Below are 144,179 nucleotides of genomic sequence, written 5' to 3' on the forward strand. Positions count from 1 at the left end.
CCAATCGATCAGGAGATTTTTTGGATTCTTCCCCCAAGCAGTGAAAATTGAAAAAATTGAAGGATCAATGGAGTGCACCGTTTAATTAAATAGCGCACGTTAACAGAGGTCATATAAAGGCACAACACATGTTAACAAACACCCCGCCGCCCAAATTGAAGAAAACCCCTTATCCAGCTAGTTTGACCGACCAAATCATTATTCCCTTTTAAAGTTTTGGGCCCCACCAATTACATCTCACAATTCCCCAAACTCCTTCCTTTTAACCCATTTCTTTTAAAATTTTAAAACCCTACCCCACATTTATTAAAATATCATTTTATTTTATTTTCCCAATTATCTCTTCCCTTTCCCACGTGAGTTTTAAATCCTATAAAAATTCATTTCTTTTTCTTTTTAACCTACCCGCCGCCCTTTCCTTCTCAATCCATCCATCTTTCTGCCCTCTGTCTTTCTCAGCCGCCTGTTCTCCTTAACACCTACTAATTTATAGTGCACTGCCTCGACTCCATCATCATCTTTTATCATCAATCTTTTTAACCCACGCTAAGGGTATGCAAAATTACCCGATTCGGTTGATCTGACCCGTAGACCCGTCGATCCGAATTTAAAAAAATTGGGTAATTCTTTAAAAAAAATTATCCGGCCGGGTCGGGTACCCGGCCCGACATTTCCCGGGTCGGGCCCGGGTCATAAAATCTAGTTTTTTCGGGTACCGGTTAGTTTTTATTTTTTTTATTTTATATATATAATTATATAAAATATAATGAATTATTTATATTATGGATTATTATATTTTATATTTTGAACTTTTAAATTTTATGTTCGGATATTAGAGTATGTAATTCGAAGTTTCGAACATTTAAATTTGTGTATATATATTTTTTTTAAATTAATAATTTGAAAATAAAAAATTAAAAAACGGGTATCGGGTACCCGATTACCGGGTACCATCAAAATTCGGGTACCCGATTACCGGGTACCCGCAAAATCCGGGTACCCGATTACCGGGTACCAGTAACATCCGGGTCGGGACACGGGCCTAGAAATCGTCGACCCGGAAATTCCGGGTACCCGAAAATCCGGGTACCCGGATTTGCACACCCCTAACCCACACTCAACAAAAGCAATTCACCTCCACGACCCGACACTACGTTACATCCATCGCTTTTTAGCATATAATTTCTCGGGACCAAACGACTCCTTCGATATTTTAAATAAGCGCTATTTTTACTTTATGAGTTTCTTGCTAGATCCTTCCGTCGCGCCTTACCTTGTTCCGCCGGGAGTTATGATGCCACAGATCGAGTGGGTCTTCACTCGTCGGAATGTACCACTTCGCTCTCCATCTCTACCACGTCCGAATTCATAGGGACAAATGCTCGATTTTTTCTGAACTTCTCCATGCCCTTGAAGAGAACATCACAAAAATTCTCTCTTACCTCCGCCCCAACAACGATCGTGGCTGTGGCCGCGGTTACCATTGATTATGGGGAGTTTCCTTTACCCTCATCTTTATGCTTTAATTTTGATTTATTTTGTATTGAGTCAATAAGATTAAGTGAGGGTAAAGGTTGAATTGAATTCCGTCTTACTTGTCTCAGTTGTTTCACGGTATGATTGGTTGAATTGGTTGAATGTATTGAATGAACCCTTTCTGTTGCTTGCCATTAGCATGTTGTGATCGTTTAAGCTCATATGAATACTTGAATTTTAGCATTCTTGATAGACAAATTGCATGAGTAGGATACTAATTTGAGGACCTTTTGCAATATGTCTTGATTTTATTAATTGAATTCCTTGCCTAACTTAATTGTTTAGCCCACTTTATGAGATTTTGAGCCTTGAGCATCCATGTCCTTATTTTTATGCTTTTTTTCTTGCTTGAGGGTGTCAAATTGAATTATGGAAATCTAGAACTTGTGGTATGGATGCATTTTGAGATTACATGTGAAATTGGATGCATTGACATTATTTAGGCATTAGGATTTACCCCCATTTTTACCCAACTAAAAAGCCTACCCTTTCTTTTCCATTAGCGAACCAAGTTGAAGTTTATGCCCATTCTCCATGTTTTCACCTTCATTATAAGACATAAAACCTTTTTCATCTTTTATTTGTTCCCTTATCAAGACAAAGTATTAAAGCTCCTTTGCACCCTAGTTTCTAAAAAGAAAAAAAAAAGGAAAAAATTCGAAAAATGTGGCATTCAAAAGAAAAAATGATTGTTGAATTTGATTTGCTTTTGTACATATTCTTGTTGTCTTATTTATTTATGAACCTTGGGTACCTAATTTATAAATTCTTTGTTTTGATTTTTACCCTTTATTAGCCTTTTCCTACCCATTTACCTAAGCCCTATTACACCCTTTCTAAAGTCCTAATGATTTTGCATCTTATTTCTTATAAGTAGTGGAGAATTAATCATGTCACAAGCCTATGAAGATCCTTGTTTAATTTTGAACGAACTTATTTTCTACACCCGAAACACATTGAGTGATTTGAGTGAATCTTGGTGAGGAATTAAGTTAGGTAGGAATTTTAATTGCTAAATGATAGACAATTGCAAGGGTGATTGGTTAGTTCTTACTTATGACATTTCACTTGATTGATGTTTAATTCATGTCATTTTTTTTAACTTGGTTTTCATGATTTGCTAAAGCATACAATGGTTTGGAGGGGAAGGAAAATTAAGTTCTTTATTAGTTTAATTCAAGCATACATGAGGACAAGTATAACACAAGTGAGGGGGAATTTGATTAGTGCTTGATATTGATTCATTTTAATTGCTAAATTCTTCATTTTATGAACATATCACTGTTAAATTGGATTGTGTTTGTTTATTTTCTATGCAGAGGTCAACTTGCTGGAATTAGAAGAAAAATGATTTATTTTGCACCTTTTTTTATTTTCTGGTCATGGCTGGAGAGATGGACACAACGATGGGCATGACACGGTCTGACGTGGCAGTTTCTAGAAGGCCTGAGTCAACGTGAAGAATATTCTGCAGCTCAGCATGATCTGTGGAGCCTTTCTAGGGGATTTAGATTTTAATTTTCAAAACTTAAGGAATTGTCTTTTAATATGTTTTAATTTCCTTGTTTTAATTTGTTTTAAGGAATCATCTTCTTCTTTAGCTTTGTTTTTGATACTTTGCTTTCATTTTAATAAAATTTTTCTTTTTGTTTCATTGTCGCTTTATTTTACACTTTGTGCTTTTTAATTATTTTTCAAAACATGATAAGTATGATCAATAATATCATGCTTGGTTAATTTTGTTTAAGTCGAGAGCTAGTACAAATCAATTCCATGTGTGATAATTTAGCATCGCTTAAATCCATCTGATATACATTCTCATTTTTCTGGATAAAGAGTTTGGCAATCGACCTTACTTACAATTTTTAAACGCTTTCAAACAAAAAAAGTTGATGTTGGTCTGAACGTTGTTTAAATATATTGTTGGGAGGAAGGATCGACCTATGGTAATTCAACTTCAAGTGAACACACTTAGCGACGGTCTGCTAAGGGAAAATGAGATCAGAATCAATTCTCGACGAGATAACGTTCGAGTCTGGCCTTTCCAGTTCTTTTTAATATAATTGTTTTAACAACAATAGTTGTGGTTAATTCACTTAAGAATCATCTTTCAAAGATAGACTTAATTGGGATGATCAGTTACATGAGAGAAATACAAGTTAAAAAGGGTTGGGCCTTGTAGACTGTAACCGACATGAATCCCAGAGCAAAAATCCATTTCTATGATCAATGGAATTGAAACAAAGCTAGCTCGAGGCGTTTCTATCATTATTGTTTCTAATATCTATTTATGCTTCCATTTGTTTTACCTTGATCATTTTTTTTAATTTTATTTTCTTTATCTCATTCATTCCAACCCCCTATTTTTATTTATTTTTGTTACAGTTTTCTGGATTAAAATTAACACGGAATTGCATCAGAAATTACTAAGTCTCTATGGATCTTCCCTCTTTACTATACTACATTTTATTTTATTTGAAGAGGATATTAATTTATTTTTGTCATAAGTAAATTTCATAAGCCATAAAATAAGGCTTTGTTGCTACTTGGAGTGATGAGGACATCACTGATGATGAAGAGGATGAGATAGCTAACCTTTGTCTTATTATCATCCAAGAAGATTCAAATGTATCTTCAACTCAATTTAATTAAATTCATATTCTTTTGATGAGCTACAAGATGTTTATGTTGAATTGATTTTGGAATTTAAGGTAATGAATTCCAAATATAAGAAAATAATTTCTAAAATTAAAAAATGAAAATAATTCTCTTTTGAAAATTAAATTGGATTTTGAAAGCAAAATATAAAATTTTGAAAAGAGGATTTGGAGCTTTCAAAATTGAAAAATGAAAAATTCTAAGAAAGCAATTTTTGATTTGAAAATTAAGCTTAATAGTTTAATAAAAGAAAAATAAATCATTTCTAACAATTCATCAAAGTCAATAGTGATCAAATGTTTATGTTGCCATTATCATGGTCATAATTCTAATACTTGCCCTATAAAGAAGAGAAAAGTTTATAAAATTAGACAAGTATGGGTTCTTAAGGGAACTTGAGACATTGAAACTAATAATCAAGGACCTAAAACAATTTAGGTACAAAATATTAAGTAAGTGTCTCTTGCAGGTATGCTGGAGCAATAATGTGCAACGTCAAGCTATTTGGAAGCTCTAAAACACACTAAGAAATGACACTTGAAGAAAAGAAGACCTAAGAAATTAACTTTAACTCAAGTGGTAACAAGTTTTAATTTCATGCAATTTTTTTTCTTTATATAATTTTATATGTTTATATGCATGATTGAGTGTCCCCACTTAGTGCTTAATTGCAATTAGTTAGGGGAGTTATTTTTTTGAATGAGTTGTATATTTATGGCCTAATATGATTATGTTGATGATTGTTTTGCCTTAAATTTGCAATGATAATTGTTGGTGTGAAATCAAGTTCTCCATGCTCTGTATTAATTATATATGTTGATTTTTAGAATATGATGCTTAACTATAGTAAAAATTGAAAATATGCATGTTTAGGATCTTTAGAGCCATTGTATGTTTGTTTGACTTGATTTATACAAATTATGGACTAAATTGATCAATAATTAAAATTTGCATAATATGATGTTTCAAGTTGACATTCATGCACATTTAGTATCCTCTAAGTCATTGAAATTAATTTCCTATCAATAATATGACTTAGGTTACATCAAATTCTAGTCTAGTGTCATCTAATTTTCTCTTTGGAATAAAAATGCAATTTTCCAGAAATTGGACCGATCCCTTTGTAAAAATGATCGATCCCATTTTCAAAAGGATCGATCTATTTTTGTGATAGATTGATCCCTTTAGACCGAATTTGTGGGAAAATCCTATTTTAACTTTATTAAGTAGCATTTCACCCCCACCAAGCCTTATTTCGAAGCAAATTCACCCAAAACATCACAAACTCTGATTTTCATAAAAAAATTTGAATCGATTTTGAAGGGTTTCTGTGCGGTTTCCCCCCCCCCCCCGAATTTTTTCCTTCAATACATCACTCTTCATCTTTAGAAGAAATCAACACATTTGGGTAAGAATTTTTCAAAACCCTAGCTTTTCAATTTTTCAATTTAAGTTAAATTGGGAGGTTAGAGAACAAATTTTGACTTGTTCGTCAATTTTCCCATGATAGGAGCGTTACCCATAACCAATATTTTCTAAAAACCCAAATTTTTATCGTACAACCACAAGGTGTTTGATAAAAGTCTCCAACCAAAACATCCTTCAAAAACCATACGACCATAACATTTTTAAAGCTCAAAATTTGTTTTTAATCCTTCCTAAATTATTTTTTAGCATCCTTTTGGTTCAAAAAACATTTTTTCCAAAATTTTCAAAATTCCAAAAAGAAAAGCTATGGCTTTAAAAGGAAAATTCACAAGCAACCCTCAAGTTGATTCATGTATTGACCAAAATTTTCAAACCTCTAAAGCTCGTGGGCGTTTTGACCTTTTTTTTGCTTATCGAAAAATTAAGTATACCCGAAAAATTGACTTTAAATTTTTAAACTTATTGGGTTTTCCTTATAAAAAAAATTGGAGGATATGAAATTGTTTGATTTTCTAAACTTCCATGACCATACCTACCCATCTTTGGTTTGAACTTTTTACTCAAACGATCATGTCTCACCTGTTTCTCATGATGGCACCATTTATCATACCACTGTTTTTTTCCTCATGGGTCATACCGTTTCCATCACTGTTGATCTTATCTCCCAATCCTTTAACCTTCCTCTTATTGGTGATGACAATGAAAAAGGACCTTTTTCTCCCGAAATTTACCTTTGAAACAATAGAACCACTCTTTTTTCACTTCGCGACCACTTGGTCCATCTCATCGTCATCTATTGCATTCGTGATTGTGGCACAATTTCTATACCGTGCGCGAGAGCGATTATTGGTAGAAGTTTTGCATTCAACATAGTCGCAAGCTTCACCTAACTAGCATGATCTTCAATGACATTATGAGTGTGATCAAGCCTAAAGCTCAACCGAACCTAGTGTATGAGATGTATCTCAGTCATTTGTTTGATCTTCTTGACATTGACAGTTCATTCGAGGTCGGCACGTTCCCTCTAGATGAGAGGATCATTGGTTGTGACACCACAAGGAAGATCGACTACATGGAGGAGCCCGAAAGACCCATGTATTGGATTCGTAGTTGCCATGGAGAACATATGGATGATGACTACGATGAAGATAAACATATGGATAGGCTCATGATGACGATGGTGGCGAGAAACCTGAGAGAGTGGCTTATGTAGACACGACACCTTCCACGAACATCTTTCGAGACTTTGAGGAGAGGATGCTTCAGTCTATTTGTTCTCTTTGAGCTTAAGTTGACTCTCACTTTGATGTGGTTGAGCGTCGTTAGGATACGATTGAGGTTCGTATGATCGAGGAGTTTCGAGCGATCCAGCATCAGCTTGACTAATTTTCCTTCCCTTCTTCATCACCATCTTAGTTTATGCAAGCATATCCTCTCATTTTCATTATCGCATTTTTTTATACTTTGATACATTTAGATATTTGATTTTGGAGTTTTGGTATTATAAATTTATGTTTATTTGGATGGTTTTGATATTTTGACATTGAATATTTGAACTTATATGCATTTGATCTTTTGGAATTTTATAGTTTTGGTACTTTAGCTTATATGGATGTTATTTACTTAAGTACAATGATGCTTGATATTTACCTAAATATGCTCATTCTTAATTCCAACTTTATTGTTTTTGTTACTTTATATCCTTTGTTATATGATATTAACATTGTAGAATTAATTTTGATATAACAAAAAAGGGAGAATTATAAAATGAAAAATGATTTTTCAAAATTAAAATTGGAGCTTAAAATTTTTCACAAATTCTAAAATTGTTTTATTATTTTCCAAAGGGGAGCATTTTTCAAAATGTATTGTTATATCAAAAAGAGGGAGATTGTTGAGATTTTTTTATAACAATAATTTGTAAAATTGATTTTAGAGTTAATCGAATTTTCAACAATTTATCTAAAATAATTCAAAGTCTAAACTAACTTGAAAATATTTTTTAAATGTTTTCCAACTTAGTCAAATCTTTTCAAAAACTTAATCGATTATTGTTTAATGCATTTTTGGCTCAAAGGATCGATCCCTTTGACCAAAGGATCAATCCCTTTGACCAAAGGATCGATCCCTTGGATTCCAGTAACTTTTGGATTTGTCACTTCTACAAAAGGATCGATCCCTTGATGAAAAAGATCAATCTCTTCCCCCTAAAGGATCGATCCCTTTCTTGCAATAGTCAAATATTTGAAAAATGATCGATCCCTTTTAACAAAGGATCGATCTCTTATACATTAAATGTTATTTTCAATTGTAGGTAAAAACTATAATGATCCTCAACAACTCCAAACGACTATAATTGTTGAAGAAAGTACAAATTAAAGGTCAAAGCATCCCAAGGTCAACAAGAACCATATTAAACCAACCTATCAACATCGAAGTATTCTTTTGTGCTTAATTTATCAAGTTTTTTTTTGTAAACACACTTGTGAGCTACATGGTTTATTTTACTCAAGTGTATATTGGGTGAGTGCTTAATTTGTGCAAACATATTTTCCTTGTGAGTTTTTTTTTTCATTTGTTTGCTTTATTTGTATTTACTCTTTGGGAGAGTGTGTATTCATGGTTTTGGGTTATAAACCATGAAATGTTTGTAAGGTTACACCTTGTCCTTAAAGGTAAGCAAATCTAGTGGATTTGAGACATCCTTAGTGTGGATGCTAAGGTTGTGGATGTAAACTTAGTTTTGAAGTCGAAACACTCTAAATCATTGCGTGAAGAGTTTTATTTTTCGGTTGCTTCCACAATTTAAAAAAAAAAAATCTAATTCATCCCCTCTTGGCATATTTCAGTTGTTCATAAGAGCTATCAATGGCTTTCAACGAGATCATATTCAAGCTGGGTCTTTATAATATATACTCTCCAACTTGAGGGGGAGTATGAGTTATCTTACGTGTTGAATATTACTTTCTAAATATTAGAGTTTTATTCTAACTCTAGTCCTCATTGTAGATAAAGACAATTTTTAACCTAGCTATAACTCTTACCTTAGCTAGGACTCTTAATAAATTATTGTATAAAATCCTGTTGTAACCATTGAAGTTTAGCACATGAATAAAACTTATTTATCATTATCCAATAAATCAACTATCAACATCTTATTTTTCCATCTTATTTTTTCCTCTAAATGTTGTTGACAACCAGTTTTCTCTATCTCTTTTTACTTAAATGGTTTACTAATGTAATATTAAACTATTTTTTTAAAATAATAGAATATATATTTGTTTTATTGGGCCTATTTTTCAGTTTTTGATAAAAGTTTATAACTAAGGGACCCTAAGTTTTTTTCAATTTTATAAAATAGTCCTTACTTTTTACCTTTATAATTAAAAGTTCCCAATTTAATTATTTTTATCATTTATTAATATAATATTAAATTATTGTTTAAAATAATATAATATAATTTCATTATATATGACTATAATCACTATTTTTTATCCAACCCATTTTAATATTATTATTATTATCATAAATAAATCAATATTATTATCAAGCCCATAACAAAACTAAAAACCCAAAAAAAAACCTAAGCATGTAACCTTATCCCTTTGTGGCTAACCGTAACATTAATTGTACTGTTAACCACCATCCATCTTTGTTAGTATCACAATAGTCACCACTGTCGAGCTTGACTCCAACTGTCGCTGACCAAATCTGTCTCACAACCTACCGCACCAATCGTCGAAGCCACCAAGTCGAGCAGGATCAAATCTCAACAAATCCAAGGCATTTAATTCCTCACTAAACCAATAATGGCATACATACTCTCCCCTGCCTCCGTACAAGCTCATCAACAACCATCCATAGGAAAATGGTGAATGTCAGCAAGTAAGTATATTAGGTTGCATTTTTGTTGTAAAAATGAGAAGAATGGGTATATAAAAGACAACTCGAAATATATAAAAGGGATCTTTCTTCATATTTTTAGAAAGTAATACAGAGAGATTTGGGGTTGTTTTGGTTAAGTCTAAGTTAGTTCGGCCACCTTGGTGGTGGTCGGCGGTGTGGTTGGCGGCGGTGAAACCATAGGATGATAGACGATAAGAGAGTTAAGTTGAGAGAAGAGATAGTTTTTTAATATTGGGGTGGGAAATGAGTTAAAAAATTTGGTTTTTATAAAGGGGTTATTTACGCTTAGGTCCCCTAAAAAGTTATTGTGTTTTTGTATTTTGGTGACTCCAGTGCAATCCAAGCCAAAGGAACACTTGTTTTCCAAAGGTTACGATGTTAATGTCGTTTCTAGATACCACGTAGGAAGCTTAGGACACAATACTGAAGATTGTGGGACATTGAAGCGCAAGGTACAAAATCTGATCGATTCAGGGGCATAGTCCTTCGATGAGTGATGGGGCATTCTAATGTGAACAAAGAAGAAGCCATTGCATATACCATGAGTCTTTGTTGCACTTGCAAGCATATTGTCTTGTTTGATCTTATTTTTCTTCTTCTTTCCTTTTATGTTTAAAGGCTTGTAAGTCACTTGGCATTTTAAATAAAATGCTACCTTTTAAGGTTATGAGCAATGAGTAAATTTCAATCTCGAAATTCTTTAAATATCAACTAAATTAAATATTTTCTTGAGAGTTAAAGTTATAACCTTTTTGGAAAATAATAAGATTAAACCTTGTAAAACAAAGACCCTTAATCCTACTTCAGAAAGTACACTCAAACATCACACCCTTCTCTTGCAGGGATCAAGATAACATTCTCATTTTATGAAAAGACTGTCAAAGGGCTTGGCATTTAGGTATGGATAGGAGAGGACAAAATGAGGCATATTGCATATGAAGTTGCAAAATTGATTAGAATACACTTCTATTGAGGACGTTTAGTGGTGATCCTAATCTTCACAAATGGAATAGCGGAGTAGATGAATTTAGTTTAGGTCAGTTGCTTGGGGATTGAAATCTAATGCTGAAACTTTATGATTATCAATGACACCCAAACTATAACATATTCTTCTCGACGAGCTTATAAAATTAAATTTGTATACCCATGACGTTAATTTAATTATATATATACAATAAAGCTGAGATATTCCTTTAAAACAATTGGTTAAAAGCCCTTTATGGATAAACTCCTTTAGCTAGCCAAATAAAGGCAAATCATATATAGGTATATATACAATAAAGCTGAGCTATTCTACTAATGCAATTGGTTCAAAGCCTTGGTTTTATGGATGGACTCCTTTAGCTAGCAACAAAGTCATATTAAATTGAATTTAATTAAATAAGGAATATAGGTGAAAATTGACTAAGGGAGTTGAGAAACACTTGATATAGTCAACTTCACACAAGCACTCAGAAATTGTCTTTAGATCGATATTTTTGCACTATCTCTGCTGATGGAGTCTATAAAACTTGAACAAATGGAAGATTTCAGAGAACCAAAATAGAAGCACTCTATCATTTTGTCTTCATCTTATTAAAATGCTAAGCTGAAAAGAGGGGTATGTTACAACGTTCACGAGGACTGAGAAATAAATGACATATCGATAGCTGAAACCCTAGAAAATTAGAAACCAACCTAAAACCAAGTCATTAATCCTGAGACTTGTCAAAGGGTTATAACTTTGAAAATTTAAGGAGCAATTGATTATTTCAATATTTATTGAACTCATGTTTTGTGATTTTCTTCAGTGTGAGCATAAGAAGAGGCATCATTTTGTTTCTTTAATAAAATTTTCAAAAAGAAGAAAAATATTTTCAAACAAGATAATTTCCCTGGAATGTTATCTTAGAAAGGTCTGTCAGACTTAGAAGCTTAGAATCAGACATTGAGGCAAAGGAATTGAATGATAGAGGCCAATATTATTTGGGGCAAGAAGAAAAATTCATCACGATATGAAGACTTAAGCAAAGATAAAGACTTAAGCAAAGATGAGGACTCAACAAAGAAAATGAAGCAAAAATTAACAAGACAGTGGAGCTCGCAACACTAAAATGACATCATGCATGCATATTTGGACATTTGCATAATAAGAGCATACACATTCATTCTTTTACCAAGTCTTAAATGTTTGATAGGTTACAAAAGATCAATGAAGGTTTCATTCCAGGACTTCATGTGAAAGAAGATAAGTTCAACAAAGAATTAGTTCACATTTTTCACCATTGAAAGAAATAGATTTGAACAAAGAATCAAGGACCATCGTGTCATTACCTTCGAGTACTTTAAATACATATCACTGACATATGATAATCTTTTATAGGTTTAAGATTCTTCAGAGAAAAATAGACCAAACATTTCTAATAGAATGGTTCATAATGAGAAGAACTCGCCTGATGAGGGAGAAGAAGTTCCTAATGAGAAGAACTTATTCAACCTTGGATCGTCCATCACATAAGGGGTGGGTCAACATTTTCTGTGGAAGGGTTCATAATGAGAAGAACTCATCCGATGAGGGAAAAGAAATTCCTAATGTGAAGAACTTGTTCAACCTTGGCTCATCCATCACATAAGGAGTTGGATCATCATAAACATTTCACTCGTCGATCACATAAAGAGTTGGATCAATATCAACATTTCGCTCATCCATCACAAAAGGAGTTAGATCAGCATCACCATTTTGATCAATTTCATAACTTAAGGAGTCGGATCAACATCACCCTTTGTTCGATTCCATCACAGAGGGAGATTGATCAATATTTCCAGTGGAGAGAAGAATTTATTCGATAAGGGAGAATAAGTTCATAATGAGAAGAGGTTGTTCAACCTTTTCTTGATTCATCACAGCAAGAGGTGGATCGACACTTCCAATTGAAGAATTCATAATGAGAAGAGCTCGTCTAGAGAAGGAGGAAAAGTTCATGTAAAAGAGGTTATTCAAACCTCAATGGGTATTTCTACAAAGGAGTAAAAAGCTTATAATGAGAATAACTTATAGCTCATGAATTCCAGCAGTTTAGGCCAAATAAAAAATGGTGTTTTATATCTTTGCACCATTCCCATTTCACAAAAATGAGCAAAGAGAGGCAACTATAATCACCATTTTTTATCCAACCAATTTTAATATTAATATTATTATTATTATGATAAATAAATAAATATTATTATCAAGCCCATTACAAAAATAAAAGCCCAAAAAAAACCTAAGCCCGCAACCCTATCCCTTTATGGTTAATACTAACCATAATTTTAGGGTTAGCCATTATCCATTTTTCTTAGCATCATAGTAGTCGCCACTATCGAGCTGGACTCTAGTCGTCGCCGACCAGATCTGTCTCATAACTCACTGCGTCAATTGTTGGAGCCACCAAGCTGAGTCAAATCAAATCTCAACAAATCCAAGGAATTTAATACCTCACTAGCCCAATAATGGCAGCCATACTCTCCCCTGCTGTCGTATGACCTCGCCAACCACCATGCATAGGAAAATGGTGAATGTCAAAAAGAAAGTAGATTAGGTTGCATTTTTGTTGTAAAAATGAGAATAGTGGGTCTATAAAATGATCACTCGAAATATGTAAAAAGATTTTCTTCCATCATATTTTCAAAAAGCAATACAAAGCAAAAAAAAAACACGGTAAAAGCCTCATTTTTTTCTTATTTCCCAACAAGTTTCGAAACCAAACAAGTAGAGAGGGGGAAGTCTTACCTTTGGTCGTTGGGTTATCACCGGAGTCGTATCCGTCGAGGAGTGAGGAAGTCGAGAGGTCAGGTCTACTTTTAGGTTGTTTTAGGGTCGTTTTTAGGCTCTTGATCTTTGGGTTTGGTGTATGAGGATAGATCGAGAGAATTGGGGTCGTTTTGGTTAAGTCTAAGTTAGCCCAACCACCATTAGTGGTGGCCGGCAGTGTGGTTGGCGGCGGTGAAACCTTAGGATGAGAGACGGTGAGAGAGTTAAGTTTAGAGAAGGGAGAGTTTTTTTTAAGATTGGGGGTGAGAAATGAGTTAAAATATTTGGTTTTTATAATAAAAGTTTAGGGGTTATTTATGCTTAGGTCCCCTGAAAGTTACTGTGTTTTTGTATTTTGGTCACCTGCAATAAATGTTTTGATTTTATTTTTAATCTTGGTGGTTGATTTTGTAATTTTTGTATTTTACGTGTTAATGTATTGTAGGATTGTAATTTACGGAATATTATCCTTTAGTCCTTATGATTTTATTGTGTATTTACACTTAAGTCATTGTCTTAATTCCTGAATTTTCATGCTTAATTTTGATTTTTTCTAATTGGGCCACTATGCTGATTTTTTTGTCTTATTAACATTTGGTCCTTGAATTATTCTTTTTTTAATTTAATCCTTAGATTAATTAGCCTCAAAATTAATTTTGTTATATAAATTTATTTGGTAATTTTTAAATAATTAATTAATCTTTAAAATTAATTTTGTATAATTTTAGCATATTCTTACTTGTTTAAATGCATGTTTGTTTTTATGATTTTTGGGTTAATCTTTTAGTTTAAGTTCATTTAGTTTAGTTTGTAATTAGGCTCTTAGATTTTAGATCTAAACCTTAGATTTAGACTTCTCACACCTAGTCTTTAATTTAGGGAATAATTCGATTTGGCTCTCGCATTTAGATGACTGAGGGTTCATTTCGATTATTCGATTCGATAAAAAAGGAGAATGCTAATAGTTAGAGCCTTAACCTTAGACTTTTCACACTTTAGTCCTTGAACTTTTTAGATATTTACTTGACATAATTAATTAGTTTAATTAGAGCCTCCACTTTAGGTTTATTTTCACCTTAGTCCTTAAATTTAGGGAATAATTCGATTTGGCTTTCGTATTAAGATGATTGATAGTTCAAATCGATTATTCAATTTAATAATTGGTTAAAATCAACTAGGATTAATATTAGAACTTCTATTTTTTTAAGATTAGTCCTCTGGGTTTTTTAAATTACATAATCGAACACTTTAGATTAGATGAAAGCCTTAATTAAACCTTAGTTTAATTAGGATTAATAATAAATTGTGTGCTTGCATCATGTTTTCAAAAACAAGGCAAAGCTCATTTATTAGGAGGTTAATAGTATATTCTCCGCATTATGCTCATGGGGTGACAACTGGTAATTCCCGAAGTAAATCGACATCATTTTCAAAAACCTTTCATACATAATGAATTTTAAATTAAATAAAATCTCAAACTCAAAATTTCAAATTTTAAATATAGGGTAATCAACTAGGTATCAATTTATGGACGTTGTGGAGGTGCTAATCTTTTCCCACGAGTAATTGATTCTCGAACCCGATTTCTAGTTTTCAAAGACAAAAAATTTGGAATTGTGATAAAATAAAATATTTTATTAAAACTACGAAGACTTTGGTATGCGAAATAGCACATCCGAAGTTTTCGTTAGGCGAGAGCGTTACTCCTATAATTTATTGAAAAATAAGTCCAGCGGTATAAAAACGCATCCAAAGGTCTCTTTAGGCGAGAGAGTTGCAGTTTACGAAGAATGACTCTATAATAATAATAATAATAATAATAATAATATAATAATAATAATAATAATAATAATAATAATAATAATAATAATAATATAATAATAATAATAATATAATAAAATAATAATAATAATAATATAATAATAATAATAATAATAATAATAAATAATATAATATAATAATATAATAATAATAATATATAATAATAATAATAATAAATAATAATAATATATAATAATAATAATAATAATAATAATAATAATAATAATAATAATAATAATAATAATAATAATATAATAATAATAATAATAATAATAATAATAATAATAATAATAATAATAATAATAATAATAATAATAATAATAATAATAATAATAATAATCTGTGTCAATAAATTTAAAGACCAATTTAGAATAATAATAATAATAATTTAGACCTCTCGAATGATTACTATCGATTTCATGATCGATGATACTTTGGTTTCCATTTCAAATGTACATCGAATTCATGCGGATCGTGAACTTGATAAAGTAAACCCTAAAAACTCTAGCAGTGGCTTGAATTTGATTCCGGACTAGGGTAGTTTCCGGACTTGCAGATCTGAGAAAACAAACCATAGTGTACTTGGAAAACTATATTGGATAGGGGTATTTAATGAGTTGAATAGATCAAGTTCGATACAGTTAAAAGTTGGTCAATGTTCGACTTGAGTTAATTCATCTTAAACTTGAACTCGATTTGAGACCTTAACAAGTTGATCCGAGTAAATTCTAACTTGACTTGACAAATTTACAAAACTCGTTAAGTTACATTAAAATTTATTTCGCTAAAAAATATAAATACTAATTTAACAAGTTGATCCGAGCAAGATCCAACTTGAGTTAATTCGTCTTGAACTTAAACTCATATGATACAGATGAGACATAAAGGCAAATTAACATCTTTACTTACAAGTTTTGGTCGACTCTTACTAAATTCTGATATTATCTTGAATATCTCTTTTCTGAATCTCAACCTTCAGTCCGCCGGCCATGTGAGCCGTCAAGAGAGGCACAAAGACCGGTTTTTCAGAAACAAAATGTTTGATTTCGAACTGCCTGAGTATGGAAGCCACCACATAGTTCATCTGAATGAATGCCATCTCTTTCCCAAGGCAAACTCTTGGACCTGCCTGAAACACCGGATACTTGAATGGACAAACCTTCTTTAGTGATCCTCCATGGTAGCTTGTCGGTTCGGTAAACCATCGGCTGGGTCTGAACTCATGCCAGTCTTTTCCCCACAATGCTTCCATCCTCCCCATTCCATAGGGGAAATAGGTTACCCTGTCTGCGGCACGGACTGGAGTGCCATCGGGCAATAGGTCGTCGACCATGGCATGCTTTGAGTCCCAGGCTACTGGTGGATAAAGCCTCATTGATTCACAAAGAGATGCTTTCAACAATTTAAGTCCCTTCAATGATTCATAATCTAACAAGCTAGTTTTCTCCACGGTGTTTATCTCTTTCACTAGTTCTTGCTCTATAGCTGGATGGCAGGAAAGCAACCAGAAAAACCATGTCATTGCAGCTGAAGTTGTATCCCTTCCTGCCATGATGAAGCTTATGGTCATGTCTCTTATCGCTTCCTCATCGTTACCGGCGATTATCAGCCTCGATAAGAGATTCTCTTCACCGTGATTGTCTCCGCTTTCATCCATCTTTATCTTCTTGTCACGAATGATTCCCTCAACGTATGCACGGACTTCCTCCGCTGCATCCTTGAGCCGTTTCTCCGATCCAACCCCGACCCATTTCTTAACCTTCCAAACCAAGAACAAAGGAGCAGCGCCACGCTTGGCGGATATCTCCGACGCCGTGTCGAAAGCTTTGTTGAGAGCTGAAACAGGTTGAGAAGGATCCAAACAACATCGATCCACCCCTAATGAGACCTTGCAGATCATATTGAACGCAAGTCTTTTTAGCAACTCCTGCAGGTCTACCACTTTTGATGTATCAGCCAATGACTCTAACAACGGTAACAACTGATTTTCAACCTCGTCCTTCAAAGCCCTAACCATAAATTCGCTCGAACAACCGGAGCCAATAACATGGCTGACTAGCTTCCTTTGCATCCGCCAAAGCTCACCATCCACATTGAATATCCCGTAGCCAAGAAAATCACCTAGGATTTCAGTGAAAGGTTTGCCTTTAGGGAAGTTGCTGAAGTTGGTTTTGAGCACGTATTCGACGTTCTTCGAGTTCGCAGTTACGATGGTTCTTGGAGCACCAAGCCGGTTCAAGACGATCGTGTTGGTGGCTGAATCTGCGAGGAGCTCCGTGTACCAGTCCAACAAACGATGGCGGTTTTTATGGAATGAAATCAAGCAGCCGATTATAGGATATGTTGGAGGGCCATGTGGTGACACTTTTGGTGCTTTGCATACTTTACATAATATTGGAAGCAACAACGAGAAAAAGACTGATATGAATACAAATTTCAAGGTAAGAAGAGTCAAGAGAGACATCAATATTTCCACATATGGGAGCATGATTTTTCTGCAACATTTGGAGGGGGGGGGGGACTTTCAAGAGGTTTATGAGCTATTTAGGTATTAATGTTGTATAATATTTTTAAAAAGGTTGTTTTTATCAGCTATTTGGCATAAATTAAGATTGTTTTAATCTACTCCACTACTATGCTTAGTGGATAATGTGTTTTGTTTATTAGATTCTTTAATTGATAGAAATAATTAGTTTTATTAATTAAATAAAAATATAATACAGTCGTTACCTCAGAAAAAGAAAAATCTATACAAATTAAAACTGAAGTACACTAATCACATTAAATAATTACTCTAAAAATTATCAAAATCACAAATTATCTTTTTCATATAGAAGCAGTTAGTTTTGTTTAAAAGAAGAAAAAATATCCAAAATTATAATGAAAGTTTACGACCACAAACGTAAACTAAACACATAATTAAAATATTTTTCTATAACTATTAATATAAGAAAAATTAACCACTTCAGATTATGGAAGGAAAAGGATGAAAATTCATGCATAAAATTCGATCAAAAGATGGATACATACATTTCTGACCACATCGATAAATAAACCATAATAGAGGATTAAACTACTAAAAAACACCGACAGATATAAATTAGACATGAACGCCATGAGAAAACTATCTATGAACGCGAATTATGTATTCAAATTCAATATAGGAGTTCGGAACATGAAAGATCAATATAATATCAAATAAGTGTTATCTTGATTAGTCGAAGCGACATAGAATCTAACTGTGAGAAAAATAAACGAAAAGTACACCAAATGACCGATAAAGAAAACTCAAAACACGTTAAAAGACAGAGAAAAACGAGTAATAAACATAGAATTATTAAAAATTTTAAAAAAAATTAAATATTCATATAAGAAAGTAAAGAGAAAATAATAAATACCGTGATCAACAACTAATACCATGAGTAATGTCTTCTACTAACCAAAGAGATGAAGAAAAGGAGTAAGCTATGCTGTGGAAAAGAAAACCTGATGTTTTGAAAGAACGAGTCAAAGAGCACAAATTATCTATCAAATAATGAAAATATGATTATACAAAAATGATAAAATATTTAACTAAACAACTTGAAAAGTAAAAATTACGAATAATATTACTATTAAAAATAAATATAATTAATACTAATATAAAAATAAATATAATAGTATGACAATTGATTTTGTTACAACTCAAATACTATTTAGAAAAATTAAATACAAAAATAAATAAATAAATAAAAACTAAAAAGATAGAAAAGAAAAAGAAAAGGGAGAAAATTGGACGAGAACACGTAAGGGTTGTGACAGAATATGAGCGGCAGTTATTTTATTGAAGTATGGTGGTGTCATCCTCTTGACAATTAAGCAGAAAACAGGGTAAATTAGGAATTTCGCTACCTAATTTTCTTCCCATTTTTTATTTTAGTTATTAAAGTTTAAAACTATTTAACTTACTCATTAAAATTTTAATTTGCTCTTATTTTTATCACTCGGGTGTTAAATCATAAATAAAAGGGTATCATGACAACCACATGTGCTGATATGGATCATTTTTTTGACAAAGAATCTCTGTGTTGTTAACTTTTTATTATTTTATCTTCCTCCTACAAAGATAAAAATTTTACAAGTTCATCCATAATGCACACTAACTATTCTCTGATGTCTTCTCCAACCACTGAAGATATTGACGAACTCGCTTCATTATTTCTTACAGGGGCGGAATTAGGAATTTATTATAGTGAGGGTCAAAATATTTTGTATTTTCCATAAATACAATTTTTTTAGTTGAAGAGGTGTTTGATAATTTTTTTATTTTTAAAAATATATATATATATATATATATTTAATATTAATTAATTCTTAAAAAAAACCCAATTGATAAATCTACACTGACGCATGCTCTCCTCCCATCCACACACGGCCAATCCTTTCTTTTCTTGAATTGTTTTGTAGTGAGTAGTTGAATCTGGGAGTAGCCAACCATGAGTCAACACCTCTCGCAAAGAAAGGTGACTGAATTTTGTAGAATAATTCTCATCAGAATATGAACCGAAACGTGATGAAAGAGACAAATTAGGTGATAATATTTAAGACAATCGCCTAAGCTTTGTTCCCATTTCTTTAAGGGCGTCTACCAATACAAAACAAAAACCTTTTTGGGTTGAATGACGGGTTGATATAGAGAATCATATTTGTTTATTAGCATTATCAATTGTTCATTGTGCGAATCTAAGTGTTGTGTTTTGATGGACATGTGTTATGTGAAGCCATGAGCAAACAAACATGATAGGTCATGAAGATGACATCCCATTAGGTGATTTCTATTAATCTAATCATCCATTGTAGAAAGTAGGGACAAGTTGCACGCCAATACCATCAATCAATGATTAAGAAACATTGATTAGCTAACCAAAACAAGTTACAATGGAAGTTATGTGATCACCTTTTGAACAAACAAGGCCTAACTTCCACATGTTCACACTTCACTTAAAAAAAAGTTAAAAAGATTATTTTAAAATTTGAAATCTCAAATTAAATAATTTGAATAAGAACTTTATCAAACTCAAATTGATCGAGAAAAAAATAACAATTTAAATCTATCAAACTTAAAAAAAAAAAGTTAAAAAGATTATTTTAAAATTTGAAATCTCAAATTAAATAATTTGAATAAGAACTTTATCAAACTAGAATTGATCGAGAAAAAAAATCAACAATTTAAATCTATCAAACTTAAAATGAACATAACTAAACTTAAAATGTCTTGAACTCATGTGCCAAATTTAAATGAAAATTCAAAATAATCTGAATTAAGAATGACCATAAAGTGGGCGTCAAATCCAAATAAAAATTATATCTTTCGAGATGTAAAATGATAAACCTATATGATCCAAAATCGCTCAAATTTATCCTTAATCTTCTATAGCCAAAATATGAAAAGACTTGAAAATCTTAAAAATTGTATTAAACACTATATTTTCAATATTTCATTATCAGGCGTCCATATATAAGTATAGTTTGTGATACGTCATAGAACCTCAAAATTTAAGAACCCTACACTTTGGGAAAAAATATACTAACCTAAAAAGTTATTTTTCCTACTATACATATGCGTGAAGAAAACTATTTTTTTATTTTATAAGAATTAATCATAATATGATGAATGTTGATATTTTACAATTTTGTTTTATTATAAACTATTTTAAAGGTCTTATTTTAAAAAATAACACAAGACCTACACATGAGTTTAGATGTGTATTCACAACCCTAGTAAATAGGGATGTAAAAAGCTAACTTACCTGTAAAATTAACTGAAACCGACTTGAGTCAAAATTGTTTGTGACCTAAGCGGTGGTGATCTGAAACCGACTTGAGTCGGAACTGGTCTTAACCTGAACCCGAGTTAGACCTGAAAATTTTGGATATGAACCCAAACTGCACCTGATCTGAGAATGACCTGAACTCGAATTCAATCGATAATATGATAACCGAACCCAACCTGCATCTGACTGATGTGAACCTGAACCTGAGATTAACCAGGTAAATAACTGATATTACCCGACCTGTTATCAACCTGACTTGTTATGAACATGACCTGTAATTGACTCAATCTGTAAATAATCTGACTTGTTATTGACCGAACTTGATATTTATCTTACTTATAAGTTACAATTGATGAAGTTGTGAGATTTTAAATTTATAATAAAATATGATGATTAATATTATTACTTTTAAAAGTTCAAACAAATTGTTAGTTATGATAATTAAATTAATAAATTTATTTTTTATATTAAATATAATTCTTATATTATAAATATTAATTATAATCATTAAATTAATTTCATTAAGTAATTTATTTATTGAACATGATTTTATTAGATTATGTAAAATTGATTTAAATATTTATAAGTTTAATTTATTTATCATGTAATAATTAATTAATAATTTAAATATAATTTAACATAAAATTTTAAATATACACATAAGATGAATTTATTTGAGATTAAAAATTATATATATATTATTCAAAGTGAGTGGTGGGAGAAAGCTTTTAAAAGATTTTTTTGAGTGTGTAAAATTTTGATTTTATTTGAGAATTTAGATGGAAATTAGGAAATTTAGATAATAGAGGGAAATTGAAAATTTAGAGGGAAATTGGGAAGTTGGCGCCAAGTGGAATGGGATAAGTTTCCAATAAAAGTTTTTGGGTTAATTAAGCTCACGCTCCTCCAACAATCATTGTTTTCTATTTTGTAAATTAGTTTTTAATTTTTTTCTTTGGTTCTCACAATAAATGCTACACATATGCCGTTTGGTTTGTTGTGAGAGTAAATAGAGTCATTGGTTCTCGCAATAAATGCTGCTCATATGTCTTGAGTATCGATACTCCAATCAATGGTATTGATACTTCCTGCATTAAATACGTAACATTTGACTGTTGAAAAGGAGAGTATTGGTAAACTAGTAAGAGTATCAATACTAGTATCGATACTTTCACAGTATCAATACCAAAAATGGCTTTTGAAATTCGTTTTTGTCGAGACCATAAAGGGAATATAGGTACTCCCATCCTAAGTATTAGTACTACTGCGTATTTTAGCACAATAACATCAATACTGATATCAATACTACATGAACAATATCGATATTATTCTTGTAGTATCAATACTACAGGGTTTAAATCATTTTTTGACTCGATTAAAATCTGAAACCCTTTGTAAAATTGTTTTAAAATTATTCTAGTATATGACTTTAATTTTCAAGAAGAGTAAGTAATAAAAATAGAGTTTTTGACCTTAAAAATAATTTCAATATTCGAATGATTTAATCAAATATAAACTTGAAAAAAAAATATAAAACAATCTTAAAATTTCTTTAAAATAATATTCATTTTTGGTATATCAAAATACAAAACATGGTTCAACAATATCTTCTTTTTGATATAACAAAACCTTTGAAAAAAATAATATTTTTAAGACTTACTCCCCTTACTCTAACATTCCTCCCCCTTTTTGTTAAATCAAAAAAATAAAATAAACAAAATAAACATATATATATATATATATATATATATATATATATATATATATATATATAAAAGCTATGAAGATCAATAGCGAAATGGATTAGTCAACATAAATAATATCTTTAAGCAATAAACATGGTCATAACAAAAAGATAAACATGTCTCAAATATCAAATAACATAGATCATAATAATCATCGAAATGACACGAAAAATCATAATATCATCCAAATAAGAAAATATCCACAATATCCAAATATCCATAATATCCAAATATCCAAATAATCTATAAGTATGAAATCATTCAAATATCCAACCCATCAAAGTACTAAAAACATAAGTTTAGCAATATCATTAATAAAAATAAGAGAAATCAATCATCCGAATGGGAAGGAGGTGGAGCGACATCCGAGGATGAGGTACGGAAGGAAGAAAAGTCACGAGCAAGAGCCTCAACTCTACTCGACGTAGTGTCGATCCGATCAGTCAAGGTGTCAAGCCGAGAGTGATTGTTGCGCCTCGATTCCATATACATCGTCTGCAATGAGCGTTGATGGAAAGACATCTTTGATATATGAGACTCTATTGCTAACTGTCGAGAACCGATCTCCGAAACATGAGCCCCCAAGGCCGACAAGTGAGACTCAATGATAATATATCACATGTCTATCGTCTCCATGAAGGTATGAAATAGAGAGGCATAACACTTGAATCCTCACCACCGATGCAAGGAGAATCGTCAAGAACACAATTCACCTTTTCATTGCAAAACATCATTGTCTTGAGGTTGAGCTACTCCGGAGGAAAAACTAATAGGTTGCTTCCCTTTTCATTGCCACGTGGTTCCAACTTCTTCCCATCCCAATTTCAAAGGGATTTTAGATCAATGAAGGAGGTCAAGGAAATCACAAGGTCATGGGAAACATTGATATTTTCTTTGATGAACAAATGGTTCAAGATGCAACCATAAACTAAAGACTTGACTCGCTTGAAAGGAACGTTTTTTTACGATGTTAAGAAGCTCACAAAATACAATTCGAGTAAAGTTTATTCTTCTATTATTTTTGAAGAAATGAAGCCATCAAATGTCAACATTGCGAATAGTGGAATATTTACCTCTGAATGGTCGAAACCAACAAGAGATAATCAGGTGAAGGAAACAATTATGATAGTCGAGAAGACTAGCACTTGATCCTACTTGGAAGTGAGAGGAGACATATTCACGCTCATTATCAATCCCAATATACTCTAGACCAAGGCCCCTAGCTATGGTCAAATGATCAATAGTAATGTATTGCCCCATAAGATAGGAGCAAATACTCTGAGTATGGGTTCGAGCTTGATTTTAGAGATATACCGCATTAAAATAGAAAATGTGTACTAATTAAGGGTAAACAACATGTTTGATCTTGAAAGTGTTGCCTAATTTCCATTCTTTGATTTGAGAAAGATATTTGAATTTTAGTGCAGATAATACGAAAATTCTAGGCATACGCTCACCCCTAAGGGGATATGACTCGAAATAATTGCAGTAACGCTAAAAATATTTACGTGACCAGGTTTGTTAAAACATGAATTTTGGATAATAAGAACATTTGGGACTAGATTCGGGTAAGGAATAAGATTTGGAGGTGGATTAGGATGAGGAGCTCGAAGGGATGGATTGGCACGGGAAGAACGAGGACGTTTGGACATTTTTAGGAAATCGAGATAAAGAGAACCTACAAAATAAAGCAATGTATATATGCAACCAATCAATCTCAAAACTCATAATGAGTCTGCAATATTCAAGGCATTTAACGTTGGATAAAATAAGTAAAAAATGGATTAACAAAAAAATTAGTATGTATATTTATATAAGTAAGAACTTATATATAAAAACGGTATATAAACTATATATATAAGTGTGTAAATATGAATACAATGCATAAGTAAGTAAGTATATATATATATATGAAAAAGAAAAAAATATGTGTATATATATTAAACAAGAACACTAAGTAGCAAAAAATCCTTTTTTTAATTCGAAATATAAAAAAAATCATAAAAATAAAAAAAATTGTTATGAAAAATAGTGAATTTTAATTTGAAAATGACATAAAAACAATGCCGATTACTAATTTAACTCAAACTAATCACGAATCAAACATAAAATTCGAAAAGAAAAAAAATATGGTTTTTAAAAAATTACCTTGAATCACGATTTGAGAGAGAATGAAGGAATGTAGCATGATTTGATGATGAATGCATGTATTTGAGATGAAAAGCAATATTATTTCTTCCCAAAAGCAATTGATTTGAAGGATTTTTGAAGGAAGGGGAAAATGTTTTATATTGTCAGCTGAGTTAGGGTTTAAAAGAATTTTGAAAAATTGGGAATTTCTGAGTATTTGAAGTTAAAAAACTGACCAATATTATCAGTACTCATTAATGAGTATTCGTACTTCTTTGACTAATAAGATGGTATCGATACAGGGTATCAATACCCCTATCGATGAGATAATACCAATATCAGTACTTGATGAATAATATCGATATTCAGGAATATCGGTACTGTAAGAATAGTATCGATACTAAATGCATGAAATGGCAAAAAAGTCAAGCAATTAAGTTTTAAAAAGTCATTTTTATCACAAATTAAGCACACACATCATATATGACCATATTAGACATAAAATTATGACCAATGTACAAACATTCATTCATTCAAGGTTTAATCAACAAAAATACCTATGAATGTTAACTGTTGAAGAATCGGAAAAAGAAAACGAAAGAACACAAGAATTTTAACGAGGTTTGGCAATGTCCTTACGTCCTCGGTGCCTAGGCGGCGCTAGAAGTTTTATTCAATGTCTCATAGGTTTAAGTTACATCTCTATTTATAATAAAAAACCTGGTACATAATTACATAATTAACCTTGTACCGAACCCTTTAGTGGTATATTTATGAGCCATACCTATCATTAACGTTGCATGAACTTCAAGTTAAAGTGCACCAAAAGGTCAAAAATCATAATTCATACTATAAGGCATAAAAAATGGTATATGAACCTCTAAGTTGTCAAGGAATACATGTTCAAATAAACAAATACACATTCAAACATACTTCAAACACTTTTTCAATTTTCATGAAAATCCTAAACTCCCCCTAACTAGTTGCATAATAGGCATAAAAAAAGCCCAGAAAATCATAAAAGTTCATAAAATATTTAAACACAAAGTCAATGTAGGTTTGTTAAACCTAATTATCTTCTAAGTTCCTAAAATATTTCCTTATATAACGGTTTAGTAAAAATATTTTCTACTTGGTGCAAACTGCTTACATACTCTAGAACTATTTATTCCTTTGAGACATGATCTCTAATGAAATGATGTCTAATTTCAATATGCTTAGTTCTAGAATATTGGATGGGATTTTTGGTGAGCCAAATAACTACATCAATTCCATAGTCTATGAGTTGTTGTTTCCTCCATAAAACTTAAGCACAACAACTATCGGTCAAAAATGTATTCTGCTTCGGTAGTTGATAATGCTACACTATTTTGTTTCTTTGAAAACTATGAAATCAACATACTACCTAGGAATTCGCAAGTACCAGATATGTTTTTCCCTTCTAATTTACAACCTTCATAATCTGCATCCAAGAAGGCATGTAAGCTAAAGTTTGAGTCTTTAAGATACCAAAGTCTTATACTAGGAGTGTCTCTAAGGTATCTAAAGATTCTCTTGATGGCTTGTAAATATGATTCCTTAGGGAATGATTAAAATCTAGCACATAAGCAAACACTAAACATAATGTCTAATCTACTTGTGGTAAGATAAAGCAATGATCTAATTATATACCTATAAAGTTTAACATTTACACGCTTACCTTCTTCATCATTGTCAAGCTTTGTAGATGAACTCATAGGAGTGTCTTGAGGTTTCACATCCTCCAATCCAAACTTCTTGAGCATATATTTTATGTACTTAGCTTGATTTATGAAGATGCCATCTTTTCTTTGCTTGATTTGGAGTGTGAAGAAAAATGAGAGCCCCACATCATGCTCATCTCAAACTCACATTACATTAACTTAGCAAATTCTTGTCAAATATTATCATTAGTAGATCTAAAAATAATATCATCAACATATACTTAAACTACTAACAAATCTTTACCTTTGCTTTTTATAAACAATGTAGTGTCAACCTTCCCTTTTGAAAAACCTTTTTCAACAAGAAAATTTGACAATATTTCATACCAAGATCTAGGAGCTTGTTTTAAACCATATAAAGCTTTTGTCAATTTAAAAACGAGATTTGGAAATTTAGAATCCTCAAAAATGGAATGTTGTTCCACATATGCTTCGTCTTTTATAAAACTATTTAGAAAAGCATTTTTAACATCTATTTGATATAAAATAAAGCCATGATAACATGCAAATGCTAATAACATTCTAGTTGCCTCCATCCTATATACGTGAGCATAAGTTTCATCAAAATCTATTCCTTCTTTTTTAGTATAACCTTGAGCAACAAGTCTAGCCTTGTTCCTCACTATGTTACCACTTTCATCTAATTTATTCCTAAATACACATTTAGTACCTATAGTAGATTTGTCACTAGGCCTTTAACTAATGTCCATACTTGACTCCTCTCAAATTAATTTAACTCATCTTGCATAGTCAATATCCAAAATTCATCATTTAATGCTTCTTTGATATTCTTAGGCTCTATGCATGAGATAAAAGCAACATAATTACAAATATTTCTAATAGAGAATCTAGTAGTTACCCCTTTGGATGAATCACCCAAAATCTCACCATCCTTGACATAATTGTATTCTCTTGGGTAGGAGACTTCCATTTCCTCTAGAGTAGTTCCTTAAGAGCATTTTGTGTTTGTTCTTGCATGTACTCTTTAGATGATGGTTCACTAACTTCAATTGATGTCATAGTACTTCTTCATCTTCAACACAAGAATCCTTCCTCAAAAGGGGTTATAATCGAAAGCAACATAAATAGACTCTTATACAACTAGAGTTCTTTTATTAAAGACTCGAAAAGCTTTAAATTCATGGAATATCCAAGGAATAATCCTTCTTCACTTTTAACATCAAATTTGCCAAGATTGTCTTTTCAATGTTTAAAACAAAACACTTACACCCAAAAGGATAAAAATAGCTAATATTAGACTTTTTATTTTTAAAAAGTTCGTATGGAGTTTTCTTCAAAATAGATCTGATCATTATTCCATTTACAATATAACAAGCGGTGTTAATGGCTTTCGGCCAAAAATATTTTTGGCAAATTGTTTTCACAAAGCATGGTTCTAGCCATTTCCTCTAAATTTCTATTTTTCCTCTCAACAACTTCATTTTTTAAGGGGTTATAGGTGCTGGAAAATTATGACTAATTTCATTAGAGTTACAAAATTCGTCAAAACTAAGATTTTCAAATTCGATTCCATGGTCACTCCTAACACTAAAAATTGAATAACCTTTTTCATTGTTGTTTATTTTGAAAATATGATGAATTTGTCTAAAGCTTCATCTTTAGTGGTTAAAAATAGAACTCATGTGTATCTAAAATAATCATGAACAAGTACAAAGGCATATTATTTTCCACCCAAGCTAGTAGTCCTAATAGGACCAAATAAATCAATATGAATCAATTGCAACACTCTATTAGAAAAAACATCATTAATGGATTTAAAGGAAACTCTTTTATGCTTACCCTTAGTGCAAGCATCACAAATTGTCTAAATTAAATTTTAGTTTTGGTAAACATCAAACTAGCTCCAACAAGCTTATCTAATATGCTCATGCTAGCATGTCCAAGTTTTCTATGCCATAACCATAAATCAATTTTATCTTTAGCAACTAGTCATACATTTAAGGAAACAATATCATCTAAATGCACCATGTAAATGTTTCCTATTCTATGACCAACAAGCATAACCATTAGACTTAAAAGTGACATTGTATCCTTTATCACACAATTAACTTGTACTAACTAGATTATGCTTCAAATAATTGACATATAACACATTTAAATTAAAATGAAAGAATTGTTACCAATTGAACCGATTCATCGTATGTAGCCTTTGAAGTTGTCACCAAAAGTTACTACTCCTCCACTTTTAGGCTTAAGCCCTTTGAAACGGTTCTTGTTACTAGTAATATGTCTTGAGCATCCACTATCAAGGTACCATGAATTTGCGCTTACCTTTTGTGCCTTGTAGCAATGCTCCTCTACCTACAAACATTTTTTTTATTGGTACCCAAATTATTTTGGGCCCATTGACATTAGTTTCTAATAATCTAGTCCCCTTAGGTATCCATTTTTCTAGGATATCCTTTTTCTTAGTAGCAATGGGCCATTTGAGGACCCGTATGCTCCTAAAAAATTTCCCATTAGAGGTTCTTTGGGGACCTCTATGTTTGTACTGTCTAAAGCTATTTCTAACATAAATAGATATTGAATTTTGACCCTTTTGATAATGATTTGATCCAACTTTGTTAAAATAAGCTTTGAGATCATTAAGTTCCTTTTGATGATCATCATGAACTTTAGAAAGTAAGTTATGCAAATCTTGATTTTTCTTTTCAAACTCATTAATTGACTTGCATATCTTTAATATTACTTTCAAGTTGACTATTGGTCTTAGCTAAGAGATCATTTTCTTTTTTCTTTTTTGAAATATTTTTCTTATTCTTTGAAATCATGATCTCAAATTATAAGGTCAATTCATCATTGGCCTCTTTTAGTTCATCGAAAGAATATTTATTTAAATTGGGTGAACGAGAAGTTACCTTAGTTTATCCCTCGATGGCCATAAGACACAAGTTGGCTACTTCTTGTTCTTCTTCATCGGAGCATTCTTCATCACTCCACGTAGCTACATGTGCCTTATTGGATGACCCATCTTTTCTAATTGAGGACACTCAAACTTGATATGTCCCAGTTTTATGTACTCATAACAATAATGGAGTCTTTCTCCTTAGATTCATTCTTGAATCCCTCTTTTCTTTGAAATCTTATTTCTTTGTTGGACTTCCTGAATCTTCTAAATCTTTTGGAAAACATTGACATTTCCTCATCTTCTTCCTCGCTATAATCACTCTCTTCCTTTGTGGACTTGAGAATAATCCCAAGTTGCTTCTTCTTTTATTCTTCCCTTTTCTTTTGGAGTTTCACCTTATGAGTGAGTAAAGATCCGACCAGTTCATCAAGGGCATACAACTCCAAGTCTTTGGCCTCTTTTATTGCGGTTGCTTTGCCTTCCCAAAATATAGGCAAAGAGGCAAGCATCTTCATTCCCACTACTTCATTGGGATAGATCGTCCCAAAGTTCTTTAAATCGTTGATGATGGCGATAAAATGATCCGACATGGTTTTTAATGTCTTCATCATCCTTCATTTCGAATTTCTCATATTTCAGACTGAGGATTCCAATATTCGATTTCTCACTTGAGTTGTACCCTCATGTGTGACTTCTGCTTGTCTCATATTTCCTTTGCATTTGAGCAAATGATGGCGATAAAATGATCCGACATGGTTTTTAATGTCTTCATCATCCTTCATTTCGAATTTCTCATATTTCAGACTGAGGATTCCAATATTCGATTTCTTCACTTGAGTTGTACCCTCATGTGTGACTTCTAGCTTGTCTCATATTTCCTTTGCATTTGAGCAAGGAGACACCCTACTCTTTAATTCTTGGAAAGAATAGATGCTCCATCAGTAATGACATTGCACACCGAATAGTCGATAGCTTGAATAAATATCATTATTATACTCTTCCAATAAGAATAATTGGCACCATTGAAATAGGGAGGCTTTGAGATGGATTGAGACTCGCCAAAAATTTCGAAAGTAGATGGATTGTCCCTTGATGATGATATGATTGACTTTTTCCTAGAATCTTCTCAAGAGGATGTTAAGCCTTCCAATGATATTAGCTCTGATACTAATTGTTGAGTCAATCAAGAGGGTAAAATAGTCAAGTGGTGGTAAATTGGCAATTAAAAATTTTGGTAGAAGCTTAAATGAAAAATAGGAAATTTGAATACATAAATTTTAGAGTGGTTCAACTTTCTAAACCAAAGTCTACATCCACTACTTTAGCTATCCACACTAAGTATTTTCACAAATTCACTAATTTGTATCAACCTTTAAGGATAAGGTGTAACCTTACAAATCCCTCAAGAATTATACCCCAAATTCTTGAGAACACTCCCTCAAAGGGAAAATTAAAAATTTGCAAACTTAGAAAACACAGATAAGTAAACTATAACAAATAAAACAAATGAGTACACAAGTGTTCTTTGAAAGCAAAAAGAATATTCAAGAATGTTGACTTTGATTTTGGCTCAATGTGATTGTTTTGGCTTTCTTTTTGATTTCTTTTCTTCACATATGACTTGATATTTTGTTTTTATATCTCCTCATTCTATTCTAGCCGTTTAAGTTGTTGTGGGAGTAAATTGAACCGTTGGGATGAAAATTCCAGCAATAAATAATGTCATACGCCTTGATTATTGGTACATCCTGCATTAAATACACAACATTTGACCGTGGGAGTATCGGTACTCTAGTAAGAGTGTCGATACTTTCACAATATCAGTACAAAAAATGGATGTTGGAATTCGTTTTTGTCAAAAACATAAAGGGAGTATATGTACTTCCATCCCGAGTATCGGTACTACTGCTTATTTTAGCACAATAACATCGATACGATACTTGTATCAATTCTACATGAATAGCATCAGTATTGTTCATGCAGTATCAGTACTGGTTTAAAATCGATTTTTGACTCGATTAAAATCCAAAACCCTTTGTAAAATTGTTTTAAAATTATTCCAGTATATTACTCTAATTTTCAAAAAGAGTAAGGAGTAAAAATAGAATATTCATTTTTGGTATATCAAAATACAAAGCATGGTTCAACACAAACCATGGGTAAATTGCTCCCTTGGTTCTCCTCATTTTGGCACTAATGGGCTTTCCCTCAAACTCAATCCTCTTCCTCTTCCGTCCAAATGTTTAAATTAGACTTATTTAAGCACTCTAAGCCTAAAGTTAATACCCGAAACTACTAACTCAGTTTTTGAAGTGTTACAGTTTTAACGAAGGTTATCTCCAGAAACTACAGCAGATTGACTGATGACCTAGCTAAATATGCATGGTCACTCACTAACACAGTCCAGGAGCTCATGCAACCACATAAAGGAATGACAAAGAAAATCAACATGGAAGTTGTAATAGTATAACTATGTAACCACTCTTCTTCTATAAAAAAGAGACATATGGCCTGAACATTCTTTGGGACGAGCATGTTTACTACAATACACCTGAATTGTTCCATTGAATTATTGCATATCAATGAGCCCCCCCCCCCCCCCCAGTCCCCCGTAAATTATAAGTCCAAGTTTACTAATGCATATTTGTAGAGTGTGATACTAATTTGTACCATTAGCCTTGACGTATGCACTTCTAAAGCCTGGGTATCATGTCATCCACAAAACAACACTGAAAATATAAAAATTTAATCATCTTAGAAGTCGTAGCATAATTAATATTAGCTTCACAGTAGGTTTCGAAGTTAGAGCATTTAACTTAAGCAACATATCTATTTCTGCTTCCATGGTATATTCTCCAGTCAAAAGGTCATTAGGTATTTGTTACCTATAGTAGTCCAAATATAAAAAGTATAGGTTTAATAGTATGCATGACCCTTAAAACTCTTTTAAAAAAAATCAATATGACCCTCAAACTATTTTTACACTCAATATGATTCTCAAGCTTAGAAAAAACTCAATGTAACACTTAGACCAACAATTTTTATCGTTAACCATTACAATATTAACGTGACAATTTGTGATGCTGGTGTGATGATCCATGACGACTGATGATGTGATAGATTGGTTAAATTGATTTTTTTGGTCGAGTTCGAGGACCAAATTGATTTTTTTTTAAAGTTCAAGAATTTTTTAGAAAAATATTTTAAATTTAAATTTAAAATATATAAATATATAAAATATTAAAAAAATTAAAATTAAATTACTAAAAAGATTAAAAATATATAAAACATGATCATGTCCACCTATACCTTTAGTAGATAGAGCTACTATAAAGTAATTTCATGCTATGCTTATTCTCGAAAGAAATCAAAATATCATCAATTTAGTTTTCTCATGAGTCAACAACTTCCATCTAAGCATAAAATATATGGGGACAATGAAATGTATCAATTGTAACAACCCAATGATGAAATATCAAGCATTGGAAGAATACATGACATGTACGTGTTCACAAAGATCTAAATAGACATATAATATATTATTGCTAAAAAAATTCAGTCCATTGAAGTAAAAAAATTAAAATGATTATTGATTATTATATTTGAATTTTGGGTATTTAGAAATCTCAATTATCAGGTCCATTATTACTAAAAAACTTTTTTTAAAAACATTATTAAATATTTTTTTAAAAAAAAGTTAAAGATATAATTAAAAATATTAAAAAAATTAATATATTTTTTTCAAGTTATTAGCGAGTTTTTGAGCAAGAAATCGAGTTACTTGTGTCGACTCGTTAATAACTCGAGTCAAATTCAAGCTCAAGTCGAATTCACTCGAATCTAGTGTTGATAGAGCTTTAACCGACTCAAACTCAAATAGCTTACGATTTGTCTCATCTCATTTACAACCCCACGTCTAAAATATTTCAATCGAACTCGTATGATCACAAACCACATTCTAACATGTCAATATAACCATTATGGCAATCATATCATGTCAATGAAACCAATAAGGAAATTTATGCATCATGCATAACTTCTCATAAACGTGTTGACATATGAGAATCAATACATAGATCATGTTAGAACATAACTCAAGGGTATCATGAACCATCCAAAGCACAATTTCATCATTTTAAGCAGATGATACGTGGGAAAGCAATAATGTCATCTCTCTAAAAGGTAAAAGAGACGCAAGTGATTGCCACAATGTCATATCTCAGGGGACAATCTAACCCACGATGTGAAATCATGCAAGATTGAACATTCCAAGATCACATAAGAATATGCTGAAACAGCATTATTAAAGTAGGTGCCCAGTTATTTACCTATTCGTTCGTTTGATTTACATATTCGAGTGGCCCACGCGAACTTGAACTCGGTGCCATGAAGTGTTCAGAATACCTCTTAGGTTCCAAATATCTCTCACGTTTTCAGGTTGGACATTTGCAGCCGAATCCACTTGTGAATCGATAAAAATAAACGACTTGCAACCATAAAACTGCTAGCAATGCAATGGACAGCCAATGACCACTTTTGATTATATAAATTTTACAAGAACCATAAGTAGGAAATATAACAGATGAACAAATATTAATCAGCGCACTTTGCATTCGAACATGGTACGAAAATTAATCGTACCGCTTTGACAACGATCTCGGTGCTGTAGAGGATATCAACTGTGATCTCAAAAAGCACCCATGCCCATTTGTCACTGCTTTCGTGATCCGATATGGAAGGGATACCGGTTTTCTGAAATCTTGAGGCTTCTAACCAGATGTTGCCACCATCGATAGACACATCTACTCTCTCGATTCCTAGGCCCCCTCCAGATGCTGCATATCCACCAATTGTTATCTGCATAGCATTCGATAGCATAAAATCCAACCAACTTCGAGTAGCATTCAATTTGGAGTGGAACCATGGAGAACAATGTTTAATGTAACAGGAAAGGGGTCATTGATTGAGAATCTAGTTTTACATCCCTGCCAATTGGTCTGAATTTACAACAACAGAAACCTTTTCCCCACAGATATATGTGGATTGAAGTAGTCAGTCTTTCACAAACTGAGAAAACCTCGATATAATAAGTATGATTACCCTATATACCATCAATGGAGCTTTTTAAATCGATATGTAGGTTCATACTCCAACCTTTTAAATCCACTTGTGGAGTTCAAAGAGACTTAGTGCTGGCGTATTGGACAATTATCTCGAGTATAAACACGAAATACCCTTTATAAAGCTGGGAATAATTCTAAAATCATACAAGTCAAATGAAATATGACTGAATAAAGGCAAGTAAATCTCATAATGACAGGACTGTAATCATGTTTACATACACTCACACTTATACAAACCGATAATTGCAAAGAGAACTAACCTTTCCGGGTTTAATGAACTGCACGTCTTCCAAAGAACAAATAACAGACTGCCAACAGCAAAGAAACTAATATTAGTCAGGACATTATATAAGCCCCTAAACTATACTGCTTTCTTATAAAAGCACCAATCTTTTTTTTTACACCTAGATAGGCCCTTATTTTAAATAAACTTTCTTCAAGCTATTAAAAACATTCAATTTACATATAAGACTAGACTAATTCAATCAAAATCTAGTAACACCTGAACTGGGAAATCCATTTGTGGCCGCCTGGTGGACCAATAGATATTATCCCAGTCGACAAATGGTGGAAACATCTTGTAATCCTTTTGCATGAAGAAGCCGTATGAGGTAGTAAATGGAACTCAATCAGATAACATGGAAAATGATAAATCAATTTAACATAAAGATAAAACCTCTCTTCAACCTGGAATTCTTCTGCTATTATGTTGATAGAATCGAGCCACTTGACAGAACGTGCACCTATAATGCCAGGCACAATTATTCTCAACGGATAACCATGATCCCTATTGAGAGGCTTTAACATGAAAATGAAGAAACCTTCATGTCAGCGAAATCCATTGGGACATTATAAGAAAAAGAATGTTCAACCAAACTATATAAGTATCGATTTCATGAACTAAAGGCATCGAAATGTACATGATCATGATTTTAGAATTACAATTAAATTCCACGTGTTTTCCACCAGACTGAGTGCTACTTGTCAAGTTTGGTATCCCGGCAAGCTCAAGTACATCAGCCAATTTGGCACCACCCCAGACAGCTGAAAGGTCGGAAATACTGTATAAAGTCAAAGATAACAGCACGTCTATAATGACAATTAGAGATGTGATTATGTATACAGAATTTACAGAACTACGCAGACTCTACTTCATAATTTTGTACACCTATGTGAAGCATGTCTCTACCTAGTGAAATATAAGTTAAAAACTAATGGCAAGTTGGAGATCGAAAAACAAACCATTCCCTATAGCAGAAACATCCCATCCAACTCCTCTCACTTTCCGGGTTTTGCTCATGGCAGTCCTCCTATTACCTGCACACTGAATAAAACATCAAAGCCAGATCAGTGAACACATGCAATGATCGCAGTGCTGCATAAATAACTCCAAATATGTTGAACAAAACTTACCTGTAAAATGGCTGTCACGTTGTATTTTGGCAGCATCCTATTATTCATTTAAAAGAAATCTCAATACACTGTTCGATCACAGACTAAGTTAATAAGTTGAAGAATAAAATCAGGGAAGAAACTAGAGAATAAACTTGATTCATGGAAGATTAATTATCAGAAATATCTCCTATCAAAAAAAATTTATCAGAAATATCTAAAATGTATAGTTCGTTTCTTGGATTGCAATTGGTAATGCTATCACTCACCTGACATCTCTCATACACAGCTTTTTCGGCGTTTGAATTAGACCAGTTATATCAACACAGAATCTGTGTTTCCGAAACATGTACAAAACTCAGTAAGGATCCCCATCAAGATAAATAACATAAAATGTTCTGATATAAGTTAAGTTATCGTGGAATAGGAGGACAGAATCTATAACCTCTCTCTGTCATCAACTACTGGGATTGGTCCATGATTTCTCTTGTAGAACAAATCCACCGGAGTCACATAAAAGGAAATCAAAGCTGAGCGAGGCTGCTCAGCATTAAAAGGCTCCTGGATCAATAACGTCAATACCAAGAGGATTACACATTGAGACTGTAATCAATCAATACAAATTCCAGAACTATTGTTTTTTTTTTTTTTTTTTGCAAATGGAAACTTAAAAAGGAGTAAAGGAAAATAATTTTGGCTTAAAGAAGGCACATATGGACCATGCCCAATTCCAAGAGGAAATCAAATCTGAGCGAGGCGGCTCGGCATTGAAAGGCCTCCTGGTTCAATGACGTCAATACCAAGAGGATTACACATTGAGACTGTAATCAATCAATACAAATTCAAGAACTAATTTTGGCTTAAAGAAGGCACATATGGACCATGCTCAATTCAATTCAATTCAATATGCAAAGAAACATCTTTATTAGCAATTCAGATACCCTTTTTTACAATTAATTAAATGAAAACTGGAATGATATATACAATGAATCAACTTTCTTTCGCAGAGGCAAATAAAAGTACGCATCAAACTTCCTTTCTCTAAACTAAATCGGCATGAAAACAAATGAAGTTCAGTAATCAGATGTAAAGCGAGTGATTAAACAGCAAAATGAGTTGCCTTGGAGTTGATTTGAAGACAAGGACGGCATGGCGTTTCTTGAGAATAATCGGAAGCTCCCTTTATTCCTGGCATATTTTCACAGCCTTCCCTTCTTCTGCAATTCTCCAATAACACAAAACTGAAGCTATCAAGTTGAGCCGCCTATATGAAGAAACAGTGTGTTGGTTTTTAGTTTTGTTTCCAAAATGAAAATGCTTAGGGTGATGAAGAGGCTGCGATTCCAAAGGGAAGAGGCCAATCATCCACCGTCTATATGCAAGTAAGACCCACTTCAACAACGAAGATAAGCTTCGGCTTTAATTAACTCTTAATATAAAAATAAGAGGTCTAACTATGCAATTGAAAAACGTTGTAATGCTTAATTTTTTTTTATTAAAAAGAGGTTTCTAATATTTTCTCAATTATATTTTAAGTGTTTATTGTTATATTTTTTTAATTTTAATAATAAAAATTTTATTTGAAAAAAAAGAAAAGAATTAAAAAAGTTAATTTATTCATTAAAAAAACTCAAATTTTTACTAAAATTATAAAAAAACCAAAAAAATATAAATTTTTTTTATTTTAAAGACATTATCAACTATCATCAGCCATCTTCGACCATCGTCGTCGAACAGTTTGGTTTTGATTGGAATTGCACAGAGGTTTGAATGATGGTGGTGGTGTGGCTTATGGATATTGAAATCGATCGGAATCGAAGAAGAATGACAACGGTCCGACGAACCTTTGAACGTTTATCTATGACAAAAGGTGGCAGATTACGGTAAAAGACTAACAGGGATTTGATCGGGGTTGACACCGGTGCTGGTGATGATAGCGATGACGATCATGGTTGGCTGGCCGCTAGCTATGGAATGGGGAAAGGGGAAGGGGACGAGCTGTTGTTTGGTTAACAGTCGGACATCTAAAAATATTAGGTTAAAAACATTAGGAATCTAATTTTAACGAAAATTCTTTAAACATTAAAATATTTTTCGAGAAATAATTTTTTATTAATAAACAAGCCACATACGAAGATAAATAGCATTTTATGGGTTTTATTTTTTTCCTGTGGTGTTTAATTTATGACGTCTTCTTCAAGGAATCCGTAGAGACTATGGGACCCAAGTTTGTGGGTTATGAATGCAATTCAATCTTGCAGTTAGGTTGTTAGGCATAGATTATTTCTTGGTTAGCATAGTTGTTAGAGTGATTACGTTTCTGTCAGACTGCTCACAACTGTTGACTATCTACTCTTTCATTTGTATATATTACCTTGGTTGAGATATTACAAAGATTTATTAATAAAATCTGGAGAATGTTTCTTCTCTTTTTTTTTACTGTTGTTAAATTATAACATGATATCATTCTCCTTTGATTCTAATGGACTTGTTTTGTGAATGCTTCTCCTAAAAGTTTTTGTTGTGTGATTAATTTAGCATGTGCTCATGAATATTGATCCTTCAACTGATGATATTGGTCATACTTTTCTGGTGGTGATTGGTGCAAATGATGCGTCAAAAGCTCTTCCTCTACCACGTTATTTGTTCATCATCTACCTAAACTTGACATTGTAAAACTTTTTTCAAAATTCTCTTTTTCTTTGAAAGAATAGGGTGTTTTTAGGACTAATAATAAAAAAGTTATTTGTTTGTTCATCATGGTTGTAGGTTAAGACTCATAAATTGACTTTTTCTTGCCCAAACTAAAGTACACTAGTTCTTTCAACTTATTATATTCGATGTATGGGATCATGCTCCTATAGCCTCAGATAAGTTTTGTTATTGTGTGTCCTTCATTAATGTTTTTAGTATACACACTTGTTTATATTTACTGAAAAAGAAATCTGAAATTTATTAATGTTTCTTTAATTTTCACAAAATGATTGAGGTGTAATTTGATTGCCAAATTAAACACTCCAAACAAATGAATGAGGTAAGTATGTGGCTCTATAGTAGTGATTAGCAACACATGATATTCAATGTAGAGTGTCTTGTTCAAACACTTCTGAACAGACTGGTAAGGCTGAAAGGAAGCATCGTCACAATGTAGATATGGGTCTTATGTTGCTTACACAGGCTTCTTTAACATTCACTTTTTGGAGTCATGCATTCTCTAAAATTGTCCATCTCATCAACAGACTTCCATCTACGGTGTTGGATAATAAGTCTCCTTATGAGGTGCTATTTAGTATAAAGTCGGATTATGCATTTCTTTGAATGTTTTGATGTGTCTGCTACCTATTATTACCATCGTTTAATCAATACAAGTTAGATTTTTTTGTCTAAACAATGCCTTTTTCTTTGCTACAATGTATCTCATAAAGATATAAGTGTTTGAATGAGAATAACCGTATGTTTATTTCTCGTCATGTTATATTTGATGAATCTTTATTTCCTAGTGCAAGAAATTTTCGAGCTGTGAAGGCTGTTACTGATAGAAGTTCTAGTAGTTTTCCACTTGGTGTTGTTACCTCTGTTAATAAATTCCTTATGTTGCTTCTATCCCTCGAATAAGAATGCTCTTGTTGTTGCTTCTACTCCTGATAGAAGTGTTTATGCTACTGCTCCTATTTAGATCACTCAGTTGTTGCCGTTGATGAAAGTTTGGTTCAAGGAAGGATCATATTATTAATGATAATGTTTTTGTCCATGTGATGGGCAGGTTGTTAAGGATGTTATTCCTCGACATGAGTGTTTTTTGCTTATGCTCATTGTGTTTCTGAGGGTGTATCTTTGGAACCAACTCATTTCGATAGTACTTGTCTTGAAGGCATTGCTAATCACGATTCTGGTAATGATAAGGGAAGTTGGCAATGGTTCTGTAAAACAGGCATCCTATGTAGATTAGGAGTAAGAGTAGGATTAAGAAATCGAAGGCGATTTATACAAATAAGGATGATGTGCCCAGATTTGATGCTGAACCTCACACGGTTGGAGAAGCAATGAATAGATTGTCTTGAAAGCAAGCAGCTCATTCTGAGTATGATGCCTTAATAAAAAATATTACTTTGACATTAACCATGTTGCCTGCTTATCGTAGAGCTGTTGAGTGCAAATGGATATTTAAGCTAAAGAGGAATGTTGGTGGGTCTATTGCTCGATATAATTCAAGACTTGTAGCAAAAGGGTACTTACATCAAGCGGGGGATGACTTGTATGAAGCCTTTAGCCTGATGATTAAATCGACTATCGATCGTACAGTTTTATCTATGGCAGTTGCAAAAAAGTAGGGACTTAGGCAAATTAACATCAGTAAAGCCTTTCTTAATGAATATTTAACTGAGGAGCTTAATATAACACAACCCCTTGAAGACAATTATGTTTCCTTTAAACAAGACTTTATGGTTTGAGGCAGACACTGTGAGCTTGCTTTGAGAAGTTAAAAGATTCTTTGGTGTCTGAAGGATTTGTCGTTTCAAAATTTGATGTTTCTCTATTCTTCAAGAAGAATGTGATTGTTTGATTTATCTTTTGGTTTATGTGGATGACATTATTCTCACTGAAAATGATGATGTGGGATACAAAAGGTCATAACCAATCTTGATATTGTTTTTCTGTAAAGGACCTTGGAAAACTCAACTATTTTTTTCTTTTGGGAATTCAGGTATCCTACACATGAGATGGCCTTTTTCTTAGTTAGAGAAAATACATTGAAGAGCTTTCTATGTAAGAGTGGTCTTGAGAAAGCTAAAAGGTTGCCTACACCCATGGCGGCCAGATATTATGTTTCGCTGTTAATCCCATCTGCTCAAAGTGTGATCCCATCTTAAATCTTATTATTAATATGTAACTATTACGAGGCCTGATATTATGTTTCGCTGTTAATCGTGTTTGTAAAATTCTCCAGGAACCTTTGGACGAGCACTATGTTGTTGTTAGGCGTACCGTGGAGTATCTTGAAGGTAAAACTGAGTTTGGTTTGAAATTTACTAATTCTGTTTGGTTGTCTATAACTAGTTTTGCATATGCTGATTGGGGGTCTAATGTTGATGATTGTCGGTCAACTACTCGGTTTTGTATATATTTTGCTGGTAATCATGTGTCTTGGGCGTTTAGCAAGCAACATGATGTGTCCAAGTCTACGTTTGAAGTAGAATATTGAAGTATCACTTGTACAACAACTGAGGTAATTTGGTTAGAGTCTTTACCGTAGGAACATCATGTTGTTCCCAATGGGAAGTATATGGTGTGGTGTGGTGCGATTATTCGAGTGTTGTAGTTGTGTCTACAAATCTAGTAATGCACTCTAAATTTAAGCATGTTGAGATTAATTTATTTTTTATTCGTGAGAAGATCACATCAGAAAAAATTGTATGTGAGTTAAGTTCCTTCGTGTAAGTAACTTGTCGTTGTTATGACACAACCTTTATCGGAGTTGTCTTTTGCTCGATGTAGAGGCAAAGTGAGAGTTCATCGTATGAGGTTGTTATTACTTAATATTTATTTATACAATATTGTGGAGAAATAGGTAATGAACTGTTGATTTATGGCGTTTGCTATATCTTTATGAATGATGGTAGAGACCCAAATTACAGTGGATGACGGAGGAAAAAGATAACAGATTTGCTGTCTCCACGGACGAAGTCATCCCATAAATCACTTAGGACTCTTTCTCATTGTACGCCAAGGGCTCAACTTTAGAAATTGAGGTCAAGCAATGGAATTGTATTTGCAATAGTGTATAGGTTCTTGTTACACATTTTTATGTGTGAGAACTCTCTAAAATAGTTATATTTTATATCCTTTTTACTTAGGTTAGGTTTGCATTCTAGCATATTTAGGATCATATTTAGATTTATTTTAGCATATTTTACATCATTTGTATAGTGGGATTGAATTCTTGATACTTAGGTTGATTGTAATGTTTTTGCTGCAAAATTGATGTTGTGACATTGTTAATGTTATAGATGTTGTACGCTGATGTTGGACTGGATTACCAAGACGATGTTGTAGCCTTTTAGAGTCACCAAGCTGCTCGAGAAATTTTAGGAATTGATAGTTGTTCACAAATGGTGTGGGATTAAAGGTTGGAATTTGAATTTAAAAAAGAATTTTTAGAAAAAGGGTTCTTATTGGTGGAAAGTTTAACGTTGATGGACTATAAATATAACTTTTTCTACACATTTTTCCTATCATCAAAAACCCTAGCCATCTCCTATTTTCTCTCCTACCATTACCATGGATGCCTAAACAGTTCATTGGGAAGTGCAGAAGCAGCCGGGGAGCATTGATGTGTAGCAACAACGATCAAGTGAAGTTCTACTTCGTTAGTTCTGTTATTTTGGATGTTATTTAGTTTCGAACATAAGGTGTTTGATTAAATGTTTATTGTTATGTTTTATGTTTAAACTTTGTTTTTGTATGCTGCCATGCTTATGTAAAGATTTTAGAAATAAATTCATCTCTATGTATCTGATTTCTTTAATTTTTAGAAATAAAAGTTGTGGATATTTATCATACTATCTTTTTGCAATGTTGGTGTTCATGAAAAACAAAGTTTAGTATATAGAGATGTATACTGCCAATCGTCCAACATTGTTAACTATTTTATTAAACTGAATTAATGAAGTTTGATTCTTGTTAATTGAATGTTGTTAATCATTGCTAGACACATGAATGCACTTTTAAGCATACCCATAGTGGGAACGACTAAATAGCACCCGCATCCATTGCATCCTTTGATATGTTGCTCACCTAAATGTTGTAGCACTGCCTAACACTTATCATTCTGATTTTTATACTTTGTTCTTTATTTCTATTTCCATCATTAAGCCTTACATCATTTTAAATCTTTCACCCAACTCTATTGTAATCTGTTTTGCTCTCTGTGGGTTCGACATCCGAAGGTTTATTAGCTTCCACTTTATTACTTGAACATTACATATACTTGTGTGATTGTTATAGCATCTTACGTAGCATCAAGTTCTTGCCGTTGTTATCGAGGAGCAACTGTTTTACTTTAGAGTTGTTTCTTTGTTATTAATTTTGTTTATTTTCTTTTTGTAGGTATTTTTTTCTAGAATAGTGTTGTTGGTGCATAAACCGCAGTAACAATCAAGATCTAGACCATTTTGATCATGAAATCGAGCATACATTACGAGAATGTCGTAGACAAGCATTATACAATCGAGCAAACATAAACCAGTATGGTAATGGTAATAACGCTTTGCCGCTAGTCCCAAATGGTGAAGATGGATTTCCAAGTGGCGATGGAGTTAACCAGCAACATTATTATAACATGGATGACCGAGATCGGCCTATTTGAGAGCATGTGGTGCCAACACTCTATGATTTACATCCCGACATTGTGCGGCTAACAATTCATGCTATCAGTTTTGAGCTGAAACCGGTGATGTTTCAAATCCTACAGTCCATGGGGCGTGTAACATCGACAAACTGATGCGGCTAACCCGATCTGATCCAAGGTAACATATTAGGGCCACCAGAGCGACCCACAGTAAAAATCCAAGAAAAAAATTAAATTTTTGTTAAAACGAGTAAAGTTATAAAAAAATTTATATATTAAAATAAAATTTAACAATATCAAAAAATAAAATAGATTTCAGACTCGGATATAAAAACAGAATACAACCTACATGTCCCCTAAACACATGCACTATACTCCGCAAGCAACGCCTGTGGAATTCATTCACTGATGTCGATAGCTGCATTGCTTTGATTCTTTTAACCTAAAATGATGATTAAAAGAGAGATTTGGGAAGCTCGGTAATGCATAACTACCAAGTGATGCTGAAGGACATACATATAAATTGAAAAGCATAAATTTTCCTTGTTGATTTAGACGTCTACAAATTTTATGAGGATATGAAGTTCTATTGATATTTCTTCAAGTAAAAGACAAGAAAATTTTAGTTCAGAGGAAGCAATCAGTGTACCAAGTTTTCAGGAGATCGGAATAGGATGTCTAGTGTGTTCCAACCAAAACTAGTGAAAAGATACATATCTTTTTAAAATAGTAACAATTTAAAACATATTTTTAAAACCATAGTAGAACCTCCAACCGAATACCTTTATGTAGTTCCCCAGAACTGTATCCATAAGAACTTACCCAAAACACATAGCAAATGAGCCACCTTAAGGGAATGTCTTGGGGCCTATAGGACTACCCAAGGGTCTTCTTAGGTCCGTAAGGATTTACCAGTTTGATCAGAGTTGAACCTCTATACTCCAAAATCCTACCCATACAGTATCAAGTGGAAATCAGATTTAACAATAAACAGTAATATCATAATCGTGATCTAGTAAAATCTCGTAAGTGCGATAATGAAATAAACCATATAACTCCTCTCCACCTGTACACTATATACAGTTTCATGATTTACCCAAGAGAGTGCCTTAGGACCTAAGAGCCTACCCAAGAAAGTTTCTCGGAGCCTACCCAATGGTCACCTTAAGTCTGTAAGGATTTACTAGCTTGATCAGAGCTGAACCTCCATACTCTAGTCTACCTAGATAATGTCCCAATAAAACAGTTCAAGTAGTAACCAGTATATTCCATGATCCATAAATCAGGAACGATCATATTTTCCAGTGAAACATGAAATCATAAAACACATTTCAAGTAACCATAGTTCATAAACCAATAGATTTCATGATCCATAAATCAGGAACAATTATATTTTCCAATGAAAACAGGAAATCAAAGAGCACATATCATGTATCCATAGTTCATTAATAGTAAATTAAAACATCAGTGAATCAGTAATTTCATAAATTCACATTTTAAAATCGGTAAAACAATTACATGTCACATAGAGTACACACTAGAGGATCAATTATTCTTAGGATATACTTTATATTTATCAGATAGAGAACCATGAAACTTTTGTAAATTGATAGGATTTCATAATCAAGATCCTTATAAAAAGGGGTTTGATAGTTGACGAATTCATCAGTCATTCGGTTATTTTTCGGAGGCAATTAATCGTTATCAGGAAGGATAAACGTATAACTTCTGTAGATTTGAAGGAATTCATATTCGAAGTCCCTATAAAAAAGTTCGTTCATTAGCAGATCTAGTCAACATTCAGAAATTGATGTTTCAAGAGTCATTTAAGATTCGAGTGTATTAAAAAGGTAATCAGGAACCTTTACATCAGAATTTTTGAAGATCTAGATATAATAACATGATCGTTTCCATTATTCAAGCAAATAGGATAATTCATACATTTTAATTTCTAATGGATTCTTAGTAGCTTAATCCAATAAGGGTGAAACGATAATTCATGGTATTTAATATTCATGTCAATTTATCATTAAATTGAGTCATCTCGAACTGAACAAATCCCAGCACTGTGATATATGTCAACTAGTCAAATATATGTGCATAAAGGATCTTCACACTTTAATACTACAACTGTTGTAGAACTGATCATTTTCATAATCATCATTGAATGAATATTAGGGAGACGAACATGTATTCCAATGGTATTTATTTCCATTTTGTATTACAACGGTATCACGAAATGTTGACATGATGGATTCGTGGTTTAAAACCTTTTTAGACGATAAAACATATAAGTTCATCAATGTTTCCAAACTTGTCTGAGTCATTCACTTAAGGTCTTTAAGGGTACTTAGGTCATTTAGTAGTCAAGTTTACCCCAGTCACTTCGTAGTTTCCAGAATAATTCAGTTGTTTCCACAATTCAAATACCTACAGTACTTCCAGTTAGTTCAACTTGGTTATATAATATAGTCGTTTTACATTTCAAGGTATTTTGGTCATTTTAGACTTTAATGAAAATTTTGTAATTTCATAATCAGGTTGTTTCGGTGTTAAAGTTTTTAACAAGGATAAATAAAATTTAGAGATTCCTAGGTTATTTGCTTTTTCGGATAATCTCTGAACTTGAAATCATTCTTATCAATCTTCTTGTGTCTATGCAGGTAGTATAAGACTTATTCAGTTTAATTTATTTTATTTTGTAATCGGATTGAGTTTAGAAATTTATTAATTACACACATGTAACCAAACTTATTTATATGTGCATCAAGCATACATAAGGTAGTAATGTATTACGTCTAGTTTTGTGCTCTATCGATCGGACATTTAAACTCCATTCGATCACCCTTGAACTTTAATTCCACATCCCATAATGTCTCGGATAAATATCAAACAAATTTACGTCAGAAACTGAACTTAGTCGAAAACCAATTTGAATTTGAAGATAAATCACTGTAAAAATGGTTTACTGAGTGCGAATTTGGTAAAACGAACTTTGGATTCGGACTCAGGACGTCGAAAAATATAAAATATGACTTTTCAAAAATTTTGACTTTTCGATCAAAGTCAACGGGTTGACTCTAATGAGTTAACTCAGAAAAGTTGACTCGAACGTGTTGACTCAAACCGATTTGACTCGGTCGAGTCAAATAGACCTGGTTTAGATCGGTTCAGGATTACTGGACCAGTTCCAAAAGCTTCCTGGACCTGTAGAGGATCCTCACGCCCACTGTCAGCTTGTGTGACAGCGATGGAGGTCGTTTTGGACTGTCGTTCACTCCCGGTTCATCTACACACTTGATTTAGTCATTATCAACCCAAAATCACAGTAAAGATACTCCAAAGCTCATCGAAAATCAATCGGGAACTCACCCCAATTGACGATCGGTGAAAACGACGATGATAATGTGACTCGATGACTGGGTTTTGATCGCACGACAAAGGGGACTTTGGCTATGATGGCGGTGAAGGAAACTGGCGACTAAGGTGGCTAAAAATTGAGTCAAATCACAAGGAAAACCTTTGGTTTTTTGATGAGTTTTTGAACGCTTTCCATAACACATGGTGACAATTCATCGACGGTCGTCTACAGGGATTTGATCAGATAGTGACGGCGTTTCAGTTGGTGTGAGTGATGTCACCGATGGATGGTGGTGGAGATCAAAAACAGAGATGCCCAAACGATCTTCTTGTGTTTTAGGCACAACGATAATTGATTTTTTTATGGTTTACCAGATGGGGATTTATTGCGGTTGCTGCTGAGACCAACGATGGATGCAGTGTACTCCATCGCCGGTCAGAGGTAATTGATCGACCGAGGGGAAGGGCGGTGTGAAAGGTTTAATTCAGGTAAGGTTTTGGGTTTAAAAATTTGGTTTTCCAAATCAGGGGTAAGTGATCTGAACCAATGTAATCCCTCCCCACAACTAGTAGAGAAAGTTTTATTATTTTATTACCCAAATAATGCCTTAGCCTAGTGGCTAGGGCATGTCTCTCCATTATTTGTGGTTTGGGTTTGAAACCCACCAACCACATTATTCCTTTCAATCATTTTTTAAGCTGACAAGAGATGGACAATTAAAGGGTTGGGTCCCTCAACTATCTTGCATAACAACCATCATACGTAAAAAATCAAGCATTTTTGTCCTCAACTTTTCCTTTGTTACGAATTTAATTTAATACTTTAAATTAATAAAATTTAGCCCCTAAATTGGGGTATGACAGGGCAATATGGTGGAGCATTTACTGAAGATATTAGAGTTCTTCTTAAAGTATTCATGGAGGTGTGTTACTCATTTGTACAACAAGGAGTTTCTGAGAAGCATGGCTTAACTCGCTACTGCCTGGTACTATAGCATCATGGAACGAGTTAGCATAAAAATTCTTATTGCGTTTTAATCTGCCCAACATGAATGCAGAGCTACAAAATGACTTGACATCTTTCAACCAACTGGAGGACGAGAACCTATATGAATGCAGAGCATGGGAAAGATTCAAGGACTTATTGCACAAATGTCTAATGCACAGATTCCCTCATTGGATGCAAATGGAAATGTTCTATAATGGGTTGAACATGCACACTCGAATGGTGGTTGAAGCTTCAGCAAATGAAACATTGTTGGATATATAAGACATATAATAAGGCTTATGGTATTTTGTAAAGAATATCAAATAATGACTACCAATACCCCAATACAAGCAACATGTTCGGCAAACGCATTGCTGCAGTAGTGGATAATGATGTTTTAAACACACTGACCACATAGGTGATAACATTGACTGAAATGATGAAGAATATGAAAAAACATGGAGATAGGTATAAGGAAAAAACTACATCTATTGTCAATTGTGTTTATTGCGATGATAACCATAATTTTGAGGAATGTACACAAAACCCTAATTCTATATTTTTTGTAAGAAATTAAAATATGAATAAAAATGTCAATACTTATGGGAACACCTACAACCCTACTTTCAAAATCATCTTAACTTATCTTGGAGGATTCAGAATGTAGCTAACCCCAACACAATATAAAAATTAAATTTATTAATACACAGTAGTATTATTCGCAGCAACAATATACTCAGCAATAGCGATGTTGTAGCATCAGCAGGCACACCATCAGGCAATACCACAACAACAACATAATATCCAGGAAGGTTATCAAAGGCAGTCATCCAACCAAGCCTCATCTTCAACATTGACTTCACTCGAGTCTCTACTGAAGGAGTATATCTCAAGAAATGAAGCAACGAATCAAAAAATAAAGCATTGATCCAAAGTCAATCAGTATCACTGAGGGCATTGGAAAATCAAGTGGGGTAGTTAACGAATGCTCTGAGTAGTAGGCAACAAAGAACACTACCTAGCGACACCGAGAATCCAAAGCCCTATGGGAAAGCTAATTGTTACGAGCATTGAACAAGCATCACAACTCGAAGTGGTCTCCATATTGGGAAGCCTATGAAAGAGCCTAAGAATAAGGATGATGATGGGTCTGAACAACAAGATAAAGGCAAAGAAACAAAAGTGGACCTTGAACCAATAGTGGTTGTCACAACAAAGGATGCATGACAAAACAATAATTATGGGACAGTGCCAACAGTATTACCCATAACACTTCTTGTAATACCATCAGTACCACCAATGCAGCAAAATTCAATACCTCCACCACATTTTCCTCAATGATTCAAAAATGCCAAGGAGGACTAGCAGTTCAGAAACTTCATCAATTTGCTGAGAAAATTGATAATCAATATCACATTGCTTGATGCATTGGAGAAAAATTTGAGTTACATTAAATCCATGAAGGAGGTACTCTCAAAGAAGAGAAGACTTGGTGAATTCAAAATTGCTACACCCACTGAAGGGTTTAGTTCTATGGTTGCAAGTATATTGCCACCAAAATTAAAAGACCCAGGGAGTTTTATTATGCCTTGTGTTATCAGTGATCGATTTGTAGGTAGAACATTGTGTGATTTAGGTTCCAGCATTAATCTAATGCCTCTATATATTTTTAAGAAACTTGGCATTGGTGAGGCCCAATGTACTGCCGTGACACTTGAACTTGCTGATAGATCCATTGTTCACTCTGATGGCATAACAGAAAACATGTTGGTCTAAGTGGACAAATTGATCCTTCTTGTAGATCATTATTCTAAACTGTGAAGCTGACAAAGAAGTATCGATCATACTCGGCAGACCATTCCTTGCTACATGCAGAGCAATAATCGATGTTGGAAAGGGAGAACTTATAATGCATCATAATGATGAACACATTACATTCAATGCTTTAAATCATGTTATGAATGATGATAATTCTAAATGCCAGCCTACTAACATCGTCGATGAAATTGTACAGGAACATAGGGATGAATTTTGCATCATTAAGATTTATACTTCTGATGTCGCAGCAATAAAAGAATTAGATAGGCTATATCATAAAGAAACCGATACAAATGAGGGGAACCAAAGCTTCAACATTGATCATGGCATCAATAATAGTTCTACACTACTAATGCCAACTACAGAGCTATAACATAAGCACCTTAAGAAAACTACGAATGCTACCATGGAACAGAACAATATAGCAGTTGTAAAGGAAACAAAGAATGTTTCGCAAGGCTCTAGCAATGAAGGTTCTCATCTAAAAATCACCATGTAAAGCTGCAGCATATCTATGGTTTCAGTGAAGAACTGCGCTTTATGACCGATTCCAGGAAGCAAGAGTTTTTCTATGAGCAAAGCACAAGGGACCTAAAGAATTATTACAATGCCACAACAACCATCGGTAAACGTAAATGAAAATTGTTTTATTGGGATATAGTTGAAGTCACCACAACCCTCAATTTCAATATGTGAAATCATTTTTTACATGTTTTCAATAAGTCATTTATGACATTAGATTAAGCTTTTTTAGTTTTATTTAACAATTTTTCTTTTCTTGATATTTTTTAGGTCAGGTTTCCACATAAATCATTTCATCATTAGTCATAATATATGGTTTCTGCTTCACAATATCAGTTAGAGTCACTAACCACCATTGCTATACAACACCCTTTTGAATTCCAGATTGCATCGCTATATACCATTGGCAAAACAGCCATACAATCATTTCTACATAGAATCTTCACCAACATTAGGGGAGTATTGTTGTCCATTCTCCCATGTTTAATTTTATTTTATTTTTCTCTTTGTTAGTATGCATTGAGGACAAATAACATCTCAGGTTTGGGGGTGTTGTTAATTTTGTCATATTGCATTTGTTATGTCATGTGTTGTGTTTTGCATTGTTTGTGTTGTTCATTCAAGCTTTCCATGACATTTACTTGTCATGACATTTACATAGATAAACAATTGTCAAAACTTTGCAATTACCTATGATGAGATAGTTGACGATATCGTTTTAATGCCGATAATCTTAGGATTTAGAGATAATTTGAGATTGCCTTAATTATTCTTGTGATGCTACAACTATTTACGGAATGTCATGTTTGGTTCACTTGTGGGTATTTTGGAGAATATTTTGTTATCTTTCATGTTAAAAAACCCTAAAAATTGAAAAAAAAAAACACAATTTTTCTGAGTTAAGTGTGAATTATTAGATGTGCTTAATTGGCTCTAGCCGAATAAATTGTTCACAACAACCTTTTAGCTCTAGAACACTTCACTTTTAGGGCAAGTCTGGTACGCTTAGTGAATACTAAGTAGGAAATATAGTTTTGAATAGTATGAGTAAATAAAAGTCTTCATGGGATGACTGTACCTAAAAGGCTAGGGATTCGTTATTGACATCATCTTATTATTGGAGAACTCGTAGGTAGTTATGATGAACTGAAGCTAAATAGTAGTTGTTGTGACATATTTTGCTTAATTAATTATTTTGATAATTATGATATTGTTTGCAAATACCCATGGTGGGGAACCTTCTCGACTACGAGCACACACATACACGAGCATCATAAGTTAATTTTAGTTGATTTTTTGTTGTCTTGAGGTCTTAAGGTGATTGGTAGAAAATTGATAAGGTTTTGAGGTAACAAGTGCAAAGAAATTGTATGAGTGTGATGTCTAATCGCTATGAGAAAGTTGGTGTCATGCTTTGCTTGAGGACAAGTAAACACTTAGGTTTGGAGGTGTGATAACTCTCCAAAAGAGCCTAGAGACCAAAATTACAGTGGACGATGGAGGAAAAAGATAACAAAACTATTGTCTCCACAGACGAAGTCATCACATAAATCATATAGGACTTTCTTATTGTACGCTTAGGGCTTAACTTTAGAAATTGAGGTCAAGCAATGGAGTTGTATTTGTATTAGTGTATAGGTTATTGTTACACATTTTACATGACTAATAAAGTTCAAATTTTTTAAATAAAGATGAGGCCAAAGGTAATCACAAGAGTAGACTAACTACGAATAAAAGTCAAACCATGAAGGTCGAGAGAGAGGTGAAGGGTGATGTCCTGGGGAACTTTCAAGAAAATGTGTAAAAGATCATCATTATTTATAGAGGACTTAGCAAGGGAGTTAACAACAACATTTTATTCACAATGAATGAGAGAAATTCCAACATCCAAGGCTTTAATGTAAGGTAAGTGTTAGGAATTTGAGAGCGAAAAAAATAACCAAAATGATATCAACATAAAATAATACATGCACAAATGACGAGATTAACGTGGTTCGACCTTGCCTACCTCCATGGACAAGATGAACAATAATCCACTATAAACGTAGAGAACATGAAGAGTATAAATATAAGATATCACATATATCTCAAACCCTAGTATAAATACCTAAACCTGATATATCACAAAATACTCTTCCAACATCCCTACAAAGCTATATCTACAACATAAACCACCGAAAGTTGTAGAGATCCTAAAAAAAGGATTTCATATCTCTCAGATAACCCTAAAGACTAAGACACAATCTTTATTTATATAGTCAAATACTTACCAAGAATTCTTATGGGAATAAGAATTCTTGCAAAAAATAAATATTTACTTTATTAAATAAACCTAATTACCAAATAATCTTTAACACTAGAATTATAATAAAATTCAACTTCATTATCAATTATAATTTTGTTAGGATTTACGTTGCTCTATTCGATCAATCGAAAATGTGCCAAAAGAGGGTGAATTGGCCAAATAAAAAAAATTTAGGGATATAGAGAGAAATGATAAGGAAAATGAGGCATTCATACTTTTAAACAAAGTCTATATCCCTACCTTAGCTCCACACTAAGGATTTATAACAAATTCACTAATTTTTTCTTTCTTTTTATAGGCTCAAGAGTAACCTTTACAAATACCTATCTTCCCAATGGCTAGGATAGAACCAAAGCACCTTTTACAAAAGGATATATAAACGTAAACAAGAAAACCTCTAAAAGGTAGGTGTTTACAAATTAAGCTCACAAAACACTCTATGTACAAGAGAAAAGGAAAAATAAGACATTTCACTTGGTGTGGATTGCTTGGATAGGTGTTGTAACCTTTTTCAAGTTTCTTCAACTTCTTTTTATATGTTGGAATGTGTTTGTAACAGTTTATAGTTATTGGGGATGTTTTTGAATCGTTGGGGATTAATTTTCTGCAAAAATAAACTGCCTAAAACAGTGAGTATCAGTACTCGGGATAGAAGTATCAGTACTACCCTAATAACATTTAAATAAACTAGCTGTTAAAGACCATTGGGCTGAATGAGTATCGATATTGGGGTTTCGATAGGTACGATTTTTGCTTACTAGAATCTGAACACATTTGAAAACACAAGATAATATGGTACTGCCATGAGAGTATCGATACCTTTCTTACCTTTAGTATCGATACTACAACAGTATTGATACTACAACAATATCGATATTATTCATGCGATATGGATATTGTACTAACAATATCGATACTATTTACAGAGAAAAATTATTTTGTGTTCAAATTCAAGTTTTATAGACTTTGAATTATTTTTGATAATTCTGAATAAATTCAATCAAGTCCAAAAAACATTTTAGCCTTAAATTCGTTATATCAAAATAGGTTCAACAATCTCCCCTTTTTGATTTAACAAAACGTTTGCAAAATAGTTTTTTTGTTGTTGTAAAAAACCCCCTTAATAAAACATTTAATAAAAAAAGAAATATTTTAGAAAATATTAAAGCTCTTTTTTCATTATTGAAATTGAAATTTTCAAACCTATACTTCTCTCCCTTTTAGTTATATAAAAAATAGTTCAAACTTTTAGGTTCAAAAAATAACAATGGAGAGTAAGTAGAAATTTCAATCATAAAAATCTTTTGAAAAATCAAAGCTCCCCTTCAACAAATACATTCCAAAAAAAATTGACTCTAAAAGCTTGACACATAAAAATTTATCTTGTGTGGTTAAAGCATTTGAATTTCTTCACTTTTGTCAATAATGCTCTCACACACCTACAAGAGACATTCATTTGGATTTTGGTAACCAAATTGTTTTGGACCCTTGATTGTTATTGCTAATGCCCCTTGTTCTATTGAGAACCTATACTCGTCTAATTTTAAAAGGTTTTCTAAGTTTTAAAGGACAAGTATGTTCTATGTGATCATATAAATAAAAATATGAGCATTTTGCCATTTTTAAACATGATGAATTGTTTTGAGAAATTAATTCCTTTTCTTTTTTTAAGCTTTCAAGCTTAACTTTAAAATTATTTTTTTTTCTAAATCATTGATTTTGATTTTTAAAAACTAAAAATCATTTTTTAAATTTCATTTTGTTTTTCAAAATCAAATTTTGCTTTCAAAATTAAATCATTTTCAACTTTAAATTTTGAAATTAATTTCTTATATTTGAAATTCATGGTTGGTTACTTTAGCTTCATCATTGGAGTTATCTTCATCGCTCATAGCAGCCACAAATGTCTTATTCTTGTTTTATCCCTTTTTTTTCAAGAGAGGATGATCATACTTGACATGTCTCATTCTTTGGCATTCAAAGCACACAGGGTACCCTTCTTCTTACTTGGTTCATGCTTCACTTTATTTACTTTGGAAGACACAAACCTTGTGAAACTTTTGAAGAGCTTGGCCATCTCTTCATCTTCATCTTCATCCACCTCTTCACTTGAGTCTTGATTACTCTCATTTGTATATTTGAAGGCGATTCCTACCTCCTTGTTTTTCTTGTTCTTATTTTCCTCTTATTCCTTATTCTTTTGGAGTTTCACCTCATGAGTGAGTAATGAACCAATGAGCTCATTAAGGGTTTATAAATCATTAGCTTCTTCGATGGCGGTTGCTTTGCCTTCCTAAGATGTAGGCAATAAGGCAAACATTTTTCTCACTACTTCTTCATTGTGATAAACCTTCCCAAAGTTCTTCAACTATTGATAACTGAAGTGAACCCGTCATACATCGTCTTTATATCTTCATTGGGCTTCATCTTGAAGTTCTCATAATTGAGAGTAATATTGCTAATCTTTGACTTCTTCACTTGGCTTGTTCCTTCATGGATCACCTTCAACTTGTCCCATATCTACTTAGTATTAGAGCATGAAGATACTCTATTATATTCATCCGAGCTAAGTGTACAATAGAGGATGTGCATGGCCTGACGTTGAGTTGGGCAAGCTTTTTGCTTGTATATTCCAATCGATTCTTTAGAGAAAACTAAGAACCATCAACGATGGCCTATTGATGAAGTGTGAATCCTCGAGATAGCATGCTTCGGATGTCAAAGTCATCTTCTCGATTGAAAATGAATTAATAGAGAGCTTTAAGGATCTTCACAGGGTTGTTAAACCTTCTATTATGACCTGCTATGATACCAATTGTTGGGATTTATGTTGCTTTATCGATCAACCGAAAATATGTCAAGAGGGGGTGAATTAGCCTAATAAAAAATTTTAGGGATATGGAGAGAAATGATAAGGAAAATTAAGCTTAAAGATTTATAGTGGTTCGACTTCTAAACCAAGTCTATATCCATTACCTTATCTCCACACTAAAGATTTCTAACAAAATCACTAATTTGTTCTTTCTTTTTCTAGGCTCAAGAGTATCCTTTACAAATCTCTATATTTTCAATGTCTAAGATAGAACCAAAACCCCTTTTACGAAAGGATAAATAAATGTAAACAAGAAAACATCTAAAAGGTAGGTGTTTACAAATTAAGCTAACAAAAACACTCTATGTACGAGAGAAAAGAAAAAAATAAGATTGAAAGAGCTTTTCTCTTGGCGTGGATTGCTTGGATAAGTGTTGTAACCTTCTTTAAGTGTCTTCCACTTCTTTTTATATGTTGGAATGTGTTTGTGACCATTTCTAACTATTGGGGATGTTTTAGAGCTATTGAAATTTAATATTTTGCAAACGAAACTGCCCAGAACAGGTAGTATCGGTACTCGGGATATGAGTGTCAGTACTACCCTATTAGCATTTAAATAAAACTAGTCGTTAAAGATCATTGGGTTGAATGAGTATCGATATTGGGGTTTCGGTATTAATACTACTATATAATAGTATCGATACTCCTTTGAGTATCGGTACTATTTTTGCTTACTAAAATATGAACACATTTGAAAACACAACGCAATATTGGTAATGCTATGAGAGTATCAATACCTCTTTTACCTTTGGTATCGATACTCCAAGAACAATATAGATACTATTCATGCAGTATCGATACTATAAGAACAATATTGGTACTACTTGCCCACAAAAATTATTTTGTGTTTAAATTCAAGTTTTATAGAATTTGAATTATTTTTGAAAACTTTGAAAAAATTCAATCAAATCTGAAATACATTTTGCCCTTAAATTTATTGTATAAAAATAGGTTCAACAAATTTAAGTCAAAATATAATAGATCTCCCCTTTGGCCTAAATTTCTTCAAAAATTTGTCTTCAAGTCTTCAACAACTTCAATATTTATGTAAGCCGCATATCCGTTGAAGCACTGCTATCAAGTCTTTAACAACTTTAATTCTTACAATATGCATCGAAGCATCACTAAAGCAATCGGGAATTACTCTCATGTAATTAAAACTCATTGCAGCAAATTCATCTTGCATGTCTCTAAAATTGCTATCAAAATTCGTAGCAATAAATTCGTTCAAAACTCCATAGCTCGAACCATAACTCTGATATCATTTGTTAGGAATTTGGGACTAAAAAAAATAATCAAAGCGATATAAAAATAAAATAAGACATGAACAAGAGAATGAATTTAACGTGGTTCAACATTGCCTACCTCGTTGGGTGAGATGAACAATAATCTATTATAAACATAGAGAACGCGAAGAGTACAAATACATGATATCACATGTATCCCAAAACTAGATATAAATACTAAAACCCGATATATCTCAAAACACTCTTCCAACATCTCTACAAAATTATCTATGCAATATAAGCCCCAAAAATTACAGAGATCCCGAAAAGGATTACATCTATAAAATAATTCTCTTTCATAATCCTAAAGGATAAGACATAATCTCTACTTATAGAGTCAAATACTTTGTCTCCAAGAATTGTTATAGGAATAAGGATTCGTGCCTGAAATAAATATTTACTTTATTAAATAAACATAATTATCAAATCATCATTAACACTAGAATTATAATAAATTTTAACTTAACTACCAATTATCATTTAGGTCAAAATATAACAACAAAGGATGTAACGAACAGGAGTTATTAGACTAAAGTGAGCCGACAAAAAAGATACCAATCTATACGCTTTAGCACAGTCAGTTTGACATTGAAAACGTTCGATTCCATAAGACCATGTTAAGTGAAGGCCTTTGAGAATGCTTTAGAGCTCATCTTGCAAATTATAGGGTATTTCAATTGACTTGTTGAAACTAACGATCCAATCACCATCATTATTGCATATAAGTTCATTTACAGATTCAAGAGAAGAGAAAATATGAACTGCACTGTCTGTGTCATGGGTACACCGATTAGTAGGTGCGAGTTGCCATTAAACCAATTCAGGATAAGTAGACACAAGAGAACTTGAGGTCAAGGCATTGTGAGATGAAGTGCTAAGGCCAATGCTTGCTTAAAAGAAACAATTAATCATTGGGTAAATTAGTGCCAGTGAAGATGATAGAGTTACGATGCTTAATCCAAATAATTTTCTCAAATAGAAGATGTTATTTCACATTGACATTTGCATGAAATGGTACAACAGTTAAATTATATTAAATTAAAACGTATGTATTATATCTCAAGGACCAAAATCATAATTTGATCCAATTATATATGTGAAAAATGGATTGTGAACTTTAATTAATTCATGTAAAGATTCAACTAAAATTAATTTATTTTTTAATTACAATTATTTAAGTTAAATTGAAATTTTAATTCAATTGTTTAAATGAAAATCTATCAATACTTTTTTTAAAGGAAACATGTCTCATTAAAAAACCCTCCTACCCAACACCAAAGTGTTGTTCCTACGAGGGAAAACGAGTGCCCAAGCTCTGTTGAATTAAATAAACCATACATCGTTCAATACCTCTGAAGAGATAATATTGGGACAGAGTACGTTAAAAAACAACAAAGGCAAATAATGAAAAGTCCATTTAGTTAAACAATCAACAACCACATTGCAAGAACATTGAACAAAAGAAATATGAAACCCAGGAAAGGACTTAAAACAATCTTTGGCCTGCTGGAGATACATCGCTGGAGTAGATATATCCTCCTCATCACGAAGTAGCTTATTAACCAAGATAGCACAATCATATCCAAAATGAACATTAACCTAACCTCGTTCTACAACCAAATTCATTACAACGATGAATGCATGAACCTTGGCTAAAGTAGGATCAAACTCCACACTTGTAGTCTGCGCAAGTCTGCCCAACACTGGCCCTCGTGGTCTCGAGCAATAACTCTCACCGCAGCAATGCCTCAACTCGGATCAAAGGAATCATCTAAATTAATTTTCACAAAACCATTAACAGGTGATAGCTAATGAATACCGAAAGCATCAAGGACCAAATCAGCAAGACCAACAACCCTAAAACATAGGTATTGACGGTCATGCTGATAAGCTGCAGCCTTCAATCTTTTACGAACAGGCAAAGTATCAAGAACCACACGCCATGCGAAAATATTAATCTTTGGATTAACCCATAATTTAGTAATTATTTTCCACACCTTTGAAGGAGGATCCTGTATATGAGAAAAACGATTAAACCACATATAACTATTCTTAACATAATAAATACCCGAGTCATGTTTCTCCTACACAATGGAGTCCCAACTACAGGGAGCTATAACGACAAAAAGGATACGGTTGACATCAGCATGAGTAAACACTCCTCTCACCAATCCTTCATCCCATCTGGCAGTGAATAGGGTTCATAGTATGGTCCACGTATCACCCTGTAAATGACACCTTGTTAAAACCACCCCAGTTATCGTAATGCATCTATGCATGCTAATATGCCAATAAAGACAATCTTTAATAGCAATTAATAGGCCTGTAAACGAACCGAACGCACACGAACGGAGGTATGTTCATGTTCGTTCATTTAATAAATAAACGAACACGAACATAAATGAACAAAATTTTTTTTGTTCATGTTCGTTTATTAAGGAATATAACTTGTTCATGTTCGTTCATTTAATAAATAAACAAACATAAACGAATACGAACATAAACAAACACGAACATAAATGAACACGAACATAAACGGACATAAACGTTGGAGACCCTACCTAGGGGTGTAAACGAGCCGAGTCGAGCTCGAGTATTGCAGAGCTCGACTCGAACTCGAAAACTTTCAAAGTCAACTCGACTCGAAAGCTCGTGAGCTTAAAATTATCAAGCTCTACTTGAACTCAAAATATAATATTGAAACTTGACTCGAACTCGAAAAGGCTCGAACTCAAAAAAAATTTAAGAGCTCGATTAAAACTCGAGACTCGAGCTCGATTCAAGCTCGATTCTGAGCTCGATTCTGAGATCAATTCAAGCTCGACATTGCCCCAAGCACAAAGATGCTTAAACCTATTCTCCCCCATCTTCTTTTATATAAGTTACCAACCCCGAGCTGCTTGTTTGCTATTGATGTGGGATTGCATAATGTTCCTCCACTTTCTTTCTTCCTCTCTCCTTCAACAACAGTCGAGATGAACACAGATTGTGTTTCATGTGATTGCCAACCTTAATCCTTGGGATCAAACAAAGATGTCCTTAGCTTCATGCTATGTAGAAGTTAAAAATTGGGAGATGAGAGAAGTAGGTTGGTTTATTGTTCACACCAACTTATACATCAAAAACCATTCTTTCTCGACTGGCTAAACTTCCATATCCAGATAGCACACAAAATTTGTTTGATGAAACGCGTTAAAGAACTTCTCAACCTATGGAATAAGGCCTCACCATTATTGGGTTCTTGAGTTCAAAGTAAGCTGACTTGAGTTGCTGGTTGATCACTATTTACTTGTAAATTCAAATACTCCATTATATATGAAAGAAAAGAAGATTATTTGAGTAGAAGAAACGGTGTTTAATACTTAACATCCCTTACGGAATCCATCACCTTTGGACTTGGTTTCGAAAGCAACTGGTTTCTGGGACTCTTCTTTGCTCATCGGATAACCAGCTGGTGGCGCAGTCACATAGGGTTTCAGTGCAGTGGATGTTGACGGTGTTGGGTATGCAGCTTATGGATAATTCAAAAAGAACTAAACCATGTTAATATTATTGGGTTTTCCAAATAAAATTGGGTTAATTATGGAGTTGGTCATCAGAATATCAAATTAATTAATATTTTTAAGATACTTACAAATTGGTCACCAAAATTGATTTAAGAAGATTGGTTAAACATAAATGAATGAACATAAACGAACATAACCGAACGAACATAAACGAACATAATCGAACGAACATAGTCGAACGTTAACGAATGTAAATGAACGAACGAGACCTATGTTCATGTTTGTTCATTTAATTAAACGAACACAAAATCTTGTTCATGTTCGTTCATTTAATAAATAAATGCACATAAACGAACTTCTCGCCGCACGGTTCGCTGAACGTTCAGTTCATTTACAGGCCTAGCAATTAAGGTGTGATGAATTCTCCTCCATGCAAAGGAACAATTGTTCCCTAATTTGGCATGCAATAAATCCGTATTCGAAAAGTATTTTGCTCATAAAACCTTTGCAAACAGACTATGAGGTTCTTTAATCAATCTCCACACTTTCTTTCCAAGCAACGTCAAATTTAAACTTCTCATGTCATGAAATCCCATGCTTCCAACGTTATTTGGCATACACATCATCTTTCAAGCCACAAGAGGCCAACCTCGCTCTGAAATACGACCAGATCACCAATACCTACGCATTGTACTAACCATCTCCAGAATCAAACAATCTGGCAGCAAATAATAAGACATTAAATATTGTGGGTAAGCTTAGGCCACAACTTTAATAAAAAACTTTTCGTCTGCCAAAGGAGAGAAGGTTTTTAGTCCAACCCATAACCCTCAAGGCCGCTTTATCCCAAAGAAAACCAAAGAAATTCAATTTAATTTTTCCCAATAACTAGAGGCATAACCAGATAGTGGCCAAGGTCCTCAACCTCAATCACACCCAAAGTGGAAGAAATACTCTCCCGATGATTGATATATATCGGGGGCTAAAATCTATAAATATTATAGCAATGATATTCATATACTTGATTTTAATTCAACTAACATTATAATATGATTAAAGAGCGTTCTATGCGATTAAATAGGATAATTTACAAAAAATATATTTACTTTAATTTAAATAAAATAAATTCATAAGATATATTAATTTATTTATTTTTATCTCACAATACTCACTCTTATCTCGCAAGTGATACTTAATTTAAAAATAATAATAAAAAGCTTAAATATACAAAAGTTGCCCAATGTATGCCTTTAGTTCCAGTTTAGTGCCTAACGTTTATTTTGTTTCAGTCTGGTGCCTAACGTTTCATTCCGTAACTCAAATTAGGTCAGGCCATGACGGACCGTTAAATTTGGTCGTTAAGTGACACGTGTCACAACCTAGTAATTTGAAAAATTTTATTTAAAATAAAAAATTAAAATTATATATATATATTATTAAAAAGAAAGCACAAATTTTGAAATAAACCCAAAACTTTAAAAACCTTCATTTCAACCCCTAACCCCACTCCAGCCACTTCCTTTTTCCGTCGACAAAGCTCCACCCGACCTCCCCTCCCCTGGAAGATCAAAACCCCATGAAATCATGATTCATCGACGGTCGATCGACGACAATTCAACATTTTATACCTTGCGAACCCTATGATGAAAATCACGATCCCACATGAATCCGAAGGCCAATCGACTGTCAATGGCAAAAGTGGCCGACTTAGGTTTAGGGGTTGAAATGAAGGTTTTCAAAGTTTTAGATTTATTTCAAAATTTGTATTTTCTTTTTAAAATATATAATTTTTTATTTTAATTTTAAATAAATTTTTTAAAATTATTAGGTTGTGACACGTGTCACTTAAAGACCACACTTAATAGTTTGTCACAACCTGAACCAATTTGAGTTACGGAATGAAACATTAGGCACCAAACTGAAATGAAATAAACGTTAGACACAAAACTAAAACCAAAGGCATACCTTAGACACCTTTTGTATATTTAAGCCATGAAAAAGAAGGATAAATTACATGAGTGACCACTCAATTATAGTCAAAAATCATTTTGACCATTGATGTTTCATTTTGATAAAACAGATCATCCAACTATTTAAATACTTCAATCAAGCCATTGGCGTTAACTTTTAACGGAGGAAATAATGGGACTGTTAAAAAGTTTGTATAATTTCATATTTGATCTTCAATATTTATACATCATATCAATTTGGTCATAATTTAATTCAATTAAAATAAATTTAATCTCTAATTAGATAATGACACATGTCACTACTGGATTGGAGGATTTTTATTTATTTAATATATTTATTTTTCCTTCAATACGGTAGTGACACATGTGAGAGAAAATAAAAGAGTAAATTATGCAACAAGTGGGATCTGAAACGTGCGCCTCCAGGTTGTGAACTGGAACAATCAACTATGGGTTGCAAGCCTAAACCACTCCAATAAACACCTGATTCGGTTATTTATTACAACATAATATATATAACTAATTCAGTTAATGGAAGAAATGATTCTCTATTCTAATTTATTAACTAATAATTTTTTTTATATATTTTAAATTATTATTAATGCAAGAAATACTTTTTAAATTTTACTTATTAACTATAATTTACAACTTTTTATATATTTTTATTTTTTTGTTAATGGAAGAAATAATTCTTAATTTTTATCTCTTAACTACAATTTACAACATTTTGTATACATTTTTAATGAAAAAAAATCTTTGCTTTTATTTATTAACTATAATTTACCGTTTTTATATTTTTTTATAAAACTGATGAAATAAATAATTCTTAATTTTATTTATTGATTATAATTGAATATATAATATTAAATTATAATCATTAAATAAAAAAATTAAGAATTGCATTTTTACTTCTTAATATTCTGTCAGTAACTGAAATAAATATATAAAACCTGGTGCAAATATGAACAACATCAGGTGTTTGGTGTAGTGGTTTAGACGTTTGTGCTGAAGCCGTTTGTCCCATGATCAAATCAAATCTCCATTTGATTTTCTCACTTTAATATGTGGTTACACGTGTCATCATCTTATTAGATGAAAAATAAATATATTAATTAAATAAATAAATAATTAAGAAAATATCCTCAAATAGATAATCATGTGTAACGACCTTATTAGATGAAAAATAAATATATTAAATAAATAAATAAATATTTAAGAAAATGCCCTCAAATTGATAGAATGTATATATTTTGAGGATTAACAGTAATTTTATTAACTCCCACGATAACTCATTGGTTAAAAAATTAAGGGAAAGTAATTTAAATGAATCATTTAAATAGTTAAGTGATCTGTTTGATCAAATTAAAATATTAGTGGTCACAGTGATTTTTGACTATAATTTAGTTATCTCTTATGTAGTTTACCCAAAAAAAAGAACTTAATTTAAAACAGGGTAGCCTTGTAATTGCAGAGCAATGAGAAAAGGACTTGGGTGATTCTCCTTGTTCTATACTTTTTAGAAGGCTTTAATATTATTTTCTTGATTTGATATTTCATAATCTTTGAATTTTGCTGATAAATGGCGGACACCCAGTTGCAGAAATCCGGGACATTATCAAGAGAACAGTTGTTGTATCTATTCGATCGATTCTCTCTTATCATTTCCCAACCTGGTATTTTCCATTTGCTTTTGTTTTCTCCTCTTAAGTAGTAGTATTTCCCTTGTTTTGCCAGATTTAAGGAGAGGTTGTCGAAGCTGTGAATGATAAGCAGGTTACCCTTTTCTTTTAGTCTTGTGTTGTTGGGGATTAAGGGCTTTAGAACTTAGCTTTTGAGTACTCTGCTTCCTTTATGATTTTCAAATCGCCTTTATTTTTTTAAGTGTTAACCCTCATTTGAAAATTTATTATTTTTTATGCAGGAACCGGTTGCTGTCACCACGGCAGTTCAGGAAGAGATATTTTTGGAGATGGGTGTTGGTATGTTTGTCTTTCTATGTCATCAAGTTTGATTGGAATTGTGTTTAATCTTACATGATCCTACAAGTCTTAAACGTAATCCATCTTATTTACCTTTGTGTTGTGGCCATTGGTTTATTGATTTAAATGCACAATCAAACTTCTTGTAACTATTGCTCATGGCATCATCTTCGACCATGTTTTGTGATCATATCCAAACGATTGATTTACTTTTAAACTCAAAGCTTTGTTTTTGCTTGGTTTGGAGTAAAAATGGAAGGATATGAGCAGTGACTAGAAGTGGAAAGAAAATGAATGTTGAGTGTGCTTGGTAAGAAATAAAATGCAATTTTATTTCAACTTTTTCATCCTTCCTGCCAAGCACCCCAGTGGTAAGAAATTTTTCTATCCTTCCAATTTTTTTTCCAAATCTACCAAGCAAAGACTAAATATCACTTTTGTAACATTTACAGAGTTTTGGGGTATGTAAAGTGATATACCTTGTGTTTGTTAATTCAAGTGAATGCCCTCACCATGTTGATTTGAGAATCTAATGTGATTTTGTTGCAAAGCTGTATTATTAGTGTACAAGAGCTGAATCCAGGAATTAGCAAAATGATTGATCTATTCTTATTGGAGCTTCTGACATTGTTTTACTTGATTCCTTTTCTCTGATACAGATCCAAGTTTTGGTCTTGCATGCCTGGGGAAAGTGAGTATAACATACGAGAACAATCAAGATTTGATGATTAGCTATTATAGATTTGTTTCCAAGTAATCTCCCTCTCTCTGTGTGTGTGTGTGTGTGAGTTCACATGTGCAACTGTTGGTTCGTATTGCTCCTAATGTTTGAAGCATCCAAAATCATTCTTCTTGGATCTGCAATGGAGACAAAACTCAGATGTTCATTCATTACTTCATATGCTGAAAGAACTTTCAGCCATTGCTCACTCATAATCACATCTGTCTATCAGGGATTTGCGTGAGACATGTAGTCATTACTATATATAAGAACTCTCAGACACGAACTTTTAGCCATTGCTCACTCATAATCACATCTGTCTATCAGGGAGTTGTTGTTGTTTATAATGAATTAGAAAAGTGCAGAGTAAAGTAGTAAGGGGAATGTTAGTGTATGATGTTAATATGTGTGATGTATGCATGGAATAGTCATTCGTATGATCATGCATGTGCATTGTACGTGAGGTGGTTAGAGTTGTCTTAACAAACTCTCTCTCTCCTCTAACGTCCTAACGTTCTTTCCCTCTCATTTTACATTTCATATTATGCTGTATAAATAGCCTGAGGCTATTGCTGTAGAATTCAAGGTTTTACAAATGAAAGAGAGCAATAATTCATGGCTTTTATGTGTGTTGATTCCTGAGCTATGTTAATACTTTAACATGGAGTTGCATGAGACCTGTAGTCATTACTATATATAAGAAATCTCAGATACGGTTGATTCATATATGTTTTAATATAGTTTGGTGTAGTATTACTGTGGTTCAGGTTAAGCATGGTAAAAAGAATGTTCTGTTCTATAATATTTGTACAGCTGGCAATTTTCCTTTGTCACAGAATTATGGGTTGCGGGTGTGCAGGATTTGATATCTGGACTCGCTAATGTTTATTCTGTGGAACAACAGTGAGGAGTTAGCCTCTGATGAAGCTGAGCTTGGACCTGAGGAATTTGCTGAAAAGCTTCACAGTCAACAAAAACTACATGAACAGGTAGCAACTATTCCAAATTTTGTTAAAGTTTGAGAATCTGTATTTGCTCAAGTCTTCGAGGTGAACAATTTTGCAGCAACTAGAGATGCTAAAATATATGCGCAAATTTCACCTGGATGATCAATCTGCAATTTTTGAGAGGGTAGGTGAATGTGTTATTTTCCTTGGCATATATTGTGTGGAGACTTGGACCGTCAGGCACTGAATTCGAGAAAGCAGTTTTTGGCTTGGACATCCGGAATGTTACAGTAAACATTTTCTGATACTAAAAATGGGTGATCATTGTGACTTGTTTCCATTCAGTTGCACCATCAGATGGAAGATGCTAATTTTGATGTCGAAGCATCTATTTTTCCATCGGAGCAGATTCAAGAGATTGTCCGAAGGAGTGTGTCTCCCTTATTCAGGCCGAGGTAAGCCTACACTGCATTTACCGTTGTGCATCATTCAGTCTGGTGTGTGTGTGTGTCTTAGTGGTCCAGACTGTCATCTTCTTGTATCAGATTATGGCTAACCAAGTCTTAGTTCCACTTTTCTCAATTGATGTCTTATTCAATTGAGTTGACAGAATGATGAACCCGGAACCAACCGGTTTAGGGCTTCCTGCTTCCGATGCTATATGAATCCTCAACCACTCTGCATTTCCGTTGCCGGAATATGAATCCTCAACCACTCTGCATTTCCATTGCGGGAAAGTTCTCTTTAATATAATCTACGCGAGTCCAGCAGTTGTTCCAAGAAAACTGGGCGAAATTTAGTGGTTCAAAGATGTTTTTACCGTGTTGTTCAGACTTCAGAGTTCCGAGTTTTGTTGTATTTGTTAACCCACTTTTCACGTACTTTTTCCTGTACTGAAGGTTAAATTATTGTTTTGGTTCTTGTATTATGTTAAAATTAATCCTGATACTTTTATAATGTTAAATAGATTAATTTGTTTGACGGAAATTTTCAGAAACATTTTTGAGCGTTTGACAGAAGTGTAGATTGTTTTAAAATGGATTGCGTCAATAGTTTGAAGTACAGTGAAAATTAAGATAAATAATTTATATCAAGTTAAAGAATATGATTAAATCTCAAATTCTAGTGTAGTCGAGGACCAAAACTATAATTTGACCAGTACCAGCCTGGTCTAATTTTCTACGGTTTGGGACCGAGATCAGTGCACACCGAGCAACCTAAGACACCATCTCTATGATCTTAGGCTTATCTTTACCCATTCGAGCCGAAGATTCTATTCCATCGGTTATGACAAATAAAGATTTCTTTTGATTTTTTTTTTCGTTTTAATAAATGATGCAATCTTTTATCTTGTATTAATTTAAGTGATTTAGCTTCCTTGAATAGAAAATTTTATAAAATATGTTTTAATCTTAGTCGTCCATGTAATTGATCTAATCCGTTTAATAGAAAGAGTACAACCATAAATAGAGACTTACCCTAACTTGTTCATTTAATATTGAGCAATACAACTCATAGCATTCACTCAAATCTTCTTTTGTGTGTGTCATTCTCTCTTTTTATTTTTTTGTTTTTGCTTTCTTGTTCAACGAAACCTTTGGTTTAGGATTTAAGGTTGATTTAGATGTCCAAACTGATTAGAAACATCTAAGACCTCACAGACTAGCTAGAGAGCCATTAGTCTTATGATAATAATATCAAAGTGAAGACGACGTTAGAATAAAACTTGTTAACTTTATCTCTAAATTGCTACAATGTCTTGAATTGTTCCCAACTCCGCTTTGATATCACTTATTATTGTCCTAAAGTCTCCAAGGCTTTATGATGATGTTGCGACTTTATTGCTTTGTATCAATTAATGATAAGCTCTCTCTTTCATTTTTTTTTTCTAGACTAACCTTCTCCTTTATCTCCATTCAATAGCCACTACAACGATAGGTTCAAAATAGGGATGGCAGATGCTATCATTGGTTAATAATAAAATTTACGACTTCCAAAGTTAATTGTCTATAATAGAAAAAGAACGCAAGAATGAGGGAAGCAATCAGGCGAAGAGTTTCACAAGGCGACTGGCATGATCGTGGTTCAAAATGGTATACGGTGTTCGTCAACAACGTGAGTAAAAGGATCCACCCTAAATCCCTAAAGGAGGCGTTTCAGGAGTATGGTGCAGTGACTGACGTTTTCATAGCGTTCAAAAGTAGAAGGAGACAATCAGGTGGGTCTACCTTTGCTTTTGTTAGGTTCAAAAATAAATTCCAAGCAGACATAGCGGTCCGGAGGGCGGATGGTAGGTTCATGGATGGTTTTAAGATCAGAGTATTCCATGATAATAAGGGAACAAAAAAGATCAAGAGGGCTGAGTCAGGGTTATCCATTAAAAAATTGTGGAAGCCATCGTTAAGGGATTCCAGGTCGTTTAAAGATGTTCTCGGAGGGATGAAGACTGTTGATAGCAGGGGAGCAGACATTGTCGATAGTTCTCAGCGTTTGTTGTCTCCTGGACTGGATAACGTGTTTCATGTTCTGATTGAAGATGGTAAAAAGTTAAGGCCAGAGACTAAAAATGGTGAGAAAAATATGCTTATTCGCATTAATGAGGAGTTATCGTGGAGGAATACTTGTTTGGTGGGGAAAATTAAAAATATGTACGATGAAGATATTATTCAAGCAGCTTTCAGCGCAGAAGGTTTTGATGTGAAGGTCAGTTTTTGGCATGAGTTACTGGTTGTCATCCAATTCAAAAACGTTTCTGATCGTCTGGGGTGCTGGCAAAATAGAGAGGTATGAATTCATCGTTGGTTTGACGAGCTGGAATTGTTGGAGGGTTATGAGAACAAAGTAAGAATTAAAGTCTGGTTGCTTCTGTCGGATGTGCCTCTAGCAGTGTGGAGTACGAAATTTTTTAAGGATTTGGGAAGCCGGTGGGGAAAAGTTTTATGTATTGATGAAGATACTTGTAATCGGACGAGGTTTGATGTAGCCAGGATCCTCTTGGAAGTTCAATATGTTTCGGAGATCCCAGAGAAAACTTTTATTGTTTTCAACGGAAAACTATTTTCCATTAAAATTTCAACAGAATTACAGGAGGAAAATAGAGTGTTCTTAGATGGCTCTTTAGCAGGCGGTGGAGCGTGGCGCAACGATATTGAAGAAGCGGGTGAGTTTCCTTTGATCGAAGATGACCTCGCTGGTGAAGTTGGTCCACAGGCAGCATATTATGGGGCAAATACGCATGTAATGCATTGTCAGAAGAATATCAGTGTTAATGGTTTCGTGGCAGCTAGTGAGGGGCATGTGGGCGGTGGAAAGGAGTGGGGCTGAAGTACAGACTTTGTATGATAATCTGATTTATTCGGAAGTTGGGCTTGATATCCAACCTGTGAAGTTAAGTGGTGGGCTTTTGGAATTAAATAGTCATGCAGATGAGGACCTGGGTGATATTGCGTGTGTGCGGGATTCAACTAAAACATTGACTTCTGATCAGGTTATCCACAATTCTCACAAAATCATTTCTTCTTCGAGAGCTGGCAACGGGGAACCGGTGGGTGAGAAGAGAAGGATGATGAGAAGTAAAGAATTTAATAAAAAGAAGAAGGTTACGAGAAAGCAGGTTCTGGTTCGAAAGGAGAAAAGAGGAGCGGCCGATCGCGGGGGTGATCTCTGTTGATTGTTCGGCGCCTGGTAATGAAGCGGAAGCAACGTTTGATGTTGGAGAGGCACTGGGTGTTGCATTTACAGCGTCAAGAGAGGTAGTGGTTCATCGTTTGGAGCAGAATGAGTTCTCGGGTAAGTTATGATTGGGGTTGGCCTTTGTAGTATTTCTCTCGTTTGTGTGCTTGATTTGTATGGATTCAGGTTTCTAAATATTTAGTTGGAATATTAGAGGGTTGGGAAAATCTATTAAAGTTAGAGCTATTAGCCGGGCCATAGAGTTTAATAAACCAAGTATAGTGTTAAAGCGATTGAGATTCCTGTTTCTGTGGAGAAAATTCTTTTGGGTAGAGTTTGTAGCGCTTTGGTTTTTGCGTCTTAGGGATGGGCATCTAACCCGAATCCGACATGTTCCAACCCGACTGGATCAGATCGGGTCGGATTTTTTAAAAAAAAATCGGATTCGGGTTTAGGGTGAAAAATATCCGACCCGACCCGAAAAAATATATAATTTTACCCTATATATTTAGGAATAATTACAATAATACCCCTCTATATATTATTTTTTTCAATTTAGTCACTATTTTTATTGAATAAAAATAACTTTTTTATTATTTCGGGTCGGATCGGGTGAAAAATTAATTTTATCAGGTCGGGTCGGGTCACGGGTGGAGATCCCCTTCTTATCGAGTCGGGTGGACCAAAAACCCGACCCATGCCCATCCCTACGCCTGCTGAAGGCACTTCAGGAGGGATCATTTCTAGATAGGACCGTAATGCCTTTGAGATGACTAGCAACATTATTCTTAGGAGAATTGTAGCTATAAAAGGAAGATTGATATTTAATAATTCTGAGATTGCTTTTGTTAATGTTTATGGGCCAAACTGTCACAATGAAAGAACATAGTTTTTCGAGAATCTTAGTACTGTCATCGCTAATCTCAACTGTCCGTTTGTAGTGGGGGTTGATTTTAATGTTGTAAGGTCAACTTTGGAAAGAATTGGGGCCCAAGATCTGCCTGCTGCGAGGAATATGTTTGAAGACTTTATCTCAAGGTGGGAGTTGTTTGAAGCTCTGATTTCGGGCAGTATTTTTACTTGGTTTAAGGGAGGGTCGAACGTGTCTGCTAGTAGACTGGATCGTTTGCTGATCTCTACTGATATTGCTGGTGATTTTCCTGGTTTTATGCAATTCACTCTTCCAAGAAGTATATCGGATCATAACCCGATTGTGCTTAAAGAAAGGAAGCATATTAGAGTTTGTAGGCCTTTCAAATGGTTTAACCATTGGGTGGAAGATCCGATCCTTGTCGGTAGAATTAACGATGTGTGGGAGAATAACAGAGGTAGAAACATTATGCAATCGTTATTGCTAACTAAGGTTGTTACAAAAGAAAGAGTAAAATCTATTCGGGATAACAATACAAATTCAACAGAAAAAATTGGGAAATTGATTGATGACTTAGAAAAAAGGATTATTTTGAACCCCAGTTTAGTTTCTACCCAGACCGATCTTGTTGCATTGAAGGCTCGTTTGTGGGATGTTTTGAGGATGGAAGAGAGAGAATGGCTTCAAAAATCTAGACTCAGGTGGTTCAAAGAAGGGGATAGAAACACAAAGTTTTTTCATTTAACTGCTTCTTCAAGAGCTAGATTTAACCGGATTTCAAAGCTAATGGTCAATAATTTGGTCTTTACACAACAAGCAAGGATTCAACAAGCCTTTGTTTCTCATTTTCGGTGCAATTATAATGATGTAAGAACTATTCCAGTTAAGAGATTGGATATTCCGTTCAAGAGAATTTGTGATGCCACTAAAAGGTATATTGAGAGTCATTTTTCTGAAGAAGAGGTATGGCACGTAATTAATTCGTCGGATGGTTCGCAAGCGCAGGGTCCGTATGGTTTTAACTTGGATTTCTTCAAAAAATTCTGGAAGGTTATTAAGGCTGATGTCATGTTGTTCATGGCTGATTTTATTGGGACAGAGTTAAGGATCTTCCTTTCAATAAATCTTATATCGCTCTTATCCCGAAAAAAGGTGAGGTTATTTATCCGGAGGATTATATGCCAATTTCTTTGGTGGGGAGTTTGTACAAAATAGTAGCTCGGGTTTTGGCTAAAAGAATGGCTAGATGTCTTAATGAAGTGTTGGGGGAGAATCAATTTACTTTTATTTCTGGAAAGCAGATTGCGGATTGCATCCTGATTGCTAATGAAGTTATCGACGACCTCTATAAAAGCAAGAAAGAAGTTGTTCTATTTAAGGTAGATTTTTGTAAAGCTTATGACACAGTTGAATGGCACTTTCTTAACCTGATCCTAAAGAAAATGGGCTTCGGAAAAAGATGGAGAAAATAGGTTAACTTCTGTATTTCTTCTCAAACCATCCTTATTCTAGTTAATGGTTGCCCTTCCAATAGCTTTTCAATTAAGAAGGGACTTAGGCAGGGTTGCCCTTTGTCGTTGTTGCTATTTAATGTAGTGGGGGAGGCCCTCAGTGGCATGCTAAAGAAAGCGGTTGCAAGGGGGTTGTGTAGTGGTGTAGGAGTAGGGTCTAGAAGTGTAGAAATATCGCATATTCAATTTGCAGATGATCTTCTCTTGTTTTCGGCAGCAAATGATAATAGCCTGAAAAATTTCAATCGTTTTCTTAAAATTTTTGAGCTGACAGCGGGGTTAAAATTAATGATGAAAACAAAATTAGAAGATGAGTAGATTCTATTAATTATGGTTGGGCTATGCTTCCTACGACTTATTTGGGTCTTCCGTTAGGTCACAAAAAAAATTCCATGTCTTTGTGGCAACCTGTGATGGATAAGATTAAGTCTCGTTTACAGGGCTGGAAAGGTAAATTTTTATCCTTTGCAAGCAGGCTAACGATGATTAGATATGTGTTATCTAATTTACCCGTTTATTACATGGCTCTATTCCCTATTCCTAAGTCCATTACAGATTCCATCAATAAAATCACAGCTTCTTTTCTCTGGAAAGGAAATTCGGAGAATGGAATCCATTGGTTAAAGTGGGAATCGATTTGTGGGCCTAAATCGCATGGGGGTTTGGGTCTATATGATGTTAATGTTAAGAATCGAACGTCGCTTAACAAGTGGGTTTGGCGGTTTGGTGAAGAGGATGATAGTCTTTGGAAAAAAATAATTGTTGCCAAGTATAAGTATTCTCTTGACTCTATTGTCCTAGTAATGGTTAGCAAGTGTAAATCTTCTTGGGTGTGGCGTAATATTGTCAACCCTGTTATTTCCAATGATGGGAATTTGTCTGCTGATTTTATCTGTATTATGGGGGATGGTGCCAGAATCGATTTCTGGTATGATCACTGGTCGGAAGTGTCTTCTCTTAAATATGTCTTCCCTAGAATATTTAGTTTGGCGATAAAAAAATCTGGGAAGATTGTTGAGTTTGGTAAGTGGGAAAACGGAGTCTGGGAGTCGAAAATAGACTTGAGGAGACAACTTTTTGAATGGGAGAATGATCTTTGGACTGATTTTACATCGGTCCTAGTTTAGCTCATTCTGCGGATAGATTGAATTGGTTAGGTGCAGCCAGTGGTAGGTACACACCTAAAGCTTTTTGTTCTAAGGTGGCTTCTGAAGGCAAAATGGAAGACTCACTTTGGAAAGCATTATGGTGAAAATATGTTCCTCCAAAAGTTTCTTCTTTTGTGTGGAAAGCAGTGCATCAAAGGTTGTCGGTTTCTACAGAGCTGGAGAAGAGAGGAGTTCTAAGTTCTGAATTCTCTTTTTGTGCTTTCTGAATTCGAGTTCCTGAAACTATTAATCATGTCCTCTTTCAATGCGTTTGTGTCTAGAAGGTTTGGCAATGCTGGTGTTTGGTGTGGCATATAAATTTTGTGTTCCCTTGCAATGTAAAGGATTTGCTGCAGGTTTGAGTTAACTAGAAAATCAAAAATAAATTTTGTGACCTGTGGAAACTCGGGTTCTTCGGATTGATATGGATAATATGGCTGTGTAAGAACAAAATTAGGTTTCAGGGTTGTTCATTTTCGGTTGATCACATGTTATATTTAGCTTTGGTTCAGATTGGTGTTTGGGCTAAGTCGATATGACCATCGTTGATTCAGAGCGTTCAAGATTTTGTTTGTAGCCCAGAATCATTAGTGATTGGGTGTTGCTGATTTGTATGCTAGTCAATAGTATTGGTATTTTCTGTCTGTTCTTTAGTTTGGTTTTCATTTTTATTCGGCGTCTTGCAGATCTTGTCTAGCTTTTCCTTGTTCCTGCTTCTGGTTTCCAAGAAGCATCTCCTCACGCAGTTTTTGGTTCTTGTTTGGGATAGCTCCTATTGGTTTCTTAGGTAATGGATTCATTTCTGTTTCACTGGCCGAAGCTAATTTTGTTCACTTACTATCATTGGCGAGAGGATCTTTTGTGCTGGCTGCAAATCTCATGCTTCACAATAGTTGTTTTCCATTTGCTTTTTGTTTATCTTGGTTTTTATGATTTTCGGTCTCTACTACGACCCTCTATTGCTCATGCTGATCTTGTTTCCATCAGTGATAACTCTTAGTTTGGATGTGTGTAGCACTTCTTCGTGTTCCATTCAGGGGGCTGGTTGTTCCTACATTTTGTAGATAGTTTGGGGCTGTTTTAACAGCAAACTTTTCGACTATTGCTTTGTTGTAATAAGGTTCATGTTTGTATCGTATTTCCAATCCCAAGGTTTACTCTTTTTCTTCCATTTAGGTTTAGGGAGGTTTTTTAATGAGGTCATTGGGGTGGAGTACTTTGTGAATTATAATACAAAGTACCCATTTTTTTATAAAAAAATAGGGATGGCAAACGGGCAGGATGAATACGAATACCCCTTCTTCCATCCTCATACCCACCTAATATTTTCATATTCACCACTTATTCACCACCACAACGGGTAAAATTTTTAAATCCACACCCGTCTACGTGGATACATTCTCAAATTTGTCCTCACATCTACTACACAACTGGATATTCACCACCCATTTCGTACGCATATGTATCCATCTATACCCACATGACAACAACCGTAATTCTAAAGATTGAGAATTTGACATAGGAGAAATGATGATATTCAATTCTAAAAAAGTTTATACCCTAATATTTGGTTACATTACAAGTCATGCCCTATAAAATCTTATGATTTACAGGATAGTCTCTAAAATTATACCTAAATTCATAATAGTCCAAAATTTATATGGTGGGTAGTTAGTGGGCATGTGGATATGTCGTAGGTGGATAAGGTCTCAAACGCATCTCCACCCACTATCCATAACGGGCATGACTTTTTACATTCACACCCGCCCATTACCCACTAAATGTAATGCCCCAAATCCCGGGTTAGTAGTTTCAGGCTAACCTAAGAATATTTAAATAAGCCCACTAGGTTCATGAAAGAGTGTCGACCCAATTAAGTAAGGAGTTGGGCTTGGAGGTTTGGCCTAAATGTTAGAGAAGGGATTTTTTAGCAGTTGATTAAGAGTGGAGGGACCAAAAGAGCTATTTTACCATTTTATAATTCAAAAAGCTTGATTTAGTTTTATAAGGGTGATGTAATTTGCTTACCTACCCTCCTCATTTTTCCTTATTTCTCTCTTCCCTTGTCCCCTACCTTCTCCCCTTCCATTTTCATAACAATATTTTCCACAAGCAAGAGCAAAGCTGAGAACTTGATAACCTTCTAAGCCTAGTACGAAATTTTCAAGACCCAAGCTTTCATTTAAGCTCATAGTCTATAGGTTTGGTACCATAACTATCAGTGGAGGTTTAAGAATCTAGAGACTTGTAGCTCGTTTTTGAGCAAGATAAAATTAGGAAAGTGTTTCTAGACTTATTTTAGTTTCATAAACAAATAACTTATTTTCCATGTTATATTAGCGAGAGAAATAGGAGAAGGTCCAACACCAAAGCAAAGGAAAAGTTATCCTTGAGTGATTGGGACGTTTTTCCAATAACTAATACTCTAAGGTAACACATTTCTAACCTTCTTATATCATTTGAGGGCCTCCTAGTGCATTTGCTTAGCTTGCATTATATTTAAAGCATATGAGCATGTTTATGGCAATTCATAGATTTATGTGTACGTTATTGGAAAAAGATGTTTGTAGCTTGCAGTTCGATGATGAGTTTGATTTTCGAGCTGTGGATGCAATTGGTAGGTCGGGTGGAATTTTGACTATTTTTTATAAAACCAACTTTAGGGTGGAGAAATCAATACAAAATCAGAAGTTTATTTTGGTGGCGGGGAGATGGATTCAAGAGGATTTTGATTCATCTTTAGCAAACATTTATGCTCCATGTGAGGCTTTGGAGCAGGAAGAGCTATGTAATTGTTTGACTGAACTGAAATTGGAAGGACCGTCAAATTAGTTAATGAGAGGTGATTTCAACACTGTCCAACATCAAGGTGAAAGGTGCAGCTGTGTAGGCAATTTGAAGGGGAGCGATGAGTTCAACAATTTTATTGAAGTATATAAGCTAATTGACTTACCTATGATAGGTAAGAAATTTTCTTGGTATGGGCCGTAAGGAAAGAGAAGCAAGTTGGATAGATTTTTGCTTGACGATAATTGGATGTTGGAGTTTAGAGATCTTTCAATAACATGTTTGTCACGTTCGGTGTCTGATCACATACCGGTTTTACTTTCTAACGGAGGGTGGACTGGGGGCCGAGACCATCCAAGTTTGTAAATGCTTAGTTGTATAAGGATGGTTGCAGAGGAATTGTGAAGCAAATAATTGAGAGCAAGTTTAACAAGTCTGATCTATCTCTAAAATTAAGAAGCTTGAAAAACGCTTTGAAACGGTGGAATGTTGGTAATTGCGATGATTTGTATAACAAAATCAAAGCGATCGAGAAAAATTGAATGCTTTAGAAGACTTGGGGGATGTTTCAAATCTAGACGGGACTCAATTGGAGGAGTTAAAAAATCTTAAATTGGAATTGTAGGACACTATGAAAATTCAGGAAGAAGTTTGGAGGCAAAAAACGAGGTTGTAGTGGCTTTTGGTGGGGGATATGAATTCAAAAAAAAATTCACAATGTGGTAAAGATTAAATCAAAAAGTAATTATGTTCATGGCTAAATTTTTGGAAACGATAGGAATGGGGGCTCAAAGAAGCTGAAATAGATTTACAATCACTTTAGGGAGCAGTTTAGATATATGCTAAGAAAGTGGAAATGAATCTTTAATTTAAATTTCCAAGTTCTCCATGTAGATGAGGTAAATCGACTTGAAGGTCCTGCCTTTGAAGAAGAGATAAAAAAAGATGTGTGGAGCAATGGGGATTCAAAGGCTGATGTATGTAAGATTGTGTCTAGCTTTCTCGAAAACGGTAAACTTCCTCCTTCAGTTAATGCCTCGTTTATAGAATTAATTCCAAAGACGGGCAATCCGGTGAATTTCTCTGACTATGGTCCTATTAGTCTAGTCGGATCTATCTATAAGGTATTAGCAAAAGTTTTGTCGAGAAGGCTCAAGGCGGTGTTGGAGCAGACTATAAGTGAAAACCAATGCGCCTTTATGAAGGGTCGTCAAATTTTTGACGGTATCTTAATTGCTAACGAAATCATCCATTCCGTGGGACAAGAAGGCAAATGTTTCATTTAGGCCTTGGACTTGGTGGTCGATTCTTGCGACTATTGATAAGTTGGCGAAAGAGGTTGGCAAGGTTTGTTTCGCTCTTGCCCCTAGTGTTAATATCGCTTTGGATGTTGGCTTAGCAAATGTGGGTCTGGCGAGATCAAATTCTTTCAAGGCTTGGTGGTAATTGTTGTTGATGTAGAACCTTTTATGTTGCTGGTGTTTGTTGGTTTTGTTTGTAAGGTTTTTGGGGCCAGTTTTGTGTTTTGTCTTAGTTTACTGCTGAGGGGCATGGTGTCTCGAGTTTAGCTTTGTGGGGTTTGTTACAACGATGTTGTTGATGGCATGTTGTTTCTATAGCGGTATGGTTTTATGCCTTTTTGGTGCTTTCGTTCGGTGGCCTTGTGATCAGCTGCTTAGGGGAGTGCAACAGTTTCTAATTTTTGCATTCTTTGCTCTGCTCTGATCTGCTGTGTTGTGCTGGTTTGATGTTTTTAAATCTGTTTTGACTTAAATTGTTTAGTCAGGCTCTGGTGTTTGTGTTTGAAGAGGTGTAATTCAGAGTTTTTTTCCTATTTGGTTCATTTGTTTTGTTTCTTTTGTTCGCAGAGTTTTTTTAGTGTTTAGGGGCTTTTCTCTTAGTGTTGGCTCGTGTCCTTTGTGTAGCTTCTAGGTTGAGTGTAATCTTTTCCTCAATTTAGATTTAGAGATGTTTTTAATGAGGCATTCTTCCCTAGTCTTTTTATTAATAAAATCATATCTTGCTGGGGGAAAATTGACTCCTTATGACCCTAATAAACTCTCATAAGCTTTTAATAACGTTTGTGAATTTCGGTAGGACTATTGGGGTGATTAAAGAATGAATTTTGTGCCTAAACTGGGCATTTCTGGCCTGATTATTTATACTGAAAGAACAATACCGATATTGTTCTTAGGAAATGCAAAACTAAAAGAGTTTTGTGTGAGTAGTATCGATACTTAATGAGAGCCCCGGTTTTGAGACCCACAGAAAGGGTATCAAAACCAATATTCCAATGTACATTTTTGGTATTGGTACTCATGGGAGTATCGATTCCAAGGGTAGAGTATCGATACTCCCCATAGGAGTATCGATAGGAGTATTGATACCGAGGTATTTTTCAAAACATCGAAACCCAATTTATTATCAATACCTTGGTTTGTATCGAAACTCGCTTACAAGTATCAATACTACCCATTCATCCTAGCCTTCAATTTCATGTTCGGTATCGATATTGAGTAAGAGTATCGATACACGTGGGTTAGTATCGATACGTAGAGGCTCAGTATCAATACCAATATTTTGGGATAAGAAATTTAGGGGAATTAGAGAAGTAGTTTAGGGACCCAAGAGACCCAAGAATACTCTAATTACCTCCAAAAAAAAATATCAAGGGAAAACTATATTGGTAATTGAAATTTACACCTAGAAACCCCATAACTTAGAAAATCATAAGAGTAGCCTTGTAAGATGTTTGGAGAAACGAATCGGATACCCGAGTTGCTCTATTTACAATATAAATATTAGTATTGTAGAATATCTGGACAAAACTAATCTAGTGCACAAGGCATTTATCTACCGACCGGGCGTAGATGCCCCAAGTACTCTCAAGGAGTTGGTTGTTTGGGTGAATGTTCCGATGTAGAAATTTCATACCTCGCTCTAGGTAGGCTAGAGAGATGTGTGTCTCTGAGATGTAGAAAAACCCTCTGACCACACCATGATGCCTACCTCTGTATGTATGTTTAGCTTAGCATACTTGTATGCTAATAGTTATGTTTACTAGCATGTACATGCAAATGATGCATGTAGTATAGTTTGGTTATTAGTGTGGCACTGAGCTTGTGAGCTCAGCGTTCGGAATTTGTTTCCGTGCGCATGTCTATAGGAGGAGCATTTTAAGGAGCCATCGCGTAGACCGCCTTCCAGACCAGTGCCAACTTATTAAGTACGTCTTGAGAATATTTTTAGTGGGCATGTAATGCATATAAACCCTTATATATTCGAGTCGTAACTGTATGGTGGGACTTTTGTAAACTTGATTTGAAATTATTTTGGGGGCTAACATTTTTTGTAAATTAATTATTATGTATTTATTTTAATATCAACGTTATGGATGAATTTTTACATGGATGTTTATGTCAGTTTTAAAAGAAATTTTTGGGTTAGCCACTTCGGTGGTTCCGTGTGACTCCTTGGCCCTTCGATATTCGAGTCGTACTAGATTAGAACGTTACATTTAGTGGTATCATAGCTTAGGCTCAGTCGTTTCTAGGACCCGCGAGTTAGAGTTGGTAAAGGTTTATATATCCACTGGTGAACCAATTTTGTGCATTTACTCTTTCTTTTCTATTACCACATTGAAAAACCTAGAGTCTTTTATTTTTATTTTTATTTTTATTTTTACCCTCTTTTATTACCCCTGTCAAGGTAGAGATTGATTTGTTTCAAGAACGAAGAAGAAACAAAAAACAGAGAAGAAGAAACGTTCGAAAAAAACTAGTTCCAACAACATTTGAACAGAGAAAAAACAGAAAAATATTTGGAAAAAAATAAAGAAAAAATTGGTTGTTTGAATTTTATTACACTTCTTTGCATTTGTTTACTTTGTTTCGTGGCTTGAACTTACATATATCTTACCTCTTGTCTTGATATGTAAACTCGATTTTGGCCTTTTTACTTACCTTAACTTAAGCCCCATTTTAACCTTTTTAAAGACCCCTTAATTAGTGCATCTTGTTCATTTTGGTGGTGGAGACTTGATTTACTTACAAGCATGGTAATGTCTTGATTGGTTCTAGCTTGAGCGTTTTTCTTTTACCAGAAACACGTTGAGCGATTATGAGTTAATCCTTATGAGGTATTGAGTCTTGTTACATTGAAATTGATGAATTATTAGGATATCATGGTTTTGCTTAATTTGTTCCTAGTAATGTCTTTTACTTGATTGTTACTTGGTTTCGATAATTGTTGTGGTCTTGATTCGTTTGGTTATCTTGAATATATGGTGAGATGAAGGATGATAACTTGAGATTTTGATATATTTGATTAAGACACACTTGAGGACAAGCATTGAATAAGTGAGGGAGAATTTGATCAGCGATTTATTTTGTTATTATTCAATATTGCTGATTTGGATTGTTTTGATTCATTTTATGTGCAAGACCATAATTTCCAAAAAACAACATTTAAAGGACATGTTCTGCATTTTTTATTTTCTGGAGTTAAGGTTGGACACATGGGCATGACTTGAGGCATGATGATGTCCGACGTGGTAGATTCTGGCAGTCCAGTCAACAATGGCTTCTGGATGGTGCTTCTGGATGGTGATTCGGTCAATATATTCTAGAAGGATGAGGCAGACGTAAATTACTTAGGAATTAAAATTTAATTTGAATTTAAATATTTGGGATTATCTTTGAATATTTTTAGGATTTTCTTTAGATATTTAATTTTAAATATTTTATTTATCTCTAGGTTATCTAAAAAATTTAAATACCCAATTAGGGTAAAGTTTGAGAAGCACTTCACCTTTCGGGTTCAATTTGTTTTCTTTGTTTTTATTTTATAAAAATTTTCTTCTTATACTTTTCGTTTTTACTTGAAGTCTTTTCTTAAAAATATGCTAAGTATGATTTTTATCATGCTTAGCTAATTTTTCAATAAGCCAAGGGTTAAAACGATGACTCAATTCCGATCGTGAGAATTGAAAAACACTTAATATCCTTTGATATTATTCTCATTTTTCTACAAACTTGGTTTGACAATCGGTCTTACCTTTAAAAATCTCTACATTTTCAAATTAAAAAAGAGCTCGTTGGTTTAGTTGTTGTTCCGATTCAAAGTTGGGAGGAATGATCGACTTGTAGCATATTAGACTTCATGTGAATACACTTTGCAGAGGCCTGCTAAAGGAAATTGAGATTGAGTTTGATTCTCATTAAGATAACATAACCCGAGTTGGACTTTTCCAATGCTTAAATTGTATTGATACTAGTGACGATAGTCGTGGTTAGTCCATTTAAAGACTGAATTCCATAGATTGTCTTTGGATTGTTGGTTTACCGGAGAGAAAAGTAAGTTAAAAGGGTTGAGCCTTGTAGAATGTAACCGACATGTATCCGGAGTAAAAATCTTCTTCGATAATCAACTGTAATTGAAGCACAACGATGCTTAAGCTGTTTTATTTCTTTGATTCTTTCTTAAATTTTACTTTTCTTTATTTTCTTTAAACTTGTTTCAAATTTACTTTTATTATTTTAGATTTACTTCATATTTTATTTTCTTAGTTAAACCCTCGTTTTCTCACATTCTCACTAAAAGTAAGAATCAAAGCCTTTCAACATCAGAATCTTCTCTATACTACGTTTCTAGCTTATATATTTGAGAAAAAAACTTATTTATTTGACAATATACTACGCTTGTTATTCATTTTCGTTTCTCAACCATCATCCAAGGTTCAAAAGCCTCATTTGGAACCGGTGAGGGTTTAAAGGGCATATTCTTTTTGGAGGTCGAAGAGTGAAGCCTCGGAAGGCACAATGTTCTTAGTCGTAGGTGCAGCTAAGGTGGGGCATATATCTTTAAAATTCCTATAGATTCCACACTCAAAATAAACAGCGGGAAGAGCCTCATATTCTACGATTTGGGCATTACCATTAATATCAATTTTAGAGACGAGTGATTTACGCAAATTTATATTCACTACCATACGGCAAAAGGTCTATGTCGACCATAATCAGTTTGGTAATCGACCTTAACAGCAGATTCAATCCGATTCCCAATGACCTCAATCATACTTCGTTTTGAACAAGTAATCGAAAAACCAGGTAATCTTACCTACGCCATGATCTTACTGGGATGTGATTGAGTCGAACAAAAGTCAACAGACAACAGTTTAACAGTCAAGTAGTGGCCGAAAAATAGTCTAGGGACCGTCCGATAAAACCATGAGATAGTCTCGCCAGCAAGAGAACTTCACTGGAAAATACACATTCTCGGTGTCTATTGACTTAATCGGATGCGACGTTTTCCAAATGTTATAGACATGATTATGGAGATTGTTATAGCCAATTTTGCGATCAAGAACTTTGACGATTAGAGTAAAATCCATACTTTTTATAGCCAAGTGTTGTACTTGATCGGAGAAATCAATGAATGGTATTCCATCTCTTTCCCCTACTTGGATGTCATCTTCCAATAAATCAGTATCTTCATCCTCAATCTCGATTAACTGATCATCGTATTGATGTTGTGAGGGGCTTTGCGTCACACCAATGATCATATCCTTGTAAGAAATTTGGGGTTTAAGCGTTGAAGCATCAACGCAATCCATGTGTTGAGAAGTTTGCGCGATGGAGGGATTATACGGCTCGGGGAAGAGGGTCTCGTCGGTAGGGTTTTTTTCGGATCCTTGAAGGTCTTGAGGATTCCGGTATTTCAGGAGTGTTTTCTGTCATACCGTCAGAATCAATATCAAATTGACATTCAATAACAGTGACTATATCTTAATTGAATAAAAACAAAACTGGTCAAATATTATTTTTTAATTCAATAAAAAATATAAAGGTTAAACAAAATTTTTATATCCATTTGTTTATACGCGAAAGAATACATTAAGCACAAACCCAAATGGTAAACAAGCATGTTGAATTGTTAGTACTTTGAACATTCTATGAGCAGCCGCCCGAAGAAGGATTTGGTGCCAAATTAGATTGTCAAATTAAAACGGCGTGGAACACAAGGTCCCTCTTCCGGTTATGAACCTTTTCTTCGTCATCTGCTTCTCTCTGCCTCACTCCATCTGTCTATTGTGCAAAAACTTTGAATATAAAAACATTGGTGCATTTCTCTTCTCAATCCATCCCAAAAAGGAAAGGAAAGAGAGGAAATGTCGGGTGATTGGGGGCCAGTTGTGGTGGCAGTGGTGCTGTTCGTGCTGTGTACGCCAGGGTTGCCGTGTCAGCTTCCCGGAAACAATAGAGCGGCGGAATTTGCCAACTTTGACACCAGCCCCATCTCCATTTTCGTTCACACCATAATATTCTTTGGCTTAGTCACCGTCTTTCTTATAGCTATTGATATTCACATCTCTTCAGGCTAGAATTTCAGATAAAATCTCAAACATGCGTGCTGACTTACTCTTTCGTACATATTTGACGAATTGGTCAATGAACAAATTTTACACAGTTTCTTCTTCTTTTGATCATTTGAAACTATTCTTCTAAAAGAGAAAAATTTTTGACAACACTTTGGGTTCAAATAATTTCCAGCTAATGGAAACCTTATAGAACTTGGTATTCCCACCCCACCCCAACCAAAGCAATTGCAATTTGTAAAGGAGAAAGTTTCAGGAAAACAGAAGTAAAATTTCAACACAGGCGCATAAACCAGTCAAGATTTGCAATCCAAATTTCTAGGTTTAAGATATTAAGAAACTGTGTTTTAGCATGAAATCCTCCAAGCTGCAAAAACCCATTGAGAATTTCATCAGGCTAAAACCAAAGAAGAATGAACCAAACATCACTTGTAACGATCTCCAAAGTTCAGTCAAACATGGAACAACACCAACAAAGCGGAAAATGACGACCAAACCAAAGAAGAATGGACCAACCATCAGTAACGCCAAACAGATCCTTAAACACTACCAAAGGAAACTATCGGAAAAAGATGCTTATTTTGTTTACATTTTGAAATCCCATAAATTTGTTTTGGGAAAATCGAGGAACAGAGAGAAGCTGGACAGTCGCAAGTGGCAACTGCCAGATTTACTACTCATCTATTATATGCATACATTTTTTTATTGAATTTACGATAATAATTCCACAGCTAGAACAAATGAAGCAAGCCCTTCCAGAGAGAGGTTTGAGGACTATTATAATGAGAGTCCTGGTTCACTCTTTCTCCATCTTCTCCGTCCATTCTTGCTGCTATCTGGTGTTTTAACAAAAACCGCACCAACTTCATTGAGATAATATAATCAAAATGACATATAAATAGAGATTCAAGTCTTTCGCAAATCTCATTAATCCCTTAGTTACCTTCTTTTCCATCGCATCATTTTCTTGCTTCAGTTGTTTCTCCTGTTAAAAGAACGTTTATATTAAGAATCTTCACAAAGTGTCCATCTTTCCCCCTATATTTAATTCGAAAATGCTGACTCCCTCTTTGGGTTCTTATATAATACAGAAAAGCTAACAACATGGTTTTCTAATAATCAAAAGGAAGATATTGATTTTGCAGCTGAAAACCCAGAAATACAAGGACATCATTTCTTTGGGAAAATACTTCCCTGTAAGAGACCTTATTTGCTACTAACTAATGCAATCGCTCTTCACAATAAGCTACTAATAATAGTGGGATTATTTGGACTGTTTCAGCAATATAGGCTGCTTTTTGGAGCACAAAGCCACAGATACGATGCCAAATAACCTTTTTTGGCAGCTTTTTTAAGTTCGAATCTCCGGTTGAGAAACCATCATGTATATATATTGTGTTTCAACCAAAATATATATTATCTATTCCACTAAAGTTAGATAACTTTAGCACCTGCGAAATGTCATGAAAATTAAAGAAAAAGTATTTAAACAACAAAGTATACCTTCTCTTTCATTGCTGCGACATTGTGCATCATTGCCTGTGTCTGCAATGCATATACCATTCTTAATCCATATCATCAAGGTGAAAGATTATCTTCAGATTAATTTTGTTTTTTATGCTATATATATCCATCATTATAAAGGGAAACAAACGGGAAGAAAAGAGAAGGATTGAGAAGCAATAACCTTCCGATTTCTGGTTTCTCTTAATAAGGAATACAATTGATTCTCCAGTTGTATGAGCTGTGTTATATTTAGCAGTTCAATGAATTGACCTTCTAGTTTCCTAAAAATAGGATTAAAATCCCAAACAAAACGAGCATAAATATTCCCAATGTGATACACAAATGTCAAAACGAGCATAAATATACCCAAAGTGATTTACCTTTCAACCATTTCCAGTAGGCTACCACTTTCCCGAATATCCACCAACTCATCATGAGTCAGCTGTTGATTATGCAGAAAGCCAAAACAAAAGCCAATACAAGGAAATAGAAAGTATAGTTAATAATAATAGAGTTGTATTAACTTATGAAAGATGATAATCTTAAAAAGTGTTGTTCGGATACTTGTTAGCAAGATCTTTTATAATATGCCATAAGTTTTGGTCAAATTTCAATCTTTAATTATTGTGCAACTTTGGAAAGTACAGAAATTAAGAATCTTGACGAACCTTTGCTTCATTGGAAATGTTGCAAATAGCAGCTTCTCCCTCTACATGAAATACATAGCGATCGAGAATTTTCTTCAAGCTGACACAGAAATTCAACCATCGAATGATTACATTTGTGAAGAGAGTTTGTAGTTATTTAATGTGAAATTACAAATTGTTATGGGTTTCTAGTTGAGCAATTTCCTTAAGAGTGTATGCTTTGCCCTAAGTGTGGAAGTGGACTTGAGGACTCATTTTACTTGTTTGTTGAATGCAATTGTTTTGGATAAATTCTTTATATTACCCAAAGAAAAGTAGAAACCTGTTACAACATCACAACGTAACAAGCATTACAAGAAAACAGAACAAAACACAAACAATAAACTAGCAAGCATTTATCTAATCAAGTCTAGCAATCTTCCAACCCCTGAGACGAATTTGCACCATCTCCTTTATGCCCTGCAACACATCATCAACCGTGCGAGATGTGCCCCTGAAGTGCCTACAGTTCGTCTCCTCCCTTTGTAGGAAGACGATCAAGAATATCCATCCAAACAATAAGACTATGCTTGGGGATTCTACCTGCAAACCAAACATTACTATGCCATGAAAATTTGGGATACTCAACTCGAAGTTTACCCCAAATTCTGCTAGCCTTCATACGAGTAATACCAACACCAAAAGCGATGAACTCCAAGCTTGAGTTTCAAGATTTTCCTAAAGCTCCAACTAACATTGGTGGGGATCTCCAACGGCCAGAAGTCCACATTCCTCAAGATATACGCCTTGAGCCAAGACATCCAAATGGAGTCCTCTCCAGCGAAGATGTTCTTAATCAGTTGCAAAATGCAAGTTTTATTCCATCCAACAATGTCATTCACACCAAGCCTTCCTTCAGACCGCGGTAGAAAAATCTGCCTCCAGCCGATGCACCACTAGCAACCACTCTGCACCCTTCTAGAAGAAACGAGAGCAAAACAACTCAAACCTTTTGATCGTGGCTTGAGGCGGGATTAATTGTTCTGCACCAATAATTTGTAATACTGAATAGAACGACCCTAATTAGTTACAAACGCCCAGCAAAACTAAGGAGAAATTAGCCCATAGGTTCAGCTTGGTTCTAATCTTACTAGTAAGCCCGAGGAAATCCTTATCAGTAAGTTTTTTTGTCACCAAGGGAACCCCAAGTATCTTACAGGAAAATTACCCATATGAAACCCATAAAAACCCCGACCATAAAGATCTCACATTTGGCGGCATTTAGCCGTAGGCTAGAACTGGTGTAAAATTGCTCCAAAACACACTGAAAATCAATAATAGAATCAATTTTACCCTTACAGAAGATAAGTAGGTTATCAACAAAATAAAGGTGTGTTAAACAAATTTTCTTGCATATGGGGTGAAAGCTTAAAACCCCTTTAGCAGCTGCCATGTCAAGCATGCGAGAGAGTATGTTCATAGCCATCACAAAATATAAGATGACAGAAGGTCACCCTGCCTAATGCCACGCTCACCCTTGAAATAACCCACGAAGATATCATTAAGCACAATCAAATATCTAGGAGTGGTAAAGCAAGCCAAAATCCACCCACTAAATTTGACAGGAAACCCCAAGGTATAAAGAATGACTTTAATAAACTCTTAGTTCAGTGAATCAAATTCTGAAGGTGTATCTTCAAAGCACATCTCGAGTAAATATTTTTCATGCCATAACCCTTGGCTAACTCTTAGGCAAGCAAAATGTTATCAAGAATGCTTCGTCCCTTCACAAAAACTATCTGATTAAGAGCAATCATCTAAGGGAAAACAACTTCTAACTGAACCACCAAGATTCCAGAAATAGTCTTACACACCAACGAGCAGTAAGAGATATGTCTAAAGTCTTTAACCATGGCTGGGTTTGGAACCTTTGGGATAAGTACCATAGTTGTAGTATTGAAAGTTGGATGAACAAAAGATGTGGAAAAGAAATCTCTCACAATAGCTTTAAAATCCATCCCTACAATAGGCTAGGCCATCTTAAAGAAATAAGAAGAATACCCATAAAGGCCAGACGCTTTGTCTTTAACCTGACCCTGATAGCCTTCTTAATCTCATCATCAAAGATATTTCTACATAAAGAATCGATAGCTTCTTCAGGCATATCATATTGAAGAAGATCTTTCAACATACCAACATCACAACCCTTAACATTTTGATCCACATTCCCCAATTGCATCATTAAAAAATAACTACTTTAGCTGAGATATCCTTAAAAGAATCAAGTATATTACCATCTCTACCCTAAAGAACTCTGATAGTATTACTTTTCTTTTAGCGACAACCAAAGAATGAAAGAAACAAATACCTTGATCCCCTTCTAAGAGCCAATCTACCTTAGCTTTTTGTTTATAGAAAAGCAGCTCAACATCTTCTAAGACATACAATACATGTTGAGATTTAATCTTAGCATCAATGTTATCACAATCTTTACCATAAATCAAATTTCAAATCTAGAGTCTAGCCAGCTCTTCTATCTTTTTCTTGACTTTTCCACAAATATCATTAAACTGAGTATAATTCAGCACATAATATTGCTTTTCAACCACTTCAACTTTTGAAACAAAACCCGAAGAGGATCCCTAGGTAAAGGCACCTCCTATGAATCCCTAACAATGTCTAAAAAACTGGGTGATGGGCCCAGAAGTTGAAGAACTTGAAGGGCTTAGGCCTGTTACCAAGGGCAACTTTGGATAATCATAACAGAGCAAGACATTGGTCAAAATTACCCGGGGCCTTAAACTCTAAAAAAGAATTTGAAAATCCACTAATCCAACTTGAGCTAATGAGAACATGGTTTAAATTTCGAGCTAAATAAGTCTTCTATTGTTTATTGGACCATGTAAAGAGAGGGCCCTAGTACGGATGATCTACCAAGCTCAACCCCTTCACACAACTCTAAAAATCCTTAATGTTCGAATTTGTGTAAGCACCAAGGGAATATGAACTCTCATCAGAAATCATAATGATATTGAAGTTGATAACTCCGCGAAAAGGACATTTTGAGCCTTTTCACTTTTGTTATTGACTGACTAAGAGCTCATATAGTATCATATAGATGCATTTAGGAGCATATAGTGGCATGTGGTGGAAATATATTTTGTCGCGGCATTTTATTTTGTAAACGATTCTGCGTTGTGGGGAAGGTGTTTTGTTTGATGTTGTGTAGGATTTGGGAGCAAGGATAAGAAAAAGAGAATTGTTGTGACATGATTAGACTACTGAACAGAATGGAAATGTGATGCAGGGGGATCCGAGACAGATGATGCTGAGCTGTCAGATTGCACGTTGATGGCGCTGAGATACCATGAGTTGGCAGATCAGCGCAAAGGCGGAAATTGATTGTGACATGTTCCTCATTGGGATCGTTTTGAGTATGTTTCAGTCTTTTGGCCTTTACTTTGGCTACAGGTGTCAGAATCGCGCATAAGACCCCAATCCGGAAAGCTCTTTTCGACGTGCACGCTCTCCACATTGAGCTATGCTCCATGTGGCCTTTTTTTCAACCTCAAATTCTGCCGTTTTCCCCTCCGAATCGCTAGATTTAGTTATTTTTTACTATTTATGGTAATATTTCGATTGTTAATTAGGAAGTCAATTTAAATCCGATTTAGGCCGGATTTTTGGGAGATTGCTTATTTTATTTCGAATTTCAATTTAGAGTGATTTTCGGGATTTTGCTATTTTTGGCAAAATTCGAATAAAGACGATTTTTTTGCTATAACAGTCCGGCTTGTGGACTGCTTTTTGGCATTGTTGGATTTTATAATATTTTATTAAACCCTAGAGACTTTTTTTCTCTGGTTTTTTGGCGAATTTTCTCTTGTGAATCGTCTGTCGGAACTAGCCTACAGGATAATCACTATTCTGTCTGGCGTCAAAATGCCAAATCGAATGTCAATTTGGAAGCGAAAAAGATGAAGGATGACATTTTCAAGAGCCAATTGTCATTGTCTTCACGTTCCCTCAACCGCTAGTCGCCTAGGAGGGAACATCTTCCACCTGGGTCGGCTGATCCTATCGACATGTACACCCAGCTGCAAGCTGCCTAGGAGGAGACCACTCCCAACTGCCCAGGAGGGGACCACTGCTGCATTTGCCTCACCCCTCACATGAAAAAAACCAGCTTGGGGTATCCTAGGAATTTTGACACAAAACCCTAGGTTTATTCCCCACTATAAATAGGAGATGAAGCCACCAAATTATAGGATTTTAATTTTGAGAAAAGAGTGAAGAGGCGGCTGAAAGAAAAATGTTCCTTCTTTTTCCGTTAATCGCTTTTGCCGTGGCATTCCTCCATTAGCAAGCTCGAGGGAGTGGTGAGCTAGGCGTTCGAGAGAAGCTAGCGAGCTAGGGCAGTTCTTGGTGGCCGAGGGGAGCTATGGCAGCGCGCGTCGAAGGCTTTTCCTCTATTCCTTTGCTATTTACTCTCTTTTATCTTATTTGGGTTGTATGGAATGGATTAACTTCTTGCCTTGTTGCTTGAAACATTCGAACCCCACCATGAATTAGTCTTATTTGGTGGGAGTTCCTTATGGATATTTAAGTTTTACTTTAATGAATGGTTGTTTTTGTATGCTGTTATTTGTTTTGTTTATGATGTTTAATTCCTTAAGGTTGTAGGTGTTATGAGAGTAGTCATTCCTTGAGAGATCGCTTGGTATTCGAGAGAATGACTAAGTAGCATGTCCTTAGTGTTCAAGAGAAACTAGGGAGGATCCACATAAGTAAGGGGTTCTAGGTAGTAACTACGCCTAATCCAACCTTAGACATAAGGCTAGGATTTCAATCGACTAAAAGTAGTGCTTAATCAAGAGGTTAGATGTTAGTGCTGCCGCTAAAAGTTATTGCCGTGACATATCATGTTATCTGAACCTATAGGTTCCCTGCACTTGCTAATGCCAATGGGTTTGCCATGGCATCTTGAACCTGTCGAGTCCCTTGACTAGAGATAGTATAGGGCACTATTAGTAAACTCTGTCGGGAAAATAAGGAATAGAAGTAAGATCATCCTGAGAAGTAGACTTAAGTTTCCTAAGTGAATCCTATCATTCATTCCCATAGTAGCTTGTGGGAAAATAAGGCATAGAAGTAAGATCATCCTGAGAAGTAGACTTAAATTTCCTAAGTGAATCCTATCATTTATTCCCATAGTAGCTTGTTGTGTGAGTATTGTCAAGTCATTTTATTCAAGTCCAATATTTACATTTTGTTTTGCCTTTACATTTACATTTGATTGCACTAAACACGGTTTAATTTGTCACGACATTTCCATCCATTTTGCCACAACATCTCCATTTGCTTCCACATCACTCTATCTTTCCATTCCCACCAACATCCATTTCATTTTACGACAACATTCTCATTTGTACATACCATCACTAACTATACTTAGGTAAAGTAGTTAATTGCTTTGATAGAACTTATAAATTTCCTCCAATCCCTATGGATACGATAATCACTCATCACTGTATTACTTGTTCGATTGTGTATACTTGAACATATTTTTTCGGCCATATATAGTAGTCACAATTCACAGACATAAGTCACCTCTAATTACCCATGGCATAACCCTAATCACATTTTCTATAGTCCTCAACTGATGCCAGAGTTGTTTAAGAGCATCACCCTCATTAAAAACATACAAAAATGATTATAAAATCATGACCACCAAAGAAAACTTGGATGGAGACAACTTGATCAGTCACTTGGAAAACAAAAAACACAAGACCTTTCCTCTAAATGACCCATATCCTACCATTAACAGCATGCTCATAGTTACAAAAATAATCCAAATATGATAATCTCTTCCTTAGAATATTAACAAATTTATCCACCTTCACCCTAGTTTCCAAGAGACACAACACATCGGCATGACAAATTCTAGCTCTACGCAGAACTTTATCTTGTTTAAGAGGATTATGAAGTCCTCGAATATTCCAATTACAGATTATCATAATAAAGATGAAGATGAAGAAGCCCCACGTCCAACACCAAGGCTGTTAACAACTTTTTTTTGCTTTATCAAAGTGCTCTTTTTTTTTCAGCTTCAAGTCTTGTACTAACTTTTCCACACCAAGGAAAGCTCCTCTAGGCTTTCGGCCCGATTATCATTAGAAACCAAAACCATTTTAGGATCAATAGAGCTAAGAACCTCAAACTTATTTTTAATCCAACAAAATAGCCTTCCTACCATCCTTATCCTAGGCAGGTCTACCTCTTTCCTTCTAGGGTGAGAACCTTGCACTGCATTCTTCCTATATTTAACCTGATCCTTAGTAGGAATACCAACATCAACAGATTGGCCAACACCAAGATTATCCCCTCATCAACAATATTACCATTTGGGATAGCAGCCACAACCCTACCATTACCATCATCTAAATCAGTAGCCTCAATTCGAACTGTCTATAGTAACAATATTCAATGCCTCAACCCTCTCAACAAGAACACAAATGACATCATGAGAATCAAACATATTCCCACCATTATCATCATTATTTCCCTTAAAAGTTTCTTTTACTTTTTAAACTTGCTCAACTCATTTTCCCTGAGGGCAATATTTACCCACATGCCCAAATCTACCACAATCAGAATATGATGAAAGCATCCAGGGGGAAAATACCTTAACACCATACATGTTACATAACATAACATCAACATGATCTGGGAATTTATAACTTGCAACAATCACAACACAAACTCTAGCATATTCAAGACGCTCCTTAGATGTAGCTATGGAATTCATGTGCAAAGGTTTACCTAATGCACTCGTAATGTAGTTGAGTCCCTTCTTCGAAAACAATTCTAAAGGGACAATAAAAATTTGAACTCAGACATGCATACAAACCAAATCAAAGCTCAATTTCTTTAAGTTTGGCTCTCACATACTAAGAAAGATAGGCTTATGTTGCACATGCTAGAGACTATTCTCTAGAACCCAATCACTGGTAGTTGAATTAACAAATGAAAAAAAAGGTTCGAACCTACTAGGCTAACCTTCTTTGGAGAGGATTTCCCCCATATGAGCTCAATTATATTCTAAAGTGAGCCAAAATTGGGAGTCAAACCAACAAATTGGCCCTCTAGTGCATATCTCCATTTCGAGATCCCCTTCTCAAACACAACACGAGGTGGCTTGACCACAAGTGAACCCTCTATCTTCGACGACAGGATAAAATCAAGCTCCTGCTCATCCTCCGCTGCAACGACTTCCTCTTGTCAGTAGCTACCTTATCAGACATAACCCCATAAAACACACTAAAAAATAAGCCAATAAGAACAAAGGGAGTGAAGTAAGAATGCAATTTTGTCAATGATTTATGGTTATGCTTTTTTCAGTGGTGGGGATTGAATTAGATTGCTCATTTTGAACTAGTTAAGTTCTTTCATACATGTTTTAAAGTTATTCTGTTTGGAGCCCCAAAGAGTCTTTTATTAATTTCGGTTTCTGCAACACACCGGACTTTACGTTTGGCTAGAAAGGAAAAGATTCAATGATAAGTCGTTGCCTTTGGATGCATTGATATTTTTAACAAAAAATTGTTTAATGTTGTGGGTGAAAATATCCAATGATGATTTAAAAGTGTATGAATGCTATAACATATGTGGATAATGTTATACTATCATAAAAGTATCATACTAAGATTTGGTGTGAAAAATTCTAATTAGGAAAATCCATGAGAAGATAATTCACTACCATTGAAAATAACAAGAATACAAAAGGAATGTGGTATACACGACTTCTAAGGCATAATTGACTAACATTTAACCCTAATTTTTAATATATATTTATAGAAATAATTGATTGCTATAAAGGAAATTTGTGTGCCAACCAATATAGTCAAACTAGGTTTGTTACTTTTAATTTGCACCGCGAACATTTCGAGCCAAATCAAACAAAATTCAGATAACAAAACTCTAACAATCTCCATCTTGACACAAATTCTAAAAATACAAGGAGGTCAAGACAAAAACTGAAATTTAACTAAAACTACAAGCTCAACAAAAAATCAATTCTTTACCTCTAGCAAGTTTTCATTCTCTTCCATGAACTCATTTAAAGGGTAATAATCAATAATAAATTCCAATCTAATCCAAGCAATACTCAAGCTTCGATGTACAAAGTAACTTAGTGTTCAAATTAATAAGGTCATCACAAGTTTTAACTTTGCTTACATCTATATCATAACATAAACAATATCATACACAACATGATCTCCATCAACAATGGAAATTTTTATCTTTAATCACTCATAATATATCACCACATTAACTTTGCTTCTCAAAACTGTTTTGCTCATAATTATCTTGTTCAATAAAGTCGTTTTCATCAGTAACATCGTAATTTGATACAAAGGATAAAACATCAATTTGAACCATACCTAACATGAAAAATGACAACCTTTCTTTTCTCTATCATCACAATGAGAGAGTTCTTACAAATTTTTATACTTCCACACTAGAGTATAAGTACCTTTTGAACCCAAAGTATCTAGCAAAATCATAATTCTTCTCAATTCTGGAACATACCTTACATTATCAAGTTTTCGAACAACCCCATTTGTAATTATGCTAGGAAAAAAAACTTGTTGACATAACTCTATGCATCACAAACCATTTGTAATTATACCTCATATAATAACTAATACTAGATTCAAGGATCCAGTCCTACTTGCTAGACTTTTAATCAGAAGCAGCTAGAAGTTCAATTTCATCTTAGTCTTTCACTACGTCAACTTTGTTGGGTTGCTCTGGTTGTTTTCCTTTACTATCCATAACACCCCTTTGGCTTATATACTACAACATGTAACACTCAACCTTAATGTTCTTCTTTTTCTTGTAATAATAACAAGTTTTTTGTGCATTCTTAGATTTTAACCTAAGTTAATATCCTTAACAGATATTTTTTTGAGTCTTCTCACGAACAAGAGTCTGTCTCTAAGAGTCGAATCCAACACATGATGTTTCATCTTATCATAAGATTACATGAAATCATACACCTTATAAATAGTGAAATTATCATGACTATAAAAGATAATATCTTTAAAGCTTCAATTAAAAGGGAGCAATAAATAAAGTATAATTAACCTTAAGTCTTATTTATATTACTTAATCTTAATGGTCTCTGGATTTGAGATAATTTGTATAAAAACAGTTATGTGATCTTCTAAATATACACCTTTCTTTAAACTATGAGAATAAAATTACTGCTTCAGATATAATTTTCTAGTTAGGGTTTCCTTCATGCATAATTATTCTAGCTTTAACCATAACATAGTGGTGGTCTTCTCCTTCAAAGAGTCATGTAAAATCTAATCTAATATATACAAATAAATATGATATACAACCTTTTTATCCCTGCATTGTTTCTCCTAGAGTGTTTAAGACATGACATGCAGGGATAGAGCTATGTATAGTCTCGGGGGTAATCCCCAATTTTCTTTTTATTAAAAATTATATAGGGATAAATATCTATTCAGACTTTCAAGTTTTGATTTATTTTGATTTTTCTCCTCCAATTTTTTATTGTTTAATTATACTTTACCCTTTGAACAAGAATCATGGCTTTGTCCTTGATGACATGCATGGACATCATCCAAATTCATTTTTGTAAGAATCACTCGCATATCCATCATGTTGAAAACTTGGTGTTGCGACCCGACTAGAAAATTTACCACAGAAATTTCATTATCATGATCTAATCAAAATCGAATATGCCTTGATAACGATTTGCAATATTATAAGAGACAATGATAATATAAAAATCACAAAATAAAGACATCAATATTTTATGTGAGAAAACCTAATTAGGAAAAAATAATATGAGTAGATGAAAATTTTAGTAATGAAAAATATAAAAGAACATAATAAAATTGTGGCTATACATTATTTTCAAGGCATAATTGATTAATATTTAACTAGAATCCCTAATATCTATTTATAGATATAATTGCTTGATTATAAGGAAAATTTGTGTAATAAGAAATCTACTCAAACTAGATTTTCTTCTTTTAACTGACATCTAATAGAAATATAGTATTGTATGGATTCAATTTACAACAAGGTTTGTATTTCGAGGGATCTATCTGTTAGAGTCTAGGGTAGCGTGTCTTGCATGCTTTTACAAGTTTTATGTTGAGAGTTTGTTATAGATCTATTTTTGAGTCGGTTAGTAATTTGTTTCAAAAACAAACTTGACTGTAGACTTGCTTAAATAGGTGGTTTTATGATTTTGAGAATTAGATGTGCTTTCAATAAAAAGTTTTAGAGAAGTTCTTTTTCTCTCTTCTTCTTTCTCTGATATGACTACTATCGAGATAAATGTTTGGGTATCTTAACATGGTATCATTTGCTAAGTCCTGGTGATTTATCTGTCTGTTGCGTGTTCCGTTATTGAGTTCTAAGCTCTTGCAAAAGACAATTCAGATCTGGCGTTTCTGGTGTGTTGTTTCTTGATTTGATTCACTTTCGTTTTGTACTTGATATGTTTCTTTTCTAGATCTATTTTAAAGATATACTTGTTGATTGCAAGCATGTTTGTCTCGTGATGGTTAATTGGTAGAAGAGAAAACTAGTGATCCTTTGGTGATCTTGGATCTAGATCAGAGTAGGTTTCTTATGCTTTTGTGGTTCCTAGTTACGTTGCATTGGTTGCTTCTTCAGTGAATTCCACTAGGAACTCCTTGGTTATCACTCCTAGTTTAGCTAGTATTCAACATATTCCTAAAACTGATACTGTTAAGCTTACTGAAAATACTTATCTTCTCTAGAAACATCAAGTGTCTTATCATGATGGTTATGGCTTAGTGAAATATATTGAAATGATGGTGCAATTTCAAATGATTAGATCACGAATCAATTTGGTTGGGTTGAGGAGAATCCTAGTAGCAAGATAAATTACTAGCGTCTTGGTTGCTAGCGACGGTTAGTACAGATATTCTACCGCATCTTACTGGTCTCACGTGTTCTCTTACAACTGCAAAATTATATATAATGATAACGATGTTGGGTTTTTTCAAGGATAACTACAGTAGGTCATGCTAGCGACGGTTAGTACAGATATTCTACCGCATCTTACTGGTCTCACGTGTTCTCTTACAACTGCAAAATTATATATAATGATAACGATGTTGGGTTTTTTCAAGGATAAACTACACAGTAGGTCACTAATGTTTGAGCTAACTTTCGTTTTCCCCACTGAAGGTTTAAAAGTTACAAATTGGTTCCTAAAGTTATCGACTGGTTACAAACTTTACATTCAACGTTATCAGTCGTTAACAGGCGTGATGGAAAGCATAGATGGAGCTTATAAGAACCAAAACTCAAACAAGAATAAAAATAATCTTAAAAAAACAGTGACTTTACCTAAAGTAATTCGAAACATGTTTTTTTCTTCAAGACCATGGTGAAAAGGAAATGATACGTTTAGCCTTTGGACCCAATGCTCACATCCACTCTTTAATCCTTAAAGCCAAAACCAACTTGGGACTCTCCGTTTTGAACTCGCCAACACCTTCAACTCCCCTTTCTCCATCTCCTCCCAAGCTTCCGTATGCTAGTATTGTCAAGGAAGCAAGACCTGTAACACCTCGAATCTTGGGTTAGGAGTTTTGGGGTAACTTGATAGAGGTTTTAGGTAAGTCCATTAGTTGCAAGGAAACATTGGTCTAAGAATTTTTGTGTTAGGTCTTGGGTTGAACCCATTAAGTTATGAAAAGGGGTGTTTTTAGTCTTAACATGAAAGTGGGAAGACCAAATGAGTAATTAACCCATTTATTTGAAACAAAGATGAATCCCATTAATTTGGGATGATCTCACGTCTGATAGCTTCATCTATTTTTCACCACAAAGTTTGTCTCATCTTCTTTACTCTTCATATTCTTTCCTGTCCAAGAACCAAGCAAAAGTTGGAAATTTTTGGAATTTTAAAGCATCAATCGAAACTTCCAAGCTAAGAATCACAACCTACATTTTCCAAGCTTCCATTCATGCCCCCATTTGCAAGATTTGGCTTAATTTTCCAAAAGAGGGTTTTAGTGGGGTTTAAGGAACCATAGGATGTATAATCCGTTTTGAAGAAGTTTAAGTTGTAGAAAATGTTGCTAGCATTATTCTAAGTTCCAAAATGAGTTAACAACTCATTTTCATTGTTTTGATTAGTAAAAGAGCAAAGGGAAAGCTCTAAGGCAAGGGGCAAGGAGAAATTGGTCCTTGGGTGAGTTAAGTACATTTTCAGCAGTTAAGCATCAAGGTAACACGTTTCTAACTTCTCCATACCGCATATAGATCATTAGATGTGCATATGTGGTTAGTTAAGTTCATAAGCATACTAGAGTAAATCCATGGTAAATTTCGAATTTGATGTTTGTAAGCATGAAATGTGACTCCTTTTGACCTCTAAGAACTCGAATAAAACACTAATAATGTTTGCTAGACTTACAGGGAGGAATGGGTGAGTTTAAGATGCAGTTTTATGCCCAAAATAGGGTACTTCAGGTCATCAGTATTAGTACTCGTGGTCCGATCTCGATACTCAAGGGGTTGTTTCGATACCGAGATTTCAATGTGCAATTTCGGTATCAATACTCATGGGAGTATCGATACCAAGAGTAGAGTATCGATACTCCCTATAGGGGTATCGATATTGAGATATTTTTCAAAAGATCTAAGCCATTTTTGGTATCGATACCCGGTGTAGTATCGATACCCACCTACAAGAGTATCAATACTCATGGTGAGTATCAATACTTTTCAAAAGATCTAAGCCATTTTTGGTATCGATACCCGGTGTAGTATCGATACCCACCTACAAGAGTATCAATACTCATGGTGAGTATCCATACTGCTAGCACAATATCAATACCATCGTCATGGATTGGGCAGTTTTACTCAATTAGTTTAAGTGTTCAGATTTGGAGGTTTTTAGGTCAAATAAGTTTTCAGTACTCAATACAAGTGAAAACGATCAAGTTAAATGAAATCACACCTAGAATTCAATCAAGTTAGGATGACATAAGATTGGCCAATGTATGACGCTCGGGAAATGGTCAGGACACCCGAGTTACTCTAGCATTATGACGAGCATCCTTTTTGTGAAATATGTGGATATTTTTGAATGGGCACGCATTCGATGACTTAAAATTTCAGATCGTACACAACACTCGGGATCCTATATGTGGGTTTAGGATGTGAGCATCCGATGCATGTAAAATTTTGGTCCTCGCCCCGAAACACTCGAGTAAGTGGGATAGACTAGGGAGTTAAGTTCTGATGGACATAAAATTTCGGTTCTTACCTCGAGAGTATTACATTTCAAGATAGGTTGGCATCTTGTCTGAAAAGCACGTAAAATTCCTCTGACCACATCGCTAGACCTATCTCATGTTTGTTGATGTAATTTTGCAAGTCCGTGACTTTATGCAACGACATGTTCATGTAATGAATGCATATAGTATTGCATAGTTATTATCATGGCATTGAGCTTGTGAGCTCAGCGTATGGAGTGTGTTTCTGTGCGTAGGTCAGTAGAGGATCTACGAGGAGCAATATAATACCAATACATTCCAGATTAACCATTTAAGAGTACGTCTTGAGTATGTTATAGGGCATGTATTTTATGTGGACCTTGCATTTAATCGAGTCATAACTCTATTTTGGTTTAAACTCATTGAATGTATTTGTTATATTTAAGAGACTCACTTATTTTGTAAACTTTGATTATGATTTTGTTTCACGTTATGTTGAATGATTATTGATGTTTTCCAAATGTTTTGCAAGAAAATTTTGGTTAGCAATTTTGGTCGTCCGTGTAATGCCTTAACGATACGATCTCTTCTGGTTAGACTGATATGATATAATAATGTAGTAAGATTTTACATCTTAATTGATTAATTTATATTATTATAACTTATATAACTTATAATCATTGAATATATCAATTAAAAATATTATTATCACTAGTTATTAATAGTGTTGTTTGTTTATTGCAAATATTATGCCTAGGAGGAAATTAAGTGATTTGTAGATTGTTCAAGCTCCTCAAGCGGAGGAAGAAATAAATAATGAAGAATTGATTGGTGTTGGATCTTTGGAAGTTCCGAATAAAGTTTAAGAAACTATAGAAATTGAAGGTAAAGTTTAACACTTTATTTAAATGGTGACTAATTTTTCTTATTGACTTGATTTTGAAAACTTACACTGAGTTATTTATTATATAGCTGAAAATGGTCAAAGGTGTAAGAATAGAGGTCACACGATATTGAAGGAATTATATCAACTTCCTCTTGGGGATAATGTTAAAGTTTCAAGTAACGATGCCGGTTAACTTATTGAACCAGAAGCACGCGTTCTATCTGGTTACTTAGGCATGATAGCGCGCAATGCCAGTCTTTTATTGATCAATTATGAGTTATTGAGTGAGATGTCAAATAGTAGCAAAAACCAGGTTGTGGATTGTATTAAGGTAAAAATGTCATTTTCATAGATAATCCATTACAGTTCAATAGTAATTTATATTTACTTTGAACATTTGTGTTATTTGTAGAAGATTTTTCTCTAGAGGTCTCAGATGATTATTTGAAGCAAGCGTTATGAAATAAATGGATATATCACAAGATTTCCTTAAAAAGAAATATTTTAATAATGATCTCAAAATGTCCCACTTTGGAATGCTTAGGTATCAATGGTAAGATGTAGTCAGGTTTTGGAGTTCAAAGAAATAAGAGGTATGATGCACTTTAAAAAATTATATTATGTCATTATAATATTGATTTTATAAGTCAAGTAAATTTCAAATTGTAGGAACGAGAGCACGTTGGTACTGCTAGTAGATAGGAACAAAAGTTTACTCACATAATTGGGACGAAGAGCTTTGCTCGTATAGCTTATGACAAGGTATTATTTTTTTAGTTATTGATTATTCTCATAGTTATTTCAAGTTGATAATAATGAATATTTTTATTTTATTTATTAATTTTCTAAGTATTAATTAAATTATACATTGTAGGAAATTAGTTCCGACAATAGAGTTGGATAAATATAACTCTTCAAAATGACACATAAAAAAGATGGCTCTCCTATGGCTCCTAAAGTTGTAGAAATTATGGTATATTTACTGGGCATAAAATCTAAATTATGTTATTCGTATATCTATAGTATGACATTTTTATTTTAATAATATTTGAATTCATTCTAAATTCTTTTTTATTATTAGGAAAAATTGAGTGATAAAATGGTGGAGTATGAAGCTACGACTTCATCTCATGGTTGTATTAATGTGGAAGAGATTGAAATCAAGTTATTGTTGCAGTTTTCCATCCTAAAAGATATGGTCGAGTTCATTGTTAGGGATCATTTGTTGCCCAAGCCAAATATTTTGGACCTAGCCCGTCTCAGTACATGCCATCACACAACCAGTTTTCTGAGTCAGAAGTTAATCGATTAAAACAATTGTTGACTCAAGTGGATGAAAAATTTGCTCAAATGAAAGCCGAAGCTGAAGCGAGATAAGCGAGAGAAGCATCGTATTAAAAAAATGAAAACTTCAAAAACAACTTGAAGCTATTAAGCAAATGATATAGAGGAATCAAGCGCAAAATTCACCATCCTAGGTGATTTCTTAGGTTCATGTTTTGTTTATTCTAGTGAATGATGTTGAACTACATTACCTTTCACTTGAATGTTTGTAAAATTTGATTTATTCTTGTTGTTAGGTATTTTAACCTAATTTGAATCGTAATTAAATTTCAAGGTGTTTGTTATTGGATATTGTTAGAGGATATATTAAATTTGGGTAATGAAGAGTAGAAATGTCACACCCCAATTTATGGATAAAAATTATAAGTTTTAGAAACTTATAATCAGTTTTAGAAAGTTGCATGAATTCGGGGACCAAACTTAGAATTTTCCCATTTTCTAGACTCAATGAAAAATAAATTACCTGATCAGTTTAACCCCAATTATCCCCTAAATTTTCAAATCCCTAACCCCAAATTAAACTTCCCCATCGACCCTCTTTACCGACCAATTACGTCACCGTCCGATCACTATTGGAGCACGCCACTGCCACCAATCAACTCCCCACCAACCAGCGACCAAAACTCGAGCCCTCTGGAATTGGATAACAGTGTCGTTCGTCATAATTATGGACACAAAGTTTCGACGAAAACCATTCTTTTCGCCACAAAACATCGTCGATTCCAGCCAATCCTGCGACGATCTCACCTCACCGCTACCACCAAGTTCTTCCCCTCAAGATTCCAAACAAAACCTAGTCGGGTTTGCTCATCGACAACGCGTCATCGCCGACCGCCATACAGGTGAGTGTTTGAGCTTTAATTTAGGTATTTTGGCTTGCTTTTGGTTGGAATTTTGGTATTGTTTTGAATAATTGAGGTGTGTAATTGAGCAGAGAGAAATTGGCCAGCCAATCCGAAACCGTTACCGGCGTCACGCGCCTCTTCACTCCGACAGTGCGCATGGGGCTTGTCCACGCTCCAAGGAAATTTCTAGAACCAGGTCGACCCGCCTGCCCGACCCGCTTGACCCGATCGAGTTAACCCGCGCTGAGTCAACTCAGTTGAGTCAACTCACTGGGTCAACTCGGTGACTTTAATCGAGTCAACCCGTTGACCATTGACTTTGACTTTAACCGGAAAAGTTAAATTTTTTTAAAAGCCATATTTTATGTTTTTCGACGTTCTGAGTCTGATTCCGAAGTTTGTTTTGCCAAATTCGCACCCAATAAGCCGTTTTTCATGTTTTATCTTCGGATTCAAGTTGATTTTTCAATTAGGTTCAATTTCTGACGTAAATTTGGTTGCTTTATATCTGAGGAATTATTGACTGTTGAATTCAAGTTTGAGGGCAATCAAATGGAGTTTAAATGGTCAACCAGTATGGCACGAAAATTGAGGTAATACATTACTACATGTTTCATGCTTTATGGAACATGTTAGAATTGAGTTATGCATGGACAAGTATACTTGGTCATATGTATGCAGTGATTGTTTCCTAACTCGATTCGAATACTATAAAAAGTTGGTAACCAGATAGGACTTATATGGCCCGCTTAAGAAAGGGGAAGATCAATCGGAAATAATAAACGATTTGTTTTTAAAATTAGTGAATTTTGATAAATTTTCTTAAAGGTTAAATATCAGGGTTAATTAGATAAGAAATTACCCAAAAAATCAACATGAGATAAAATTATAAAAATGTCATTGTTATGGAAAAAAAGATCAAGATTTCCCCGAATGGTGGAAAATAACTATAAAATGACATATTTTCCTGAATATCTGATAAACTGCAAATGATTGAATTTAAAGGAATTACTGAAATGTCCTCGAGCTTCGTAATAACTATAATGATAACCTCCAACGATCAAAGGAGCAAAATACCCTTAACGCTAAAGGAACTAGATTGCATTCAAGCCTAATGTATTGAAAGTATGCCACTGACAGAATTGAGCGGAGTGATAATGATACGCTTAAAGTTTAAAATGAACAAAATGCCTTAAAATGTAAAAAAGTACAATGGATGGCTATAATGAGGGAGACCATCTAAGAAATTATGTTCTGATTCACTTGAACTTTGGAATCATCGAAATAAATTTCGGATATATATTGAAATACCTCTAAAATGTAAAATGACTCGGGGAACGTCTAAGCACCGCAAATAAATAATACTTTTAGCTCTGAAAAGAATAAATCAACCTCAAATACTAAATGACCTAAGTAACCTCAATGTCTCAGGATTAAGTAAGTAACTTGGATAAGTCTGGAAACGCGGATGAACTTACATGATGTACTATCCCCATGGGTTGTAAACCACGAATCAAGTACATTGATATTTTCTGATATTGTTGCAACATGAAAATAAAATAAAGACCATTGGGATATCTGTTCGTTTCCTTAATATCTATCCAGTGATGATTCTGAAGATGATCTATGAACAAGAATTTTTTGTATTAAATAGTGAATTCCCTGGAAGGGAAACAAATTGATCGATCGAAATGCATTAGTTTTGAGAGTTGTTCAGTTCGAGTTACTCGATATTCAATAGATCAACACAAATCGTAAATTCTATTCTAAATCTTCGTTTCTCCCTTATCATCTCAAATTACTTGAATCCTCCAAGAATCTAATGCCCAAAATGCTTCTGATTTTCCTGAATAATGGAATCACTCTGGCCATACTTGAAAACACAAGTGACCCAGATGCAAAGGATTTTGAATACCTTTCTGATTATTTATTGCCTCTGAAAAATGTCCCAACACTATATGAGCCTGATAAATCACATTCTGAATAACTGATGATCCCGTCAGCTAATGAACTCTTACAATAGTGATTGCAATTTTCGACATTCTATCAGTATACTGAAGATCCGTGTTTCTCTACCTGATAAGATTATCCAGTATCTACGAATAATATCTGGAACCTCTAGTGTGTTCCTTGATCACATGATGTTTTCTCTTATTTCTGTTCTGATATCTTCTCTGATTCCTGATATTTTTGGTTACAGACTGAAAATGTTTTATTGGGGTACTCTGGGATCTGGTATGAAGACTCTGGTAGGTTTAGTCGCTGGGGGTAATTCCTTGTGTAGGTTCTGCAGCGATTGGTAATTCCTATCTCTGGAAGGTTCAATCGATGTTGGTAATTCCTTTTATAGGTTCAACACCGACTGATAATTCCTTATGGACCTAAGGCAACCCTTGGGTAGGCTCTGCGGCCCGAGATTTTTCTTGGGTAGGCTCTCAAGCCCCAAGGTGCTCCCTCAGGTTATACAGTTCTGGGGTACTGCATATGGCGTTCGATTGGAGGGTTTTACAATGGTTTTAAAAAAATACGTTTTAAACTGCTACTGTTTTAAAAATGATCTGTACAATTTCACTGATTTTGTGGGAACACACTAGACAACATATTCTGATCTCCTGAACCCAGACATCCAAAATATTTCCCTCTGAAATGAAAGCTTATTGTCTGTTACTATATGAGATATCAATAGGATCTCCGCTCAGCATAAAAATCTGTAGATGTCTGAACCAATAAGAAAATTTTGCTTATCTGTTAGCTGCATGTTCCTCAGCATCTTCTGATAGTTTTGTATTACTGAGCTTCCCAAAGCTCACTATGTTACTCACCATTTTAGGTTAAAAGAATCGTACCAGTATAGGTATCGACTTCAGTAAAGGAGTTCCACCAGCGTTGCTTGCGGAGTACGATGCATGTGATTGGGGGCATGTAGGTTGTAATTTGTTTTACATATGTGTCTGAAATTTGTTTTATTTCTGAATACTGGTAAATTTTACTTTTGTATTTATAAATGATTTTATGATTTTACATGTTTTATAAAAAAAATTAATTTTTCTGAGAATTTTATGGTGGGTCACTCCGGTGGCCCTAATGTGACTCATCGGATCGAATCGGGTCACCGACATCGGACTGAGAGGGTTACAAGAAACTAAAATTTGCCAAAACAGTGTTGATTAACAAAGTTTTAGGATGAAAATGTCATTAATGGAGTACACATTTGTGACATTTTTAAGACCAACGCAACTATATACATAATAATTAGCGACATTGAAGCAAAAAACACTACACATCATAAAATATAACGACATTTAATAAGATAATTCGTGGAACTTTGGATACAAATGTCGCTAAATAACCTAACCTTTTGCGGCGTTTTATTTTCACAAACGCCGCTATATATCATGAAAATTAGCAGCGTCTGTTTCTAAAAGGACGCTAGATAACCTAACCTTTTAAGACATATTATTTTCACAAATACCACTAACTGTTAAGGCATTTGTTTTAGCGGCGTTTTTCTATTATGATGTAGTGTTATTGTCAGGCTTGTAAAGTAAGAAATGTTTAATGGTACTTTTTTAGAGAAGTCTAAAATACAACTTGTTAATATAAAGTTCAAACTTTAGATATCAGTTACAACAAAAAAATGTTATTAAGAGTATAACTTTTTAGGTTGACAAAGTAATATTCTAGATTGAATTGAAAGTCTTATCCTTCTCCATAATATTTTATGTTGCTACATTTTCAATTGTAACAAAAATGTTATAAATTTGTATATTTTTTTCCAGTTGTAAATCCTAAAATTATCACATTGTAACATTTTAAGTTACAACTAGGGATAGGCATGGTAAGGTTGGATCGGATTTTCGGTCCACCCGACCCAACCTAAAAAATATACATATTCCACCCGACCTGAAATCGACCCAGTTTTTTGAGATAAAATCTAAACCCAACCCAAAATAATATATTTATTAAAAATATTATTTCTATTCAATAAAAATGGGATTTAATTGAAATAAAATAATATATAGAGATGGTATTAATGCAATTATCCCTAAATATATAAGATAAAATTATAATTTTTCCGGGTCAGCTATTTTTCACCCAAAACCAACAAGATCCGAACATAAATTTAAAAAAAACTCGACCCAACCCGAATCATTTTTAAAAAAACAAATCTGACCATATCAGATCAAAGCCTGTCAGGTTCAGATCTCATGCCCATCTCTAGTTACAACTAAAAGTATAATAAATTTGTGTAATATTATAGATTGAATATAATACTATTTTTAATTAAAAAAACATTTGAAATTAACTTTAAATTAATTTCCATACAATAAAACCAAACCCATTTATTTGTGATTATGATTTATGATAGGGTTAACTACACAGATGATCACTTAATGTTTGTGTTTTGTCTACTTTTGGTCACTGATTTCAAAATACATAAGATATGATCACTTTCGTTTTTATTTAATTAAAATATGATCACTTTTATTTTTATTTATTTAAGATGTGGTCACCACATTGACCACATATTAACTGTCGTTAGCAGTTAACAGATTAAGTAACATGATATTTTAGTATAATCACATATTTGATCCCTATTATTTACATATTATCTCAATTTTGTCATACTTTTAATAAATTAAAATAAATTTACTCATCCAATCAAATTATGTCACTTCTCGTTGGTGTCATGTGTCGTGCCACGTGTTACTATTCGATTAGAGGAAACTTTATCTTAATTTATTTTAATTGAGTATATTTATTTTCTACCAATTTGTTTTGCTTTGTTAAATTAAAATAAAATTAGTCTTCTAATCGAATGGTGACACATGGCATGACTCGTGGTACAAATGACATGTGACATCATTCGATTGGATGAATAAATTTATTTTCAATTATTAAAAGTATAACTATATTAAAAGAATATGTAAATAACATGAACCAAATGTATGATTATATCAAAATATTTAATGGTAGTTAACTCGTATTGACTTCATCTTAATTAAATAAGAACAAAGGTGACATGTATTTTAAAATCAATAACAAAAAGTGAATAAAATACAAACATAAATAATATCTCATAATTATTATTTAATATCATAAAATATGCTCTAAAGCTGAAAATTTTCTTATGTCAAATCGTGAGAAATCCATAAAGCTGAAATTTTGATGGGTGGAAGCTGCTCCAATAGCAGGCTGTTATGATCATGGGATGATAGTCTCTAAAGCTGAAATCCTACAGTTGGAACCCTTCTACTTTTGGGTTAGCCAAAAGTAGAAAAAAACTGGGTTTCTAAAGAATGGCAAAAATGGAAATATAGACTCAAATCATGTCAACTAACCTTTTGTCTTTGACTGAGAACAAACAAAAATCTTCATCCAAAGATATTAAAACCAGGAAAGAGAATTAACCTTTGAGCAGTGCAGAACTGGTAAGGCAATCCCGTGGAGGAAAACAGAATGAGAGCCGCATCTACATCACAAAGAACAGCAAGGTCTCGAGTTTTCTTGATTAACCCATTTTTCCTCTTCCAAAACGTCACATGTCTTCTCTTTTTGTCTTCGATTCTCTTCAGCTCAACCTTCCCTCTCCCCATTTCTCCGTAAACCCTAGAAAATTTCTTCACACACAAAATTAAAAACGAAGATGCTGGTTTTTAATATGCTAGGACCAACGGAGTAGACACATGGGTGTATATGGTACGGCGAGGATCATGTTGCTCTTTGTAAGATTCATGACTCTCAGACGTTGATCTGATTTATTTTTGTAAGCCTTTCGTTTGTTTCTTTAGTACTATGATAATTATAGTTCAACAACGCGTGTACACGCGTTGTAAGCCTTTCGTTTGTTTCTTTAGTACTACGATAATCATGTTGCTCTTTGTAAGATTCATGACTCAGACGTTAATCTGATTTGTTTTGTAAGCCTTTCGTTTGTTTCTAAATAGCCTTGTCTGTTTCTTTAGTACTATAAGAATTATGGGTTAAACAACGCGTGTTCCCTACACAAATATCCTTATGACTGGTACACCTAACATTGTTTGGGTATTTAGTTTTAAATTTTAATTAACAGTCGATTTGTTTTACTGAAAACGTTTTTAAAAAAATATTTTTTATAAAATGAATTATATTTTTTTTAAAAATATTTTTTGAAAAATATTTTACGATATTTAGAATATGTTGTGTAACCCTTTTTTCACTAGTTTATGAATTTAAAAAATATTTATTATAAATATTAAATAAAATAAATAATATTATTTATCATAAAACTTAATATTACTATTTTTAAAATATTAAAATAATTTATTTATTATTAAAATATTATTTTTATAATGTTATTTATAAAATATTAAAATTGGATAAATTATTTATTGAAATAAAATATTATAAATTATATTAATAATTTATTTTATATTATTAAAATAAAAATACAATATGTTATATTATTATAATATAATTAATTATTTTATTATAATATTAAAAATATAATATTATATTATTAAAAATAATAATAAATATATTTTAAATATTTTAATAATTAATATTTTGATTAAAATGATATTAAAATATTTTATTAATATTAAATTCATAAAATAAAATTATTTTGAGTATTTATTCTTTGAAGTGAAATGTTCGGAAAATCAGACCGTAAGTCATTTTCCAGTAAACACAAAGGAAATTCTATTGACCAGAAAAATATTTTACGTTGACCAACTAGTTTTTCTCCAACCAAACACTGGAAAATGAGGAAAATATTTTCCGGAAAACGTTTTACGTGAAACAAACGAACCCTAAATTAATTGATGAAATTAAACTAGTTTGGTTAAACAATAGGCTAATAAAATTAATTCGGTTGAATATTTGTTAATTTATTTTCTAAATTTGATTAAAAGTTAATTCAGTTCAAATTAGTTAATTAACTAAAGCAACAAACAATATTAATTACTTTAAGCTCAAGCACTTTTAAAATTAAGACCCAATTAATTTTTAGCCATACTAAATCAATTAAAATTAAGATCTTGTTAGGAGTATTCATTTTTTAGTTTTAACTGAATTAATTGGTCAAATTAAATTGATTTAGTTAAACGGTTGGTTATTAAAATTAATTCAGTTGAAGAAATGTTAATTTTTCTTCAATTTGGTTAATAATTAATTCAGTTCAAAATTAATTAACTAATCAAATCAATAAAAAAATATTGATTGTTAATATTCTATATAAATTTTAAGTTCAAATCCATTAAAAATTAAGACTAAATTATTTTTTAATTACGCTAAACTCGTTAAACTTTTCAAGACCCAAAAATGAAAAAAATACATATATTAAATTAAATTTAATATAAATAAAAATTTCAAAAAAAAAATGGTTGATTCGACTGAACTTTGTTCGTTTCAGTTAATAATTTTAAAAAAAATCAATTCAATGGTCAAAGAAAAAAATTTAATTATTTTAATTTAACTAATTCAATTCAATTGAAGATAGAATTAACCATTTGAATACTCCTAAATTTTACACCCACATAAACCCATGGTTGGATTTTTGTCCTACATCTAATTAGATTTAATAATTTATTAACTTTTACAATGTTCATGTCTAAAACGTAATATCCCAAAATTTTCAGGTTAGATTTCAATAAGCTTTTATATTTATATTTTTTAATATTAAATATTAATTTTATTTTATTAATATTGTTAGACTAATGAGATTATATTAAAGTATATTATACAAGTGCAAAGATGACTAATAATGGTAAAATTTACAATTCAAAAACAAATACAAGATAAATAAATAAATAAAGATAACTGTGTGGTTTATCTTAGGTAAAAGAAATAATTTATTTACTTTTATATGTAGTAATGTATATTATTTATAATTTATCTTGAATTTTCATAATCAAATTATGTGCACTTTACCAAGAAAAATCTTAGTCCGATAAAAATTTCAATCAACGAGAAGAGTACACTGTATAAATTTAGTAAAAATATTGTTGTGAAATTGACATGTTAATAAACGATTAGCACAAATCTTAAAGAATAAAGAATAAATAAGAAAAATAAAATTGATACAATTATTATATTATTATATCGTATAATCCTATCTTATAAATAATTTTGTCTAAATTGATGAAATTTTAAATTAATGATAAAAACATAATTACTAAACTATACTGTAAATTTATTTTATTATAATAAACTTAATATTTACTTATATCATTATTAAACTAAATATGAATTTTTCACTTTATTTCGAAATAAAAAATAATTAAATAACTATTTATAAAAATTTATATTAAATTATTTTAGAAATTATATCTATAACATTATAAAGGGTAAAATGCATGAATGGTCACTAAAGTTTGAGTAAATTTTTATTTTTCTCACTGAACTTTTAAAAATTAAAAATTGGTCACTAACATTATCGATTTGTAACAAAATGGTCACTCCACCATCATTCTGTTAAATTGTGTTAACAAAAAGACTAATATTAGTTTTACCCCTAACTAATGCTAAAATATCAAATAGTTAATATGTATGGATTTTAAATAAGTAATATTTAATTATATTAGTTACGAATATGAATTTTATTTAAACAGTTTTTAGCCATTTTTACTTATGATATGAAACAGTATGAAACTGCTAAGTTACTGCCTGAAAATGAATATGATTTGGATGTTAAAAATATTATAAATTGATTTTACGCGATTAAATAATTTTAACAATTGATGTTAAAATGAATGATTTTAAAATAAACAAAATTTTATCGGTTTTCGAATAAGGATTTTTAAATGTTTTATGAGACATCTCTAACTCGTATTTGGGGATAAATACATGAAAAGGGTGTTACATTTATTAGTATTAGAGCTATAGGTTTAGCCGATTCTAAGCCTAAACTGACCATATTTCGAGTTGAAAAATGTATACATGCTATTGGAATGACATCTATTTTTAAGTAGAATCTGTCCATTGAAGTTTCAAAGAATTAAGCTTTCGGTGAATCTAATGCAGTTACCTTTCGAGGAATCTGAGATAATATTGGGCATGGATTGGTTATCCTCTTCGCACCCTTCGCCAACTACGTCTTACCCCTGAGGGTAAGCTTCAATGCATCACTGCCCTACTAAAGGATAATGTTATAGATTGCTGGAAGACCATAGAGCTAGCCTTGGAGTTATAGCATCCCACCTAAGAGTACTTTCTATTTGATTTTAGACAAACGATTTAAGGATGTAATTTTCATATCTAACCCAGAGTGATAATTCCGTTTATGAGTATGAGCAAGATTTCCTTCGGTTAAGTCGTTATGCATAAAAGTTGGTTGCTACCGAGGATCTGAGTTTTATGATATTCAGAGAGGGTTTATATATTGAGATCCACACTTAGCTAGTAGTTGATCCGCTGACAAACGTTGTAACTATCAAATAAATAATACTTAATCTCAAATAAAATAAATAACAAGCATAGTATATAGATAATAAGTGTCGATCCACATGAACTAAGGAGTTTTTGATGTAAAGAGGTTTTGATCCTGAGTATTATGAGAAAGTAAAGAAAATGGGGGTGATTTCAATTAAAAGAGTGAAATAGAAAACAAATGAAAAAAAAAATTAAATATGGAAATTGAACTTTAGAAAAATAGAAAAAGTAAATTTTTAGAAAAGGAAATCAATTGAATGAAATAGCCTCAAGCTTCGGTTTGCCTTAATTAATTTCGATTATCGAAAGAGATTTTACTTTGGGATTCATTCCGGTTAGAGTCTACAAGGCCCAACCCTTGTAACTTATTTTTCTCTCCGGTAAACCAAAATTCCCAAGCTAATATTTGAAATTCAGTCCTTGTTTAGACTAACTACAGCTATCATAGTTAGCACCAATGTAAATTAAAGCGCTGGAAAAGTTAGACTCAGATTATGTTGTCTTAATGAGAATCGAATATGATATCAATTTCCTTTAGCGGACTGTCGCTAAGTGTGTTCTTAAGAAGTTGAATTTGCTACCAGCTGATTCTTCTTCCCAACTTTAAATCGGAATAATATTCAGACCAACGTCGACTTTTTAAAATGAAAGTGTTAAGATTTTAAATGAAAGGTTGATTGTCAATCCTGGTTTTCAAAAAATTGAGAATGATATCCGAAGATATTAAGTGTTGTTTCAATTCTCACTAAATGAATTGAGTAATCGTTAAGCCATCGACTAAATGAGAAAATTAGCTAAGCATGATCGAAATCATACTTGCCATTTTTTAAAGAAATTAAAGTAAAAGCCTTTAAAGTAAGAATGAAAATGGAAAAAAAGAAATTTTTTTATAAAAGTAAAAACCAAAATGAATTAGAGTAAAGTACTTCTCTCAAGCTTTACCCTAAGGGGTATTTATAGCTTTGAGATAATCTAAAGACAAAGAAAAAATAACATATTTACAGATAAACCTAAAACATTCAAATAAAATCATAAATAAAAAAAATCCTAAACGTTAATTCCCAAACATTTAGATTCAAACTTAATCTTAAAGCCTAAGTAATTGTCGTTCGTCCATTCTTCTAGATGATGCTGACTGGATTGCCTTTTAGAAGCTACTGCTGACTGGACTGCCAGAATCTGCCACGTCGGGTATCAACATGCCCCAAGTCATGCCCATGTGTTCAGCCTTGGTTCTAGAAAATAAAAAAATGCAAAACTTACCCTTTAAATTTTATTTTCTAGAAATTAAAGTCATACACAAAGTTGAACAAAAACAACCCAAATCAGTAATATCAAAAAGTCAATAAGAAGTAATTAATAACAAAATAATAACATAATAAATCACTCATCAAATTCCCCCTCACCTATTCAATGTTTGTCCTCAAGCATGCCTTAATTAAACATCAAAATCTCATGTTTCCATCATTCCTCTCACAATATATCAATAAAACCAAATAAGTCAAAAATCAAATAACAATCATGTAAAAGGGCATAACTAGGAACAATTTAAGCAAAACCATGATATCCCAATAATCCATTAGCTTCAATGTAAAAAGACTCAATTCCTCACAATGATTCATGTTGGTAAAATATATTACAAAATCACACCGTTAGCATTGACAGGAAAGATAAACAATAATTGAAAATGAATAGATTCGTAAACCGTATCGTGGTAAAACCACTGCCTTAGAAACGAATTCGTCCCGATGTGTGTAATCGCTGCAGTAGGCGGACCGTCCCCCGAGGTTAACACGGTTGGTCCGAATTCCGTACATTAGAAACCGGAGTGGACTGCTAGTGGTATTGCTCTTCTTATCGGAAAGCACATAGAGAGAATATCTAGAAAATACTTGGAGAGAATTCTGAAATGTTGAGAGTGAGTTGAGAAGCTGAATTCAGCTATCTATTTATAGGCTAGAAATAGGGTTAAAATCATCCTTATAAAAAATCAGGATTAAAATCATTCTTTGTAACAGATAAAACGTCTAGATGAACCTGACTCAGAAATAGTCCAGGTTCATTGCACCATTATTCAACTGTTATAACTCCTGAAATTATATCATGTAACTCCTGAAATTAAATCATATAACTTCTGTAACTCCTGATATTAACAGCTTGTCTCCTCTGTACAAAGCTAGAAATCAGTCCAGATACATCTTAACGCTTTTTATTTAATTTAGAAAAAAACTATTTAATTTCTGATAACTCATAAACCAACTATTATCATTTGAATTTAAACAGTCCTCAGCAGCCTATAAATATCAGTTGAAATCTTTCACATTTTCCATTTGTTTCTTTCAAAGAGAAATTCCTCAAGAATTTTCTCTAAAAAGATAGTATCTGCTCGGACGTGTCGAAGACACGTATTACCATGACCACAACCACGACGGCAGTGCACGAGAGTCCCCTTTTTTCTTTTTCACTCAACAAGGAAATGGGAAATCCAAACCATAAATACCCATTCCCAATAGTATTTCCAATACTATGTGGGATTGAGCATTACCAACATTCCCCCACTAATGCGAAAGAATTATTTTGAAACTGAAAAACAAACTTTCCAGAAGAGCAATAACGAGATTAGTTTCTTAAGCACTAGTGAACGTATCTGGAACTAGTACATAGTGATGATGAGCAATCATTCTCTTAGATAAGTGAAACTAGTATGGAACTTTCTAAGATGGGGGTAAACTCATAACACACAACTAATCCCTTCATCCACCTGAGTCCTCGATGTGTAAGATATATATATACAAAGTATATATTTGGCCATCTTACCTCAGGATTCTAGTAAGTTTGCTAGAAAAATGACCCAACATTTTTCATAGAAGGTGGCTAACCCTTCTCACTTATATAGGTTATTTCATCAAGTTTATCTCGACATAAACCACCCTTAAAATGGATATGAAATAATTAAGAGCTTTTATAATAGCTCAGCCTCACAAAGGGTATGGTGACTTTCTTCAAGTTCATTATTAATGAACCACCCAAACTCTGGGATATTAAGTCTTTAAGAATAAAAATTCAACCACATTTATCGGTAAATTCAATAAGTCCTTCTCACTAGAACCATCCAAATACTTGAATTTGAATTTATTAAGAGTTTAACAAACTCAACCTTTCTGTCGGTAAGTTTATTATTTCCTTCTTACTTTGGAATACCCACTCACTCTGGGTTATGGACTTATTAAAAATAGATATTCAGCTAAAATCGGTAAATTCATCAAGTCTTTCTCACTAAGACCACCCAAATCATGGTCTATGAATTTATTAAGAGCACTTAAGCTCATCCTGTGCATACACATTATTTGTCATAGAGATAGGCAGTATGAATGTGCACTATGAGTGTTTCCATGGTTTTGTTTGACCACATGGAACTTAGGTAACTAAGTTGGGTATCCACCATGAATTCCTCAACCAATGGGCTTGAGGCCCATCCTCCTCGACGAATCTAGGACCAACTTCCGACTTAACCCTTTGGTAAGTGGATCTGAGGTTCCTTTCTGACTTCACATACTCTAAAGAGAGCACTCCATTCTTTATTAAGTGTCTAATTGATTTATGTCTTATGCAAATGTATCTTTTCTTACCATTGTAAGCTTGGTTCTTAGCCACACATATCGCAGATTGTGAATCACACAACAATGAAACTGGAGGAGTCGGTCTTCCTCACAACAAAATATATGCTAACAAGCTTTTGAGCCACTTGGCTTCTTGCCCAGCTAGATCAAGAGTTATAAACTCTGACTCCATGGTAGAACGAGCAATACAAGTCTGCTTTGATGATTTCCACGAGATTGCTGCTCCACCCAAAGTAAAACATACCCGCTCGTAGAGCTTACCTCATCATTACCAGAAACCCAGTTGGCATCACAATATCCTTCTAGTACCGCAGGAAAGCCAACAAACTCAAGTTTCCAATCCAAAGTACCCTTAAGATAATTTAGTAAGCATTTAAGAGAAATTTAGTATTCACCACTTGGATTATGAGTATATCTACTCAATCTACTCACAACATAAGCAATATCAGGCCGAGTATAGTTCATTAAGAACATTAAGCTTCCAATTAATTTAGCATATTCAGTTTGGGAAACACCACTTCCTTTATTCTTAACAAGATGTATGCTAGGGTCATAAGGAGTTCGAACAGGGACGACATCAAAACTGTCAAATTTCTTTATCACTTTCTCTTTATAATGTGCTTGACTTAAAGAAAATCCCTTTTCAATTTTGGTAACTTTGACTCCTAAGATTACATCTACTTCTCCCAAATCCGTCATCTCAAACTTTGTGGACAAGAAACTCTTAACTTTGTTAATGGACTCAATGTTAGAATTGAAAATCAACATGTCATCAACATACAGGCTTATGATGACACATTCAGTGCCAAACATCTTCGAATACACACAAGCATCCGAACCATTCACAACAAAACCAAAACTAAGAATAGTTTTATAAAATTTCTCATACAACTGTTTAGGAGTCTTCTTAAGTCCATAAAGTGACTTTTTAAGTCTACAGACTTTGCCTTCCATACAAGGTACTTCAAAACCTAGTGGCTGCTCCATGTAAATCTCCTCATCTAGATCCACATTCAAGAAAGTAGTCTTAACATCCATTTGATGTACCTGCAACTTATGAATAGAGGCTAGCGCAAATAATGCATGAATCGTTAAGATTTTCGTAACGGGAGAGTATGTATCAAAGTAATCTAAACCAAACCTCTGAGTAAACCCTTTGACAACTAACCTTGCCTTGTACCGCTGAATCAAACCATCTGGCCTCAGTTTCTTCCGGAAGATCCATTTATTGTAGATTGGTTTGAATCCCTTAGGAAAGTCAACTAATTCCCAAGTATGATTAGACATTATCGATTCTAGTTTATCATTAATAGCGTTTTTCCAGAAACTAGCATCGATAGATCTTATAGCTTCTTCAAAAGTTTTAGGATCCTCATCTAACAGAAAAATTTGAGCTATAGGATCTGAAATGAAGTCTAAATCATTTATCTTAGAAATAAAGGAAGTAATAAAGTCTGGTCCAAAAGAGGTTTCAACTATTTGCCTTTTACTTCTTCTAGGCTCGAAATCATTTTGTTGAGAAGACCTAGCAGGAATACTAGAAGAAATAGATGGAATATATTATATTTGTGTTTCGATATTAATTCTCAGTTCCTTTAAAGGATACGTATTTTCAAAGAAAACAACATCTATTGACTCACAAATAGAATAATCTTGTAAAAGCATGAATCTGTATGCAACACTATTTGTAGCATACCCTATAAACACTGCATCAATAGTTTTAGGTCCGATGGTGGACTCCTTAAAGTCTGGCAAACCCACTTTGGCCAGAAACCCCCACACTTTCAGGTATTGTAAATTAGGAGCGTATTCTTTCCACAATTCATATGGGGTAGAATCTAATTTCTTATGAGGAACTCGATTCAAGATATGAGTTGCCGATAGAATGGCTTCCCCCCCACATGTTATCAGATAACCCTGAACTTATTAGTAAAGAATTCATCATCTCTTTTAAAGTTTTATTTTTCCTTTCGGCTATACCATTTTGTTGAGGAAAATAGGGGCTGATGTTTCATGAATTATGTCATTCTTTTCACAAATATATTTTAAGAAATTAGATCCATATTCACCACCTCTATCAGATCTAACCCGTTTGATTCTCATATCTAACTGATTTTCAACTTCTTCCTTATAAATAAGAAAGAAGTTTTCAGCTTCATCTTTAGTCCTTAGGAGATAAACTTTTGTATATCTTGAGTAATCATCTACAAAAGTTATGTAGTAGTGTTTTCCTCCTTTACTTTCATTGTTTCTAAAATCTTCTAGATCAATATGAATGAGTTCTAATAGCTCAGTCTTTCTATTAAAAATAGTCTTAAAGTGAGGTCTAGTATGCTTAGCTTCTACACAAATTTCACATTTGTTAAAGCTAGTTGTGTATAGTTTAGGCAAAACATTCATATTTATCAATTTCTTTAAAGCATGAATATTCACGTGTTATAATCTAGCATGCCCCATATCAATGGACTCAACAATATAAGCAGAAGTGGTAGCTTTATTTTCATTAAATTGAGTTTCTATGACAAATAAACCATTGCTTAAAAACCCTTTCCCAACATAATCACCATTTCGGGAAAGTACAAGTTTATCTGCCTCAAAAACTAACTTAATGTCTGCCTTATTCAGAAGCCCACCACTTATCAAATTTCTACGCAAGGCAGGTACATACATAACATTATTTAAAGCCAGATTTTTACCAGAGGTCAGCTTGAGTAAAACCTTGCCTTTGCCTAGCACTTCAGAGCTGCTAGAGTTCCCCATGTACTCACGTTCACCTACGTTCCCATCCTCGAATGCTTTGAAGCACTAGTGTCAACAACCCATTCCGAACTGTTTTCCACCAGATTGACTTCTGAGACCACCACATCAATGATTTCATCATCTTCTTCTACAACATGCATATGCGGCTTGTTGTCATTCTGGCGGTCTGAGTGATGTTGGCATTGGTAAGATTTATGGCCGGGTAAACCGCAGACATAGCACTTGAGCGTCTTTCCATCAGGTTTGACCTTTCCTAACTTCTTGAAGTTGGTAGCCTTCTGAGGTTTCATCTTCTTGTCTTGATTCCCATGTTTCATGATCTTCTTAAATTTAGACTAAACAAAGTTAGCTCTAAAAGATAAATTACTCATAGAATTAGTAAGCTTATCTTTTAAACGGTTGGCTTCTTCAATCTTCATATGTCCCACGAGCTCTTCAAGCGAAAGTTCTCTATTCTTATGCTTAAAAGAGTTACGGTAGTTGGACCAGGACTTGGGTAGCTTCTCAATGAGAACATTTACTTGTAGTACCTCACACATTTGCATCCCTTCAGCGATGATGTCAACGACTAAGTTGTCATAGTCATGAACTTGATCCATTATCGGCTTGTCATCTGTCATCTGGAATTTGAGCCATTCGTCGACAACGTACTTCTTGATGCCCGCATCGTCCACACCATATTTTTTCTCGAGAGTGTCCCATATTGCCTTGGCACTCCTTTCTCTAAGAAACATATCAAATAGTTTATTTGACATGTGACTGAGTAGATGTCCTCACACCGTTTTGTTGTCTTTATCGTATTTCTCGTAGGTAGCAAGAGTGGTAACGGCAGTTGTTATGGCATCATCATTCATAATCGCATCTGCATCATTACCGGCAGCTGGGGTAGGCGGCATGGTAGGTGGTGGCTTGAGCAGCACGTAGTCAAGATCAAGTTGCTCGAAGAATATTAGGATTCTTTGGGACCACCTTCTATAATTATTTTCATCAAGTGCATCGAGCTTGGAAAGATCAGGTATCAGTTTGCTCAAAGGTGTTGACATGATTGTAGTATATAGAATTCGTTTCTAAACTGTTGGTAAAATAGACTGCAAAATCACACCGGTAGCACTGACAGGAAAGATAAACAATAATTGAAAAGGAATAGATTCATAAACCATGTCGTGGTATAACCACTGCCTTAGAAACGAATTCGCTCCGATGAGTGTAATCGCTGTAGTAGGCAGACTGTCACCTGAGGTTAACAAGGTCGCTCTGAATTCCGTACACCCGAAACCGGAGTGGACTGCTGGTGGTATTGTTCTTCTTATCGGAAAGCACACAGAGAGATCTCTAGAAAACACTTGGAGAGAATTCTAAAATGTTGAGAGTGAGTTGAGAAGCTGAATTCAGCTCTCTATTTATAGGCTAGAAATAGGGTTAAAATTGTCCATATAAAAAATCAGGATTAAAACCATTCTTTGTAACAGATGAAACGTCTAGATGAACCTGACTCAGAAATAGTCCAGGTTCATTACACCATTATTCAGCTATTATAACTCCTGAAATTATATCATGTAACTCCTGAAATTATATCATGTAACTCCTAAAATTAAATCATATAACTCATGTAACTCCTGATATTAACAGCTTGTCTCCTCTTGTTCTCTTTCACTCAAAAAGAAAGTGGAAATCCAAACCATAAATACTCATTCTCAATAGTGTTTCCAATACTATGTGGGATTGAACATTACCAACATTTCACTCATCATCGTTCAAGTGTTTCAGGAATAAGAAAATCGCTTAAACCAGAACCAATCAAGACATTACCACAAGCTTGTAAGTAAATCAAGTCTACGCCACTAAAATGAATAAGATGCATTTAATCAAAGGGTCTTCAAAAATAGTGTAACGGGGCTTAGGTTAAGGTGGGGAAAATGCAAAAAAATATGGGTTCATAATCAAGACAAGAGAAGCACATATAATAAAATCAAGCCCGCGAGATAAATGAATATACAATCAACTAAAAAAAGAAAAAAAACTGCAAACAATATTTTTTTTTATTTTTTTCATTTTTCATTTTTCATTTTTTTTATTTTCATTTTTCTTTTTCTTGTGGAATATGAACATACATTCGATAACTCGTTCTCTTATCCTGACAATGGTAAAAAAAAGGATAAATAAAAGCCTCGGGTTTAAAATTGTGGTAGAATTAAAGAAAGGGTAAAGGCACGAAATTGATTCACTAATGGATATAAATAAATAGGAAGGCAATTAGGGAGAGAAGTTGTAAAATCCTACGTGTCCCTTTCATATTAAAGCATCAAGTTCAAAAGTTGCAATCTCGATATGTATTTAATTACAAGTTCTAGAACATCAACAATAGTCCGGTATACTCAATCAAACAAAATGAGCAAAAATGAAAAGGAAGCTCGTTTAAGCTCAAATCTCACAAAAAAAAAGGTGTAATGTGTATCGAGTAAAGAAACATATCAATCAACAAGTGCATGGAATATCAAGCAAAATATTTAAAGAAAACATTAGTTAAGCGGTTTCACTATCATGCACCCTAATTCCAATAAAAGCAGGATCATGAACTCATAAGGGAATCAAAGAAATAAGGCAGGAATCAAGATCGGCAACAAGATATCTCAACATATCAACCAAGGCAACCCAAAAACAATCATATAAATAAGCGAGAGAAAAAGTGATACAATTCTTTACCCTTCACTTAAAGCGTATTGTCTCAATATGAAAAGTTAAAGCGTATGAGAAGAAATAGAGATACTCCCGTGTCTAATGACGAACTATTTGGAATAGAAGCTGTCGGAGTATGTATCAATGTTGAAATTTCCTGAAAAAAATAATAGGGATGGTACATCAGTAACGGGTAATAAAAATAGACATATTATTTACCTCCTTGAAATATTCATGTTTGGAAGTGGGCATTGATTGCGGCAAAGTGGTAGTCTCGGCTAACCATTGGAACCAGAACTGAAAAATGATGAACTATCGATAAGTGCACGAGCGACGCTGCATGGGTGATGATCTGAAGAAGGGTGCGTCTGTTGGGTTGGTTCTGTAAAAAAATAAAAGATGAAATTGGGTCGTGCTGCTGTGAAAGATTGTAAGGGATAAGAAAAATGGCTTTAGGGTAAAAAATATTAAAAACAAAACATGTGGGGAAGAGGTTTTAATTTGTTTTTTTTAAGTGGTGGGGCTGAGTTTAAAGAAATCATGTGTTTTGGTAAAACAAAATGACTTGGTTTAGGTTTATATTATATGAGCGGAGTCTATCAAAATTAAAAAGGTGGAGGTTTTGCTAATATGCGTAGACGAGTTTAATGAAACTATGAATGTTGTTTAGGGGGTTTTGAATCGCACAAAATCATTCATTTTGAAAAGGAAAATCCTTAATTGATAAAAAATGTCAAAACCTGCTCCATATTTGTTCATTCGAGTTCGATTAAAAATATTTTGGGTACCTAAAAATTTAAGAAAAACAAAAATGAAATACATACTCAAAAAAATAAATAAAAAAATCTAAAATAAAGCAAATAAACGAAAAAATGGGTTTCCTCCCATGAAAGTGCTTTGTTTAACGTCATTTAGCTCGACGACCTTGTTCAGACTACAAGTTTTGAGAGAAATACTTCCTCCACTTTATACGTTTTTTCAACTAAGAAATTTCTTATGATAAATTTTACGAACGATAAGTTCCGTCATTTTATCCTTGTAGATTCGAATATTCTCATCAGTATTTCATCGAATATTTTTTATCTTTGGAAGCTTGTCGACAATAATGGTCGACAATATATCGTCTTCTCCAAAAAATGAATTCTTCAAATGTTCCGACAATGGTTTCACCTCTATTTTGGTGCCTGCAAAATGGAAGGTAACAACTTAGTTTTTAAAGGAGTTAAGGGCAAATTTAAATCAACAAACGAAATATTTTTCAACTCCTTGGATTTGTCTCCTTTATCCTCCAATTTCCTGGACAAATTATCAGATAAATTAGTTTTCACAAACTCATTTACTAAGGGATCAAAAACATCAACGAAACTAATATTCGCAACATTATCTGGGTACTTCATCGCCTTATACATTTCAAATTTAACAACATCACCGTTGAATTCCATGGAAAGAATTCCACTCCTAACGTCAATTTTGGTATGTGTCATGCTCAAAAAGGGACGATCGAGAAGAATTTCAGAGGAAGTGTTGGTTCGATCATTTTCCATGTCAATCACATAGGAATCCGCTGAAAAATTCAAATAATTTACCTTAACTAGTACATTTTCCACGAGTCCTTCAGGATAAATAACACATCAGTCAATGAGCTAGATTATCACTTTCGTTTCCTTCAAAGGCTCTATAGTAAGTAATTTGTAAACAGAAAGTGTCATAACATTAATAGAATTACCAAGATCACAAATAGTACTCTTAATCCCTTTCTTACCCATTTTACAAAGTATAGCAAACATACCTTGATTCTTAAACTTAGGTGGAAGCTTACATTGAAAAACGGATGAAATGTTTTCAACTAAGTTCACCTTTTCGTTTGCGATAAGTCTCATTTTTGTGTGTGCAGATATCCTTTAGAAATATAGCATATTTCAGCAATTTTCGGATTACCTCAAGTAATGGTATATTGATCTATACTTTCTGGAACACATTAAGGATTTCCTTTTCTTCTACTTGCTTATCTCATATTACTAATCTCAACGGGAACGGAGGTGGAACGACATATGGGGAAGGCGTAGAAAATGTCGTAGAAAGGGCTTGCGTTAGATGAGATGATGTTTCATCTTGTTTTTTCTTTTAGGGTCGTGTGGCCTCCTACTCTGAAATCTCTGGTGCAATAATGGTTCCACTCCGAAGGGTGATGGTACTAATGTTTTCTCGTGGGTTTGCGATAGTAACCTTCCCTAAGACTCCAATTGACTCACAACTTATTTTAATTGACTCATTTATTTTTCAAGCTCTTGAAAGTGAGCTTCAGTCTTGATTTGAAATTTATCATGGGATATCTCTAAACATTTTACAATCATCTTCAATGACAATTTCTTCGGGTTAATACTATTGAGGTGGAGGTGGCCTTTGTTGATATGCTTGGTTTTGTCCCTAGTTTGGTCCATAGCTCATGCTCAGATGATCTTACCATCCTAGATTATATATGTTGGTGTGAGGATTGTAAGGCCTCTAAGGAGTCCCTAAAAAGTTTCCCACTACATTTTTTTATGTGCCAACATCTTCTTGTAACATCGGACAACAGTCTGTTGGATAGTCCGACATTGTGCATATTGCTCATACTCTGGCTGTACCAATTTTACCTGTAACAAGAGAATTAACTACATCAGTTAACTTATCAATTTTATCTTCCAAATTAAATATACTTATCTCATGAACCCATCGAGTGGGTTCACGAAGAGGGCGAAACTATTGAGAGTTGGCAGCAATTGTAAAAATTAAATTTCTCGCTACAATGATAACTCTCCAAAAGAGTTATTTCTAGTAGCCTTAATTACCTAGGTTTAGTTTGAACTTAAGCATATTTAGTATCATTTTAGGATTAAAATTACTTAATTTTACATATTTTTCATGGTAGGAGCATCGTGGGTAAGTGAGGGCTAAAATTGATTTTTACTGCTGAAAACTATTGCATTAATGCCACAACAATGCAGAAAATGCTGATCATATGTTGTAGCAGTCATTTAAGCTCCAGATGGTTGAGAAAAACCTTTTAGATTAGGATAGCTGGCTCGAGTATCTTTCATTTGGCTAGATAACACCTGAAATGTGGATCTTTCCTATTAGGTGATGAAATTCTCATCCAAGCTATAAAGAGGAGTATTTGGTTGCAAAAAGTGTGACAATTTTGAGAGATCCAAAGTACCTTTCAATCCATGGAAGCCTAAGTTCTCTGCCAAGAATTGATGCAGAACAAAGGAAGCTTGTTGAGGAGCTTCAGCGGTTAACGGATCACCATTCAATGATTTCTATTGAGAGAGAAAGTGATTTGAATGTTTAACTTGTTGATAGATTTTATTATGAATTTGTCTATTTTTTGTTCACTTGGGTACTTAGTTTATGAGTTTTGAACTTCATGATTGTGAGTAGAAATATTTGCAATTAGATATATAGTATTTTCATTTAATAAAGAAATAGTTTCATTCGAATTACTATATACATTTGTGAGCATTGGTGTTGTTGAGTAGAATAGGTGTTCTGAAAAGTGTCTAGCCAATTGATTAGTATTGTTAATAACTTGAGCCTTTAATTAATTAAAGTTATTAAAGTAGTTCAAATGGGTTTAATCAATGTTGATCACATAGATTAAGTGTGCATTGTTTGCAGAAAACTTGGAAATCATAATATTATATCCTTTGATTCGATAGTTGACTAATTGCTTTCTAGAATGTTGTAGCATGAACCGATATCTTTTGTTATTGATTTCATTACTTTCTTTCTAGCATCTCGTATTTTTGGTAAATAATATTGTTAAAAACTTTAATGATAACACTCTGCTCCCTTTGGGTTAGACATACGTAGCATCAATTGATACCATTTGATTACTTGAACGATACATATACTTGTGTTAAATGCTATAGCATCTTACATAGCATCATGCATTCGGGGTCATATTAAATAGAGCTCCTCCACTAGCTGCGTCGACCATCTTCATCTCCAAAGAAATCAAGCGTAGAAGTAATGTAGAAGGGTATGTTCAGTTAATCCGTGTTGCGGAAAGCTAGCGCCTAACTTCTTGAATCACTCCCAATAGTCATAAAGGGACTTTCTGTCTTGTTGTTGGATTCCCAAGATGTGTCTCCTCAATTCACTCCCAATAGTCGTAGGGAAGAACATGTCAAGAAAAATATGAGTCATGTCAGCCCATATCGTAACAGAATTAGGAGGTAAATAAAATAGTCATTCCTTAGCCAAATCGACTAAGGAAAAAGGGAAAGCGCAAAGTTTGATTTGATCCTCGAAAACACATTGGGGTTTCATGCTTGAATAAACCATATGAAATTCCGTAAGATGTTTATGCGGATTTTCACTGTGCAATTCATGAAAGGTAGGAAGAAGATGGATAAGACACGTTTTCAGTTGGAATAGAGTTTCGCCTTGAGGGAAGGTGATGCATAATGGTTGTTGTACTGTAAGAGCCGCAGTTAATTCCTGGATCGTGGGATTGACCATCGGAATAGGTTCCTCGTATGTGTAATGTGTATCAGCATCGGTAGTTCTTCGGGTATTGAATTTGAGCGTTGATCTTGTTGTTGTTGTCGATGTTGTTTCTTTTGTCGAAGTGTTTGTCCGTGTATTATCCAAGCTAGTGCTTCGATCTCTGAGTCACAATCTAATAGCTCATGTTATGATAGATCACGTGGGTCTGTCAGGGGTCATGTTATGTACTGTAGCTGACTGGGAGGCTATGATACTCCTGTGTTTGAAGGATATGGGTTCCTTGGAGGTTTCAGTATATAGAGGGGTTTATTGGTAGATTATCTCCGGAGGTATGACAAAACTAAATCTAGTGTTGCACCAACATAAATATGATGGACGGTTGTGAGAAAAAAACATATAGAGAAACAAAATGAGGAAGAGAGAAAAGTTAATTGAATATGAAATCTAAATTCAACTAAGGATACAACTCATTTATTTATATTAGAAGCTACTTACTTCTCTCAACAAAATTACAACAAACTCATTAATAAACTACTAACTCTGACTATGAGTCACAACTCACATTAACATTCATCCATTGATCACTATTACTAAACAACTAATTCAATCTATGACTCACAACTCACATTAGCATTCATCCATTGATCACTATTACTAATTACGAGAGTAATTATCAATGCTTCTCCACTGTTTTCTAATGAGTCTCTTGAAGCTTAACTCGTTCAGAGTCATTTCGTTCAAGCTTGAAACGTTCTTGAACCGAAGAGATGTAAGTTGCAGCTTTAATATCAACAGCTTCATCACCAGCAAAGCCGAAGAAGGTGTCAATCTGGCCTAAATTTTCTTGCTTCTTATCAGCAGGTATGAAAACTGAAACCTGCTTCGGTTTCGAAACTTTGTAGTCCTGGTGAACTCGAAAGCTGAATGAAGCTGTGGTAGTGGAAGCCTTGTTCGGCTTCACACTCTTGGTGTACAGCATCGCTGGTACTGCTGGCTTGGCTGCTCGGTAGAACGGTGCCAGCTTGGACTTGATGAATCCTCGGCGCTTCCGGTTGGACTCCATCTTATTACCTCTAGTTATTGCTATTTGATTTCAGATCAATTGATCAAATGATGCGTACTATCGCAGCACAATACTTGGGTCCGGTTATATATAATTATTAGCTATTATTATGCTTTCTGAAATAATTATTTATAAAGAACTAATTACACACGTTATAAATATAGATTAGGGGTGTTCAAAAAAACCCGGAACCATTAGTCGTAACAATTAACCGGTATAACTGTTACATTTAACATATTGATTAACTGAACTGTTAATATTAAACGGTTTTGGTTAACCGAACCGTTAAAAATGATAGTTTACGGTTAATGTTACGATTACAAGTTTTGATAAACGGTTAACCAATGATTAACCGTTAAGAAATTAAATTTATAATTATATTTCTAATTTATTATATTTTTACACAAATAACTTAATATAGTTTTCTATTATTTATAATTTATATATATATATAAATATAAATATATATATATATATATATTTAATAAAATTTGTATACAAATAATTTAGTATATATGTATATATATATCATTTTTAATTTATATTTCTTTGAAAATATAGAAATATTCTTACATCAATATAATTATGTGTTTATTGTTAGATACTAAGATATTTGGAGATGTACATAATTACACCGATGTAAGTATGCGTTAAGTGTTACACTTTTTTGTTTTAGTTACTTACATCGATGTAAGTATATGTTAAGTTATATAGTTTTTTGTAGTATGAATTATGAAATTTTTTTATAAATAATTGTAATAGGTCAACCTATGGTTAATCTGTAACCAAATAGTGGTTAATCGTTAGTGGTTATCCGTTTCTTAACGGTTAGAAAAATTTCATAACCGTTATAACGGTTAGCCGACCGTTTAGACTAAACAGTATGGTTAACCGTCCATGAACAGTCCTAATATAGATATTAATTTAATTATGGCTCCTTCGCAAAATATCTATGATTATTAGGGGGAATCAGAACCAAATGGGCGAAAAGTGGTGGATCCCAGAAAGTAGAAAGGATTCCTTCCCTCTGATTTGCTCATGTTATGACCTTTTTAGAGAGCTTTGAATCCTGGATGAGGCACCACACGGCTATAGGCATGGGTGCATCTTGGTTCAAGCGAGAATGGTACTGTTGCATCACCCAATGATCGCCATGGGGAATGGCTTCGTCATCTTTTTCTCTTTTTTACATGAAATGGACAAATAACTACTCGCCTACCACTGATAGTATAGGAAAAGCTTATACACAGCTTTATTCTTTTGGTTTTTCTTTTCCTGTTTCATCGCTTTTTCATGTTTGGATAAGCGAATATGCATCTTCAAAGAAGACGAGCCTGAATGTATGTATATATATATTTATCTTCTTTAAATCATGCAATATAGATCTCTCCTTTTTGCACGATAGGGCAAGCGACGGTTTAGTAAGAATACCGCAACTACCTTTGGGATTTTTGCTTTATGCACACATGAACTGAACAGTGAAACAAAGTTTCCATGTTTTTGGACGTACATGTGTGGATAAGATATACATATATTCTATTTTTACTTGATTGAAAAGCCGTTCGTAGCACCTAAACAACTTGTCAATGCCAGTGGGGCATAGATTCAACATTTTTAACCTATGGATATGTCCTGACTCGTTTGAGAATAAGAGAAAACTTTGAAATCTTGTCTTGATGAAAAAGAAACTATCAATGCTATTAAATTGTATCTCATTAAAACAATGACCGACCGAGTAGGTATTCTCATCCTTAATTTAAATTTCCATATATTTTATAGTTTAGATATTTTTTTGTATTTTCTATTGATAATCTAATTTCATTGTGTTAAAATTTTGCAATTTAACATTGTTATAACTCCATAAATGAACTCCGGAAATTTCCAAACCTTTATCAGACCGAACTTGTTGAAACTGCCAACACTCCGTCAACCAAGGTCTCCAGTCATACCCCTTCGCCCACCAGAGTCTCCAACAAGCGTACATCCTCCAGACACATGATTCTTAGTCAACTACACTACATAGATAAGACCTCTAAAAGGTTCACGTGATTTACCAAAACATAATCTAAGGTCTGACAACTAGATTTGTCTAACTCATTAGTCTACAAATATTCATGATGAACTTACGTCTCATACATGCACTAAAGGTCACTATAAATACCAAAAACCAAGACTGGAAAAGGGGCTGGAAACTTCCATAATCTACATCTCATATTTATCTTCAACATTATGACCAACCCCCACTCATAGAAAAACACAAGTCAACAGTCATTCCCTTGATGGTTGCCGCTCTTAGCCTAAACTAGAAGAGGTGAATCACAAACGAGCGACGAGATAAACTTTTTCCCATCAACAATTGGAGCAGTGAGCATTGTAAAATCTCATAATTGACAAAATCTATCAAGATCTCACCAAAAAATTAGAACAGTTATCCTCATCCTCCCCAAAATTAAAACAATCATCTTTATCTCTGGCTAGTCCATTGAAACAGACCATAGATGCCTATGAATGGGAGAACAAAGGTGAAATGAAATGATGCAAACCATACCACTAGTCCCTTTCACCAAGGCTGACCTTCCAAGCATAAGAATGAAAGGTTCGAGCTGTAACAAGGCATATTTATCGAGGAGTATCGGATGCCAATGGCTCTCCCATGACAGTGACGAGGGTGAAAAGGCTCAACGATATGCGCGAAGAAGCATCCATGAAGATTCAAGGAGTCAAACCTTGGAATACATCGTTTGCAAGAACAACATGTAAAAGCATTCACAATTGTTGAAATGCCCCCTAACAGCTCACGGGTATCGATGAGCCTTTCCTACAAACGGGCAACAAAGGTTATGGACTTACCATTTCTAGCAAGAACAACCCTCGTGAGAAACTACTTCTAGCTTAAGTACTTAGTAAATCCTCCTCTAGGAATAACATGTAATATTTGAACAACTAATAAATGTAGGCATTTTGAAATCTCTATGTAAGTGTCTGATCTCCTAGTATGGTTTATCATCCTCCATTGTGATGCCACAAAAAATACGCCCCCACTATGCTACCATAGTGGAGATGCCCCTAATCTACGTTCAAAAGAGCATCGAGTTATCTACGCTTGAAGTGTTGAGATACCGTCACTCACTGAAAGACACAGGATGCCTCCAAATGCAAGAGAAACCTCCACCCACTAAATACAGAAATGCTTTGCTGCCTTCATACCTACTAATTGTGAGTTGCCCCTATTGGTTGTTGAGTTGCCTTTACCCCAATTTATGGGTAAAAAATAGCGTGAAGGGTCGAGATGCCTCTATTACAGTGTTGAGATGCATTTTCCCCCATTTTGAAAAAGATGCCTCGGTACTACATGCGGTGTATGGTACACGTAGAGATGACTCTGCACCCATCACATAGCGTTACTATATATTGAGAATCCTTTTCTACCTGGTTGAGTAGCATTGAGATGCATTACGCTATCCTCAAACAAATGGGATCATGTCTCAAAATAGCTAAAAGAATTAAGAGCCTCCGTTTTTGGTGTCGAGATGTCTTTACATTATTTTGGAAAAGATGTCTCAATTTTACCTGCAATGTAACACATTGAAATGCCTCTGAACCCACCACAGTGTGCTACCGCAGACTGATAAGCCTCCTCTACCTAGCCAAATACTGTTGAGATGCCTCACGCTCTCTTCAAACAGATAAAATCATGTCCTGAAACCGACCAAAAGACTTGAGAGCCTTTCATTTGGCGTTGAGATGCCTTTGACCTATCTTGGCAATGATGTCTCTATTTTACTTAAAGTGTAAGAAACGCGTTGAGATGCCTCCCCACCCACCATAGTGCACTACCAAAGACTAAGAAGTCTCATCCACCTGGACAAATAACATCGGGACATCTTACTCTCTTATTAGACAAATGAGATTACATCGTAAAACCTATCAAAAGCGTTGAGCCTCCACTCTAATGGAATGTTGAGATTCCCCTACCTCGAAACTAACAAGATAACTTCGAAAGCCTGAATGAAGGTGGGATCTCTCCCACTCTTGCTGGGTCACCTCTATAAAATTTGAAGATACCTCCACACTACGACGCTGAGAAACCTTTACCCTGGCAAGAGGAAGGTTAGTCTTTCTCCATGGTAAAGATGCTTTCACCTAACTACTAGATTTTTCTAAGGGAATGGAGTTGTCACTTCTTGATTTAAGGGTTTAGAAACCTCTGGAAGTCTCTGCTACCTCTTTACAGCTCCGAGATACAAAAACACTGTCCATTCTTCGCACGAGACTGAATATGAAAATTGAGAAATGACTTGGAAAGGAATTTCTCCTTAAAACATACCTCTGTATCTAAGCATTGAGAACTTTGCATGAAGAATCCTTCTCTCTATAATTGATACCTTTGCACAAAGCGTAGAGGATTTTAGACAAATACCACCACAATATGTTATGAGTGTGTGAGTGTAATCACCATTTTTTACCTCTAATGTCGTAACCGGTTTTCGTCCGGGCACAAAATTTTTAACTTGGCGGAAAAAATAACACGAATAAATAAATGATTTTATTTTAAAAAATATTTTGGGAGTCGCCATTGACCTTTTGGGTCAGGTAGGTCAAATACCTAAAAACAATCTTTTAAAATAGTTTTGAATAAAACATAATTTAAAAGATAAAACTGATCTGCATATAACCAAAAATTTTTAATAAAAAAGGATTCGTGGCCGATTACGTTTGAGGAAGGATTAGCACCCCACAACGCCCAAAATTAGTACTTATTAATTATAAATTGTCTTTATCATTTAAAAATTCAAATATATTTAATTCATAATTCTGTTAAGTTTATTAATATATACATTTTATTAAACAAGATATTTATTTATTTAGAAATATCAAAAAAGGGCTTCTAGGTGCTTTAAGACAGCTCCTTTCTTAATATTAATAAATTTTAATAAAACATTTATCTAAAAATAATATCAAAGTAGATTTATATATTAAAATATTTATTTTTATCAGAAAATGGACATCCAGTTGTTTTAAGACTGTCATTTCTTAACATTAATAAATATATATTAAAATATGATTAAAATGATTTAATATATTAAATTTATAAATAGTAATTTCATAAAATAAATATTATTTATATATATTTAAAATACTAAATAAATATTATTTATATATATATTGACATAAATAATAATAATAATAGTAAGGATATATATAAACATAAGTATATAAAAGTAACATATGATTAAACAATGTTTAAAATAAATAAAATTAAAACATAGTATTAAAATATAAAAAGTAATAAATAAATGAAAATATTAAGCTTAGGGACTAAATTATAATCTAATAAAATTAAATACCTAATTAGTAATTAATTTTTTTTTAAAAAAACTATAAGGATTAGACATGCTATTTTACCAATTTATTAATTTAGTGACTAAAATGAACTTATATCAAATTTGAATATCAGATTAAAATAAATTAAAAATAGGCATTCGGGATTAAAATATTAATTATTAAAATTAAAGGACTAAATCCATAATTTACCTAAAATATTTATATAAACATATTAGTGATTAAATTATAAAGTAAACAAAATTAGAAGACCAAATTAAAACATTTAGAATTTGATTTCAGTGACTAAAATGGAATGTTACAAAACTAAGATAGCTGTGGAAAAGGTTTGGCCAAAAGAGAAATTACGGATATACCCCTCCCAAAACGGCGTCGTTTGGGAAGAGGTATAAATTCCCCAAACAGCTGGCCCTTCGGGCCAGCATTCTCATTTCTCTTCTCTCTCTAACTGAGAGAGAAGAAAACTCTCTCGCTTCTCTCTAGCTTCCCTCACCGGAGGGAAGCTGGTTGTCGGCCGGTGGCCGGAAAATTTTATTTTATACCAAAACGTAGATCGGATCGTCCTAATGACGGTTCCGGTGACCGTTTTTCTTAAAAAGCTCCCGGTCGGAGCAAATCTATGAAAATATTTAGGGTTTCCATATGGTATGGGTCGATTTATTTTTGGTTGGGCCAGTTTGTTGGGCCATCAATTTGGACCTGAAATATAATAATAATAATATTTTTAATAATAATAATATTTTTAATAATAATAATATTTTTAATAATAATAATAATAATATAAAATAATAATATTAATAAATAAAATAATAATAATAACAAATGGATGAAAAATTAGTATCTTCAGCTGCCCCTCTTTGCTCATTCTTGTGTTAACAAGAATAGGGCAAAGACAAAAAGATAATAAGTTTTTTATTCATTTGACTTCACTTGATTATGATGGAAATGTTATACAAGTTCTTATTATTATGAACTCTTCCATTTTTCCACTAGGGATGATAATCTGTGATGTAATTCAGGAAAAAGTTGAATAAGTTCTTCTCATTCTTCAGATGAATTCTTCTCATTATGAACATCTCTAGAAATGTTGATGTTGATCTACCTCCTTCATCTATATCTTTTTGTGGTAGAATCAATCAAAAGGTTGAACAAGCTCTTCTCATTATGAACTTCTTCTTCCTCTTCAGATAAGTTCTTCTCATTATGAACTTTCTCTGGAAAAATTGATGCTGGTCTATCTCCTTTTATGATAGAGTCATGCAAAGGTTGAACAAGCTCTTCTCATTATGAACTTCTTCTTCCTCTTCAGATAAGTTCTTTTCATTATGAATTTTCTCTGGAAAAGTTGATGTTGATCTATCTCCTTCTGTGATAGAGTCATGCAAAAGGTTGAACAAGCTCTTCTTATTATGAACTTCTTCTTCCTTCTTCAGATGAGTTCTTACCATTATGAACTTCTCTGGAAAAGTTGATCCATCGAATGATGAATTCAAACAAAAGGTTTGAACAAATTCTTCTCATTATGAATTTCTTCTTACTTCTTCAGATGAGTTCTTCTCATTATGAACTCTCTGGAAATGCTGATCCATCAAGTGATGAATTTGAGCAAAAGGTTGAACAAGTTCTTCTCATTATGAACTTCTTCTTCCTACTTCAGATAAATTCTTCTCATTATGAACTTTCTCTGGCAATGGTAATCCATTGGGTGATGGATTCAAATATTTGCTAAAATCTTTGAAGCTCCTGTCAAATATTCAACATGGATAAAATGAATGAAAATGCCCCTATTTGCAAATGTCTAGATATGATGCCTGAATGTTAAGTTCATCTCAAAGTGGTGAACTGGGTCTTTCTTCAATTGTGTAGAAATTCCATAAATCTTTCTTCTTTGAAAAGAGAATCTATCATCTTTGGAGAATGTAGATGTAGATATGCCTAAATGATGTCACAAAACCACTTAGAGAACAAATCTCAATGGTATAGGCTCTTGAAAAGTCTGCACTCATGTAATATGTTGATTCTGATAACTGCTCATCTGATTATGAAGCGATATTTCAGGGTGATTTCACAGATATTGATAGTTCTTTTAATACCGAGGAAATCCTGAATTCTGAATCTGATGAGAAGAGTAAACTATTATACTTGACGAAAATGGGATACTCAGATACTGAGTCTTCAATAGTCGTAGAGATGTGGTCCTGATTCATCAATTGCAAAATTGACAGATTTTATATGTGTTGTTCAAATGGCTAAGGCTGCTAACGTACTTCTTCCAGTAAAAGATAGGAAGCCATTATGCAATGATCCCAATTACAAGAAAAGGCGAAACTTGGGCTATGATTTTCTTAGAAAAAGAAGAAGTAGCTTGAAAAGAAGCTTCTTAATGAAGATGATCATGCAGTTCATCTTCCTAATCCAATGATTGGTTTTGGAATTCCTACTGAACCAGATCAGATAACTCAAAGAACACTTCCAGAAGATGCTATTGGGCCTCCTTATTTCTACTACGAGAATGTAGCATTTACTCCAGTTATATTTGGGCTGAAATGTCACGGTACTTATACGATGTAGAGCCAGAATTTGTAGATTCGAAGCATTTTTGTACTGCTGTATGAAAAAGGGCTATATTCATAGTCTGCCAATTGAGAACACATTTCTTCTTGTTCCGCTTCCAAATGACTCTATGATGGACATAACTTGTTTGCTTTATGTATAGGAAAGATCTTTTTCAGCACTAGATCACCCTCTTGGAATTCTCTTGGATGTACTTTCTTATCATGAGACTTCATCATCCGTTTCTGATACATTTGTCCATGGCAAATAGCTTTCAATCTTTTCTCCCTAATAAGGTTCAATTGATCAAATTGAGCTTGAATCCATTCAGACTCATCCAATTTTACCTCTCTCAAGATTCGTAATGATGGAATCTCAACTTCAATTGGTAATACTGCTTCCATCCCATAGACTAAAGAAAAAGGCGTTGCACCAGTAGATGTTCGCACAGTAGTTCAGTATGCATATAAAGCAAAAGGTAACTTCTCGTGCCAATCTTTGTAAGTTTCAGTAGTCTTTGTAATGATTCTCTTGATGTTCTTATTTGCCACTTCAACTGCCCCATTCATCTTTGGATGATATGCCACTGAGTTTGCATGTTTGATCTTAAACTGTGCACAAAGTTCAGTCATCATTTTGTTGTTCAGGTTCAGAGCATTATCTGTAATGATCCTTTCTGGTAGCCCATACCGGTAAATTATTTCTTTCTTTATGAATTTGCAGACTGTAGAACTCTTAATATTGGCATATGAAGCAGCTTAAACCCACTTGGTAAAATAGTCAATTGCCACAAGGATGAAACAATGTCCATTCGATGCTTTTGGTGTGATTGCCCCAATGAAATCTATTCCCCACATAGAAAATGGCCAGGGTGCTGTCATTACATGTAAAGGCGATGGGGGTACATGAATCTTATCTGCATATAACTGACATTTATGACATCTCCTTGCATAATCAATACAATCTGTGTTCATAGTAGCCCAATAATATCCATATCTCATTATTTTTCTAGCCATGAAAAGACCATTAGCATGTGTTCCACATATCCCACTATGGACTTCCTTAATGATGCTTTTGGCTTCGTTAGTATTTAAACATCTCAATAGCATTTGATCATTGCTTCTTCTGTATAAAGTCTCACCATCAAGAAAGTATCCAGCAACCATTCTTCTCAATGTTCTTTTATCAATTTCAGATGCATTTTGTGGATAACTTTGATATTTGATATATTGCAGGATATCATAATACCATGGTTTGCCATCTGCCTCTTCTTCCACACTGTAACAATGTGCAGGAATTTCATATACTTGCATTTTGATTGGCATTATATCAACTTTCTTAGTTACTTGAAACATAGCAGCTAATGTAGCCAAAGCATCTGCCATTTGATTTTCCTCTCGATGGAGATAATTGAAGGTGACTCTCTCAAATTCTTTCACTAATTTGAGGGTAAAATTTCGGTATTCCAACAATTTGGGATCTTTTGTTTCCCATTCACCTCGTAATTGATACACCACTAACGATGAATCTCCATATATCTTGAGACATTTAATTTTTCTTTCTATGGCTGTTTTCAATCCCATGACACAAGCTTCATATTCCGCCATATTCTTGGTGCAAAAGAACTCCAGTCTGCTTGTAAAGGGATAATAAATATTTTCTGGAGAAATTAACACTGTCCCGATTCCTCGTCCCAAGGCGTTGGATGCTCCATCAAAGTAAAGCTTCCAAGATTCATCATTTGTTCTGACTTCTTCATTCATGGATATGCACAACAAATCTTCATCTGGAAAATTAAAACTCAAAGGCTGATAATCATCTGATACACGACTGGCCATAAAATTAGCTATGACTTCCTTTTATCGCTTTTTGGTTGACATATACAATATGAAACTTGGATAATAACATCTTCTATCTAGCCATTCTGCCTGTCAAAGCTGGTGATTACATTAAGAATTTCAAAGGATCAAGTTTGGATATCAATCAAGTAGTATGATATAACATGTATTGTCTGAGTCTTCGAGTAGCCCACAGCAAGGCACAACATAATTTTTGTATTGGTGGGTATCGAATTTCACAATCAGTAAATTTCTTGCTAAGATAATAAATGGCTTTTTCTTTTCTTCCAGATTCATCATGCTGTCCCAGTACACATCCCATCGAATTTTCAAAGACTGTCAAGTAGAGAATTAACGGTTTATCATGCATTGGTGATACTAAAATGGGGGCATTGGATAAATATTTCTTAATAATATCCAAAGTTTCTTGACATTCATCATTCCAGACTTCAGGATTGTTCTTTCAGAGTAATTTGAATACTGGATCACATTTGTCAGTTAATTGAGAAATGAACCGAGATATATAATTTAATCTTCCCAAAAAGCCTCAAACTTCTTTTTTGTATTAGGTGGTTGAAGATCTTGAATTGCTTTTACTTTATATGGATCAATCTCGATTCCTTTTTTGCTGACTACAAATCCCAAAAGCTTCACGGAAGTTACCCCAAAAGTGCATTTAGCGGGGTTGAGCTTTAATTGATACTTCCTCAACCTCTGGAAAAGCTTTCTCAAATTTTGAATATATTCTTCTTCGGTTCGGGATTTGGCAATCATGTCATAAACATATACTTCAATCTCTTTGTGCATCATGTCATGAAACAGAGTTACCATGGCTCTTTGATACGTTGCCCCTGCATTTTTCAATCCAAATGACATTACTTTATAGCAGAATGTGCCCCACATGGTTATAAATGTTGTTTTTCCATGTCTTCAGGGTTCATTTTTATCTGATTATATCCTGAAAAGCCATCCATGAATGAAAACCATGCATTTCCTGCAGTATTGTCCACCAAGGTGTCTATGTGGGGTAATGGAAAGCTATCTTTCATACTAGCTTTGTTAAGATCTCTGTAATCCACACACACATTCAAACTCTCCCATTTTTCTTTGGTACTGGAACAATGTTGGCTACCCATTCTGGGTATTTGGCTGCCTGTAGGAAACCTGCATTAATCTACTTCATCACTTCCTCTTTGATCTGCAACAACATTTCTGGCCTCATTCGCCTGAGCTTTTGTTGAACCGGTTTATATTCTGGACTGATTGGAAGTTTTTGCATCACTATATCTGTACTCAAACCAGGCATATCTTGATAAGACCAGGCGAAGATATCTTTGAACTCTTAAAGGAGATTTATCAATTCTTGTTTTATCTGGATTGTCAGAGTAGTACCAATTTTTACCTCTTTCATTTCTTCATCTGTTCCCAGATTTACAGTCTCAATCTCTTCTTTGTGAGGTAAAATTTGTTTATCTTCTTTTTCTACCAGTCTTAATAATTCAGTAGGAACATCACATTCTAGTTCATCCTCACACTCATTGATTTCCTCCAGACATATGGGCTGCTCTAAATTTATCTCTCGATTAAATTTAGGAATAAGCATGCTATTAACATTGTGACACCTGCAAATTTAAGTCGGACATATTTCTGAAAGGATATAGTAAATTTATGAAATAAATGAAAAATAATGAATGTAAAAAAATGTAAAGAATGTAATGAATGATTTCCATTTGAGAATTTTAAAGAAAATTTCTTATATTTGATATTAGGTGAACTTAACATAATTTCCTTTACAAGATAACAAAAAGTTTTCATATTCTTGGGCTAAACATAAAGATTAGTTCTGAATATTACTCTGTGTTAATATTAAAAACTACAGGGAGGTCTTTAGCAGTCCAATTATTGAGTGTTTCTCCAGGAAAACAAGGGCGAATCTTAGCCAAGTATTTTTCCAGTCTTGTTATCATTCATGATCATGTTGATAAATAATCCTTCCATAGCTTCTTCAACTATGCTTTGATCTTTTGTCAACTTTTCTTCTTTAAAGGCCTCAACAAGCTGTTGTTCTACATTAACCGTTCCTCCTGATCTGAACGTGGTCTTCAACTGCGGGAAAAACATGTGTTCCCAAGGGATTTGTTCTCCTTTCAACCTTGCCTTTCTATCTTCGCATCTTCTTTTCATCTCTTTGTTCTTTCTCTAAAAATTGGACTTAAATCAAAGCCCAAAACGATCTTTCTTCATCTTCATACTTACAGGAACTGAACTCCCTTGAAGATTCTTTCCCAAACATTTCCCAGTTTTAACTCCGATGCCTAAAGTCTGTCGTACAGTCATCTTGGTACAATTAGACAATCTGGGATGTGAAATTTTTCTTCCCTCTACAATAAAGGTTGCATTGACAAATTCAAAAGCTCGGAAAGATCATTCGAGAGCATCATCATTGGTTTCAATATACGGAACATCACTTGTTATAGACGCAATGATTTCTTCCTCAGCTCCTACGCATATTAGTTGTCCATCAACAACGAATTTCAATTTCTGATGTAATGAAGAAGGAACAACTCCTGCAGAATGAATCCATGGCCTCCCTAATAAATAATTATATGTAGGGTGGATATCCATCACCACAAATTCAATATTGTACACGACTGGTCCGATCAACAATGATATTTCCATTTTCCCAAGCACCTCTTTTTGAGTACCATCAAAAGCTCGCACTACATTCTGATAACTTTTCATCTGTGATTTATCCACCAGCATTCTTTGAAGTGTGACCGGAGGCATCAAGTTAAGAGCAGATCCATTGTCAATCAATACTCCTGGCAAAACATGACCATGACAATGTGTGGTAATATTCAAAGCTTTTACTGACCCCATTCCGCCTTCAGGTATTTCATCATCCGTGAACGTTATGTAATTGTCAGCAGCTATATATCCCACAATTCTATCAAGCTTGTTGAGGGATATATCTTCAGGGATAAAGGTTTGATTAAGCATTTTCATCAAGGCATTTCTGTGTGCTTTTGAATTCATCAATAGATCAAGAATAGAAATCCGCGCTTGTTGTTTATGTAGTTGTTCAACCACACTATATTCACTATGTTTCAGGAATTTTAAAAATTCTTGCGCTTGTTTTTCTGTTACAGGCTCATTGAATGTTGGAGGGGATTCATCATCAAAATACCTTTTGGAGTATTACCATGGCTTTTCCTTTTGCTTTCACCTGTTCTGATGCATTTGATGTTTCGGGAGAGTAAAATCTCCCACTTCTTGTAAAAAATCTGACTTCACTCACTACTTCAGACGTCGAATCCACATTATGTATTTTCTCTTCTATTTTCTCTAGAGAAACAGATCCTCCTACCATTGAAACATTGGTAGTATAATTCCAAGGTACCCTGTGGGTGTCCTTATATGGAAATGGTAAAGGAGTTGTGATAACCACTTTCGGCTTTGTTGATGCAGGATTCAATGTAGATGATTTTACATTAATAATCACGGGATCACTTGTTCTCTGATTAGGTTTAGAATCTTCTGATGAGCAAACGTCATCTTCTCTTTTCCCTGGTTCTTCTTCAAAGAATTCTATCTCTTTGTTATTCATCAATTTTTGCACCAAATCCCTAAATTCAGGACATAGTTGAATTTCATGTCCATTCTCTTGATGATATTCACAATAATTCTTGCCTTCATTATGCTTTGGCCTGAATTCTTGTGGAATCATACCGGATAAGGAAAGTTGTTGAAATATCCAACCAAAAGGAGATTTAATCTCAGAAACGTCAGTTTTTGCTTTCTTTCTATTCTCTTCCTGAATCGCGTTCGCGTTTTTATCTCCATGATTTGGCAGCGGATGATTTGATGTAGCTGGTGAATTGAATTCCAACTTTCCAGTGTTGATCAAATTTTGAACCACCCTTTTGAATGCCAAACAGTTTTCAATAGAATGACCCGTAATTCCTTCATGGTAAACACAGTGCGCTTTTACATCATACCATAGAGGGAATGGTGGTTGCATGGGAACCAACGGATAGGGCCGTATGACATCTGCTTTTAACAGTGAATCATAGATTTCAGCATAGGGTACTGGTAAAAGGTGTAAAAGATAACCTTTCACTTTCCCTTCGAGATCCTCTGGACTCTACTCGATTAGTGTTTGTTTCTTCTTTCTTAACCCTTGGCTGGGCTATTGTAACACTTTTCGAAGTATCCTTGTTGTAAGAGTTTGCATTTTTGACTTCGTTCTCTTTTTTCTGGTACATAGGTCTTTTGGAACTAGTCCCCTCATTTGATTTAATTTTGCCACTTTTCAAGACATTTTCAATGAGTTCTCCAGAAATGACCAAATCTGCAAAATTTCTGGTTGCATTCCCCATTAGATAACTTAAATAAGGAGCCTTTAAAGTATGGACAAACATTATTGTGGCCTCTTTTTCTGATAGAGGTTGCTGAACTTGGGCTGCTGTGTCATGCCATCTCTGAGCATACTGTCTGAATGTTTCGTTATTCTTTTTCTCCAAATTTTGGAGAGTCCATCTATCAGGGACCATATCTGTCACGTGGCGGTACTGCTCTAGGAATGCCTTTGCCAGATCCTTCAAGTATCTAATGTTGGCTTTGGTCAGTTGAGTATACCATTTTAAGGCTGGTCCTGTCAAACTACCTTGAAAGCAGTGAATTAACAATTTCTCGTCTTTCACATGTCCTGCTATTCTGCGACAAAACATAGTAATGTGGGATAAAGGGCATGTGGTACCATCATATCTCTCAAATTCAAGAACTTTGAATTTGATGGGAGGATTAGGTCTGGAACCAAACTCAACTCGCTAGCGTCAAACCCATAGAATGACTCAGTTATTTCTACGGATTTCATTCGTTCTTCTAAGCTCCTGATCTGTATGGTCAATTCTTCATTTACTTTTTTCTTTCTCATTCAGCTCATTCAAATCTGGGATTAGATGCTCAGCATTAAAATCCCCTATTTTCACATCTGATATAAGTGGATTTTTGCTTGAAGATGGAGGATCCATTTGTTGATTTTCATGTGGTTTGGCCTCTTGAAGTGCTAATATGCGGGCATGGATTTGTATAGGTGTAGTACCAGAGTGATAAATTGGTTCCGGTGGGAAACCTAGAGGATACATAGGTTCTTGGTTGAAAGATACAAGATTTTCCCAATGGTAGCCTGCTTTTTAAACATGTCTTCTATTTTCTGCATCATGCTGTCTTGTGAGTTTCCAATACTGGCTTCAATTTTCTCTAGCTTCATTCTCATCTCTGCTTGTTCTTTGTTATGATGTTCCTCAATAAGTTGTATTTTATCCTCTATAATTTTCTTAGTTGCTTGTCTAGTACCGTAGTGATGTTGTATTTCTCGTTTGGCCAGAATAACTGCGATTGAAAATTCTTTTGATATTATTTTTTCAAATTTTAATTAATGAATGTTATCTTAATAAAAATTATACATAAAGAAAATAATGCAATAAATAATGAATGTATGCAAAAGGTATTGATCCCAAAAAGTTAACTGTCATAGAACAACTTCCATCGGCATACAAAAGCTTCTTTATAATAGTTCATAATTACAGATACGGCGTAGTTTTCCTATTAAGCTCTATAATTTCTTTTATCAACCAGGTCATCTTCTTTCCATACTTGGAAACTGGATCAACTTGATGCTCAATTATTTTTGCTTCAACAGCTAGCTCCCCAACATATCTGGCAACTTCGCTCATTTGTACCAAGGCCTCGAATACCATATTGCTTCTTTCTTCACTTCTTTCTACATAGAAATCGGTCGATTTTTTCCATTGTTCATTAGTTCTCTCGAGAGTTTGCTCTAACTCAGTGATTCTGACTTGACAATTGTGCAGAGTTTTTTCAAGATCTCTAATGCGTCTTCGTAGTGAAGCACTCTCCTCATTACTTTCTTTAAGATCACTAGGTCCTAGACGAACCTTTTCTTGAAATAATGACTCTTCAAGTTGCAAAATGTAAGCATTAAACTCTGAGTTTTTGTTTCTAGACTGATCCAGATCTTCTTCAAGTTTTGTTCGTGCTTCTTGCGTCCTTTGACTAAGCTTCTGGATTTGAACATTCTTATTTTAGCATCTTTGCATCCAATTACTAGCTACTTCTTGCTCTACCTCAAGTCTGGTGTTGAAATTCTTCCTTTCCAGCTCCCATTTTTCTTTTTCAACATCGAACTCTTCAATCCTTTGGCCCCTGACTTCAAGTTCGGCAATCAGATTGTTCATTTCAGATTCAAATCCCTTGAACATGGTATTTTTCTCACTTTCAAATTTCTCAAGCATGTCGTTCTTTATCTCTTCTAATTCTTTGGCTCGATCCCTTTGTCTCTGCATTTCATTCATGATCTCGCGGCTTTTAGCTTTGTGCTTTATAATTCTCTCCCTTCTGTCAACCTCAAAATCTTTCATTTTCTGCTTTCCTTTCTCAAGGCTTTTGAGCAAACGACTATTCTTTTCTTTCAAATCTTCAACTCGGCCTTTCTGAATCTTCAATTCTTTGGTTATATGTGTTGTTGCTTTGCTTGATCCTGATGCTCTCTGGGATTTGTATAGCTCGTGGTAATTTTTCTTTAACGTTCTAAACTCACCATCTTGCTCCAAAATAGGTGTACACACAGGAGAAATGAATTCTAACTTTCGTAATAAAGCGCCATTCTTGCTCCAAAAATTCTTTCAATGGTGAGTAGTCTGTATTAAAGCGCCGGTATGAAACCTTTTCTGTCCTCCAAAAATGGCTACAGATCCAAACATATAACAATTGGGCATATCTTGAGAATCGTCCACCTCATAGCTTTCTACAAGCGTTTAACTATCTGAAAGTCTCTGCTAGAATTGCAGAAGCAGGATTAACCCTTTTTGGTAGCTGCTCAAACAAATCTACTACTGCAGCTTCAATATATCTCAATACTTTCGGGAAGATGACCATACCATACATACCTAGAGCAAAGAGATCGAATCGTACTTTATCATCTGGATGACTCTGAATAAGTTCTTTAATGTTGGTCCAAGCAATGCCTTCGCTTTTTCCCTTTTGTTTTGTACGGGATACCACCCATTCCTCTCGTACCCCGGCAATCTTTTTTAATTTAACTCGAAAAGGTTGAGTTTTAATTGACCTTGAATAAATTCGATTCTCCAAAGCCCCTTCTATATGTAGTAAAGTTGTGTACTCTTCAATAGTAGGAACCAAGTCCTCCTTATTGAGAGTGAAACAATTGTACCCTGGATTCCAGAATTGAATTAGGGCTCGAAGTAAGTCATCATCAACTTTGACATAGAGCAAATATGGGATGTCCCCGTAAGTCTGATAAAACTGTAACTTTTTGTTTGAGTCCCAACTCTCCCAAATGCCTCGCAAATCTTGTATATCATTTCTTTTTAGCGAAACTGGACCATAACTGGCTAACTCTGATACATAGTCATCTTGCAGACTATCTCCCCCTTGTCTTTGTAAGTCCTCAGCCCACTGTCTTACTTCTGAGTTTGGAACTATTTGATTTGAACATTTTTATCCATAGATGAAGGTTTTCCAATGAGACGATTAACACTAGGATCAATACCTTTAATCCTATATGATGTTATGCAAACAGAACACACAAAAAGAAATGAATTAGTTCACATAATAAAGGAAAAAATTAATTTAATAATAATGTCTAACTAAATATCTTTATTTAAACATGCTTTCTTCATACTTTAAATAATTTAAATTCACATGCAATTTATTCAGTAAGAAAATAAATAAATAAATAAATTAAAAGGAAAAGTTAGAATTCATTTCTCCTGTGTGTACACCTATTTTGGACAAAATTTCGGCATGGCTTCAGATCTGAAGAGTTTCTAGGGTTTATTATATGCAGGGTTTCAGATCTAAGAATAAAGGTACCCGAATTGTCCTTGTTAGTGCCCCCTTGGGCTGCTAACCCTCAATCCTAGTCCATCACAGACTAAAGTGAATCGAGTTCAATTCGAGGAGATACACTTCTCTATGCCTGACACGGAGAATAAATTCCCACGAAGACATAGAGCATATAAACCCCGAAAGCTACTTGTTAGGTCAGACACGGAGAATAAATTCTCACGAAGACGTCACTTTCACTCCCACTTAAAAGGAACAAGCTTGATTAAAAAGCTTATGTTATGCAATGCATGTGTTGTGTGTGAGGAGAAATGTTCAAACCTCTCACAGACAATAAATAATGAAATTTAATACTTGAAAATAAAATAAAACATTAATAAAATAATATAAATATTATGAAAATAATAAGTATATATACAACATTTTTAAAAAAAATAAAAAAATTAAAAATTAAATATATGAATTTTTAATTTCTAATTAATAGAGACAATTTATAATTAATTTTAAAGCTTGACTAAAGGTCCCCAGCGGAGTCGCCAAGCTGTCGTAACCGGTTTTCGTCCGGGCATGAAATTTTTAACTTGGCGGGAAAAATAACACGGATAAATAAATGATTTTATTTTAAAAATATTTTGGGAGTCGCCATTGCCTTTTGGGTCAGGTAGGTCAAATACCTAAAAACAATCTTTTAAAATAGTTTTGAATAAAACATAATTTAAAAGATAAAACTGATCTGCATATAACCAAAAAGTTATAAAAAAGGATTCGTGGTCGATTACGTTTGGGGAAGGATTAGCACCCCACAACGCCCAAAATTGGTACTTATTAATTATAAATTGTCTTTATCATTTAAAAATTCAAATATATTTAATTCATAATTCTGTTAAGTTTATTAATATATACATTTTATTAAACAAGATATTTATTTATCTATAAATATCAGAAAAGGGCTTCTAGGTGCTTTAAGACAGCTCCTTTCTTAATATTAATAAATTTTAATAAAACATTTATCTAAAAATAATATAAAAGTAGATTTATATATTAAAATATTTATTTTTATCAGAAAATGGACATCCAGTTGTTTTAAAACTGTCATTTC

General features: G+C 33.8%; 6 protein-coding genes across 6 annotated transcripts; 2 read left to right on the top strand and 4 right to left on the bottom strand.

The window, feature by feature from the left end:
* Positions 1-16,046: 16,046 nt before the first annotated feature.
* On the bottom strand, positions 16,047-17,606 carry LOC120214354 (cytochrome P450 94B1-like). The gene has a single exon (XM_039212269.1). The coding sequence runs from the start codon at positions 17,604-17,606 to the stop codon at positions 16,047-16,049; it is 1,560 nt and encodes a 519-aa protein (XP_039068200.1).
* A 16,103-nt stretch (positions 17,607-33,709) lies between these two features.
* LOC120214355 (sulfite oxidase-like) lies at positions 33,710-37,882 on the bottom strand. Its single transcript, XM_039212271.1, has 12 exons — positions 37,815-37,882; positions 37,053-37,149; positions 36,378-36,535; positions 36,202-36,264; positions 35,954-35,990; positions 35,783-35,864; positions 35,442-35,584; positions 35,235-35,338; positions 35,043-35,151; positions 34,801-34,848; positions 34,059-34,274; positions 33,710-33,879 (listed from the first exon to the last, which is right to left on the bottom strand). Exons 1-12 carry the CDS (start codon positions 37,880-37,882, stop codon positions 33,763-33,765), a joined length of 1,242 nt encoding a protein of 413 aa, XP_039068202.1. The 3' UTR covers positions 33,710-33,762.
* An 11,204-nt stretch (positions 37,883-49,086) lies between these two features.
* On the top strand, positions 49,087-49,819 carry LOC120214356. The gene is made up of 2 exons (XM_039212272.1): positions 49,087-49,394; positions 49,504-49,819. Exons 1-2 carry the CDS (start codon positions 49,087-49,089, stop codon positions 49,817-49,819), a joined length of 624 nt encoding a protein of 207 aa, XP_039068203.1.
* Positions 49,820-63,466: 13,647 nt separating this feature from the next.
* Positions 63,467-66,451, top strand: LOC120214357 (the record flags this gene model as incomplete). The annotated part of the gene is made up of 7 exons (XM_039212273.1): positions 63,467-63,580; positions 63,829-63,886; positions 64,546-64,639; positions 65,512-65,596; positions 65,673-65,738; positions 65,900-66,009; positions 66,165-66,451. Coding segments are annotated over 7 exons (582 nt in total), but the record flags the coding sequence as incomplete, so codon positions are not given.
* A 17,198-nt stretch (positions 66,452-83,649) lies between these two features.
* LOC120214358 (MADS-box protein FLOWERING LOCUS C-like) lies at positions 83,650-107,058 on the bottom strand. Its single transcript, XM_039212274.1, has 7 exons — positions 106,845-107,058; positions 85,093-85,171; positions 84,805-84,863; positions 84,606-84,705; positions 84,422-84,463; positions 83,862-83,903; positions 83,650-83,754 (listed from the first exon to the last, which is right to left on the bottom strand). Exons 1-7 carry the CDS (start codon positions 107,027-107,029, stop codon positions 83,650-83,652), a joined length of 612 nt encoding a protein of 203 aa, XP_039068205.1. The 5' UTR covers positions 107,030-107,058.
* An 18,029-nt stretch (positions 107,059-125,087) lies between these two features.
* On the bottom strand, positions 125,088-125,456 carry LOC120214359. Its single transcript, XM_039212275.1, has one exon. The coding sequence runs from the start codon at positions 125,454-125,456 to the stop codon at positions 125,088-125,090; it is 369 nt and encodes a 122-aa protein (XP_039068206.1).
* Positions 125,457-144,179: the final 18,723 nt, after the last annotated feature.

Source organism: Hibiscus syriacus, unplaced genomic scaffold (assembly GCF_006381635.1).
Source record: "Hibiscus syriacus cultivar Baekdansim isolate YM2019G1 unplaced genomic scaffold, ASM638163v2 tig00110059_pilon, whole genome shotgun sequence".
NCBI lineage: Eukaryota > Viridiplantae > Streptophyta > Magnoliopsida > Malvales > Malvaceae > Hibiscus > Hibiscus syriacus.

What these genes read in the sequence shown, in the direction of transcription:
- LOC120214356 (XM_039212272.1), top strand. Translation starts at nt 49,087, where the DNA reads ATGAAGGAGGTACTCTCAAAGAAGAGAAGACTTGGTGAATTCAAAATT. An exon ending in GATGGCATAACAGAAAACAT is followed by an intron (nt 49,395 to 49,503) that starts GTTGGTCTAAGT and finishes TGCTACATGCAG; the next exon opens with AGCAATAATCGATGTTGGAA.
- LOC120214358 (XM_039212274.1), bottom strand. Translation starts at nt 107,029, where the DNA reads ATGGGGAGAGGGAAGGTTGAGCTGAAGAGAATCGAAGACAAAAAGAGA. An exon ending in GAGAAACCAGAAATCGGAAG is followed by an intron (nt 84,464 to 84,605) that starts GTTATTGCTTCT and finishes TATGCATTGCAG; the next exon opens with ACACAGGCAATGATGCACAA. An exon ending in ATGATGCGATGGAAAAGAAG is followed by an intron (nt 83,755 to 83,861) that starts GTAACTAAGGGA and finishes TTAAAACACCAG; the next exon opens with ATAGCAGCAAGAATGGACGG.
- LOC120214354 (XM_039212269.1), bottom strand. Translation starts at nt 17,606, where the DNA reads ATGCTCCCATATGTGGAAATATTGATGTCTCTCTTGACTCTTCTTACC.
- LOC120214359 (XM_039212275.1), bottom strand. Translation starts at nt 125,456, where the DNA reads ATGGAGTCCAACCGGAAGCGCCGAGGATTCATCAAGTCCAAGCTGGCA.
- LOC120214355 (XM_039212271.1), bottom strand. Translation starts at nt 37,882, where the DNA reads ATGATCGTCATCGCTATCATCACCAGCACCGGTGTCAACCCCGATCAA. An exon ending in ACGTGACAGCCATTTTACAG is followed by an intron (nt 35,865 to 35,953) that starts GTAAGTTTTGTT and finishes TGTTTTATTCAG; the next exon opens with TGTGCAGGTAATAGGAGGAC. An exon ending in ATCAACATAATAGCAGAAGA is followed by an intron (nt 35,152 to 35,234) that starts ATTCCAGGTTGA and finishes TCCATTTACTAC; the next exon opens with CTCATACGGCTTCTTCATGC.